This window comes from Hemicordylus capensis, chromosome 2, assembly GCF_027244095.1.
Source record: "Hemicordylus capensis ecotype Gifberg chromosome 2, rHemCap1.1.pri, whole genome shotgun sequence".
NCBI lineage: Eukaryota > Metazoa > Chordata > Lepidosauria > Squamata > Cordylidae > Hemicordylus > Hemicordylus capensis.
In genome coordinates, this window is record NC_069658.1 from 226400969 (window position 1) to 226524126 (window position 123158).

The window sequence follows — 123158 nt, forward strand, 5'->3', positions numbered from 1 at the left end:
GGAATGACTCTTTACTGCTGCTGTGAATGGACCCCATGCTGATGTGAGGCACGTTTCAGCTCTTCATAGAAGTGTCACAGATCATACCACTTACATGTCATGATCATTTGACCTCCTGATTACCTTTTTCTCCTTTGCCCCCATATTTATTATTTATTTATTATTTATTAGAAACATTTAATATACCGCCCGCTCCGAAGACTCCGGGCGGTACACAAAAACATGCAAACAAGGCAACATTAAAAATTACATTCTAAATTAAAAACTATCAGCTGTGATAACCGGTAAATCCATTTATCAATCCAATGTTTCCACAAAATTGGTTGTTTGCCTATCAATATGTGTGGGTTACCCCACAGTGTCATATCCATGTGGGCATAGGGATCGAAGTTTAGTTGCCTTCCCAGTTCCTTCCAGGCGTGTCGGGCTGCTAGTATAGTAGGGGATTGGTAGTGGGGATGTTTAAGATATCTGGAGCCAAGTGACAAGGCAACATTAAAAATTACATTCTAAATTAAAAACTAAAGTAACTAACAAAAAAACAAATAAGTAAACTACAGGGCAAAAGCCTGGTGAAAAAGAAAAGTCTTCAATAGAGATTTGAAGATCAGTAAGGAAGGGGCTAGATGGATCTGAAGAGGAAGAGAATTCCAAAGAAGTGGGGCAGCAACCAAAAAGGCCCTTTCACGAGTCCAAGAGCCCCGATCCTCTTGGAAATCAGGGACCGAAAAAAGGGACGTCTGAGATGATCTGACTGGACGGGATGTAACTGGATAGGAGAGGCAGGTCTGTAGGACGACAGGCGCCAAGCCCCGCAAGGCTTTGAAGGTCAGAACCAGGACCTTAAATTGAACTCAGAAGCAAAAAGGCAACTAGTGCAATGACTGCAGGAGAGGTGTTAACCTGTCATATTTTCTGGCACCCATGAGTAGGTGAGCTGCTGCATTCTGGACCCGTTGTAGCTACCCGATCGTCCTCAAAGGTAACCCTAGATAGAGATCATTACAATAATCTAAACGGGAGATAACAAGGGCCTGGGTCACTGTCATTAATGCCTGCCGATCAAGGTAAGGGATAATTGGTGAATCAGATGAAGCTGGGCAAACGCACTTCTGGCCACAGCTTCCACCTGCTGTTCAAGCAGGAGGCGCGAGTACAAAAGGACCTCCTAATTCCCTCCAAATCCCTCCAAATACAAAAGGACCTCCAAACAAGCTCCTTTGGGGGCAGCGCCACCCCATCTAAAACAAGGTTCACATCCAGGTGTTGGCCGGTACGAGGGCTGAGTAAAAGTAGTTCAGTCTTAGTGGGATTCTGACTGAGCTTGTTTTGATTCATCCAGACCTTAACAGCTTCCAGGCATCAAGTAAGCACAGAAACAGCATCCCTAGAATGGTCTGGGGTGGCAATATACAGCTGAGTATCATCAGCATATTGATGAAATCTCACCCCAAACTGGGAAATGACCTGACCCAGCGGCTTCAGATAGATGTTAGAGAGGACAGGGGCAAGAACTGAACCCTGGGGAACTCGATAAAGGAGTGACCATGGGTCAGAGCATCTGTCCTCAATGCACACCGACTGGACACACCCGCTAAGGTAAGAACGGAACCACTGTAAGACAGTGCCCCCGATACCCAACCCACACAGGCGGTCGAGAAGGATAGCATGATCGATAGAGCCAAAAGCAGCTGAGAGATCTAAAAGGACCAAGAGAGGGACACTACCTTCATCAAGGTCCCGAAGAAGGTCATCTACCAGAGCGACCAGTGCTGTTTCTGTGCTATGCCGAGGCCTGAAGTCCAGGGACTGAAGGAATGAATGAAATGAATGAATAACTGATAAGACTATATATAGCAGAGATCCAAGCTGCGCAGCTCACATGCCCACACAATGGGTGCTGCATGCATTCAGAAGGTCCTAGGTTCAGTTTCTAGCTGCATGGTTCTTGGAGAACAGAGCTTCAAGCAGAGCTGCACCCAGGTAATTTTGGAGCCTAGACCTAAAGGCCTTTGGAGCACCCCCCGCCCCTGCCCCCTGCTGCAAGTTAAGCAACATCCCCCTACACACACACACACACACACACACACAGTGACACACACCGTGACACACACAGTATTTTTCACTTAGGTTCTTGATGGTACAAACAGTAACTGAACTCACAAGAATGTAAGAATATAAAGCAGGTATATTTATGCAAATATGTATTATTAGCAGGAACCTTTCAATGCACAACTTAACATATTCTCATCCCACATATTTCTTTCCGCACTCCCCACTCTGACTCTAAAGCAGATGTCATGCTCAGCCACTTGGTGCAGTGCGGGTCAACTTCACGGTGTGGCAACCACACCACCAGGGACAGACTAAAGAGGATTTGGGGGCCCTCAAGGGGTGTGGATGCCCTGGACTTCTGCCCAGAAGTTCAGGGGGAGGAGCACCTCCGGCTTTGAGTCAGAGTAGACAGTAGTGGCTTAGGTGGACCAAAGTCCTGACTCAGCACACGGCAGCTTCCAATGTCCAGGGAAAACTTATGGGACAGAGCCCCTGCTTTGCATGCAGAAATTGCCAGGACCTTTCGCTCTCCATCGCTGGCGTCACCCTCAGCTGCCCCATGACTCCTGCCTCTCCTCCTTTCTCAGTACTGGTGGAGGGCCAGCCTGTCTGAAAACCCGACTTGTGAAAGATACCTTGAAAAAGTGGTGATTCTCTTTACTGAGCAGAAGGAGAGCAACTGGCCCTATCCGACCCCTGCTCAGCATCCCTCCAGTGGCTGTTGCTGGTGTCTCTCTTATGTTTCTTTTTAGACTGTGAGCCCTTTGGGGACAGGGATCTATCTTTATTTATTTCTCTCTGTACAAATATGAATACGACATATATTTATATACCATTTTCAGCAGAAGTTTCCAAAGCGATTCACATAGATATAACCAATCAAACAAATAAATAAAATGGCTTTATGTCCTCAAAGGGCTAACAATCTTTAAAACCACAACACCACCACCATAATATAGACACCAGCCTCAGCCACTGGAGGGATGCTGTGCTGGGGCTGTATAGGGCCAGTTGCTCTCCCTATGCTAAATAAAGCTAATCGCCACTTTTGAAAGGTACCTTTTTGCTCTGTTAGCAGGGCTTAACCATTTTGTAAACCAGTTTGGGAACATTTTTTGAAAAGCCGGTTATAAATATTCATAGTAGTAGTCATAGTAGTAGTAGTAGAGTACATCTTCTCAGACTCTTTCTCCCTCTCTCCATCCCCCCTGTTCTTCTGCACAGACCCCAGCCCAGAATGAGCCCCTCCCCACAAATGATGTGGCCCGCTGTAGTTGCAGGATGCTGAAAGAGGTCCCGCTTTAGGCACTATTGATTCTCCCCCTCAATGGCAAGACAAGGCCCGTGATTTAATCTGAAAGGGCTTCACTGTTAGATTCACCTATGAGGGAAGAGCTATACCTGAAGCACCCCAAGGAGCAGCCTCTCTCCTAAGAGCAGCTGCTACTACTACTACTACTGATGATGATGATGTAGTTAGAAAACAAAGCAACTCCATTTTACTTAGAAACCCCATTTCTAACCCCAGCCCAGCTCAGGGACATAATTTACATCACTGCCTTTATTGTAGCAAAATTGCATCTATGAAACTTGTTAACATAGTCAAGGTTCTCACTGTTTTTTGCTGACACAGTTAAGAAAACAGGATCTAACCAAATAAGGAGTAATCGCCAGATGAACAATGAATCATTTGCATGCGTACTAGATACTTGGACCACCATACTGTGTCTAGGGTGTCAGCACCATTTAGATTGTTTGTATAAATGTAAGGCACACCTGTAACCAAACTGTAATCAGTTTGAGAGCATGAGCCTATTGATTACCTATTGCTATCTGCAGAGCAATAAAGCCTCAATTAATAATTCCCAATCTTGTTTCTGACTGATTGGTTAAGCTTAGAAGACCCAGGAACGAGCCCCATCCATATCACTACTACTACTACTACTACCATATTTATATATTGCTTGTCAACCAAAGTTCTCAAAGCGGTTTATATGGAAAAATAAATAATACATCAAGAAGATGGTCCCCTGTCCCCAAAGGGCTCACAATCTAAAAAAAATGTCTAGGCACAAGGCAGGAGTGAAGAGGTGCCCATCTGGGGTGGCATGTCTGGAGACCCAGGAAAGAGACCCCTGAGACACAGCCCCTGACTGCTGGTCACCTTCTTTCAAAAGCAGAGAGGGCTTCCTTCCTTTTAAGTGATGCTAGGTGAAACCCAGTTATCCTGAAATATACACTTGCATCCTTATCAGCCTTGAAATGAACCTCATCAGGCAGAACAAGAAGGTTCAGGCCAAGCAGGGCCGGTGATTTATAAGGGTCGGGGAAAAGAGCACTGTCCCTGGAAAGAGGGTCAAGGGAAGCCTATGAAACCAGAAGAACAGGAGGGCGGGGGACAGCATCTTACCCTTAAGACTTAATTGCTTTCACCGGACCTTCTAAAGGGTTTTTAAGTGCTTAATATTGTTTTCATTTTTGATTGCTGGTTTTAATTGATTGTTATGTTTCTGTTTTATTTATTGTCATTTAAAAACATGTTGCAATATAAAAAATAAAATAAAATAAAATATAAAAATAAAATAAAATAAAATAATACATTGCTAATCAGCTGCTTACGGGAGAATAAAGGTGGAAGGCTCCTCGTTGAAGGGGATTCCCACAGACATCACATTGGTGGTCGCTATGATCCCCCCGATGAGGTGGTCTCCTGGCTTGTAGTAATTGAAGGGCTGTCTTGCATCCCTTTTCAAACTCAGCGGACATTTTGCTTTCAGCAGTTCCAAGGCTGCGGCTCTGGGCAGGAACAGAAGCAGCAACAGCAGCAGCAGCAACTTCATTCTCAGGTCTGCCTGCAACACTCACCTCCCTTGTGGCTGCCCTCAGCTACAGAGCAGATCGTTACATGAATTCAAGGGCTGGGGGTGGCAAGCCAGTCACCTGTGGCAGCAAGCATGAACGGTCCCCTTTGCTAAGCAGGGGCTGCCATGGTTTGCATTGGGATGGGTGACTCTGTGTGAGCACTGTCTGCTATAAGATGTTCCCTTTAGGGAATGGGGCCATAGCTCTCAGTGGTAGAGCATCTGCTTGTGTGCAGCACGTCTTGTGTTCTCAAGCCCTGGCATACAATCCTGGCAGGACGAGTCCCCTCCTGCCCTGAATTTTGGTGATATGGGAGAGAATTTATGCCATTGCCGGCTCAGTCCAAGAAGTTGTCATGTGTTGTTGCTGCTGCAGATTCCGATGTTTATGTCATTGGCTTCAAAGGCCATCTTTGGCTGAACCCCCTGAGCTCTATGGGGAAGAAGGCTCAATCACTGTGGTTTAGATAATTGATTTAGATAATTTTCCTTTAGATAATTGATTTAGATCATTTCCCCCAGCTCTGCACCTGTGCTTAGAGGCATGCGTAGCTGCAGAGTTAGGAAAACAAGATGGTGATTGTGAGAACTTTCTAGAGTGGATCCATCGCCTTAGAGGGGTCGTTTCTGGGTCAAATGAACCTGGTCCTAAGTACTGACTAAATCAAACTACTATTTTAGGCCACCTTGGCTCTCCATCTCTTCTTGAACTACAGCCCCCATCATCCCCACTCACAATGTTTTATGTAGTTCAACAACAGAGGGAAACAGGGGAGTAGCTATAACTGAGCGAAAGGGATCAAAGAACCCGGGCCTCCAGCTCCTGAGGGCCCCCCAGCTACACCCCCCTATTTTATTCATTCTCTCCCTCACTCTGAGGGGCCGCCAGAGAGAGGGTGGATGCAAAGCCAAGTTTCCCTACCCCCGCTACATACAATTCAGGAGTGAAGCGTGTGCTGAGGGGCCGTCCTTCCACGAGGTGAGTTGAGGTGAGGTGCTGGCCTCAGGTGTCGGATCACTGGGGCACTGGAGGGCGTCATGATGCCCCCTGCCCCACTCTGCCACCTTCCTCTGCTGTCCCTGCCATAGGAGCAGTTCATCTGCTCTCGATTACTTCCTCCTCTTTGCCACCCCCACCTGCCTCCGATACTGACTGGGTGCACGTTGCCTCCTCCTCCACTTCCCCATTCATGTGCTACTGGGCAGACTATGAATTCCACTTCCTCCACCTTTTCATAATCAGCCCAGCGCTGCAAGAGGAAGGAAGCAGAGGAGGGCATGTACTGCACACAAAGAAGGAGGTGGTGGCGGTGGATGAGTTAAGAGTGTGTGTGTGCGCGTGCGCGTGCGTGCGCACACATATACATATGAACAAAATCAAGCTGTTGCTGCCACCAATTGGAACAAGAGAGGAAAGTGAATGTGCATGAGGGGAGGTGTTAAGAGATTTTTATATAGAAAAAACCCTCAAGCACACAGAGATATAAGAACATAAGAATAGCCCTGCTGGATCAGGGCCAAGGCCCATCTAGTCCAGTATTCTGTTTCACACAGTGGCCCACCAGATGCCGCTGAAAGCCTCAGGCAGGAGTTGAGGGCATGCCCTCTCTCCTGCTGTGACTCCCCTGCATCCTGCCTCTGAGGCTGGAGGGGGCCTTTAAGCCCTCCAGCTAGTAGCCGATGATAGACCTTTCCTCCATGAAGTTATCCAAACCCCTCTTAAAGCCATCCAGGTTGTTCGCTCTCACCACATCTTGTGGCAGAGAAGTCCATCAGTGGATTATGCGTTGTGTGAAAAAGACCTTGGGATGTCATCGGACTAAACACACAGCATGGTTTGGTTCCTCCTTTAACCTGCTCACATGATCACCAACAGGGTGGGAGAAGCGCCCAGCCTGGGTAGGGGGGCCGGGAGTGCTTTTGATTTTCAATCATGTGCCTGCTGACATGAAGGTGGAGGCAGGGAGCGAGAAGGTGTGCGAGGCAACACTTCGTGTGCACCCTACCCAGATTCTGCCCCCAGGTTTTTACTGAAGTAGGAGGAAGAGCCATCCTACCCAGCTGCCGCCTCACATACAATCATCCTCTCCTCCTCCTCCCTTAATGTTTACAAGCACAGGACTGAAAGTGGGAGGGCAGAGAATGACCTTTCTCAAGCTTAGTGGAACATAGGAAGCTGCCATATACTGAGTCAGACCATTGGTCCATCTAGCTCTGTATTGTCTTCACAGACTGGCAGCGGCTTCTCCAAAGTTGCAGGCAGGAACGTCCCAGTTCCATCTTTATTTCTGAATAGGCCACGATTGGCCAGCTATCAAAATGCAACTTGAGGTTTCTAAGGCAAGTCAGCTCTCCTTGTTGCTAGAATCCCTGGTATGTGGTCTTGTCGAAGGCACGGCTGCTTAGGTAAGTAACCCAGGCACTCTCTGGACTGGGCATTCGGTGACACTGCCCCTAGACCCCACCTGACCTGCAGCAAGGAGCCTCTCTGGAACACAGCTGGGCTTTGGTAGGCAAAAGCCCTGAGGAGGAAAAGGATGGCAAGTTGGGCCAGGATGGAAGGGCATACTGGGATTTCTATTGCTACAGCTTGTTCGATATATGCCAGGCAGCTAATTGACACAGGGGGGATCATCCAATGATGACAGCCTCACCCTATATTGCCTGAGAAAACGCAGCCCCATCCTGAGCTCTGGCGAACTGGATGGGTCTGGAAGAAGCATTAACATCTCTCTTGCAGTGAGTACATGGCAAACCTTTGTCCCTTCTTCTGAGAGTGGTTTTCAAATTTAAAAACATTTTTCTTGGCAGAAGCTGGTTCCATCCAGGAAAAGCAACCTGTGCTCTCAGTCTAAACATCTGGGGTGCTTCTCTCTCCCAGCCATGGCCCGTGCAGACCCCTCATCAGTCCAAAAGCCTCTGGGACTCCCATTTTGCTTGATCACACACAGAAAGATGACTTTTTGTTTTACTTGTTGCCTTTAATATTAAATCTTAAGACAGTTCCTCCACTTCAGGTGAAGAGTGTAAAGGCCTTGATATTTATTTATTTAATTTATTAAAACATTTTTATACTGCCCAAAACTTACATCTCTGGGTGGTTTACAACAGAATAAAAACAAAGTAAAACATTCGTTAAGACAAAAATGTGGGGAAAAACACACATTACAACAATTTAATTTTTTTAAAAAATAATATTTTAAAACAGCATTAAAATCATTAAAACAACATTAATTAAAAGCCTGGATGAAGAGATGTGTTTTCAAAGACTTTTTAAAAACTATCAGAGATGGGGAGGCTCTTATTTCACTAGGGAGCGCATTCCAAAACCTCGGGGCAGCAGCGGAGAAGGCCCGTCCCTGAGTGGCCACCAGACAGGCCAGTGGCAGCTGCAGACGGACCTCTCCAGCAGATCTCAGTGGGCAGTGAGGTTCATGCTGAAGAAGGCGTTCTCTTAAATACCCAGGGCCCAAACTGTTTAGGGCTTTATAGGTTATAACCAGCACCTTGTATTCAGGGGCGTATCTAGGGTAGGGCAGGCAGGGCATGTGCCCCGGGCACCACTTGAAGGGGGCGCCATTTTGTAAAATTAAAAAAAAATTAAAAAATGGCTGCCAAAAACAAAATGGCCACCGTGCATGTTCAAATGGCCTCTGTGAGGCCCTAGGTCATGCCAGGCCTTCCAGAGGCCATTTGAGCATGCACGGTGGCCATTTTGTTTTCAGGGGCCTTTAAAAAAAAGATTATTTTTAAAAATGGCCACCACACATGCTCAAATGGTCCCTGCAAGGCCCTAGAGGCCAGTGGGGTGAGCGGGAACTTTTGCAACCCCCCCAGGATTTAGGAAGCCCCCCAAAGGGGCTCCAGGTTAAAAATAAATAAATAAATAATATAATATAAGACCCTGTACACATATTCAGATTGGCACTATGTACAGAGAATCAGGGCTTGTGAATACTGAGCTGATGCTTATGAGCTAGGATTGTATTCATTTGCTCTTACTTTGCTTCTTGTGATAAGTGAGTTAAATGTGATGTCTTAATAATATGGCTATTAATGGTGAGTTTGTCTTTGAATCAGTGTGAAATCCTTAATATTAAGGCCCACTGGGAGTTTCTTGCTCACTTTCTCTTATTTTAACTGTCTTTCTGAAAGACTAGAATATATTCCAAGCAGTGACACAGTTTACTCTGTATATCCTTTAATTATTTACAGAGTATCTGGGAAAAGTCAAATTCTCCATTTATTTTTAAAACTTATGTAATGATTATGCTAAAATGCATAGTAGAGAATTAGACAGGGACTTCTGTTTAGTTTTCCAAGTACACCTCCACATAGTATTTGGGTATTTCATGAGCCGCAGCATACTGAAATTTGTAGTTTTCCAGCATTTTTTTGGTCTGGCTAAGATCACTGCTAAATAGTTTTTGAAATATTAAAAGATTAACGAGCCTGACTTGTATTTTTGAGCTGATATTATGGTGAAGTTATCTGAAAGATGGGTGTCAGATGCTTGGACAGGGGGTGCAATTTCAGTGCTTGCCCTAGGCGCTATTTTCCCTAGATACGCCTCTGCTTGTATTTTGCCCAGAAACATATTGGCCACCAGTGTAGCTCCTTCAAAACAGGAGTTATATGGTCTCTCCGAGATGACCCAGAGACCAGCCTGGCTGCCGCATTCTTGACCGACTGTAGTTTCCGGACTACGTACAAGGGCAGACCCACATAGAGTGCATTACAGTAATCCAGCCTGGAGGTTACCAGCAGATGTACCACTGTTTTGAGGTTGTTCACCTCAAGAAACGGATGCAGCTGGCGTATCAGCCAAAGCTGACAGAAGGCACTTCTGGCCACCGTCTCAACCTGGGAAACCAGGGAGAGGCTTGGATCCAGAAGCACCCCTAGACTGCGTTCCTGTTCCTTCTATGGAAGTGTGACCCCATCCAGATCAAAATCATCTCTCGAGTTCTGACCCCGCACAATGAGTATCTCTGTCTTATCTGGATTCAGTCTCAGTTTGTTATTCCTCATCCAGCCCATTACCGACTCCAGGCAGGCATTTAGGGAGGTTATGCCCTCTCCTGATGATGCTGAAATGGAGAAACAGATTTGGGTGTCATCAGCATACTGATAGCACCCTGCACCAAATCTCCTGATGATCTCTCCCAGCGGTTTCATGTAGATGTTAAACATGATATGATCATGTTTTGGGGGAAATGTAGCTATACAAAATAAACCATGACCACATCTTCAGCTGTTAGTATCCAGGGAACACAGATCCCCTGAGCCAAGTGTCCTGATACTGCAGTAATACTCTCAACAGTAGTTTTAGAGTCCATCAGACCAGGAACGTAGAGTGGATACAACGTGCATGCTTCAACTACATGCCTGAAACTGCTTAGCAATGTAGTTTCAGCTTGGACTGGATATGGGCAACCAGGGTGTGCATATTACAGAAAGCTGGTCCTGGAAGTTTGGCCCAGTCTTGGGCCCCTCGAGGGGAAGGTTATGCATCTCCTCACCACTTGGCAAGGTGATCCTCCCCCACCACCACCAAGAAGGGAAAGAGGGAGACGGGAAAAGGAAGCCAGCAGTGGACAGCTTAGCAGAGCAAGATCCAGGCTGCTATGGTCATTCTCCAGCCTTCTGTTTTCACCCCCTCCGACTCCCATTCTCGAAGCGAAGGGAAAAGATTCATTAGCTTGGAAAAAACACCAGGCTTTTCCAGGAGGGAGCTGGAGCCAGCAGGGTTACCAGATGACCGCTGTGAGGATAGAAGGAGAAAAGGGAGTTAATCTATCCCCCTTTCTTTCTCTCCTGCTAGTTGTGGGCTGGGAGTTGCTAAAAGGTGAGAGAGACACAGTTACACCCCTTGAGAAAGTGTTCCTTGCTACCCCAGGAGAGTCTGCACCCCCGCGCCGCACACCACGGAAGGCCCTTGTTGGGAGGGGATGCCATGTTACCTGGACGCTTGGGTGGCCCTGTGGAGGCTGGAGAAGGGCGTGGCATCCCTCCTCTGAGGCTTTTGTGCCCTTTAGGGGGCAAGGGGGATGAGAAGGGTCCAGGCTGAGTGGATCTCAGTGGGGTTGAGAGGGCAAGGCAGGGAGAGCTGCAGGAAACAGCTCTAGGCAGGCAGCTGGGACAGGTGTGGCAGGGAACAGGAAGCCAGGTCTGGAAGGGGCGGGGCTGGAAGTAGGCTTTAAGCCCTGTCAGCTCTGCCCATCAGCAGTGAAATGCAAGTCGCATTCAAAATGTAAACAGGAGGGGGAGCTGTCTCGCAGCAACTAACACCACCACCCACCACCACCACCCCCGCCGCCAACAACAACTTTTCCACGCCAGATATACGACATCCTAGCTCTATTTCACAGCGATTAAATGTGAAACAAGGCATTGGAAACGTGAACGGCACCCTGCTGTCCGCGTAGGGACTGCGGTGTCACAACGCAGGAAGTGTGGAAGCTCACTTCAGAGAGACGACGTGACCCCGTTGTAGGGTCTAGTCTGGAAAGCGCCCAGGAGAGGGAACTGGCTGAATGCAGCAAGCCAGGAGGAGGACTCAGGTGACAAGCTAACCTCCTCCCCTGGCTGTCCCTGAGGCTGACTTTTTGGGGGGTGCTCCAGTCATTCTGGAGTTTAAGAAGGGCTAAGAACCCACTCTTTGAGGGAGTCTGATGGCTCTCCAAGCACAAACCATGGGACTTTATCTTCCCTGAAGGGGAAAAAACCTAGAAGGTGGACTTTCCTATCAACTCTCAGAGTTGGCCCAGAAGACTCTGCAGAGGGGCTGCCCCTCTGCATTGGCATCATCCCCATCAGCCAGCCCCCGGGTACCCCTTCAGCTCCTCTTGCCTCTTCCATCTGGAGAGGGGAACAGTCTAGACCAGGATTTCTTAAAATTGGTTTCCCAGATGTTCTTGGACTACAACTCCCATCATCCGCAGCCACAAAGCCCATGCTGGTAGGAGTTATACTCCAACAACATGTAGTCCAGAGCTGGTGTTGTGGTAGCAAGCATGAATTGTCACCAGGCTCCACCCTGGTTTGCATTTGAATGGAAGATCACATGTGAGCACTGTAAGATATTTCTCTTAGGGGATGGGGCTGCTATGGGAAGAGCATCAGAAGGTCTCAAGTTCCCTCCCGGGCATCTCCAAGATCAGGCTGAGAGACTCCTGTCTGTAACCTTGGAGAAGCTGCTGCGAGTCTGTGTAGACAATACTGAGCTAGTTGGACCAACGGTCTGACTCAATATGTGGCAGCTTCCTATGTTCTAATGTTCCTAACATCTGGGGACCCAAGGTTAATAAACCCTGGTCTAGACTACGGGCAAGCTCATCTCCTGCCAGGGACCAGAACAGGAGTTCCCCACCTCGAGTCTCCCAGAAAGCCTGCAACTTCCATCACCCTCAGCCACAAGAGCCTTCAGTCATTATTCAGTTATTGACCCCAGCCTTTGTTCAGATGTGCATCTGGAGACCCAAGGTCGGGAATCCCTGGAGCAGAGGTCAGTTCTATTTATTCTTATATCCATTCTCAAAAAAGCTGGCTATATTATGATCCTAATGGACGCATAACTGGAGCACCTGCGAGAGGGAGGGACCCTGCAGAAACATCAGAACATCAGTTTCATAAAAAAACTGAAAGAAAAATACCTAAGGGGGGTGAAAAACAACAAACCCAAACTACCCCAATAGGACTCAGTGAAGTGGAGTGTTTGCAGACACAGAGAGCACTGAACAGACAACCTGCTGGGCAGAACTAATGGAACCCAGTAGCAAAGCGGGAGGGAAAGAGGGCTTGAACAACAAGAACAGAAAATTTCTCAGCTTGAAGAATACTCCCTCAAGACACTCACAGCCCCTTCTGCTTCTGAGGGGAAAGGGGGACTATAACCCTCTAGCTTTCTCACCAGCCATTTCATACCTTTGTGTTTCTAAGTGGGGGAGGGCTTGGACACACTTAAGCCCTTGATGTGGGTGTCCCCCCATACACACACACACACACACAATATGTAAGTGGACTCTCCTACAGAACAGAGGGAAAGGTTGCACAATGAATCTGTTAATCTGCTGATCATTTTATGTGCACACGGACACACACAGTCACAAGCATTATGTGCACACGGACAATAAGCTCACAACCACAACAAAAAAAAATCACAAAAAAGAGATATATATGGCAACATTTTGTTGCGGGTCCATATTTATCCCTAATATATTGTACATGTTTGTAGATTTCAGTTGTAAGCTGCTTTGGGAGCCATCTCTGGCTGGGAAGTGGGATATACACATCATTAGCATGAATGAATAAATGAATGTTCAATGAATGGATACAATTACAGAATGCCTCTTATTAGGATCACTAAATGCGCCTACATACTTCCTATCTTGCGGAAGACATTCTGAACTTGAGACAGCTGCATGGGATGGCTCATAGTGCGCCAGGAATAAAGACTCCTTCAGAGGAATCCTGTTCTCCTGGAAGATGGGGAAGGAGAGAATGTAAGCATAAGGACCCTCTTGAAGTCACAGCAATTTTCCCCTCCCTGGAATATGTTCATCTTCTCTGTCCTTTTGTGAAAACTTGGGAACTCAGGGCTGTTATATTATACTCCTGCCCTCCACACCCCTTTCATTTCCTCCCTCTGAAAAAGAGGGGTCCAGGGGATGCCTCTTGCTTCTTGGATGTCAAACCAACCTCAGGATTTTAAAAACTTCCTGCTTTCCACTGGAGAAGAAGGACTCTTCAAGATGATAATATATTTCAACTTCAGTGCAAATTACAACAGGAAATAAAACAAGAAATCCACACAATGTACAAGGACATCATGCCATATTTTTAGCACCATCTGCCAGGGGGATTTCTAAGTACCTAAAAGATCTGGGCCCTGGGTCCACAGTCCCCTTTTGATCATTAAGTTCAGTCATAACCCCCCCCCCGCCCAATAATTACATTTTTAAAAAGTCTTTAATATTATAATACAGCAGCTATGAAGGTGGAAGCAGCAGAGATCCAGGTGAGGCTAGGAACTCTCCCCTGCTCTGTGCAGAGTACTTTCTAGATTACCTGCAACAACAGCAGTAAAATGCTTCAGCTTGGGCAGATCGCATGGAAAAGGTAGATAAAGGATTGCTGTGCAAAACCACCAGCAGGGGGAGCAGTCTTTTCTAGCTTACGCAAAACTCAACAATGGGAAAATACAGCTAGTTTTCTGTGCTGCACATGTGACGTTATAGGACTGTAACGCAGCAAAAGAACTTGAAAGAAGGCATCAGAAATGTGAACGGCACCTTGCTGACAGTGCAGGGACTGCGATGTCAAAACACAGGTAGTTTGGAAGCACACTTCACAGAAACGTAGTGACACTGTTGTAGTGTACAATCTGGAAAGTGCCCAGGTGCTTCCATTGTGGCACTTCCTTTCTAGAAGAGGTCATGGAGGAGGGAGGTGGCTGATGAGATTTGGGGCTCTGAGCAATTCCACTGGGTGCCCATGCCCCATGGGCCATCCCCCAATGACACCCCTGCCATCTGCTGGCAATCTGCAGCAATCCCTGAAAAAACTGTGTTTTTTAAAACTCTTTTTATTCTAACCTGGGAAAAAGGTGTTTTCATGGATTACCAGCAGATGTGGCTCTCTCCAGATGCTGCTGAACTACAGCTCCCATCACCCTCAACCCTAATTTGTTACAGCTGTGGATGATGGGAGTTGTAGTTCAGCAATACCTGGAGGGCCGCACGTTGCCTATCCCTGAATGCAACATCCTTGTACGTCATGTGTGGATTTCTCATCTTGTTTCCCATTGTAATTTGCACTGAAGATCTCACAGTCTGGAAGAGCATGAAGTCAGACCTGCCCTGTCTGCTTTCAGACAGAGAATCTAAAGCAGGGGTTCTCAATCTTGGGTCCCCAGATGTTGATGGACTTCAACTCCCATAATCCCCAGCCAAAGGCCATTGGGGCTGGGGATTATGGGAGTTGAAGTCCATCAACATCTGGGGACCCAAGGTTGAGAACCTCTGATCTAAAGGATTCTGGTTTCCCCCGCTATGAACTTATATTGAAACCTTTGTGCTTCTGCTGCTGGAACTAAGAGTGTGCCGCCCTCCACCTCCATGGCTGGGATCAATCTTCCTCTGGTGCCACCCACCTAGCCTGGATTACCTTTCTTATTCTTCAGGAAGAGGTAGAGTCCCACTGCCACAGAGAGCATGCCCAGTACAATCCCCACGACTCCTGTCCAGACTTTGATCCTGGCAGCGTCTGACATCCGTGGCTCTGTGGAAACAGAAGGAGCCTCGTGTGAAGAGAAGGATCAGGGCACATGTAGCCCCTCAGCCTCTGGATTTTAAAAGGAGGATCCAGTCCTGGGCTGCATACATACAATTGACTGTTGGAGATCCAGTTCCAGATGGTGTTGACCTTCTGCACCGATAACCCTAATGACCACTAAGGGCACTGGGAACAGAGATAGTCAGTTAAGGGTCTTCTTCCCTTTCCTGTTTATCTCTGCCTCTATGACCCCTCATTTGATTAATTAATTAATTAATTAATTCAATTTCTATACCGCCCTTCCAAAAATGGCTCAGGGCGGTTTAAACAGATAAATAATAAATACATAAAGATGGATTGCTGTCCCTTAAAGGGCTCACAATCTAAAAAGAAACATAAGATAGACACATCAACAGTTATTGTAGGTACTGTGCTAGGGGTGGATAGGGCCAGTTACTCTCCCCCTCATGCAGAATGCATTTACACAAGAGCAATCCCATTATCTTCAATGGGATTGCTCTTGTGCAAAATGTTTTGCACAGCTTTTGCAGTTGTGCAAGGGTGCACCTATGCACGCAACATCGCAACCGGCACATAGCATTGTGTAGTATGTACACAGGCACTGTACACAGGTTGTGCATGCATTGAATGGAAAGTGTGAATAGGGCAAGAACATCCCTGCGAATGGGGACCCTTGGGAGGTGTCTCGGTGCATCGAACTCTTCGGGAATGGGAACTTTCTTTTCCTTTGTGGAAATGTTTCTCCATGGGAAATGAAGGTGGGTGGGGATGAGGCCGCTGAACCCGACACTCAAGTCTCATACCCCACTGCACGGTGATTGGGGTCTCCAGGCTGACGTGTTCCACCTGGCAGGTGTAGACATCTCCTTGCTGGACCAACGTCTCCAGCATCACCTGGGTCTGGTAAGTCCAGTCTCCATTCTGGAGCTCCTCGCCGTAGGCTACCCCGTCTTTTTCCTGTTGCCCGTTCTTCAGCCACGTGATCTCAATCTCCGAGGGGTAAAAACCTGATGCGGTGCAGAGCAGCAAGGAATGGTGGGCGAGAGATTCAGGCTTCATGAGGGAGATTTTCACTGTGGGCTTAACTGGAAGGAAAGGAGGTGGATATGCATGAAACAGCAGGGAGGGGAGAAGCTAAAGCAGACGGAAATGTTAAGAACATGAAAAGGAAGTCATGATCATGCGGAATCAATCTGCTTCCTCTGCATGCACCCAGAGAGAGATGCAAATATCGCCCCCTTCTCTCCAGAAAAAACCATCTGAAGGGAGACCAGGAGATAGATAGATAGATAGATAGATAGATAGATAGATAGATAGATAGATAGATAGATAGAAAGAAAATTCTCCCTCCCTCCCTCCCTCCCTCCCTCATACACACACACACACACACACACACACACACACACACACACACACACACCCGAACTGACATCCAGACTAATGAAAGACCAGGTGCTATAGTACAGTGCTTGTTCCAGACTAAGGATAAATTATCTCCCTTCCACAGATATCCATTTAAATATCTACACTTCTGGATATGACCATCTGAGCAGATGCAGGTGGATTATACCTTGCAGCTTCTCCGCCCTCACTTCTGGTGCTCCAGTGAGAGTGAGGGGGCAGACCCCTCAGAACTCACCGGTAGCTTGGGATATTAAGGAGGCCTTGCCATTCTTACCAACAAGTAGAGGGGGCAGGGCCGGCCCACCCGCTAGGCAGACCTAGACGGTCGCCTAGGCCACCAATCCTTAGGGTGCATCAGTGTAATGTAGTTTCCCCTCACCCCATCAGATTTCAGTACTGGGTAATGTTTTATGATGGACTGTACCTTAAGTCTTCATTACTCTGTCAGACGCCATGGGTAATGTTTTATGATGTGACAGACTGAAATATTTCCGTGTCTGTTCACATTTCAACGAAGGGGTCAGCTTTCCTGATGGCAGAAGCATTGCTAGGAACTTAAAAGATCAGGGGCCCGGGCCCATAAAGTCTGGCTCGGATCCGTAAGGCTTAGCTCAGGCCCACAGCCTCCCCTCCCTGCTCTCAGTGGCATCCCAAGGGAAGAGGGGGCCTGTGTTGAGTGGATGAATAGGGGCAGCCCCCCCTCCGGGGGGTGGTGCCTTGCAGCCGCTCCTGCTGTCTGCTGCCGCACTTGCTGATCCGCCATGTCGTTTGCTGCTCCTGCTGTCCGTTGCCACTCCCACCACCTGTCGCCGCCACCACTCCTCCAGCCTGCCAGGCCCACCAGATGCCTCTGGAAGTCACAGGCAGGAGTTGAGGGCTTGCCCTCTCTCCTGCTGTTACTCCCCTGCAACTGGTACTCAGAGGCATCCTGCCTTTGTGGCTGGAGGTGGCTTATAGCCCTCCGACTAGTAGCCGTTGCTAGACCTCTTCTCCATGAAGTTATCCAAACCCCTCTTAAAGACAGCTGTCACCACATCTTGTGGGAGAGAATTCCACCAGTTGATTATGCATTGTGTGAAAAAGTATCTCTGTTTGTTGGTCCTAAATTTCCTGGCAATCAATTTCATGGGATGAACCCTGGTTCTAGTGTTCTGTGAGAGGGAGAAGAATTTCTCTCTCTCTCCACCCCAAGCATGATTTTATAGACCTCTATCATGTCTCCCTGCAGTCGTCTTTTTTCTAAACTAAAGAGCCCCATGTGTTGTAGCCTTGCCTCATAAGGAAGGTGCTCTAGGCCCCTGATCATCTTGGTTGCCCTCTTCTGCACCTTTTCCAGTTCAACAATGTCCTTCTTTAGATGTGGTGACCAGAATTGTACGCAGGACTCCAGGTGTGGCCGCACCATCGTTTTGTAGAAGGGCATTATAATATTAGCAGTTTTATTTTCAATCCCCTTCCTAATGATCCCTAGCACTCCCTGAAATCTCCATCTTCAAGCTGGGAGAGAAGAATCTCCCAGCATAGAGAAGAGAGGCCAAAGACTTGGGTGATGGGCACTACCACAGATGCTAATGTTGGAGATCCAGCTCCAGATGGCATCGACCTTGTGCAGCAGTAACCCTAATGGTCCAATAGGGGCATTAGGAGTAGAGATAGTCAGTTAGGGTCTCCTTCTCTTTCCTGTTTATCTTTGCCTCTATGACCCCTCAATTGATAGAGTGTACTCAGGAACTTCCTGGGAGTGAAGAAGTGAATCTTCTTCTTCTTCTTCTTCTTCTTCTTCTTCTTCTTCTTCTTCTTCTTCTTCTTCTTCTCTCTCTGAACACCATGTAGCCCGCAGTTAGATATAGGTCTTTCCTATCACCGTGTACTTATAAATGAAATAGATTCATTCATTTAACCTTAAGTCAATCTCCATGCTTATCATTTACAAGCTGTTGCCCACTCCCATTGCTACTTCTGCTGCAATGGGAGTGACTTAGCTCCTGAATTGCTCTGCTATATAAGTAATCACCCCCACAACAGCTAAGTAGATGAGCCATGAAGCAGGGGCTGTGGCATTAAGAAAGCAGGGGAAGTGAAAGTCAGTTTGGGGACAGGGGAGCTCGGGGTGTATGTGTGCATCATTCATTCATCTTCCTCAGATATGATCTCATCTGTAATATACCTCTGAAGATCACTTGTGAGCTTCCCAGAGACATCTAGCCAGGTAGTTCTTATGTACCCTCCTTCTCTGTGAGCAACTAGAGGGGTAAGAGGAAGGCATGCAAACATTTGCATAGGAAGCTATGCTTGATCCATGGAGCTCAATATGGTCTACAGCAGGAATTCTCAACGTTGGGTCCTCAGATGTTTTTGGACTTTAACTCCCATAATCCCATCCCAGTGGCCTTTGGTTGGGGATTATGGGAGTTGAAGTCCAAAAACATCTGAGGACCCAACGTTGAGAATCCCTGGTCTACAGTGCCAGGCCTGCTGAACTTAGGCCCCCCAGCCGTTTTTGGACTACAGCTCCCATGTTCCCCAGTCACAGTGGACAATAGCCAGGGATTATGGGAATTGTAGGCCAACATCTGCAGGAGGGCCGAAATTGAGCTGCCCTGGTACACTGATTGGCAACAGCTCTCCAAGGTTTCAGCCTTTCCCTGCCCTACCTGGAGATATTGCCAGCAATGGATCCTGGGACCTTGTGCATATAAGCAGTTGTGATGCTCCATCATGGAACTTTGGCCCCATCCCCTAACATTTTACAGCAGACAGAGTACACATGTTGCCACCCATCCAAATGCAAACTAGGGCAGACCTTGCTGAGCAAAGGGGACAATTCATGCTCACTACCACAAGTCCATCTCTCTTCTCCAAGGACCTCCAAACATAGGAAGCTGCCTTATACTGAGTCACACCCTTGGTCCATCTAGCTCAGTATTGTCTACCCAGGCTGGCAGTGGCTTCTCCAAGGTTTTAGCCAGAGGCCTTTCCCAGCCCTACCAGGAGCTTTTTCAGATGGGTTTTTTTACCTTGAATCTTTGCCGGAAGGAAGTGTGTGCGTTCGCACATGGGCCAGATCCTCACCAAAGTCTGTGCAAGACCTTTGGGAGCACTTCACACACAATCTGGGTTCTTCCTTCCGAATTGAAGCTTAGCCCGATTTACGTCCGGGGTAAAAAAAACTTAACCCAGGTCACAGAAATCCTGGATTTCAGCGACAGAGAAGAGCTGCTTCCGTAATTCTTATTCAAATCGGTTTTGCTCATTGGATTCACCAAGAGCTTAAAGCCCCATGTGAAAAAGCTCCTGGAGGTGCTGGTGATTGAACCTGGGACCTCCTGCGTGCAAGCAGATGCTCTGTCACGGAGCTCCATCCCCTATGGCCCCATCTTACAGCACACACATGTAGCCCCCCATCCAAATGCAAACTAGGGCAGACCCTACTTAGCAAAGCAGACAATTCATGCTCACTACTGAAAGGCCATCTCTCTTCCCCCAGGACCCCCAAACACAGGAAGCTGCCATATACTGAGTCAGACCCTTGGTCCATCTAGTTCAGTATTGTCTACACTGACTGGCAGCATCTCTGGCAAGGTTTCACGCAGGAGTCTCTCTCAGCCCTACCTGAAGATGCTGCCAGGGATAGAACCTGGGACCTTCTGCATACAAAGCATATGCTCCACCACTGAGCTATGGCCCCATCTCCAAGGGAGAGATGGGCAACAGAACAGGATATAGACTGGAGAGTGGCTCCCGGGGATTATAGGGGCAGGGGGGCTGCCGTAGAAGCGAGTGTACCATCACGAAGCATCCCCACCCTCGTATTTTCAGGCGCCCCCTCCCCAGACCCCCACTCACCCTTCCTGGTGGTGACCGCATTCTCAAAGACTCTGTATTTGTACCGGCAGAACCGGTCCACCTCGCCCTGCATCCACTGCAGGCGTGCCTTGTTGCTGTTCCACAGCTGGACATCGGCCGCCTCGGTCTCTGTGATGGCCACGTATTCCCCGAGGCGGCTGTCGAATCGGGCGATCTCCTGCCGGTCGTAGATGTACCGGGCCAGCAAGTACACCTGCCGTGTCCCATTGGTGAAGTGGCACTGGCGCTTGTCCTGGACGAGGAAATGGGCTGCAGGGATGAGGAGGGAGAAGAGGCATCAGAAGCCACATTCACACACGCAGCCTGAACGCTGCCTAGAAACGGAGGAGATGTAAGCTATTTATGTAAACATGAAATACATCAACTTACTACAATGTAAACAATGGGACGATCCGTGAGACACGGTTTGGGGTGGTGAGCAGGAAGAGCGGGCTAAGCCCGCTCTCTCCGCTCACGAGCGGGGAGGGAGCCCTGGGCGGCCGGATCGGCCACCCACACGATTGCTGGCTCTGAGATGGAGCCAGCGGGGGCTGGGGAGCTCGGGGGCCGTGTGGCCCCCGGAAGCCCCAGTATGCCCTGCGCGAAACCCCTGGAGCTGGGAAGCGGCTTTTTTCCTCCCCTCTGGGGGTCTACTCGTGAGTAGGTGCGGCGTGAAGCTGCACCGCGGCTACTCACAATTCCACAAACCTATTTTTTTACCAGGGGTTCTCACGTATAGCAAAAATCGGGCTAGGCTCTCCTAGCCTGATTTTTGCTAATCGTGTGAATGGCCCCAATGTGTAACCCATACAAACAATGAGTGTAACCAGATTTCGTGATAAATCTTTGCTTTGCTGCTGCTTCTTCAGAAATACATTGTTTCCAATGCCTAAACAGTTTTACAGAATCAGCGTCTTCAACCTGATTGCTGTGAAGATGCTTTATTACTTCCTCCAATCCCGATTGCTAGAATTCTTCCAGGGGAGTGTAAGTTGCTCCACAAAAACAGGACAAACTGTGCTGAGTCAGGACATACAGCTTCCCTCTTATCAGCACAGTTTGTCCTGTTTTGGCATATTCACCTGGGTAAATGCGGTTTCTGTTATCATATATGTAGAAAGCCCGAGTGTGCCAGCCATGACTGCAAGCAGCTGCAGTTCACAAGCAAATAAATGCAGTTAAGGGATCACTCACTCCCTTAACCTCATTTTAAAGGGAGGCTACTTAAGAGGGTTTGCCGCCATGTAGCCGCCGGGATCAGGCCTGATCCCGGCGGTTCACACACGTGTGCAAAACCGGGCTGGGCTCACTTAGCCCAGTTTTGCACATGTGCACTGTGAATAGCCTCTAAGACTGTGCAAAGCAGCACCTATTTGATTTGGAACATGCCTTGGTGCTTCAGAGGGGTTCCAGTTCAATTGGGTGGGGTTCATGATTTGCAGCATTCCATGGCAAAGGATTGGTTTCATTCAGGACTAAAGTTTAATCTTCTCAGTACTCCTTCAACCCCTCTACTACCTACTCAATCTGGGACAGGAGACTGGGCAAGCTACACTTCATCACTGCTCTTGATGGTGCAGTAATAGTGTCTTCGGTTTTAAAATGATTTCTGGTAAGGGTTGTGGGTTGTTGTTGTTTTTAACCCTTTTCCTGCAGTTCTAGGGAAAATGCAGGAATTCTTGGGAATTGTTGTCTTTTCCAGGGCTGTGGCCATTGTTGCAGTTCCTGAAAAAACTATGATTCCCAAATAATCCTGTGTCTCTTGCCCAGGAATGCTGGGAAATAAAAAGCTTACAAAGTCATTTTAAAACTAAAGCCACAGAAGGTGCTGCTCATTTGCCACTTGGAGCAAATATGAAGTACAGCCTGCCCAGTCTCCTGCCCTGGGTGGAGGGAGCGACTGAAATAGCTGAAGCACTTCAGCTAGATTTGGCCACCGTTGTATGTCTCTGCACTGATCAAGTGGTCTGTCTGTTTGGGTCTGAATCAAAGCTTCAGTGGACAAATTGGGATGAATTTCTTCCAACGCGAATTGAACCATCTAGGTCTGTATTGTCCATCTAGGTCTGTATTGTCTACACTGACTGGCAGCTGCTTCTCCAAAGCTTCAGGCAGGAGTCTCTCCCCACCCAAAGATGGAGATGCAAGAGAGTGAATCTGAGACCTTCTGCACAGAAGTAGATGCTCTTCCACTGAGATATGGTCCCATCTCCTAAGGGAGATATATTACAAAGCTTACATGCATATATTATCCACAGGGGAGAACAATGTTTAGCAAAAGGGTGAATTCATGCTTGCTACAGAAAACCAGCTCTCCTGCCCAGGTCATGATTCTCTAGGGAGTCTTAAATAGAGTTGCCATGCTCCCTGAAATTCCAGGTTTCACCGAGATTTTAAGCATCTCACTCAGATTGCTTAGCCCAGGGTTTCTTAACCCTGGCCCCCCAGATGTTGTTCGACTACAACTCCCATCATCCCCAGACATGGCATTTGTGGCTGAGGATGATGGGAGTTGTAGTCCAACAACATCTGGGGGCCCAAGTTTAAGAAACCCTGGCCTAGCCCACCCAGATTCACCCAGTTTTCAGCTTTCATTAAAAAAAAAAAAAGCTAAGCTCTAGCCCTTGTAGAAGTGGAGTTATGGCGCAAAATGTGCAGTCATTATTCTGCTCAAAAATTAGTTTCAAGCCAATTTACATAATATGCAAATTAGGCATCCGGATTTGGAAAGCCAGAATAAGGCAACCTGAGTCTTAAAGAGGATTTTTAAAAAACCTTTGTGTTATTGTGGGTCACCTAGAAAACAATTTGTTATGCGGTGGCTAACAAATAAAAATGATGATGAAGATGATGTGTACCCCTTGGCACATGGATGGTGAAATACTTCACAATGGGAAGCTAGAAGGAGAAATCCATTTGTTGTGCGAGCCCTAAATGAATGTCAGTAAAGACTGACAAAATGGTATGTAACTGAGATGGCATGCAAAAGTGTTCTGCTCCTGTCCTGTGGGTGTGTTATTCTAGTCCTTTGCTTTCTTGAGAGGAAGAAAAGGGAAGAGAAAGGAGAACTGAAAGAGGACACTCATAACCTCATCTGTGCAAGGAGTGTGTGAAACAGCAGCACGCCTCCCACCCTGTCTTCCCACTGGCAGCTTCTGAGATGCCCTCTTCAAACCCTCACCCACAGGACCTCTCTGTCTACACCAGGAGCCATTGAGAAAGGCAATGAAGGTTGCCACCACCTCTTTTCTAGCAGGACTCTAACAGCTACATGAAAGGCAGAAATTCAAAGGGTGCAGACTCCCCACCACAGCACCTCCATTCAAAGACTCCCCACCACAGCACCTCCATGCTGGCAATGTACATTCCTGGATTTCTACCAAGGAGGAGGTCGGAGATGGGGGGAGAGGGAAGGTGACATCCCTTTGTTAAGCTGTTCTGCTTTTCGATCTCTGATTTTGGTTTAACTGTTTAATAAATTGTTCTAATGTATTATGCTTGGTTTAATTATAAGCTGCCTTGGGGACCCTTTTGGGGCTGAAATGTGGGGTATAGATTCTTATAAAAATAAAAAGTTAACAGAGGGTCAAAGTCAAAATTTAAGGAAGCCCCAAATGCATAGGTTGATCACCAGCTGATCACTTTAATGAACCACTCTAGATTCATTAGTCCTATTCACACATTATTTCCCTACTATTTTATTTTATTTTATTTATATACTGCCCCATCCAAATGGCTCTGGGTGGTGCACAATGACAAAACCAAAACCAATATTATGTTCAATACCAGTACAATCCACGTACACTATACACAGGTACAGTGATTCATGTATTGTGTTGAATGCAGGTACAAGCATTCGCACAAACCCCGGACATTTCTGGATTTACATACCCATATACAGACATCTGAATGCAGGGACAACATAATATCTACATAAAGTAAAGTGTGCCATCAAGTGTCAACTCCTGGCGCCCACAGAGCCCTGTGGTTTTCTTTGGTAGAATACAGGAGGGGTTTACCATTGCCATCTCCCGTGCAGTATGAGATGATGCCTTTCAGCATCTTATTGATTGATTGATTGATGGATGGATGGATGGATTGGATTTTTAGAACGCCCTTACAAAATAGCTCAGGGCGGTTCACAAACATCATAAAACAGTTAAAATCAATCAATGACCAGGCATAAAAATCTTCCTTTATCGCTGCTGCCTGATATAGGAGTTTAAGAACATAAGAACAGCCCTGCTGGATCAGGCTCAAGGCCCATCTAGTCCAGCATCCTGTTTCACATAGTGGCCACCAGATGCTGCTGGAAGCCACAGACAGGAGTTGAGGGTGTGCCCTCTCTCCTGCCATTACTCCCCTGTAACTGGTACTCAGAGGCACACCCTTGAGGCTGGAGGTGGCCCACAGCCCTCTGACTAGTAGCCATTGATAGACCTCTCCTCCATGAAGTCATCCAAACCCCTCTTAAAGCCATCCAGGTTGTTGGCCGTCACCACATCCTGTGGCAGAGAGTTCCACAAGTGGATCACGCGTTGTGTGAAAAAGTACTTCCATTTGTTGGTCCTAGACCTCCTGGCAATCAATTTCATGGAGTGACCCCTGGTTCTAGTGTTGTGTGAGAGGGAAAAGAATCTCTCTTGCTCCACTTTCTCCACGCCATGTATGATTTTATAGACCTCTATCATGTCTCCCTGCAGTCGTCTTTTTTCTAAACTAAAAAGCCCCAGGTGTTGTAGTCTTGCCTCATAAGAAAGGTGCTCTAGGCCCCTGATCATCTTGGTTGCCCTTTTCTGTACCTTCTCCAGTTCAACAATGTCCTTTTTAAGATGTGGTGACCAGAACTGTATGCAGGACTCCAGGTGTGGTCGCACCATAGTTTTGTATAAGTCTGGGAAACATACCAGTGGGGATTCGAACCAACAATCTCTGGCTTGCTAGCCAAGTCATTTCTCCACTGCGCCATTAGGTGGTGCACACATTCAATACGGTCAGACACTTCCACAGGGATCCTGGTCAGGGAGAGGTTATTCTTATAGCCCACAGCCATTCCACATCCCCGTCCACGTCCCACCCCTGGTCTGCAACAGAGTACCCTGGAGGGAGAAGCTGGGACTAGACTGGGCCATCAGCCTCCTCCAACCAAGTCTTTGTAGTACATACCAGGTCTGCCCCTTCATCCAGAATCAAAGCATGGATGGTTTCAGACTTATTCTGGACAGACCTGGCATTACAGAGGAGCAAGGTGAGGGTCTGTGGGAGGTTGGCACTGCTCCCCAAAGTCAAAGAGCTGGTAGGACAGCTGGAAGGGGAAACAGCTAGTAGATTTCTGACTTCCCTTCCCCTGTAGACTTGCTGACCTGCCAACATTACTTCTTCTATTCCCCACCACCACTGGAATAGCCAACCCATAGTCAGTGGACACGCCCCCTGTCTCCCCATCCCCAGACAAACCAAGACACACCTGAAACACCCAGGACCTAAACACAATAGAAGCCAAAATAATACCACCTGGCCTTCACTTTTGTTGTCCCCCGAAATGGCTCCCCCAAAGGGGAGTTTAGACTACTGAGAGTTACCAAGTTACACCACTTCATCTCACTAACATAACTGAATAATTTGTCAATTAGTGACATGCATTAGGATGTCAGCAGAAGAGTCTTGATCGATCATTGAAATTAAGGGCAGAGGCAAAAGGGGCTGTGTGTCTAGGGTTCCCCAACTTCTAATTTTTGCTTACATTTCTCCCCACCCTGCCTTGAGCATTGGTTTTTCAGGGACCACTCTGGTTCCTTCTGCAGCCAGACCACCTACCCAGAGTCTTTAGGTTTGAGGTGGTCTCAGGTCTTCCCACTCCAGCTTCAGGGTAGACCCCTTTGCTGTCTAACTGGGACACTGAGGGGCAGAATGGGGGTCTTCCTCCAAGCTCCCTCTGCTCCCCCATCCTCCCACGTCGTCTGCTTACCAGAGGTCTTCCTTCTTGCCTCACTCCCATGGGTCAAGGATGGTCCCAGCAGCACCAGCAGCACCAGCAACAGCATCGCTGGCTGGACCAAAGAGAGCCCCTAGCTGCCACACAAGGACACACACACACAAAGAGAAAGTTGCCTGCAACCCCAGAGTGGAAACTTTCTGATCTGTTTGTGCGGGTGGGTGGGACAAATGTTTTTCTGTGTCTTGGAGATGCATACCGCCCAAGGCACACAGAAGCACCTGTTAGAATCCAACATCCAGGGGTGTCACTAGTCTCCAGGCAGAAGCTCCTGTGAGGAGAACAGTTTGGGAGAATGCTTCTCTCTGGTGGGAACAAGAGAAGGCAGAGGAGTGAGTGTGTGTGTGTGTGTGTGTGTGTGTGTGTGTGTGTGTGTGTAGCATCGCATTTCCCTGATTTCTACTCCTGAAGTCTCAGGCAGGCTGTAACCAAAGTGGGGCTTTCCAGAGAGGAAGCATTACCCCCTTGCTTCCTGAACAGAAGCACCCCGTGGGAGGAGATTCTTGGGAAGAGCAGCCATCAGATGCTGAGCTGCAGGCCCTGGAACTCTGGTTCTGGGGAGTGAGTAGAAAGGGACCACTGAGAGGGACAAGCACTCCTCCGGGGGAAGGAGAGCTGGTCTTGTGGTAGCAAGCATGACTTGTCCCCTTAGCTAAGCAGGATTTGCCATGGTTTGCATTTGAATGGGAGACTACATGTGTGAGCACTATAAGATATTCCCCTTAGGGGATGGTGCCACTCTGAGAAGAGCTTTGTATGCTTGCATGCAGGAGGTTCCATGTTCCTGCCCTGGCATCTCCAAGATAGGGCTGAGAGAGATTCCTGCCTGCAACCTTGGAGAAGCCAATCTGTGTAAACAAAACTGAGCTAGATGGACCAATGGTCCGACTGGGCAGAAGGTAGCTTCCTGTGTTCCTATCTTTGGACACTGAGCCTTGCAGCCTGGAGGTCCTCTTGTATTATGTTCTTCTGTGTCTGCAGTTTGAGGGTGTGAGGAGTGCAGATCCACCCTTGAGCATTTGAGGAGCCCACCTCATTTTACCAGGCCCCCTGCCAAACCTACCTAATATCCATATATCCTCCGAAATAAGGTGTTTGTCTCTCTGCACGCGCACCAGCCACTTCCGGTCTGACGTTGATCAAGTCAGCAAGAAGATATGCTGCCACTGAATGGTCTGAACCTCCGGACCTCCGAACTGGTCCAGTGGTCCGGAAAAGGACCGCTGAAGTGGTTTGTGCACATCCCTACTCTCCCCCACCAAACCTAATAACCCATCTCTCCCGCACAGTCTTTCCTCTCCCCCCACAAAAAAATGGAGGAGTTACTCCTCAGGCTTTCACCCCTGGAAGAGGCAGCCCCTCAGAGTACGTTGTGGCAATGATCATGCTAAAGCACCATGGTGTAGTGGTTTAGAGGAGGGGTGCACAACTCAAATGCCTGTTGGGCTAGGATCGGGGATACCTAGGTTCCTATTTGCACTCAGTCATGAAATGTCCTGGGGGAATCTGGGCTAGTCACTTCTCTCTCAGGCTAACCTACTACCCAGGGTTGTTGTGAGGATAAGCATCATCATGTCTTAACGCCTTGGGCTCCTCCCAAGGAGCCTCCCCCCTCAGAAACTTGACACTCTCCCACACTGCCCACCACAATGTGCCAGGTGCTGTATGTCAGAACACAGGTGATTATTTGAGTCTCTGCCCCAAGTGCTTACAATTTGCATCAGATAGACCGTCAAGGGAGGAAGGTGAAGAGGAAAGACTCCAAGGAGGAAGAAAGGAGAGCTAATGCCAGGTTCAGGCTGAAGGTGCAGGGAGAACTCAAAAGCTCTGCAACCTTGGAGAAGCTGCTGGCTGCTCAACTTCGGCCCTCCTCCAGATGTTGGCCTACAGTTCCCATAATCCCTGGTTATTGGCCACTGTGGCTGGGGATTATGGGAATCATAGTTCAAAAACAGCTGGAGGGCCTAAGTTGAGCAGGCCTGCGGGATAGACCAATGGCCTGACTCGGTATATGGCAGCTTCCTATGTTCCTAAAATGACTTCTTGTCCACAGGATGCCAGGCACTGTATATGGAAGAGACATTAATTAATTTAATCATCATCATCATCATCATCATCATCATCATGTAGCATTTAGAGTGCTGGACTAGGACCGGGGAGACCCGAGTTCAAATCCCCATTCAGCCATGAAACTAGCTGGGTGACTCTGGGCCAGTCTCTTCTCTCTCAGCATAAACTATGGTGCGACCACACTTGGAGTACTGCATACAGTTCTGGTCACCACATCTTAAAAAGGACATTGTTGAACTGGAGAAGTTACAGAAAAGGGCAACCAAGATGATCAGGGGACTAGAGCACCTTTCCTATGAGGCAAGACTACAACACCTGGGGCTTTTTAGTTTAGAAAAAAGACGACTGCGGGGAGACATGATAGAGGTCTAAAAAATCATGCATGGTGTGGAGGAAGTGGAGAGAGAGGGATTCTTTTCCCTCTCACACAACACTAGAACCAGGGGTCACTCCATGAAATTGATTGCCAGAAGGTCTAGGACCAACAAACGGAAGTACTTTTTCACACAACGCGTGATCCACTTGTGGAACACTCTGCCTCAGGATGTGGTGACAGCCAACAACCTGGATGGCTTTAAGAGGGGTTTGGATGACTTCATGGAGCAGAGGTCTATCAATGGCTACTAGTCGGAGGGCTGTAGGCCACCTCCTGCCTCAAGGGCAGGGTGCCTCTGAGTACCAGTTGCAGGGGAGTAATGGCAGGAGAGAGGGCATGCCCTCAACTCCTGTCTGTGGCTTCCAGGGGCATCTGGTGGGCCACTGTGCGAAACAGGATGCTGGACTAGATGGGCCTTGGGCCTGATCCAGCAGGGCTGTTCTTATGTTCTAACCTACTTCACAGGGTAGTTGTGAGGAGAAACTTAAGTATGTAGTGCACCGCTCTGGGCTCCTTGGAGGAAAAGCGGGATATAAAATGTAAAAACAAATAAATAAATAAATAAATAAATTGAGCCAGTGTGGTGTAGTGGTTAGAGTGCTGGACTAGGACCGGGGAGACCCAAGTTCAAATCCCCATTCAGCCATGAAACTAGCTGGGTGACTGTGGGCCAGTCTCTTCTCTCTCAGCATAACCTACTTCACAGGGTTGTTGTGAGGAGAAACTTAAGTATGTAGTACACCACTCTGGGCTCCTTGGAGGAAGAGCGGGATATAAAATGTAAATAAATAAATAAACAAATTATCCTCCCCATAACAAATTATTCTCTGGGCGGCTCACAACACAGCATTGAAACATGAAATGAAGACACAATACATTAAATCACAACAGACCAAACAGGGAAAAAGAAAATAGACACTACAATACAAAGGAATTAAAATGCTTAACATCAGTTTAAGAGTCACATTTAAAGTCCAAAATTTAAAAGGCCTGGGTGAATAAAAAGGCATAGAAGGAGAATGCACCCCAGAGTGCTGCTTTAAAAGGCCTCCGATGGGGCAGAGGGGAGTCGGGCAGCCGGAGGAGGCTCAACGAGGAGGGATTTTCCTCTGCCCCCGCCTTTTGCAGGCAGCCGCCTTGGACTGGCCTTTTGCCCCGTCTTCTCCTCGGGCTCCGCTCTGGGTTTCTTCCACCCGGTAACAGCCTGCTCAGCCGCTGGGCCTTTCCCCATTGGCTGCGGTCGCCCCTGCTCCGCTTTCTTGCTCAGTCTCGGCGGCCCCCATGGGGCCCGCCTGGGCTGAGCTACCTGGCTGGGCTGGGCTGCCTCCATTCCCTCCTGGCCGCCTGCTCTCTGCTGCTGCACCCTGCCCGTCCCCCGCCAGACCTCAGCAGAACCCAAATGGCAGCAGCAGGAGGAGGAGGGAAAGGAGGCTTCCGTCGTGGGTCCCCTTGGCTGCCCCTCCTCGTCGCCCTGCTGCTGGGGGCTGAGCTTGTGCAAGGTAAGGGGTGCTGGGACCACGGGGGACGCCTGCCAGGGGACCGGGACTACGGGAGCCTACCTGGAGGGAAGAGGGAAGGGCTAACGAGGAGGGAATCGGGGCCCTTGATCCTCCCCATCAAACCTTCCTGCTTCTGTTGTTGGAAAGGATGGGGGTCAAGCACCCCCTCAGAAAAGTAGTTGCCCCCCAGCTGTTTCTGTTTGAGAAATCCAACATGTGGGGGCACAGTTCGCCTGCTCAGATATGCACTTTGCCCCTTCTATGCCCCCTCAATTTTTTAAAAGCCACCACTGTGTTGGGGGCATCTATTAGACATCTGGCAAACTCCTCTCCAAAAAGATGGAGCAAACTGGCAGCAGCAACAGTCTGCCCCTCTCGTCTCTCTGCATGTGGCCAACTTTATTTGAAAAGTCAGCGTTTTTCCCTGATCTTTTGCTGGCCTCTCCCCTGTGCTGCTTTTTAGATTCTGAGCCCCTTGGGGACTTCTCATTCCTTTTGCTTTGTAAACTGCTTTGGGGACTTCTTGGGTTGAAAAGTGGAATATAAATATTTTAAATAATAGCAATTAAAAATCCAGGCGTTAAGTGCCATCCAGATGAGCTTATTGGGAAGGTTGCTTGACAATGCCCTGCACCTCTCCATTAGTGGTGTGCAAGGAACAAAAACCATTTTGAAATGTTCATTTTCATATAGCCATTCATATATAATTTGCTATTCATCTTCATTCATCTCATTTTTAATGCATTCGGTCCCCCCACAACACCCACCACCACCTTTAGGTTATTTCTACCTGTTATGCATGCAGAGGGTCCCAGGTTCACTCCAGGTAGGGCTGAGAGAGACTCTTGCCTGAGCTGGCAGGGGGTCTTTTGTCTTTAAACATTCCCGCCACTGCCGCATTTAAACATTCCCACCACTCAGCCACCCCGCTGCCGAGCGCCACACAGAGTCTGCCCCCACTGCACACTCTGCCCCCGCCACTCAGCTCACCAGTGTGCATGTGTGGCAGCCATTAGGGGGCCCTAGTGGAGCTGCTCGTTAAAGGAAAGATCCCTCTCCTCCCACCAAATAAAATAAATAAAATAAAATAAATTACGAAAGCAAATGGTGAAGAATAGAGAATCCAGAAGTGGACCCCCAGGTATTATGTCTATTCTGCAGCAAATTCATTTCAGAACAAATGGACCCCATTACAAAGGGGGCCAACTTGTATCTAGGAACGTAGGAAGCTGCCTTATACTGAGTCAGACCAGTGGTCCATCTAGTTCAGTATTGTCCACACTGGCTGGTAGCGTCTCTTCAAGGTTTGAGGTAGGAGTCTTTCCCACCTCTATATGGAGGAGGTGCCAGAGATTGAAACTGTGACCTACTACTACTACTACTACTATTACTACAGATATTTATATACCACTCTTCAACCAAAGTTCTCAAGGCTGTTTACATAGGAAAATAAATACATAAGATGGTCCCCTGCCCCCAAAGGGCTCACAATCTAAAAACCTTCTTCATGCAAAGCAGATGCTCTACCACTGAGCTACGGCCCCTTCCCAAAATAAATAGATAAAAGGAAGCTGCCCACGACTGAGTCAGACCCTTGGTCCATCTAGCTCAATATCATCTACACTGACTGGCAACAACTCACTCTCCAGAGTTCCAGGCAGGAGTCTCTTCCAGCTCTACCTGTAGATGGCAGGGATTGAACCTGGAACCTTCTGCGTGCAGATTTTCTTCCACTGAGCTACCGTCCCATCCCCTAAGATGAATATCTTACAGCAGGGGTTCCCAGCCTGTGCTATTGCTGAACTACAACTCCCATCAGCCCCAGCTACAGTATATTGTAGAATGTATTGTGTGGGAGTTGTAGATCATCTGCGCCTGGAGGACCAGAGGGCAGGAACCCCTGTCTTACAGCGTTCACGTGTAGTCTCTCATCCAAATGCAAACCAGGGCAGACCTTGCTTAGCAAAGGGGACAGTTCATGCTTGCTGCTACAAGACCAGCTCTCCTCACCATTCCCCTCATTCTGAAAACAGATGCTGATGCCCGCTCTCCATTCCTGACGGGGTCTCTCCGTGTTTCTCTTTTCTCTCTCCTCCATCTTCAGTGGAGGACATCCTGTCACAGGTGTCCTTTGTGCAGAGGACGCTCAGCTCTGAGGAGGGACCCGGGGAGTTCATGTTTGAATTTGATGGGGACGAGGTTTTCTATGTGGACCTGGACCAGAAGCAGGTGATCTGGCGGCTGCCCGAGTTCCAGGACGTCACCACCTTCCAGGCAGAGAATGCTGAGAGCAATGTAGCTGCCCTTCGCTATAACATGGGCGTCCTCATGAAGCGATCCAACTACACTCCTGCTGAGAATGGTACCAGCCCTATAGAACAAAAAACCAGCTCTGCTGGATCAGGCCCAAGGCCCATCTAGCCCAGCATCCTGTTTCCCACAGTGGCCCACCAGATGCTGCTGGAAGCCACAGGCAGGAGTTGAGGGCATGCCCTCTCCCCTGCTGTTGCTCCCCTGCAACTGGTTCTCAGAGCCATCCTGCCTTTTGAGACTGAAGGTGGCCTATGGCCCTCGGACTTGTAGCCGGTGATAAGAACATAACCCCTGGACAGGGAGGGAGTCCCTCACCCACTCCCTCTTCCAGTGGCATTAGGAACATAGGAAGCTGCCATATACTGAGTCAGACCATGGGTCCATCTAGCTCAATATTGCCTACACAGATTGGCAGCGGCTTCTCCAAGGTTGCAAGCAGGAATCTCTCTCAGCCCTATCTTGGAGATGTTGCCAGGGAGGGAACTTGGGACCTTCTCCATTCAAGTTCATGAGCCAGCTGGGGTGGTCAGTACCATCTTGGGGTGGGGACTAATGCTCATTGTGATTTTTGATAAGGTCTACACCCCTAGAAATGGGAAATACGTGATAGTACTGCAGTACTTTCAGCTCTATTATCATGCTTTTATTGTCCTGACCATCAGACCTTCAGCGGCCAAATATTTCAATGGTCTTTTAAAAGCTTTAAAAACACAAAAACTCCTAGGAAGTTTTTCTGATGTTGTCAGAGAAATGTAAATGTAAATGGTCAGGAACGTCCTCCAAAGATTACTCCATGGAGAGAGGACAGTGTGTTCATTGCTACCCTAATCTTGACGGTAACCCTCGCCTAACGCTTTCCTCTGTGCAAAACTGACTGCGGATTACCTTAATTGTAAGAACATAAGAATGGCGCTGCTGGATCAGGCCCAAGGCCCATCTAGTCCAGCATCCTGTTTCCCACAGTGGCCCACCAGATGCCTCCAAGAACCCCACAGGCAGGAGTCGAGGGAATCATTTGGGGGAATGGGTAAAAAAGGGGTGATGACACATAGAAACAAGCAAAACTAAACAAACAATGAATATTTATATACCTCTTTTTGACAAAGGTTTCCAAAGCGGTTTACAAAGAGAAAACAATAATAAATTAATAAGATGGCTCCCTGTCCCTAAAGGGCTCATAGTCTAAAAATAAACTTAAGGTAGACACCAGCAGCAGCCACTGGAGGGATGCTGTACTGGGGATGGATAGGGCCAGTTGCTCTCCCCCTGTTAAGTATAAGACAATCACTACTTCAAAAGGTGCCTCTTTGCTCGGTTAGCAGGGGGACAAGCCCACTCATAGAAAGCAGTGAGGTCATTCACACAATCAAAAACTGAAGCTCTTCTCACAATTGGGGAAAGAGCGGGTTTAGCCCGCTCTCCCTGCAGACGATCAAATGTGCAGCCCTGGGCGGCCAGATTGACCACCCACATGACTGCCGGCTCTGTCATGCCGGCTCCAGGTGCGAGGGGCATTCTGGCTGCTTGTAGCCTCCTGGTCGGGGGTCTACTCATGTGTCGCCACATGCTGCGGCGACACACAAGCAGGGAAACGAGGTTAACGGAGCGCCTACTCCGTAAACCCCGTTTAAGGGGAGGGGAGGTTGTCTTAGGTGGGCTAGCCGCCTTGGGAGCACCAGGCTCGTGGGCTCGTTGGTTCCCATGATCCACGGAAAGTGGGCTAAGCTCCCTTAGCCCGCTTTCTAGTGATCGTGGGAATAGCCTCACTGTGTTCGACCCAGGTTTGGGAGCTATGTTTTCAACCCAATTTTCCCAATTGGGGAAAAACAACCCAATTTTCAGTTGTGTGGAAGCAAGGTAGGAGAAAAACCTGGGTTGCTTTTCCTCCTATCTTGCACCTACACAGTCACGTCTACCCAGGTTTTCCTCTTACCTTACTTCCACACAACTGAGAATTGGGAGCACACACAGCTGCCAAACCTGGGTCGAACACAGTTTTTGATTGTGTGAATGACCTCTATAAGTGCAGCAATTCTGTAACATATTTTCCATCTCGGGCGGTGGGGTGGGGGGGTAGAAATTACCAAAAATCACCTTACACTATCTACTCTGCACCCTCGAACCCCTACTTGCCACAGCTAAGCAGGTGTGGCCTTTGAGTTCCTTGTGGGGCTGCCCTTCTAGACCAGGTTACCGCTGAAGCAGCAGTGAAAAGAGGATTCCTAAATTATCAGGACATGGGCAGTGAGGAGCACTCGGCACTGAGCAGAACTCATCACACGTTCACCATTCAGAACTTTCGAGAAAGGGTCGTAGCTGAAGAGTAGCTTTTCATGCAGAAGTTCCCGGGTTCAATCCCTGTAGCATCTCCAGCACTGGGATAGAGAGAGCTAAATCCTGCTAAATGAGCAAAGAGGCACCTTTTTAAAAGTGGTGATTCTCTTGATTGAGCGGTGGGGGGAGAAGTAACTGGCCCTATCCATCCCCAGCACAACATCCCTCCTGTGGCTGTTGCCAGTGCCTCTCTTGAGTTTCTTTTTTAGATTGGGAGCCTTTTGGGGACAGGGAACCATTTATTTTTATTTATTTATTTATTTATTTATTTGTTTGTTTGTTTATTTATTTATTTATTTATTTATTTTTAGACCACTTTGGGAACTTTGGTTGAAAAGCAGAATATAAATATTCGTCGTCATAGGGAGAGAGATCCCAACGTGCCAGGGCTCCTCCTGGAAATTCCAGATTCTCGGAGCATTCTCAGGGAGATTCTTGGGGTGTGACCAGGGCTCTGCACTTCTTGGCTGGGGAGGGGGGCAGGCACCTAAATACAATTTCCCCTAGGGAGCCAAAAGCCCTCAGGTTGGCCCTGCCTCCAAGGTTTAAAATTAGATGATTCTCGATCCAGCCTAGGAGCAGCTGACTTGGGCCAGGGGCCATTTGGGACCTGGTAATGAAGCTTATCCACCTTAAGTGGCACAGTGAGAAAATGCTTGACTAACAAGCGGAAGGTTGCTGGTTCGAATCCCCGCTGGTACTATATCGGGCAGCAGCGATATAGGAAGATGCTGGAAGGCATCATCTCAGACTGTACAGGAGGAGGCAATGGTAAGCCCCCCCCCCCCGTATTCTACCAAAGAAAACCACATGGCTCTGTGGGTGCCAGGAGTCAAAATCGACTTGACGGCACACTTTACCTTTAATGGAGCCTTGGTATAGACCAGGGAGGCTCAACCTCAGCCCAACTGCAGATGTTGGCCTGCAACTCCCATAATCCCTGACTATTGGCCACTGTGGTTGGGGATTATGGGAGCTGTAGTCCAAAAACAGGAGGGGCGACCGAAGTTGAGCAGCCCTGGTATAGACCCTCCCACATCTGAAGCAGAGACCCTGATTTCTCTCTGTCGCCCCCCCAGTCCCTCCCAAAGTGACGGTGTATCCAGAGAAGCCGGTGGAGCTGGGGGACCCCAACATCCTCATCTGCTTGGTGAACGCGTTCTCTCCTCCCGTGGTGAATATCACATGGCTGAAGAATGGGCAGGAGGTGATGGGAAGTGCAGCCGAGACAGATTTCTACCCCAACAAGGACAACACCTTCCACAAGTTCTCCTACTTGACTTTCATCCCAGGCGCAGACGACATTTACTTCTGCCGGGTGGAGCACTGGAGCCTGGAGCAGCCCTTGGTGAAGGAATGGAGTAAGGGGTCTTTTCTGGGGTGGGGAGGAGGGTGGGAAGCAAGCACAAGCTGGGGGCGAGTTTGCATGGGCATTTCCATCACTGGGTGACTGCAGGATCAAATGGGGGATGGCACGTCTGAAATATCTCTCCGTAACCACATGCCACTGATTCTCCTGTCACCTCAACTGCAGGATTTTGCCATGGGAGTAATTCACACACATTTAGCTCAGAGGATCATCAAGAGAAGCGAGAGGGAGAAATGCTGGCGTGAATTAGCCCCTTAGAGACTTTTCTCAAGCAGGACCTGTGACTTCTAAAACAGCTTGAAAATGATTTAATTGCCATCATTTCCCCTCCTTTGCCTGCTTTTTAAAGATAACCTTGGGCGATGCATGGCAATGGTTTTAGAAATTTTGCATAGGAGATCAGAAGATCAGTTTACATTCATCGTCTAACATACCAAGACTCTTCACACAACCCTCTGTAGGGTTGGAGGAACTCCCAGGCAGGTAGGAGAGCTGTATGTACTCTCAACAGAGCAAAGAGGCACCTTTTAAAGTGGTGATTCTCTTTATTTAATGGGGAGAGCAACTGGCCGTATCCATCCCCAGCACAGCATCCCTTCAGTGGCTGTTGCTGGTGTTTATCTTATGTTTCTTTTTTAGGTTGTGAGCCCTGTGGGGACAGGGAGCCATTTTGTTTTATCTATCTATCTATCTATCTATCTATCTATCTATCTATCTATCTATCATTATTTACATCTGTCTATCATCATTTGTCTATCAATCATTATTTATGTCTATCTGTCTAAACTGCTTTGAGAACTTGTTGAAAAGCGATATATAAATAGTCATCGTATTCATCACGTTTGCAAAGATCAAGATAGGAGGAGGGGCGACTGATTGTGCGGGAGCCCGGTGGGACGTCTTTTCATCCATCCTCAGTAGAATGCTAAGGCTAGAATGTGGGTTGGCCACGCCTCTCCACCTGCCCTATCCAGCTCCCACACAATCGCTCCTCCCTCCTCCTGCCTTGATCTTTGAACTCACACGACCCCTGGTTGGGAGTGTGCCTAGTTCTCTCCTACTCTGGTTTGGGCCCTTGTCTGACCCTATTTAAGGCCTGCTTTGAGAGCACTGAAGGAATATGGACTGTAAGGAACCACCCTAAGCAGTGAGAGTTGCAGGTGGTTGGAGAGCTACGTGGAAAGGGCAGGGCCATGGCGGCTGCTTCTGAGTGCCCCCATCAGGGGTTTGGAATGCAAGGGGTGAGTCAAGCGCAGAAGCAGAGGAGTAGTGAGTCTGGCAGGGGGAGAGTTTCTGGGTTTTGTTCCTCCTTGCAGGCCTCTCAACCCACCTGTGCTTCTGTCTCCTCTCTCTTAGATCCCAACACGCCAGAGCCCCTCCCGGAAACTGCAGAAGACCTGGTGTGTGGCCTGGGTCTGGCTGTGGGCATCGTAGGCATCATCATGGGTATCGTTCTCATCATCAAGAGCAGGCAGAAGAAGGAAACCAGTTGCCGCCGGGACCGCCTGTGAGTTCCAGCCTCCCATGGCCTCACAGCTAGAGCCACCCTGGGAAGGAGGCTGACAATTGCCTCTGGGCCCCCCAGGCCCCACATCTTCCCATGACATAAGAACATAGGAAGCTGCCATATACTGAGTCAGGTCATTGGTCTATCTAGCTCAGTATTGTCTCTACAGACTGGCAGCGGCTTCTCCAGGGTTGCAGGCAGGAATCTCTCTCAGCCCTGTCTTGGAGAAGCCAGGGAGGGAACTTGGAACCTTCTGATGTTCTTCCCAGAGCACCGGCTCCATCCCCTGAGGGGAATATCTTGCAGTGCTCACACATCAAGTCTCCCATTCAGATGCAACCAGGGCAGACCCTGCTTAGCTATGGGGACAAGTCATGCTTGCTACCACCAGACCAGCTCTCCTCTCTTGTGCCAGTGGTGCAGAGACCATCCATAGGCATGGAGACACCCTCCGCTGCTGTGTCCCATGGGGCCCTCTGGGCTGGAGCCCAGCTCCCGCAGTGGGAGCGGCACCCAGGGCTGGCGGTGGGGAGGAATCTCTGTGCCACTGCTGAGCAGAGCGTGCTATATCGGGCCCTTCAGGCTGGAGTGCAGTCCCCACAGTTGGAGCCACGACAAGGGCTGGTGGTGGCGGGGAGGAAACTCATCAGAACAGAAGCACAGCCCTGCTGGATCAGGCCCATCGAGTCCAGCATCCTGTTTCACACAGTGGCCACCCAGATGCCTCTGGGAAGCCCACAGGCAGGAGTGGAGGGCCTGCCCCCTCTCCTGCAGTTGCTCCCCTGAGATGCATCTTGCCTCTGAGGCTGGAGGTGACCTATAGCCACCTGTTTAGTAGCCAATGATAGACCTCCACACCTCCCACTCACCCCCACCTCTGTTCTGAGACCTGCTCCTGCCCAGGGACTGATCTCTTCATAGCCATGACATGACCATAAGACATGGAGGAGGGAGGGTGGGATTTGTGTTCCTTCATGGGTGGGCTGGGGCTGTGGGGGCAAAAGCTCACCCATGGAATTGGGTGTAGGGAACTTGGGGACAGACCCTGCTGGATGCCTTCAGCCACCCGTTTTGTCCTTCATGAGGTCTAGCTGCTTTCTCTTGCAAGGCCGTCGGGGTTGCACAAAATTTGGCTTATTGGCCTGTCATCCAGCCATACAGGTGGGATTTGCGGATTCATGAAGTTGAAGGAGTTTCTTTTGAAGTGGAAGGAGGCAAGGGAGGGAGGCAGCCTGGTGAAGGAGTATGTGTGTCTCTGTGTGTGGGGGCTCTCTTGTAGTTGATGGGAGCAGCCTGGGAGAAGAAAACAAAGGGGATGGGAGTGGGGCAGAGGAAATGGGAGTCCACCTCTGGAGAGGTGAGGAAGATGTGGAAAAGGGAGCATGAGAGCAGACTTCTGTGGGTTGCTTTTGGCGGGGTGTGTGTGTGTGTGTGTGTGTGTTACAAGCCAAGGAGATCCATTTCAGAGCTTAATTTTGGGGTATGGCTGTAATGGAGGATCAGAATAATTGCCCTTCATTCAGTAGGCTTGCTCACACAACCGCCATTAGGGTAAGAGGAGTGCCCGGCCACGGTAGGAGAGTACTCTCAATCGGCAGTTGTGTGAATGCCAATATCAAGGTAGGAGCCGGGAGCAGGATCGTGTGCAAGATGGGACTCGGGAGCAGAGTTGGACTGGCGAGGCTTACCCAAATTCCATCCCCAATTCCATTCCAACCCTCAGTCAACAAAAAAGAGGGTCATCCGTTCTACCTGGTTTTTGGAGCTCTGTGTGCTCCCAATTTTCGATGGTGTGGAATCAAGATCAGAGGAAAACCTGGGTAGCTTTTCCTCTTTCCTTGCTTCCACACAACCAAAAACTGGGAGCACACACAGCTCCCAAACCCAGGTAGAACACGGGTTTTTGATAGTGTGAATGACCTCAATAACTCTTCTTGCCTCCTTCCATGATATTTGGGTGCACACTGATCAGGACCTAATGGTGGTTGTGTGAACAAGCTTAGTGTCTCCTCCATCTGTAACCACATGAGTTCTAACTTGCCCTGTTTTTCTTCCTTTTCAGATAAAAAAGGGTCAGTCAATGTGCCACAACCTGCCTGTGGAATCTGCTCCTGTCCTTGTTCCAGCTTGCATCATTTACCAATTCTGCTCCATTCCTGGCAGTGCCTTTCCTCCCCAAACTGTTTAGGAAACTTGGCGCTTTCCAGAGATGCTTCAGTTCCCATCAGAGCTTGCGGATCTGGCCTCTCCCACGAATCCTAAGTTGCACAACTTGAAATTGCTTGCAGGGCAGATGGTGGTGCTTTTAGGGCATCAAATCCAGGGACAGCCAAGAAAGGGGTATGTTGTCTGTGCCAACAACCACAGCACCCCACCCCACCCCCGCCAAGACTTAAGGGCTGCTAGTTCCAAAATGGGTGCAGGGAGATGCTGTCTGTGTCTTTCTGTGGGAGAGTTTGGTTCTCCTCCTTGGCTGATTGAAGATGCACCCTGCCTACCACTCAAGGGTTTTGTAGAGAGGCTACTGTGGTTCATAGCATTGTACCAGATCAAGGAGGTATCAAGATCAAGTTGCTAGTGAGGAACGAGAGTGGATTCTAAGGGTGCCACTTTTTTTATAGGCCCTCCTTTGCCTTTAACAGCATCCTGGGAGGCAGAAATCAGCCAGGTGAAGCTTTTATTGTAACGAAGATAGTGAGGTAGAAAAAGCTTCATCTGCTCCATTTCTGTGTGCCTGTTAGAGGCCCAGGAATAGGGGCCACTGGAAAAGGCAGGGACCTGGGATCAGTCTCAGGAAGCCATTCTCCATGGTGGGGTCATTGGGATCCATCCAAGTAACTGAGCAAAGCTGGGGAACCAACCAGGAAGGGTGAAGATTTAGGTGCTCCCCATGAATCCAAATCTGCCAAAACTTCCTCAAGGGCAGGGCTGCCCAACTCCAGCCCTCCAGCTGCTGTTGGACTACAACTCCCATAATCCCCAGTCACAGTGGCCAATAGTCAAGGGTGATGGGAATTGTTGTTCAACAGTACAGCTGGCCTGCTCAAGGGGAAATTGTGTGAGTCAATCTCTGCTGTGCTGATAGAGAGATTTGGGGTTGAATCCCTCTGGGCTGGGGGAGGGTGGATTCTGCTATGGAACATGTGCCTTGCTGAGCCTGTGCATTGCAGCCCCTGCCTCTCACTTCTACTGCTGCTACTACAAAAAGAAGAGCTCTGCTGGACCAGGCCGATCAAGTCCAGCATCCTGTTTCACACTGTGGCCCACCGGATGCTGCTGAGAAGCCCACAGGCAAGAGGGGAGGGCAGGCCCTCTCTCCTGCTGGTGCTCTCCTGCAACTGGTGAAACTCCTAGACATGAAACTCCCTGACCAAACCACAAAAGATCGAAACATGATTTTTTCACAAGTAGATCCCAGACCTTGCCCAGACTACAAAAGAAAAGGACAGGACAGGAAGAGGAAAGGGAAACGCCAGCAAAATCCATTAAGTTCCTGGAAAATGCAGGCAAACTCTCCCATTGGAAAGCATGAGGAATGATACCTGTGACAGAATGAGGCCTGGACCTCCTCTTTTTAAATGTAAGATTTCTGTATTGCAATTGCTTTGTTTACTCCCAGCGTTAAAAAGCTGTGCAGGCAGGAGCCTACCAAGGTTGGAGTGGGCCCGGAGACGAGAATTTAAAATGGGCCCCTCGCTGCCTTCCTCTCCTTCCCCTGGCCCCATGACTCTGCTAACTATCCCAACTACAGTTACAAGGTGTAAATAGCAGCAGAACCAACTAATACAACAGTAATCAATGAAGACCTTTAATCATTGCACATATCTCAACTCAAGCACCAGCTGTATTATAGTTATACTATAAGGGAGGGGGGAGCAGTTATTGTTTGCATGGCAAACATGCCCCTAAAGCATTGTCTGGTAATTAAGCAATAAATGAATAAGGCCATTCTACTATTTTCACTCCCCCCACCCACCATATATACACCAGTCTGAGATTATACTTCATGTACCCAATGATGTGGACTGTACTCCATGAAAACTTGTGCTATAAGCCATGCGTTAGTCTTTAAGGTGTGTCACAAGACTCTTCATTGTTTCTGGAGAATAAAGAGATTCTGGCAAAAATCCTGATTTCCAGGGTTTTTTTTAAAGCTGTTTAATTGGTTTTATTGTGTTTTAATAGTTTGATTTTAACTATTAACTTGTTTTAATTGTTTTTATCGTGATGTAAACTGCCCTGAGCCATTTTGGAACGGAGGTATATAAATCTAATAAATAAATAATAAATAAATAAAAATAGCAAACAGATGAAACCTGGGATAAAGTGAAGATAGATAAGTTTATTCGGTCATTGACCAGCAAATGGATAAAGCGAATGTGGTCAGGAAATTCTCATCCAGCCAAGCTTCACTGAATCATGCAGGAAAATTAATTCTCAGCCTCTGCTTCCTATCTGTAAAAGGGTGCAACACTAACCATAGACTGTAGACACATTGCAGCTCTAACTACATGAAGTTTGAAGATTTATCCCTACTGTTACTAGTACTACCCTTAACAAACTCCCTAGCCCTGGTACCCTTCCTACCATCCCTGTATTCTCCAGGCTCAACCCTTGCTCTGCTGTGCCTGCTTTTTTTCTCTTCTTGTCACTTAGGGGCTATTCTCACAATCTGGAAAAATTGGGCTAGGAAAGCCTAGCCCGATTTTTCCCGATCGTAAGAACCACTGGGCTCGGCTGCAAGCCCGATGGTTCTCCAGGGGGTAACCCGCTTTGGTAGCTCTCCTCTTAGCCCGGGTTTGCGGAGCGAACGCTCCACCACTGAGGAGTAAGCCTCAGTGGGCACACCATGGAGCATATTTCTGAGAAAATATGCATAGGATTTTATTTATTTATTTATTTATTGTTAGATTTATATACCGCCTTTCATTAAAAACAATCACAAGGCGGTTTACAAAAGTTAAAACACATAATAAAAATGAATTAAAAGTATTTCGCTAAAAATATAAAAGCAATCTGATATTAAAAAATAGAGAAATACAAAAAACTATACATGGATAAAAACACGCAGAAGCAGCAATAAAACAATCATATAAAGGTCTGGATAAAAAGCCAAGATTTAACCAGCTTCCTAAGAGCTATGACGGAGGATGGTGTTATAAGGCAGTTCCCAGCTCCTGTGTTGCTGCAGGATACCTGGGGGCCAGCCAAACAGTCCCTGTGGGCCGAATCTGGTCCCCAGGCCTTATGTTGTGCAGGCCTGCCCTAGAGGCACCTGGCGAGGAGCATTCTGACCCCTCTCTCTGATGGCTGGTGGAGGAAGAAGGTGACAATCAACCCCACCCCACCCCACCCCACCCCACCCCACCCCCAGCAGTTCTGAGGCCACTTAACAGACTGAGCAGAAGCAGTGGGAGACTGTGGCAAGTGCATGACACAGCTGTCTCTCAGAGAAGCTGTAAAAGATGGCTACACTGAGCAAGGGGTAGATTACAAGACCTCCCTCCCAACCCTAATGCTCTAGTCCAGGGATTCTCAGTGTTGGGTCCCCAGACATTATTAGACTTCAACTCCCATAATCCCCAGGCCCAGTAGCCTTTGGTTGGGGGTTATGGGAGTTGAAGTCCAAGAACATCTGGGGGCCCAACGTTGAGAATCCCTGTTCTAGTCTGTTGCTGCTCAATAAGATACAAAAAGAAGAACCAGGCTGGTGTCTCTTATTTCTTCCCTTCTGGCTGCCCTCACTGCCTACGGTAACCCATCTCCCACTCTGTGCACCAGGAGCTAGTTTGTGGCCACACACAGACTGCACTTAGAGGCAGCGTAACCCAAGCAGGGCAGAAAGAGAGCACGTCATCAACAGCTGGGGTCCCTGGAGTCACAGGCAGGGACGGCCATCACCACCTGAAGGCCGCGTCTGACATCCTTCCCCAGTCCATCCTTGATAGCAATGGCACTGGAAGTGGCTCCTTAGGAAGGCAACATCCTCCTGAGAGAGCTCCCCTTTGGCCACAAGGGGTGGCTCAGAGCTGCTGCCGTGAATCTGGAAGCTGGCCGGGTTCAGATGGAGGAAGGCACCAGAACGGCTGCTTCGGCGCCGGCAGTGCCCATGGCTGCTGCACAAAGTCTGGCTGCAGAGCTGAGCGGCTGTTGTCACGCTGATGATGTAACAGCCAAGGTCCTCCTCTATGTAATTTTTAAAGCCTTGGCAGGATCTCCGACTTCTGGCGTTTTCAGCACCTCCCCAGAAAATAGCACCAGCTGCCCCCAGAGCAGCACTCTCACCAATGGTGGAGACCAAATCCATCTCACTTAGATAAGAGGCATCTGCCTGGTAAGCTCTCGGGAAATAGGTGGGTGAGGTATAGACAAAGACAGGCAAGGCATAGTTTTTGTGGTGCTTCTGGGAGACATGCAGGGCCTCTTTTACGCGAGATCTCACAAACTTGACCCCATTGGTGGTGTTTGCCAGCATCTGCTCCAAGTAGATGGAAGGGTAAAGGGCGGTACTCTCCTTCCAAAGCCAGGCCAGACGGTCATTGCGTGTCTTCTCTACATCAGGACAATGACCAGTGTAGTTGTCCTGGTTCTTTTTGTAGTCATAGTTGTAGCAATTTGGGAACTGAGAGTAGCCCCACAGCTGCTGGGGCCGGAGTTTCTTCGCATACCATAGAGTCTCCTTCATGAACTCACGGGCAGAAGCCTCAAACTCAAGCTGGGCCTCCTTCTTCACTTGCTCCACTGGCAATGCAGGCCGCCGAACCAGCACCAGCTGGCGGGAGGCACTGCGGTAGATGGCTTTGGTCAGCCAGTTCCGGCTCCAGGTGGGTCTCCACTCTTCCCATTTGATGACAGCCAAGCCTTCCTTTGACTCACTGAGGATGTATCTGAGGATGCTTACCATTGGTCTAGGTGCTGTGTCAAACAGCTGTTCTGTGGGATACCCCCGTTCACGGGCACCTTCTTCTCATCGTAGTAGGGATAGAGGCCCAGGCGCTCCTTATAGAAGGAAGTCAGGCTCTGGCCCCTAAAGCCCTCGCTAGGTGAAGCCACCACATCAAACATGCTTAAATCCAGCTGGACCCTGAAGTGAGGCCGGCATTCCTGGACTGGCACATTCCAGGCCACAATGAAAGGCCTGCGAGTGAGGATGGGGGTGAACGCAGCCTTCTCGGACAGCCCAGGAGGATCGGCAACCACAGACAGGAAGATGAGCCAGGTCACGGCAAGCGCAGACGCTCTCCCCATCTTCTCTCTCCAAGCAGTTTGGGAACAAGATCACAGCCAGAACAAACTGCTTGAACCCCGTGTGGTTCTTCTTCTTCACCCAGAAGAGCAGTCTGGATTGTCAGCCACAAAGGGTGGAGGATGCTCCTTGTAATAGAAAACAGGAACAAGCAACACCCCTGGTCTGTTTCCTCTCTCCATTTCCTCCTGAGGCTCCTGCTAGGGGGATCTTCCACATGGTAATAGGCTAGTCAGGCTTTTTCTCATTGGCTGAATTTGCAGGGGATACTCTGCCCTCTTGCTCAGCTCCACCCCCTCAAACCCACGCACAGCCACTTGGAGTTCAGGGCTGGGCTCAAGCCATTGCTTTCTCCTGAAGCCTCTCTTCTAGTTTGTGCCCTGTGGCTTGTGTAGACACGCTACACACACACACACACACACACACATTCATGGCACTGGAAGAACAGAGATGACTAGAGATGGAGCCCTTCACCTCTGCCTTTGGGCACTCCTTGGGTTGCAAGGCTCCAGAGCAGCGAAAGGTAGGGATGAGTATCAGGGGCAGTGGGTACTGGGTGGGCTTGTGTGAGTGGGGAAGGGGCTTCATTCATTTCCAGTGAAGGAGGGGCATCGAGGAGAGCTGGTCTTGTGGTAGCAAGCATGACTTGTCCCCTTAGCTAAGCAGGGTACACCCTGGTTGCATATGAAAGGGAGACCAGAAGTGTGAGCACTGCAAGATATTCCCCTCAGGGGATGGAGCCACTCTGGGAAGAGCATCTAGGTTCCAAGTCCCCTCCCTGGCAGCATCTCCAAGATAGGGCTGAGAGAAATTCCTACCTGCAACCTTGGAGAAGCCACTGCCTGCCTGTGAAGACAACACTGAATTAGATAGATGAATGGTCTGACTCAGTATATGGCAGCTTCCTATGTTCCTATGAGTGCTGTGGCCAAAGGGTTCCTTCCACAATCCACCCCGCCCCCCCCACTTGGCACAAAGTAGAGCCCGACAGGCTTTGATGAGGGGAGAGGGAGGGAGAGATGAGAAGGAGGGCTGGTCCTTCTCAAAGAAGTGGGGGCAGTGTGTGTGTGTGTGTGTGTGTGGGGTGCCATCACATATTTTATCTCCAGGGGTCCTCCTAAAGATATTTTGGATTCTATGGCCTGAGAGACTGAACTCCATATTAGAAAGTCCCCAGTTCAAATCCCACTCCAAAAGGGCATCAACTCTGCATTTCTGAATATTGCCCAGTCTTCTGCTCCTTGATCATCTCTAGGACAACTTTACAGGGTAGAGTCACCTATGGAGGAAAAGGATGGTGTCTTTGCGAAGTTCCATATATTTACAGATGTCCAAGTGAGCAAGAATCACAGGGGTGCAGAAGCAAGCACACAGCCGGCAGGGCCAATTCCAAAGCCACATCAGCACCTTGAAGCCCCCCAAAGGTGTTTCTGCCAGCTGAGAAAAGCAGTCAGGTGTTCAGGTCTCCGAGCACCCCTCCCTCTGCCCTAGTCCCACTGGGCAATCCAGTCATAAAGCAGCCCCCACACATTTGCAAAAGGTGTGAGCTGACTTCATATTGGACTGCCGTCTGTCCTACCTTTCAGCCACACACTTCAAGCCCATCTGTTTTGCCGGGCCTTTGGGACATATATTGAGATGGGTCTGGCTCTTCAGTCTGTGCTTCTTTTTAGTGGTGAGAGGCAAAATGCTCTGCACATGCTCAGAGGCATTGTCTGTTTCTACCCTACATACCTGGAGAAAAGTAATCGGAGCCGATCCATTATGCATCTATGTGGGGCAGTTCCAGTTCAGGCTTCCTCAGGAGGAGCTCAGCACCAATGCAGAATCGGAGCAGGCAGATCTGGGGAAGGTTCGAGGATGGTCTCTCCTGTAAAAACACACACTTCCTGAATTTGGGGGCTTCAATTGGCCTTTAGAGAGGGCAGAGGCATATCTAGGGAAAATAGCGCCTAGGGCAAACACTGAAATTGCGCCCCCTGTCCAAACATCTGACACCCATCTTTCAGATAACTTTACCATAATATCAGCTGAAAAATACAAATCAAGCTCGTTAATCTTTTAATATTTCAAAAACTATTCAGCAGTGGATGTAGCCAGACCAAAACATGCTGGAAAACTACAAATTTCAGTATGCTGGGGCTCATGAAATACCCAAATACTATGTGGAGGTGTACTTGGAAAACTAAACAGAAGTGCTTGTCTAATTCTCTACTATGCATTGTAGCATCACTATTACATAAGTTTTAAAATTAAATGGAGAATTTGACTTTTCCCAGATACTCTGAAAATAATTAAAGGATATGCAGAGTAAACTGTGTTACTGCTTGGAATATATTCTAGTATTTCAGAAAGACAGTTAAAATGAGAGAAAGAGAGCAAGAAACTCCCAGTGGGCCTTAATACTAAGGATTTCACACTGATTCAAAGACAAACTCACCATTAATAGCCATATTATTAAGACATCACATTTAATGAATACAGTCCTAACTCATAAGTTTCAGCTCAGTATTCACAAGCCCTGATTTTCTGTACATAGTGCCAGTCTGAATATGTGTACAGTGTCTTATATCATACTATTTTTTTTGAAAAAAACTTTTTACCTGTAGCCCCTTCAGGGGGCTTTCTAAAGGCCGTGGGGGCATGGGGGGTCTGCAAAGGTTTTCCCTCCCCCCGCTGGCTTCTAGGGACAATTTGAGCATGTGCGGTGGCCATTAAAAAAAATTTTTTTTTTTTTAAAAAATGGCCCACTTTAAGGGGGGTGCCATTTTGTAAAATTAATTTTTAAAAATGGCTGCTGAAAACAAAATGGCCACCACACATGCTCAAATGGCCTCTGTGAGGCCCTAGGCCATGCCAGGCCTTGCAGAGGCCATTTGAGCATGTGCGGTGGCCATTTTGTTTTCAGCAGCCATTTTTTTAAATTAATTTTACAAAATGGCGCCCCCCTTAAAGTGGGCCTGGGGCACGTGCCCTGCCTGCCCCACCCTAGATACGCCCCTGGCTATTCATGGTTTCACATATCCACCAGGTGTCAAATAGACACCCAACCTCCTTATCCAGGGATATGAAAGGGTTAAAACCCATGTATCTGGGATTCCTAGAAGCCTGGAAATTACTACAGAGGGCATTTCCGGCTGCCATCTGGTCTGCAGGAGCAATTTTGTGGCTCATTTCCTCAAAAGAAAAAAAGAGGGGGAGGGAAAAATCTGTTGACTTTTTGGAACCGTTTGGGAGGCATTTGGGAAGCACTGCGGGACACCAGGGAGATTGTGAATCTTTGGTCCAAGAGGAGCAAACCTCCAGAAGTACTGAATAAACCCAGGGGCAGCTCCAAAGTACCCATCTTCCCCCAGATCGAATCAGTAATGCTTTGCACAATCCTAGTAATTTCATGGTTTGAGGATATAAATGGTCCCTGCTTACAGACAGAGGTAAAGTTACAGTGGTTTAAAATCAGGTTGGTTCCTGTTTCTCACCTCACAGCCAAAGATCCAGAAAAACAAAGAAACTTCAAGATAGAATCCGGATCACAACCTCCCAATAAGACTGGGATGGAGGAGTGTCCCGTGTCCTTAACCCAAGAATCTGCAACAGCTTTTAGCATCTATCAGTAAAAGGGTTCTTACCCAAAGAGGCCACCATCCCATAATTCTCCAGCATGACCTCCCTGTACAGAACTCTCTGGCCAGGATCCAGAAGAGCCCACTCCTCCTCCGTGAAATACACAGAGATCTCCTCAAAGGACACTGGACCCTGAAAAAAAGGAAAACACTCACACCCTTTTCTTGACTCATCAATAATTTACTCTATAAACACATTTTTGTTCACAAGTTGAAAGGAGGCAGGAAGGTGGGGTAACTGTGTTGGAAGTTAAAGGACTTTGCGCTGTCTCTTGTCTCAGACAGTGGAGGACAGACTAGTGAGTCAGAGAGCTAGAAGGTCAAGACATTGGTCACCCCTTCTCCACTGCTCTGACACTATCCCTTTGGATATGTAGATTGCTAATCTCAGGGATTAACTTCCTTCCTCTATCTCTTCCCTACCTGTCCTTCTACCTTGCAACATGGCAAGCCTCTCTCCCTGCACCATGTGTGCAGAGAAGATGCAGAATCCATCTGCATCCAGCCAGATAGATAGATTAGAGATCCTAACTCCTCACTTTCCTATCTAGAATGGAGTTCCTTAATAAATGCCTTATATATTGATTGGAAACTATGAACGGGCTCCAAGTTACTTTACTCTCAGCATACACGCATGCCTAACTAAATTCTGCTGTGTTGTGCCTCTGTGCACTCTGCTATCATGAGAAAGGGATTCTCTCACCACAGAGAATTTCCAACAAACTGCCTATTTGCCTGAAGGACCCAAAGCTTCAGGGGAGGCAAGCATTTGTTTGGAAGAAAACAGACAAGCAAACAAGCACTTTCCCAGCTGAGTCTGCCCTTCCTACTCACAGCAAATCCAGTAAACTCAGTAGCAGCATGAGCACTTTTGATCTATATGCTTCCCACCATTTCTTTTTTAAAAACAAAACCTCTGTAAGACAAAAAACAGCTGCTCTGAAGAAGGGACGTGTACTGTTGAGGGAATACTTTTTCTTTAAAGACACAAAAGATCACCCTAAGCAGTGCAAAGTGTTTTGTCTTGGTAAAGGAAATCATTCCACACCTATCTTGCTGCTGTTACATCCCCTGCGAACTGAACAAAGAGGCGCCTTTTTAAAGTGCACTTTATTTAAACTCTTTATTTATCAGGTGGAGAGCAATTGGCCCTATCCATCCCCAGCACAGCATCCCTCCAGTGGCTGTTGCTGGTGTCTTAGGGGTTTTTTTAAAAAGATTGTGAGCCCTTTGGAGACAGGGAGCTATTTTATTTATTTATATCTATGTAAAATGCTTTGGGAATTTTTGTTGAAAAGTGGTATATAAATATTTGTTGTATTTGTCATATCTTGAGACTAGAAACCGGTGTTCTTTCTACAACTCACCCTCTATTTCACACTGCAGAGTTTTAGAAAGGGTCTGAACAAGAAAAACCTTGCCGGAAATGCAATCAAATGCTGATTGGCGAAAAACATGGAAAGCATTTGATTATCAAAAATGGAATAAAGAACATTGTATTATAATTGGACAAAAAGACTCACCCAAGGGGGCTCCACAGATTCTTCCCCACTCAGAACACTTTACAGAGGGCTCTCGGACAAGCTACAGTGAGCCCACCGACTTGGCTTATCCACAGCAAAAGGAAGGGGTTCAACTCCAGCACACTGAGGGTCAGAGTCTCACTCAACACGCATTCCTTCTAAGAGTTCTATCCCCAGGGCCCCCCTGTCCCTGAGCTCAAAGCCTTCCAAGTGGGCTGCTCCGTTATCTTACAGCACTAGAAACAACAGAGAACAAATGGGATCTTCCTAGACTCATAGCAAAGAACAAAGCACCCACACTTCCCCAATGAATGTCCTATTCCCTACCTGAGGCAGAAACCAAGTAGCTTCTCTGCTCCAAAGAAGAGTCCATTTAGAATCAGGCACTAAGGCCATTCTACCACCTGTGGGGGAGAGAAAGCACATGGGGAGTTTTTTGTTTTTGTTTTTATCCTTCATACACAAACATGTAGTATTTCATTCCCTTGTATAAATCACACCTATCTTGCTGTTTGCTTCTAGGCATTGGTTTTGTTCCAGAAATGCTTTTTCTGTTCTATTCGCCAGACATTCCTTAAAGAGCCGGATTATCAATGTGGCACAAGGAGCAGGTGCAGGGGGCAGCTCTTATTTCAGGGGACTCCCGCCTTGCCTCCCCAGTCCCCACTTCCTGCTTCTACCTACCTGGGACTTCCCTGTTGAGATTCTAATCTTGGAAGAGGCTGGAGGCTGGCTGGTCTAGATGTGTTCCCCTGTTGTGACCCATGCATAACAATTGGGGACCTGGCTGGTAAGCCCGGGCAACACATCAACAATGCTTCATTCTGGCTGATGTGCACGCACACATGTGTGTGCGCGCACACACACACACGCCCCACCGGTGATCAGAATTCCTGTTTTCTGCTGTAGACTCTCAGCCTTCCTTAAGTGATTCTCTGTGTCGGCCTGCCTGGCCAGTGTGAAGGTAATCAGGAGTGGATGGGGAGAAGGGTAGTGGGCAGAGAGAATTGGGGAGACAGTTGGAGACTGCTTTGGGTGTTGAGCTGGTGCTCATGAAGATGGATGGGAAGGGAAGAGGAGGAGGAGAACTAGACTGCTCACCTACTACTCATCTTGAACTCATGTGCGCAAATGGATCAGGATTATGAGAATATTACCAGTTTTATTTTCAATTCCTTTCCTAATTATTCTGAGCATGGAATTTGCCTTTTCCACAGCTGCCACACATTGAGTCAACACTTCCAATGAGCTGCTCCCCACCACCTCAAGATCGCTCTCTTGATCACTCACTGTGACAGCTCAGATCCCATCAGCGTATATGTGAAGTTGGCGAGGGTGGTGGTTGCCCCAATATGCATCACTTTACACTTAGTTACATTGAACTGCATTTGCCAATTGGTCGCCCACTCCCCCAGTTTGGAGAGGTCCTTTTGGAGCTCCTCACCGTCTCTTTTGGATTTCACTACCCTAAATAGTTTGGTGTCATCTGCTAATTTGCCCACGTTGCTGCTTCCATGATCCTCTGGCAATGGAAGGAGTGCTGTGGAGCAGCAAGTATCCTTCTGTGTCCCTGGCTTGAAGGTGGCTTTGTGCAATGAATCGGGCACAGAGGGAGAGGGAGGGTGCTGTGATCTCTCCCCTCCACCCCAAAGTTCTTTCTATTTGTATAAATCTGCTCCCTAAAAAAGGCCAGTGCTAACACAAAGCACAACTTGTGCACTTGTGCAGGAGTAGTTAGCAGTCCATGCTGCTTTTGTGCAGCATAATGTGCACAATTGTGCTGTTTGAGCAACTGGACATGACACAGCTAAGGTAACTTCTTGTGCAAATGCTTGATTTCTCTCTGCGTAGCATTGGTCAACATGGCAGACAGCATATTTACCAGGACTGGTATGCATTCATGTCCTTTTGAAGCGACAGTAAAAAAAACTGGGCAGTGAAAGTCAGTGGGGTTCCCCTATCATTTTTCCATGTTTGCACCACAGAATTGACAGAACGGCTGGCAGAACCAACATTAAAGCCCTCCATGGCTGCTTGGAATACTATTGGACCCAATAGTCTTCTTGGCTGGACCATCCTAATAGGTCAGTAGTATAGAGACATACCTGCTGTCAAAAGCCATGTGCTTTTGTTTACAAACAAATGCATGTGGCTGAAGGATGACGTCATAGTGATGTCACGGTGGCGGGGTGTGCAGCTGTCAAAATGTGCTGACGTCACCGGAAATACATCACCGGATATGTGTCACGGATATGCGTCAGTGGAAATGGTCAGAGGAGACCCCCCACGTGGCTGGAAAGGGTCAGAAGTAGGGGTACGCCCTCACCCCGGAGGTTTGGCCCCCACCCTACCACTCCTACCCTCAGAATATGTCCAGACATGTCCCAAAGGTGGGCATGTGATGCCTCTACGAACATGCCTAGCCACCCTGGACCAATGGGAACAGGTTTCAGACCCCAGAAAGGTCTGTGTGCACAGGCATGATAATGGTCAGGCGGCCATTTTGTATAACTTTATTGGCTGAAACGAGGTCAAGTGTCCCCTCTATGAACAAAATTCACCACCCAGGGCCTCTGAACAAGTCCCCACCACTTTTCCAGCATGGCTAACAAATAAAGTCAAGGAAGCTTTAGAGGGGAAGAAGACTTCCTTCAGAAATTGGAAGGCCTGCCCAAATTAAGAGAACAGAAAAGCCACACAAACTCTGGCAAAATAAAATGCAAGGGGTAGGTGAATAGCCTGTGTCTCTCTGAGCCATCTTGTTTTTGCAGACTTACTGTCTGTGTGATCATGGGGTCTCCAGAGAGATCACTGGATCCCGCTTGTACCCGTGACAGTTGTAATCCTCAGCCCAAGAAAGCATTCTATTAGCACAAGTTCTGATGATGAGAAGTTTCCACCAAAGCCCACTAACTTCCTTTCTTCTCACAAATACGCACATGCACACTTTTAAAAAACAAGACTTTTCTCTCGCTGTCTCACAATATAAACATTTCTGGGATATATATCCTTTGGTTGAAAACCTAAGCACACAACGGTTACCTGGGAGTAAGCACCCCCCCCACGGGTTCATTAAGGCTTTGACTTAGAAACTGTATAGAATGGTTGCAATCTGGGCTGCTATGATTTAAACCACTTCACAGAACTTAATTTTAATGATTTAAATCTCAATTAAACCCACGATTTTCTAGTAAAAGTAAATTCTTGGTGTCTAATATAAACGTAGTACGTATTCAAAGATCACAACGCTGTTTCATTTGGGCAACCAGACCTTGCATTTCTTTGTTGCACTGTTTGCATTTTTGCACATGTCTGACTTACCCACATATACAGAAACTTCATTAAAATATTCCCAAGTGAGGTCTCTTTTAAGCGTGCAACCCTGATAGGTGTTTCCCCTTCTAAAATGGAGGATACACTTGGAAAAGCTTTCCTCCATGTTCCTGTTGCTTGCCCAGATCTATTCCAACCTCCCCAGATCCTCTAGTCATCCCTTGGCCTTCTTTATCCCAATTCAGACACTATTCTGTGGAGGTGTACACAAGTTGGTGTGAATTACTGTACCTGGGTTCATTTTAAAATTCAAATCGGGATACAGGCCCTTCAAGTGCATGGTACAGATAGGAAGTATAATGCTGTACCTGTGTAACATTTGAATGATTGTACGTGTGCACAGATTTGTACCTGTACATACACTCATTGTACAGTTGTTGAACATAATGTGTGAATGGACCAACAAGTTCACAGAATATAATTAGGAGTTATGATTAATATTCATGTTCATGATATCTTTGACCTATGTTCTTTAAATAAATAAATAAATAAATAAATAAAGTTTAAGGAAAAAATCCAATTGATGTAAAATGTAAAAATCTGGATTTTTTTTTTTTAAAAATCATTGCTTTCTATCAACCCCAGCTGCAATTCTATGCACCATTTACTTTATCAGTTTTGAAAAATTAAGCCATATAGATCACAAACCTGAGAGAGAATTTATGCTGAAGATCTCTCCTTTCAATACTACTATCAGTCACCAAAGTTTTAAAAAAACAAAATAACCAGCCGACAGCAAACAAAAAAACTTGGTATAATTAAGGACTATAGAGAGAGGTGCAGCTACTTAAATATTTTGGACTTGCCTGGTTTCTAAGCTGTACCTGTTAGGTTGGCTCATAAATAGAAGGCAAGAATGTCAGATTTCTTAAAAATTAAAAACAAGTATTTCTGTTTTAAAGACACATTTCAGACAGGATAGGTTTGAAATTATCCAATGAGTAATTTCAGTTAAAATATCATTATTATTTTTTAAACCACCCTCCCGAGAGGAGAGCTGAGGAAGCTAGCAACAGGCTTTTCTAGATCTCTGAATGTTACTAAGATTTGCTAGTGAAATTTTAGAAGACAGGGAAAAGGAAAGGAAAAGAGAAAAGCTCCCAGCAAAAGCTGGAGCCCCACCATAGCCACACAAACTGCAGGTCCTGGAGCAGTAAAGTTGAGAGACAGAGGGGTGCATATGTTACTGAATTCAAAATGATGCCTGCAATTTATAGTTAAGTGGGTAACATGCCATCTGCAGGTGGACAGTGCCCACTTTGCCCCCTTCATCCCTGGAGCCGTTATAAATGGGTGACAGACAACTTTACATTACCCTCGCCTGTAATGCTAGCAAGAACACTGGTGTGGCCTTTACTACCCAATTAGCAAGGCCCTGGGATCTTCCTGAGGAATGGGGCCGGTTGAGATACAGTGCCCACATAGCGGGGACACTGTTAAATCAGATACCCCCCTCGAATATGGGTGGGGGTCTTCAGGGGTGCCATCTGATTCTTCTGGGGTGTTTGGTTGGGAACCCACAGCAGGGTCAACATCAGATGCCATACCTACTCGAGAGGCTCCATGATGACGGGTAGCACGCTCTTCGGTGTCGGCATTCTGAGGACCGGAAAAACAATGTGCCTCCGCTGATGGTTCAAACTCACCTGAAGAACCAGAAGCATTCCTATGCCCTCCTTGCTGGCTGCTAGATGTGTTCCCTCCGCTTTTGGGCCCCTACGAGTGTTCATGTCTCCCCTCCCATTCCCAATGTGTGGTGGTACAGGAATACATGTACTCATTTTTAACACTGGTTTGGCCTTTACTACCCAATTAGCAAGGCCCCGGGATCTTCCTGGGGAATGGGGAGTGGGACCAGTTGAGATACAGTGCCCACACAGCAGGGACACTGTTAAAGCAGATACCCCCTCTTGAATATGGGGACTACACGTGAAGCCATATTAGTGTGAGATTCTGCAGAGATATCTGACCGAGAACCCATAGCAGGATTCAAAAATGGAAAAGTGCCTCTGTAGAAGGTCCATGACGGGTACCAACTATTCATCAGCACCCCACGGATCAGCAGATGGGTTTGATTGAGACACCTCTGTAGGATCATCAGCAGATGGGGTGGATGGGGTTACTAAAGAATTAGCAGCAGAGGATGGCTTTTGGGCCCCTATGAGAGTGCATGTCCCCCCTCCCCCCCCAATGTGTGGTGGTACAGGAATACATGTACTCATTTTTAATTAAGAAACTTGAAGGCCTCAGACAGATCATTATAGAGTTTCAGGACTGTCTTCTGGTAATCAGTAACTCCCACGGCTTGTTCAAAAATCTGCACAGCAACATTTTTAAAGACATAAAGAAAACTAGCCATCACCCTCAGCCATTCATCATGGTCTTTCCCACACACCACCAGATTTGGTGGAGCGTTAGCATTGCCTGGCTCTGTTAGAAAAATTCCATACACTACAGCAAATGATTCACACATGGTCTCTCCCCTCGCCCCTCAGTTTAGCACGGATGCCATCCGTGGGGGGGGGCATTCACTGCTCTCAAAGTGCAAAATGGAGACTTTTGAAATTCAAGGAAATTTATTTGAAGGAATAAATTCAAATTCAAGGCTATTTATCTGAAGAATAAGGGTCCCTCCCTCCTTCCCTCGAAGGGAGATGAGTTCACCACCAGATAACCCCATCAAGTTGTCCCATCAAGGGACATCCCATCAAGTTGCATAGGCGTGGGCCAGGCAACTGAAAGCATGTGGCCCTCAGGCACAGAAAGATTTCCTCTCTCTCCCTCCTGAAACACCACACCAGATAATCCCATCAAATTGTTCCATCAAAGAACATCCCATCAAGTTGCATAGGTGTGGGCCAGGCTGAGGCAACTGAAAGCATGTGGACCTTAGGCACAGAAAGATTTCCTCTTTCTCTCTCCTGAAATTCCAGCAAGCAGTAAGTAGCAAATCTCCTATTATCAGTTAAAAAAAAAAAAAAGCCCCTGTATTAATTTAAAATTGTCACTTTTGCAGTCTGCATTCTTAAGGGGTTTTTGTTTTTTGGCTCTATAATCAGGCGTGTAACAACGATAGGGCAAGGGGAGACAGTTGTCTGGGGGCCCCACTGCCTGGAGGGGCCCCCCAGAGGCACCTCACGTGACTCCCCATTGCCCCCTGCCCAGCCCCAAGGCCCCTCAGCCACTTGCCCTGTTCGCCGTCTCTCCTGCTTGTTCTCCTGGCCGGCAATGGAGGTAGCAGACAAGCTGCAAAGAGCTCCTTTTCTCCCGCCTCTCAGCTGATCGGCGGGTGGGCGGGGCTTCCACGGAGGTCTGTGTAGGCCTCTGTGAAGCCTGAACTCGAGTAGGGCCCAAGCCAGCCAGGAAGGAGGAGGCAGCCAGAGAGGCCTCCACTGCTCTCTGCAGCAGAAGACCCCCTGCTGCCAGGTAGAGTGTGAACTCCTTTTTGTGGTTACCTTCCCCACCCACCCCACCCAGATATATAGGGATCTGCTTGCCATAGGGCTTTGATATGGGGGGGAGGGACTGAGAAGTCTCTGAATATTTATTTTTAAACAGCTTGGAAAATTTGCTGGCTTAAAAAAAACTATCTAAAAAGTCCTATAAGTGGCTTGTTTCATGGCAGAAAATTACAAAAACTTCTGGAAGAAACAGTATTATATTTATTTTATTCATTCATTTATAAATGCACTTATGTTCAAGTTGTTTTGCAACCCAGAAGGTCTGAGTGAGAACTGTGAAGCATGTCTTCTGCTTTTATTTTATTTTATTTTTCTTGTGTGTGAACTGCTCCCCAATAACTTGCAGGGACTTCAGGGTCAATCTGGCCAACATGGGAATGCAGCACCTCCATTCCAGAGGAGATGTGTCTTAAAGGGCTTTAAAAGCCTCCTGTGAAAAACCTCCTGCAATCAAACTTGACTGAATTTGTTCAGAATTCTGAGAAAACAAACATAGGTTCACCCTGCATGGTTGAAAGTTGCCTTGGCTAATCTGCAGCGAGGGGCCCATTTTAATCATTCATCTTTCTAGTGTGTTCTAGGCATTAAAAGTAAAACAAATGTATAGTACTCAATGTATATCACTATATATTGTGACGTGTGTGTGTGTGTATTCAGTGAAATGTATTTCCAGGCAGCATACTTATTTTGGAATATCAGACTTAAATCCTTGGGGGCCTGGGGTGTGCGGAGGCCCTGGACTTTGAGTGGGGGGGCCCCATTTTAAAATCTTGTCTCTGGGCCCACTCCAACCTTGCTACGCCCCTGTCTATAATGCAAATCATTCTATGCATGCCTACTTAGAAGTAAGTACCATCAGTTTTCTCCCTAGTAATGCTGTGTAGGATTGCAACCTTAACTGTAAAGCTCAGTGCTTTTTTTTTTTTTTTTTGGTCTTATTGCTGCTTTTAATATCTCAAACTTAGTGTAGTCTTCATCTATTTTCTATAGATATTGTTGTGTGTGTGTGTGTTTAATTTTGCTTTAATCCACCATGAATTCTTTTTGCTCCCACCTTTGCCCTTTTCCAGGCAGTTCTAATATGCTAAATCAAAAGGAGTCATTTTGGGGGGTGTTGCATTTTTTATGTACTTATCTCAGAATGTAAGTGGTGACCATGAAAGCTTGAATCCCTAGTGCCTCCAGTTTTGTAGGTTCATGCACTCCTCCTCAGCACGAGCTTTGCTCGGAGTATCTTCACCTTCACCAATAAAATAGCATATTTATTTACCAATAAATAGCATATTCAGGTATTGGGGAATTGAGTGGGGCGGTAGTCTGCAGTTGGTGAGGATTCTGTGACCGCACTACACACAGCTAATTAGACAAGGTTAAAAAACTGAACCTGTATATTTGAAAGTGTTGGGATATAAAGTCTGGGGTTCAGGTAAAGAGAGCTTCCCCAACCCTGTGTTGGATTTATTTTTTCCTCCCATAGCTTCAATTTCAGGCCTGCAGTTTTTATTTACCCAGGCTTTTATATGATTGTTTCCATTGCTGCTGCTTTGTATCTTTTATGGTTATATTGTGCTTGTTTTTCTTTTTAATCTTTTAATCAGATCAGTATTTTTATATTCTAGTTAATATTTTAATTGTGTACTTTTTGTAGTCTTGTTTTAACTTTTTGGGAGATTGTTTTAATGAAAGGTGTTAACTTCCTCTGCAGTGAAGCCTTCTCAAGTATCCTCATGCTGGAAAACAACTCCAGAATGCAAGCGAGACTCCTGAGAAGTATGGAACTGGATTTTATGTCACTTTTGGAAGGACCCCATCTAGAATTCCAGGGGCCAGGACATGATTCATCACGCTAGTCCTTTGCAGCAAATAAGCTAGCGATGCCTTCAAGATGACACAATAAATGTGGCAGAACCTTTCATGGAATTCCAGCCCCCTGCAATCAAATCATGCATGAAACCTCATCTTCTGCTGGCAGATATCTGCCTTACTGTCCACCCATCATCAGTCCTTCCCAGGCCTTTGAGGAATACAATGAATAGGGGTCCCCACGACCCCCTTCTCAGGAGGGATCTGACTGCAGTTTTGGAAATACCTTCAAGACTTTCAGGCAGTTCACATGATATTAAAACTGGGTATTAGAACGCCAGACACTACCTAGAACTTGCCAGGATTTGACCCTCACAACTCGGGCTTCAGAACTCATAGTGAGCAAAACTGCTGATCAGATCTGCACCCACTGCTGATTTTACCTAGTTGCTATGGGGACTCTAGAGGCTAATTACTCAAAAAATGCTGGTTGAATGTTTTTCTCCCAAGTAGGTAGAATGCATTAGTCCAGGCTGCACTTTGATTTTGGGGTAAAATTAGGGAGACTTTTGCAGGCTTCCTGGGGCAAGGACCTCTCTTCTCATTCTTGGGGAAGCACTTTTACCCATACTCTACCCAATCATTACAATTCTGGCACTTTTCAATCACTGCATATCAAGGAAGAACACACTTAAGGTGACAGAGGCTGGGGAAAACCCTTTATTGATACGATTCAGAAGAAATCATCTCACATCAAGGCTGTGCTGTGCAATGTCTTGCTGTATTAAAATGAGTCAGATGACGTTGTGCAATATAAGAGGATTGCAATGATCAAATAAGCCACTGAAATGTGCAATACATTTAACTGATTTCTTACCAAGCAAATAAAGCTAGCAGGTGGGGGAAGGATTCAGTCCCTGGAACTGGAATCATCAGTGTCTGTGGGGACAACTGGGAAATTGACCTCCACCTGCCCTACGAGGGAAAACAAACTAGGAAAAGAGAGTTTCACCCTCGAGCATCTGCCTAGGAGCAGATTTCCCAGTGAACCGGATTATCTTTGGATCCGGAAGAAAGGGAGAGTGCGGGACGCAAAGACGGCTGGACCCACAGAGCCAAGGCTAACCCACAAGACTCTCCTCAACACTCTCACCCCTCGTATCAGCCAACCTGGGACAAGAACAGATTTTGGGAGATTTCCAAAGAAGGTGGTTGATTAGAAAAATCTTTTCATTACATTTAGCCCATTGTTATGGGACGGGTGGCATAACTCTCATCGGGCAGACATCTTCCAAGAACATGGGCTACTCACAGTCACTTGGAGGGAACACTCTGTTGCTCCTCCTCGCCCCTCCTGCCTGCCGCTTCCCACCACCACTGCCATTGCTCCTCACCCTCCACATAGTGCTAATTCTCTCACCGACTCATCCGCCACTGCTTTGCCCTCCCCGCCTGCCATGGCTTTTGCCACCCCTGCCTTGCTGCCCACGGCTGCCCCTCTGGCCAGCCTGCTTGCAAAGCAGTAAGGGGTGGAGCGGCCTCTTTGCTCACCTGAGCGGGGAAAGAGGCCATTCAGCCCCTTCTTGTCATGCAAGCTGGCTGGCCAGTGGGGCGGTAGGAGCAAGAAGGGCAGCAAGAGAGGGTGGCCAGACGAATGAACTAGAGGGAGGAGGAGGAGGAGAATGGAAAGGGGCAAGGAGCTGTTGCTGGGTGTGTGCTCTGTGTTGGGGGTAGTGGTGGCTGTCCACAAGGAATAAAGTGTAAAATATTTTCATGGCACCAGAGGGGCAGCTAAAAAGGGTGGCCAAGGTTCATTATTGAACAAAGGACCCTCTAACCTCGTTACGGCAGTGACTGCACTTGGGGTAAGGAGAGGGTTAACTGGCAGAGTGCTGACCTAATTTACTTATGTTTTGGTTTGTTTATTGTGTGAAAAGGTGTGGTGCCCAACACAGTTCTGATGACTGTTGCGGTGGCCAGTGGCTGAAATAAATATCAAAACCATAATCTATACCTGTGAATCTGAAAGAAAGGCAGCCCTCAGCAAATCCCACCGAGCTCCAGGAACAACTCACAAGAGATGGCCTTGTGTGAATCTGTTACAGCAAAACCAACAGAGAAACTGGTGGCATCTCAAAGCCCAGGAGGAAATCTTCTAAATGTGGCAATGTGAACAAACAAAGCAACAACAGCAACTGTCCTAATCCTAATGGAGAAAGAGGGGCAGGAGCAGTCCTCAGGTTAGGAGAACAGTGAGGAGGGTGAGGGGAAATATGTGTGGTGCTAACGTGTGATGCAGTTGGGGTTTTTCCCCTGAGTCCCAGCCTGTTTTCTGCCCACCCGCCTGCATGGTCCTCTGGTCTCCTTCCCCCTCCCCCACCCACATGGTCCCTAGCCCAGTCCCCTGTTGTTTGCCTCTTTTAAGCTAACGTGCAATGCAGTTGGGGGTTTTTCCCCTCCCAGCCTGTTTTCTGCCCACCCGCCTGCATTTACCATTGCTAATTTTTTTGGACTGTTACTTTTTTGGACCATAAAATGCAGTAGTGTGTTTGTTTTGCTGACACAGCAGTGAAAAACACTGGTCTGTATGCCTTTTTATTTGTTTAATTTGAATGGGAATGGAATTTGATTGTCTTTGCTTCTTACCACCATTTACTTCACTTTGTGCAGAAAAAAATGTCAGGTAAATTGAATGTACCTGCTAGTCCAATAATAAAAAAGCATAAGCAGTATCAAACCCCCTTTGAGCAATTTAATGAATATATCAAATACCTTATTCTTCCCAGCTAAAAGAAATCCTATTCATTCATTCATTCATTCATTTACCAACCCCTCCCTCTCTCAGCCAACTAGCACATTTCAGTGCTAATATTTACAGCCACTGATTGCTGTGTGGTTTATGGAAAGCATACTGCTGGAATATCTTTGGTTTGGCTTTGGTTTGGTAGTGGTCTGCAAAGGAGAGAGTATAGGAAATGGACTGGTATGTAATATTCTGGATCAATGGAGGCAGGACTCTTTTCCACCCCCAGTCCTTGTTCTATTACATATTTCATAAATGAGATCCTTTGTGCAGTGTTCCCTGTAAGAGGAATTCCCAGATGTTGTTGACTACAACTCCCAGCAATCCCAGCCACAATGACCTTTGGCTGAGGATTCTGGGAGTTGTAGTCAACCAACTACAACTCTGTGTGCTGGACATAGCTTCCTCACAGTTGAAACTACGTTTTGAGGGCCTACATGAAGTCGTCACTACCTTCAATGCCCTTCACCCATCAACACTGGCAACAGCAACTGATGAGGACTTACTTGAAGCAGGAGAACTTATGGTCACAAAATATGACACAGAGTTGACTACCTCTTTTCCAAGACACTTAATACAGTTCAGAGATTTATTGAAAGAAGGAATTAAAAAAACAACAACTATAAAGGAAGTTGCTGAACTGCTGATGATTGACAATTGTGGCCTTTGCATCAGTTACCCTGATGTTTGCACTGCATATATGCTTTTCCTCACTCTACCAGTAACAGTGGCATCTTCTGAGAGATCATTCTCAAAACTGAAGCTCATAAAAAACTATCTGAGGAGTTCCATGTCTCAGGAAAGACTCAGTGGCCTTGCTCTGCTATCTATTGAAAATGAAAGAGCAAAGAAACTGGATATACAAAAGATCATAGACAACTTTGCTGAAGTGAAATCATGAAAGAAGCCAATGCATTAAGTACTGGATGTCTTGGTTAGGATATCTGCAATGTTATGCTCTTGATTGATACAGTTGGAATAGTTGGTTCTGTCATTCATACCCTTAAACTTTTGTTGGCATGTGTGCAATGTTTACTGTTCTTAAATTGATACTGTTTTTAGTTGGGTCTGTTACACACACTTTTGTAACTTTTAAAACTTTTGTTGGGATGTGTGCAATGATTACTGTGCTTCATTGGATACTATTTTAAGTTGGATATGTTATGCACACCTTGTAACTGGAATATGTGCAATGATTAAAGTTCTTGTTCTTTTGTTGTATTATTTGTTTCTGCTTTCGTGTTATCTATACCTTGAAACTAGTTGGGATAGTTAGCAGAAACATCGGGCCAGAGGAAGGAGAGGTAAGTGGTGACGGGGGGGGGCATTTAAGAATCTTGTCTCAGGGCACACTCCAACCTAGTTATGCCCCTGCAAATGCCACAAGATTCTATTGCGCTGAAGGGAGAGTCCAGACTCCCTGAGAAAGGGCAGTGCAGGATGCGGCCATCTGGACCAGACATGTGCAAAACAAAAGTTTCCACTGGCAAAAAGACAAGATGAAATGCAGCAAAGACGTCACGGGGCTTCTCTCCACCTCCCATACACCGAGGAATAAGAGGCAAAGAAGCGATGGTGCTTTTGAAGGGTGGGGTGTAGACGGTCCTTTTCTGTTCTTCCTGTGCTGCCTCTGAACTTTGCATTCTCCAAGCAACAAAAAGGTGTCCATTTGCAAGGAATAGCACAAATGCTTCTCTACTTGGGGAGATCCAGCTGCAGCTGTGAAGTCTAACTGATAAGTCCTACAGGTAGAGAAGAAAGAAGAGAGAAAGCCTTTATTGTGGGCTGCAAAAAGTGGGGAAAGGGCAGGATCAGCCCTGTCAAGGCTGGGTCGGGGGGGGGGGCAGCTCTAGCACACCAGAGGGTGGGTGTCCAGGGCCTTGAAAATTCCCACCTGGATGCTCTCTTTTCCCATCAAACGGCTCCTTAAAGCAGAGTAAGGGAAAGCAACATCGCCATCTCCTGGCAATTCAGAGCAAGAACTGCACCATGCATTAAGGTCTGGCTGCTCAGTCAACCAGGATCAGCCTTGAATGAAGCTTGTGGCACAGTGAGGTGATGCACAGAGGGGGCATAATCAGCTGTTGCTCTCCCCCTGCTCAGTTAAGAGAATCACCATTTTAAAAAGGTGCTTCTTTGCTCAGTGAGCAGGGGACTCTTGGGAAGATTCTTGCGATGAAATTCCATGGCAGAGCCTTCTCTTCATTGGCTCCTGCGGAGGAAGCCTCCCTGACAGCCTGAGTGGTGGTAAATTCTCCCACAGGCTACAGAAACGGTTCCAGGGGCAGGATTGGGGCAGGGGAGGGGGGAGCCAGGGCTCCCCATTCCTAAGGAAAATCCCCAGCACTGGAAGGACCTTCCTGCTCTGTAGAGTCTGTGCCTGGAAAACAGGCAGAAATACCACAGGGGCATCCCAGGGCCAGGGGCTATTTGAACCACGGGAAAGTGCAGAGAGAGGAATTACCTGAGAGAGAGAAAAGACTCCATCAGGACCAGGATAATCCCCTCCCGGCCCCACCCGGCCCCCTCTCTGGACCACCAGGGGCACATTTCCTAATTAAGGGACAAGGAGGAACCATCCTGTGTGGGGAAAGCTCATCTGCTGCGTCCCACAAAGAGATTCATCTGGAAATAAAGTGCTTCCTTTATGGGGAGCATGGAGAGGGAATAAATACTTCTCTCAACATACATCCAGAAGTTTCAACGAAGGGACCCCTTGTCATCTCTCCCCCACTCCTTTTCACACACACAGACACACACACACACACACACACACACACCTGGGCAAGTCCTCTGTCTGGAAAAAGATGCTTCCTTTGCTACAAGGGAAGCCTCCTGGGACAGATTCCAGGGTCCCTCCAGTCTCCTTGGGCCCTTCAGGCCCTCCAGTTTCTTTTTATAACACTTCCCATTTCTGCAACAGCTGGAGGGACCTCCTAGGACCAGAGCAGGCAGCAGCTCCCAGAGGCCTCTGCCATGTCCCTGGGGACAAGGGTGTCTGTATGTGGGTCTTTGGCCAGGCCCCAATTCCCTGCCCCACCAACACAAAAGGCATCCCAGTCACCTTTCTTATTCTTCAGGAAGAGGACGAGTCCAGGGAGGAAAAAGACCAGCCCCAGCATGACCCCCACGATGCCCATCCACAGCTTGTTCCTGGCAGAATCCGATTGTGGGTCTGTGGAAAGAGAAGCAGCAGCAGCAGCCGGGAGTGAGAAAGGGCAGGCCTGGAACCCGATTCCTGCTCCTGGCATAGTGTTGTGGTTCAAGTATTGGACGAGGTCGAGGGAGACCTGAGTTCAAATCCGCATTCAGTCATGAAACTCACTGGGTGACTCTAGACACCTCATTCTCAACCTAGCCTTCCTCACCAGGTTGTTGTGAGGAGAAACACAACTACATCCACTGCTCTAGGCTCCCTGGAGGAGGAACAGGAGATCAATGTAAAGACTGATTCAGTAAATCAATCCTTGGCCCATGGAGGCTTTGGCTAGCAGGACCCAGGAGGCAGCCAGGACTCTGACATAAAAGGAGAAGCTCGCCTGGCCATCCTGAAGCGTTTGGGGGAGGAGGAGGAGGAGTTCTGTTCCTGCAATTCTACTTCTCGCTTGGACTATTCCGGCCTTTTTTGCTTCTTGGGGATCTCCCTTGCTTTCCTCTACTTTTATGAATGAATAACATTATTACGATCATAGATCAGATGTAAGAACACCAAATGATGTAACATTCAGACAAGAAATCTATTATACAACTAGTATTTTTAAGCCCGTTATGATAACGGGCGCTAGCTTTCTATCCCGTCTTTTCTGTCTCTCTCTCTCTCTTTCTGTCTCTTTTTTCCCCCCTTGTCCCCTCTCTCTTTTTGTTTTTGTTGTTGTTGTTGTCTCTGTTTTTGTTCTTCCTTATTTTGCTTATACTTTTGGGGTGTGTGTGTGGATGAATAACGGCCAAAATGGCCCATGAGAAGGTGGCCGCCCCCGCCTATCGCCCTCCCGCGCACCCAGCTGCCGGAGCCCACCTTACCCGCTCCAGCCCGAAGGAGAAGAGAGGAACTCGGGAACAGAGCTACTCTCTGTGTTAAGCTGCTGCCCATACTGTCGCAATGGACGCAATAGGCGTCCTTTGCATCCATAGCGGCAGTTTGAGCAGTGACTTAGCACAGAGAGGAGCTCTGCTCGTGAGCTCCTCTCTTTTCCCTCGGGCTGGAGCGGGTAAGGTGGTCTTCGGCAGCTGGGTGGGCAGGAGGGCGATAGGCGGGGGCGGCGACCTTCTCATGGGCCATTTTGGCCCTTAATCTTTTTTGGGGGGGGAGCGGGGAAGGTGATTTTGGGCAGCTGGGTGGGCAGGAGGGCGATAGGCGGGGGCGGCGACCTTCTCATGGGCCATTTTGGCCCTTAATCTTTTTTGGGGGGGGAGCGGGGAAGGTGATTTTGGGCAGCTGGGAGGGCGGGTGAGCAGGCGGGGGCGACGGCTGTGAGCGGGCGGGGGCCTCGTTGGCGGCTTCGCCGCCACCTCGCCCAGCTTCCCTTCCCCCGTCTCGGTCTTCCCCCGCCGCCATTGCCCTCGCCTTTTTCAGGGCGGCCGCTTCTGGTTGCCTCGGCCTCCTCTCGCCGTGCCGCAGCTCATGGCCGAGGTGGCGGCTCTGCCGCCGCCTCGGCCAGTTTCCCCCGCCGCCACACACCGGCTAATGGCCGCCCGTGGCTGTGGGACACTGGTGTCTGCAGTCCTGTGTCCCTTGGGCTCTTCTGGGCCTGCGCTTCGCGCAGGCCCAGAACAGCCCAGGGAGGCAGGGACGCAGATCCCCAACGTTCCAAAGCCATGGCCACTCACTTAGCCTTTTATTATATAGGATACACCAACAAAGTAAACGTTTTAAGGTAAGATCTAGAGCGTAGAAATTAATTGTTGGCGGACCTTAACAGTGGCTGCACAAAATTTAGCAACCTTGAGTGTGACAGATTTCTTCTCTGCAAGGAGGAAGGTGAGTTAAAATTCATCAGTTCAGCAGGGATCATATAATAGCAAGGGAGTATTAAGACTACATTGACTGTCATTATAAAAAGGAGCAATATAGCAACACGTGGTGGACAGATTCAACCTCACCCGAAACACAAGGGCAGATCCTATTGGCCAAGGAGATTTTCAGAAATTTCCCATGAAAAACTGCCAATGGTAAGGCATCACATCTTGCTCTGAGGGACACTCTCTGATGGTTGGATGGAGAGAGTGACAATCAATAAGTGGCTGGTTCCCAGCTGAAATTGCCAAGGCGCCCTCTTGTGGTGGTCTGCGGGATGGCACTTAGGTCATTTGGATGCTCAATGTCCAAGATCCTCCGTTTGTTCCTCTACTTGATGTTTTCTTATCTACTTTCTTCTAAGCCTTTATTTTTAGTTTCCTTTTGGGGGATCCTGGACTAGAAATGAGGCCTTGGATCTGTCCCAGCAGGGCTCTTCTCATGTCCTTCTGTCTGCTTGGAGCTATCCAAGGTCCTGTATCTGCAGCATGGCCCCACCTCCTAGTCTTTGCCACCCCTAGCCCCCAGCTCCCAGCTCCCCACCCCACACGCCCCATGGGCTTCTGCTCGAGGTCCCGGGAGGACTTGGCAAAGAGACGGTCCTTTGGGCAAATGTCTGGCTCTGCTGCAGAAGCCCAGGAAGAAGGATCCAGGGTGGGGTGTCTATGTGGGGAAACTCCAGGGCTCTTACCCCACTGCACGGTGATGACGGTGCCATTTAAGCTGGAGTGCTCCACCTGGCAGGCGTAGAGGTCTCCGCGCTCCAAGTGCGTTTCCAGCATGACGTGGATCTGGTAGGTCCAGTCCCCGTTCCTCATCAGGTCGGTGGTGGCCACTTTGCTTTCGCCTTCCTCCTTCCCGTTCCTCAGCCACTTGATTTCGATCTCCGAGGGGTAAAAGTCAGTGACGGAGCAAACCAGCAAAGTGTTGAGGGAGGAGGGGTCGTAGTCTGTGGGGATGATCGTCACCTGGGGCTGGACTGGGGGGTGGGGAGTGAGAAGATGGGGGGTCAGAGAGAGCCTCAGGGACTCAAATGAGGGAGCAAGAGAGAACCCCCATCTCCAGCCTGGATAGCCAGGATAACAGCCTGTCTGGGTGGGGCAGAGGGGAGGAAAAGGAGCTGCAGGTGTGGCTTCTTCCCACTCTTCTTCTCACCCCATCCTGGATGCCTCCCTCTCCCTCACCTTGTCCCTTTGCTGCGTAGACCCCAGACAAGCAGGCCGGTCATTTTCATGGTCTCCCCAGCTGACGAATGACCAGCCTGCATGCCTGCGGTTACCATGGCCATGTGAACCCTCCCGGTGAGGGACCGTGAGGCAGGGGTGGGAGCAGGAAGAGTGGGAACAAGCCACGCCTGCTGCGGCTCATTTTCCTCCCCCCTCCTGCCCCCACACCTGGATGAGTCACCACCACAGATGGCTCCCTGTCGGTCCTGGTCACAAAGCTCATCCCACCACCACAAGCACCCCTCCCAAGGTGCCCCTGTTGCCCCTTTCCCAGTCTTGGTGTGTCTATTCTATCAACGGCTACTAGTTAGAAGGCCAGAGGCCACCTCCAGCCTCAGAGGCAGGATGCCTCTGAATAGCAGTGGCAGTCGAGTAACAGCAGGAGAGAGGCCATTCCCCTTTCAGCTCCTGCTTGTGGGCTCCCAGGGGCATCTGGTGGGCCGCTGTGTCAAACAGGATGCTGGCCTAGATGGGCCTCCTTGGGCCTGATCCAGCAGGGCTCTTCTCATGTTCTTAAAATGAAGCTCCAGGGGCTGAAGCAGAAGAGCCACAAGGGGGATGCAGGGGGAGGAGACTAGAGACTCTGCCCCACTGCTTTATCTCGCCTCCCCCACAGGAGACCAAAGCAGCTTAGCAGGGTGTGCACATGCGTAAAAATGTGTGTGCATGTATACACACACACACACCTGGTATCCAGCATAGCTCAGTGTAGTTTACAACCACCACAAAAAAGAGACCGTAATCAATACACTGGGAGATGGGCTGATTTGAGGAGGGGTCTGAGGATCCCAGGGCTCTAAAGGCTGAATCTCCCACCCACCCCTCAGTCAGAGACACCCAGCTCCATCCTGCACCAGGCCAAACCTCTGAATTGTCCTCAGGCCTGAATGAGACCACGTTGCTGAGGCCAAGCCTAGAAATGGCAGAAGTAGGGATATGCATGGCATGGTCCACTCTCTCCGGGGGCCCCCGGGGCCTTTACATTCAATGCAGGGGTGGTGGTGGGAGGTCTTCCTCGCAACATTCCCATATTTTTTGTCCAGACACTTTTGTCCAGACACTATTTTTTGTCCAGGCACTTGTGCTCCATCTGCCGCAAGCAGGCCGAGAAAACCTCCAGACTTGACTACTGTAATGAACGCTATGTGGGGCTGCCTTTGTACATAGTCCAGAAACTGCCAGGTGGGTCTCTGGGTCATATGGTTTCTTTCAGATTACTCCTGTACTAAAATAACTGCACTGGCTAACAATTTCCCAAGCAAAATACAAGGTGCTGGTTATAAACTATAAAGCCCTAAACAGCTTAGGCCCTGGGGTATTTGAGAGAATGCTTTCTTCACTATGAGCCCCATCACCTATTGAGATAATCTGGAGAGTGTTGAGTGTTGAGGCCAGAACAGGGGGGACTAAAACACCCTGGTTTACTGTATCCCCCAGTCCCTTGACAGAGTGCCTGAGGAGCAATTCACTGTGTGTGGGGGGGCGGGGGAGTGGAAGTGTGTGGGGGTCAGAGAGATACCTAGATATGAATCCAAGTTGAAAAATGCAGGTCTTCCCTCTGATTATCTTGGTTGGCCCAGCAAAAACCAGAGCCTCTCTTGATGGCCCCAGTGAGAGTTCCTGTCCCTGTCACAGACTGGATGAGGAAGTATTAAGGCCTGACTCCTCCCTCCTCCCCCTCCCCTCATTTCAATAGCAAAATCAAGAGCGAACACCCCCCCTCCAAGCACCAAGATCTCAGTCCTGGATGCTACATTTTTGCAGTCCATTCTGTGGGCATGAATGTGAGTGATGGTGATGGGTTGGCTCTGGAATGCTCTCCTGCAAGGATCGATCCTTGTCTCAACCCTATTTCTGCAGAGTGAGATTGCCAGGATGAGCAGGAGGACCCAGGATGCTGGCCATGGAGTCTGACCTCCCCTGGTTGGCACTGATGTGAGTCCGGATTACATCACAGTGGGTCTGGGGTGTCTCCCTGGACAAAGTCATGAGGGACTCCAGGCAAAAGTCACGAGGCGCTCTGAGGACCCAGGCCTTGGCTCTTGGCTCTGGTGCCATTGGGGGGCCTCACTGTTCATAGCACTGCTGGATGGGGCCTGTGATTGGATGAGAGAGCTGCAGACCCCTTCCTCCTGGCTCCAGGTCCTCCTGTCTGGAGGCCTCCCCAGGGCCCTGCTGCCTGCCTAGCCCCACATTTCCTCTCCTGGCTGGCTGGCTACACCTTACCCTCACAGCTGATCTGCCCCCTCCCTGCCCCCCCTACTGATCTACCCCTCATCGTAGCATCTTGTCACACCTCCTCTCCTGCTTGGCTGGATGCACTTGCCTCCCCCCTATCGCTGATCTGCCCCTTAACATTTCTCCTTAGATTCGCCGAGAGTCATCCAAGGAGTCATGGCTGAACCTGGATTTGGTGTCCCCCACCCCCAATCCTAGCTCAACACTAACCACTACACTATGCTGCCTCTCAATTGAATGCACCCCAATTCAGAGGAGGGCGGGTATGGTCTTGTCTGATGGTAGTAGCAAGCATGAATTGCCCATTTTGCTAAGCAGGGGCTGCCCTGGTTTACATTTGGAAGGGAGACTACATCTGTGCACTGTAAGATATTCCCCTCAGGGTACAGAGAGTATTTGCCCTTCACAACCGCTTTAAAGGATGGGCATTTGGAGTGTCAATTGTGTGTTTTCAGGAGGATACATTTAAGTTCAGCATCACATTATTTTCCTTATGTTTTGTAAGTGCTCGGGGGAAGAGAAGAAGATTCTTGGTCAGGAATCGTGCTGCAAATGCAAGTGATCCTGACAGGGGTGGATGCACAAGCGAGGAGATGTGTGCATTGCACACCAGCTGCCACAAGGGGGCACTGTCAATTTTCTAGCTGCAATTGGATAACTGAAGTTGGAAATTCTTTAAGAGAACACCTTCTTCGTTCTGAACCCTGCCGCCTATTGAGATCATCAGGGGAGGCTTGTCTGAGGGTGCCACCGGCTCATCTGGTGGCGACCCTTCTCTGTAGTTGCCCCAGGGCTGTGGGACACACTTCCTGCTGAGATGAGAGCTTTTAGGAAACAACTGAAGACATCTCTCTTCAGCCAAGCTTTTAAATAGAAGTCTTAGCCAGAGGCGTAACTATAGGGGGGGCAGGGGGGGCACGTGCCCCGGGTGCCATCTTTTCTGGTCACGTGGGGGGCGCCGCCATGACCAAAAAATTTTTTTTTGAAAAAAACCTTAAAATTTTTTTTGTTAATACAAATGTTTCCTGCTCAGTGCAGCAGTGCTGCAGCAGTCAAGGGAGCACGTCGGCGCTCCCTCCCCCATGAGCTGTCCCTTCCGCGCCGCCCGTGCCGCCCGCGCCCCCCCCCATTGCTCTGCTGGTGCCTGGCGGCCAGTCAGTGGCCTGGCTTGGCGGCGGCGGTGGGCGCTTGTGAGGAAAAACCTAAGTATAATGTAGTATGTTGGGGGGACGGGGGGGCGCCATTTCAGTGCTTGCCCCGGGCACCGTTTTCCCTAGTTACGCCTCTGGTCTTAGCTGAATTTTATTGATTGTTTTAACTTTACATTCTATATATGTTTTAAAGGTGTTAAAAAATCTGTTTTGTTGTTGTAAACTGCTTCGAGAGCTTGGTAGTAAGGTCAAGTGAGTCGTTGAGTCAGTGTTGACTCCTGGCGCACACGGAGCCCTGTGGTTGTCTTTGGCTGAAAACAGGAGGGGCTTACCATAGCCTCCTCCTGCACAATATGAGATGATGCCTTTCAGCATTTTCCTTTATCGCTGCTGCTGATATAGGTGTTCCCCATAGTCTGGGAAACCTACCCAGCGGGGATTTGAACCAGTAACCTCTAGCTTGCTAATCAAGTCATTTTCCCGCTGCACCATTAGGTGGCAGGCAGTATAAATGTTCTGAATATTTATTTATTTATTTATTTATTCAGTTTCTATACCGCCCTTCCAAAAATGGCTCAGGGCGGTTTACACACAGAAATAATAAATAAATGAGATGGATCCCTGTCCCCAAAGGGCTCACAATCTAAAAAGAAACACAAGACAGACACCAGCAAGAGTCACTGGAGAGATGCTGTGCTGGGGGTGGAGAGGGCCAGTTACTCCCCCCCTTCTAAATAATCACCACCTTAAAAAGGTGCCTCTTTGCCAAGTCAGCAGGGATAATAATAATTTCCCCATAAAGATCAATGAGAAGTTTTTGGAGCTCAAAAATGCTGAATGGCTGGGTTGAAAGTTCTGCGATTTCACATGGTGTCCCTACAAGATGATAACAGCAAGTAGGTGAAGGTTTGTGGAGACAAGTCCACCCACTGATTGGTAATGAATTTTTTAAAAATTGTTAAAATTGACTGGTTTACCGAATTCAGTGAAAATCCACATTCTTTATGCTACGATCCTGGGCTCCCTCCACCTCCCACTGCCCAGCCATTTTGCAATTATAACTTGGGGTGCCAAAGTGGGGGCATGGCTCCCTTTATATGAAGGCAAAGGGCAGTTCCCTCCCAAGGAGGTTTGACTGAGAGTCCTTGGGGGGGGGGGCTTCAATTCCAGCCCCTTGTTGTAACTTTCTGCCATGAACAAAAGTGTTTATGACATTTCCTAATTTATTTATTTTTTTAAAAAAATAATAATAATTAGAAATGTGTGAAGTGATCTCCTTGAAATTCTGCACACTGAGTGCTACATGTCATTTAAGAGCTTTCTAAAATTTCTAAAAGAGCTTTCCCTCTCCGGAGGGACCACAGATCCACCCGCACTCCCAGCATGGCACCCTGGACAACAGCAGCCTGACTAGGCTGTCTGCCCCCCCCCCTCGCCCTCGGATCCCCCTTCCCCCACGCGGACCCCTCCCCGCCATGCCTCGGGGCTGTAAGGGGGCAGTCCTGGGAGGGGACCCCCTCTCTCCCCCCCCCCGGCGGGGGCTTCTCCCCACCCGGCCCCTGCTGGGCTCTCACCACTCCAGGAGCGGGCAAAGGACCCCTCGACTTCATAGTTGTGCGGGCAGAAGCGATCAACCTGGTGCCGCTTGTTCTCCAGGAAGGCTTTGTCGCTGTTCATCAGTTTGGCCGCGAACTCTCCCAGCGGCGTGACGGCCCGGAACTCCCCGACGCGGCTGTCGAAGCGGACATAGTCCTGCCGGCCCCAGATGTAGGTGTGCAGGTAGCGCATCTCCCGCTGGGTCCCGTTGAGGGGGGTGAAGAAGCACAAGGACCTCACCTGGTTGACGAAGTGCTCTGCGGGGGAGGGGAGGAGGAGGAGGAGGGGACCATGAGAAGCAGGGGAGGAGGGGAGGCAAAAGGAGAAGGCGGGGTTGGAGACCCCCCTTGAGGAGGAGTCCAGCCTGGGACTCCGGGAAAAGGCGGAACGGAGCCTCAGGAATGGCTCCCGGCGGGAGTCCCAGGCAATCCTAACAGAGGGGAGCGGGGAGCAAGGGGCAGCAGGAGGAAAAGGTGGAACGGATCTACCCCTCTCCGCCGGCCCTGGGCAATCCACCTGAATCCCGAAACCAGCAGTGCCGGAGGAGCGTGTATCAGAGCCTGCCACTGAGGTGAACAACTGGCTTGACCAAGTCAGGGGGAGGATGGATATCATGTCAGGAACAAGGAGCCGCACTTGGAACTTGGAAGAAGGATTTGTGCTGTTGGAAGTAAAGGACTTTGCGCTGTCTCTTTGCCTCAGACAGTGGAGGACAGACTAGTAAGTCAGAGGGCTAGAAGGTCAAAGACATTTGGTCATCACTTCCTGCTGCTCTGATGCTATCCCTTTGAAATGTAGATTGCTAATCTTAGGGGATTCAACTTCCTTCCTCCTTCTCTCTCTCTCTCTTGCTACCTGGCTGTTGACCTTGCAACATGGCAAGTCTCTTGCCCTGCACCATATGTGCAGAGAAGATGGTGAATCCATCTGCATCCATTTAGATAGATAGATTAGAGATCCTAACTCCTCACTTTCCTATCTAGAATGGAGTTCCTTAATAAATGCCTTATATATTGATTGGAAACTATGAATTGGCTCCAAGTTACTTTACTCTCAGCATACACACATGCCTAACTAAATCCGCTGTGTTTGTGCCTCTGTGCACTCTGCTATATTGAAAAAGGGATTCTCTCACCACAGAGAATTTCCAACATGTGCAGCAACACCTCGGACCCAACAGGACAGGAGTGCCCGCTCCTGGAGGTTCAGACCTGATTCCCCTCCGGGACTTTTGACCAACCGGCCAGCAACCATACAGTAGCCAGGAGGAATTAGGAGGGGAACAAGCCTCCTTTCCAATAAGCTCTTGCTCAGGGGGAGCTCTGCTGTCTCTGGACTTCTGGAGGGGAAGAAGAAGCCCTCTCTTCTGAGGCAAAAAAGGGTCCAGCTTAATCAATCTCAGAGGAAATCACTCCTGGAAAGAACAGGCCAAGTCACAACCACAAGACCTGACACTGCTGAGTAACTTGCATTCCAAGATCAAAGCAAGCCCTCCTAACGAAGGCCACGCAGTAACAACTGTCTTAGTAACAACACAGTGCCAATGTGGGGCTAGAATAAGGCCCCCTGGCTGGACACCATCCTGGGTGATGTGGGGCCAGTGGGTGACATGCACACTCTCTCTCACCTACCTCACAGGAGTGTTGTGAAAAGAAAATGGAATAAGCCCTTGTGGCAATGGAGAAAAATGTGCATTGCACTTCATGCATGCTCAGAGGCATGCTTTACAAGGTCACCATCCCAGAGCAGACTCCAGACAGGTCCCTTCTCAGATCCAGCCTGATCTCTCCCACCCCCCCACCCCCTTCTGGTAAGAAGCAACTTTCCCTGGTACAGGAAGAGAAGATCCTGCTGCCCCCACTCCCCCCCAGCTTGGCCAGGTTTTTCAGGACCTTCATTATTCCCAGGGGGAGCCGTCGGGACTGTGGGTGAGGGAGGGGAAAGGGATGCAGGTAGCCCTTGGCCACTGGACCAGCCAAATCATGGCCACCTATTATTGTTATTATTATTACTATTTACATTTATATCCCACTCTTCCTCCAAGGGGCCCAGAGCGGTGTACTATATACTTAAGTTTCTCCTCACAACAACCCTGTAAAGTAGTTCAGGCTGAGAGAGAAGTGACTGGCCCAGAGTCACCCAGCTAGTATCATGGCTGAATGGGGATTTGAACTCACGTCTTCCCAGTCCTAGTCCAGCACTCTAACCACTACACCACACTATTGAGAGTGTTCCTTTAGCAAGGATGTTCGAAAGATGCTCACAAAGAAAATTGCACTGGAAATATATTATTTGCAGGTACCAGAACCATGCAAATGTTAAAATATGTCAATAAGATTGAAGGGGATTTTTTAGGAGCCCCAGGAACAAGCCCCACCCCATAGCTACAAGTTCAGCTGAAGGGAAGCCCAACACTCAGGTGGTGGCTGTGAAAGGGAGGAGTCAGTTTGAAAAGGAAGTGGCCTCTGCCCCTCTGCAGCTGATGCTAAAATCAATGTGATAGTCTTCAAGGTGCCACAAGACTCTGTGTCATCTTAGCACCAAAGACGGGGCTACTGCATGGAGACCTGTGTTCTTGCAAGAGGGCTGGGAGGGGAAATCTGGGGTTCCAGTTGGGGGTCCCAAATGGGGATCCTGCTTCCCTTCAGGAAAGGATCGCCCTGGGAGGAGTCTGCTCCTGAAGCCCCCCACCATTATTACTTACCGCTTGGCCCCGCACTCTGCACCTGGGGAGGGAAGCCCCCCAGGCCGGCCATCGTCACAAGCAGGACCCCCAAGTCCAACACAGATCTCATCCTGCCTCTTCTGCACAAAGAAGGACCAACAGCATCTGACCCCCACCAAACTCCAGAGTGGGACTTTCTCAGCCTGGTCCTGGGGACAAATCCTGCCAGGGTGCTGCCCTCTGCCCTGGGGATTGGACATTGCCCAGATGAGAGGCCAATCAGCTGCAGAGCTGAGGCAGCATCATCAGTCACCAGGAAGGGAAATCCAGAAAGTGTCTTCTGTGGACAGATCCTCCCCAGAGGAGAGAGAGAGGGAGAGAGACTGAGAGAGAGAGAGCGAGTGCATGAGGGAGCACAGAGGAAGGCTAGATTATGGCTGATTGGAGGGGACACCATGCTTCCATGAAGCAGTGATTGGCATGGACAAGCTGATCCCTCTGCCCTCCAGTCAAAAGCACAGCAGATCCAACTGCTTTGTCTGGACTTTGGTTCTGATCAGGGAGCAAAAGCACAGCAGTGAGTTCCACTGGGAATGAGGCTTTGCATCCAGGAAATCCCTAATCTGGACCCTCTTTTTCAGCTCCTCCTACAGCAACCATGTTCCCAAAAAACCCTATGGAAATGGGGGACCCCAACATGCTCTGTGGACCAGTTCCCCCACCCCCCACCCCGTGCTGGACATCACCTGGCTGAAGAACGGAGAGGAGGTTTCCCAGGGCGTGACGGACACAGACTTCTTCCCCAGTGCGGACAACGCCTTCCGCAAGTTCTCCTACCTGGCCTTTGTTCCGCAGCATGGAGATGTCTACGTCTGCCAGGTGGACCACTGGGGCCTCCCTCAGAGCCTGGCCAAGCTGTGGCGTAAGTAGAAGTGGGCCCAGCCATTGTGGGCTGTTTTGCATCCTGTGTTTTGCTTTTGCTTTGGAGAGGGAGTCAGAGGAGAGATGCAAAGGCCTCCCCAGCACCCTTCTGTGATCTCATGCCTAACTTTGCAGACTTTAAGGGCTAGAAACAGTTTTTTAGCCTACTTTTTCGTAGGCTTATGAGATCACTTGGCATTCTCTCTGTGTGTGTACGTCCCTATCAATTTTGCAATGCCTGGACCAGTATGAACCAAATTGGGTACAGTTGTTGGGACACCTAGAGATACCCCAGTGGCATATTTTGTGAAGATATCATCCATCCCAAGTCAAGGTGGTGGATACGTAAATGTATGAGGTGCAAGTGGGCTGACTTGTGAACCGCCTAACCAATTTGAACCATAAGAACATAAGAACATAATAAAAATTAAAAGGGCAAGAAAACGTGGTAAGTGGGATATTCCCACATGACATGGTACATGCAATGGGTCGGGAATGACCCCCTAAAGATCAAATTGGATACCAACAAATGGTTAAATTGGATCCAAACCAGTTAACCCCTGCTAACTGGGCAGAGAGGCACTTTTTTAACGTGGTGATTCTCTTTATTGAGCAGGGGGAGAGTAACTGGCCTTCTCTATCCCCAGCACACTGTCTCCGGTGACTGTTGCTGGTGTTGATCTTACATTTCTTTTTAGATTGTTGTGAGCCCTTTGGGGAATCCATTTTATTTATTTATTAGTTCTCTATGTAAACTGCTTTGGAAAACTTTTTGTTGAAAAATGGTGTATAAATTGTGCCAATATAGCGTCACACCTCTTTTATGCTCACTGCACTGGTTGCCTGTCCGCTTCTGGGTCCAATTCAGAGTGCTGGTTCTCACCTACAAAACCCTTATGGGCTTAGCACCTGTATATCTCCAGGATTGCCTCTCTCAGCCAGTTGTATCCTAACCTGTGAGGTCTTCTCAGTTGGCCCTCAGTGTCCCAGGACCTGGTGCCTGGGCCCATTGGAGGGCCTTCTCTGTGGCCACCCCACTTAGTTGGAACACTCTCCCCCAACCCCAAGTTGTCCAGCTCCCTCCCCCCACAGCTCACTCGCTCACTCCCTCCCCCCCGCAGCTCTCCCCATTGGGTGGGCCAGGGCCAGGCCATCCCGCCGCCACCTCCCACCTCCTCCTCCTCCCGGCTGGTAGGGCTTTGCCCACCATCTGTCCATCTCCTCGCCACCACCATTATTTCTCCCCACCACCGCCTCCTCTTTCTGGCCGGTGGGGCTTTGTCCGCCGTCCACCCACCTCTTCAGGCCGGAGGGGCTTCACCTGCTGGCCCTCCAGCTCTGCATCCTGATCACCGCCATTATTTATCTCTGCTTCAATGCTGGAACTCTTGCACGCTCTAGAGCATCTGTTTAGTACTTGATTGCTCCCCTCACTTCAGAGATCTTACCACCCTCACCTGCCACACTCCTGCTCTTCTTCCTCCATCCCGTTGCTTCCATCCCCCTCACCCTTCTTGGTCGTGGCTGCAGCATTGCTGCCGCCTGTTAGCCAAGCTGCAGCCCCCTATCCCCAGAGACCTCTTCACCCTCACCCAAGCCCCGCTCCTGGTCCTCTCTCCAGGAGCAGCAGCAGCGGTTGACCGGGCCATTCCCCGCTGCTGCCACCACCATGGATGCTCGTTCCCCTCAGGCTGCTGACAGACCTGGGCCTGTCCCTTGCCTGCCTGCCTCCCTCTGACAATGGCCTCGGTAGCCCCAAACAGCAGCAGTGGTTGATTGGGTCCTTCCTTGCTGCTAGTGCTGCCATGGCTGCTCATTCCCCTCAGGCTGCTGACAGGCTCAGGCCGGTTCATTGTCCTTCCTTCTGTCTCTCTTCCCCCTCCATTCTTTTCCTCTCTCCTCCACTTGCTCTTCCCCACTCTTTCTTCCCCCTCCCTTCATGTTTTTTCTCCCTCTCCTTCCCTCTCTGAGTTAATAGATTTTGTTCATCTTGTTTCCTCATTTAACTCACACAACTTTCCTCCCTCATGACCCATCTTTTTGCAGACCCCTGCCTGCTATCTATCTATCTATCTAAAATATATTGATATATATATTCCTCCTCTACAATAAAGAAAATCTTCCGACCAGTAACAGTTGCATTCCAACTGACCTTAACCATCACAGGCTCCTCCTCCTTATCTGCCTCCCACTGCCCAATCACCACAGTGCCAAGGCTCCTCCGTCCTATCTGCATATGGAATCCCCACTGCCGAATCAGGTGCAAACTCTGTCAGCCAATCGCCTCCTTTCTACCACGTCCCCACACATGGCCCATCTTGGAGAATTAATTAGATAGATAGATAGATAGATAGATAGATAGATAGATAGATAGATAGATAGGGACCCGTACAGCCCCATTATCAGGAGTGATCTGAATGCAGTTTTGGAAATAGCTTCAAGACTTTCAGGCAGTTCACATGATAGAGAACTGGGTATTAGAATGCCAGCCACTCACTACCTAGAACTTGCCAGGATTTGACACACAACTCTGGCTTCAGAACTCTTAGTGAGCAAAACTGCTGATCAGATGTGCAGCCATTGCTGATTTCACCCTGTTCCTGTGGGGACTGTAGAGGCTAATTACTCCAAAAATGAAAGTTGAATCCCCCCACCCCTGCCAAGTAAGTAGAACACACTAGTCCAGGCTGCACCTTGATTTTGGGGTAAAATTAAAGAGACTTTTGCAGGCTTCCTGGGGCAAGGACCTCTCTTCTCATTCTTGGGGAAGCACTTTTACCCATACTCTACCCAATCATTACAATTCTGGCACTTTTCAATCACTGCATATCAAGGAAGAACACACTTAAGGTGACAGAGGCTGGGGAAAAAAACTTTATTGATACGATTCAGAAGAAATAATCTCACATCAAGGCTGTGCAGTGCAATTTTTTGCTGTATTTAAATGAGTTTTTTGCTGTATTTAAACTGGGCAATGTAAGAGGATTGCAATGATCAAAGAAGTCACTGAAATGTGCAATATATTTAACTGATTTCTTACCAAGCAACTAAAGCTAGCAGGTGGGGGAAGGATTCTGTCCCTGGAACCAGAATCATCAGTGTCTATGGGGACAACTGGGGAATTGACCTCCACCCGCCCTACAGGGATAAACAAACCAGGAAAAGGGAGTTTCAGACCTCTAGCATCTGCCTAGGAGCAGACTTCCCAGTGAACTACTGAATTATCTTTGGATCCGGGAGAAAGGGAGAGTGCGGGACACAAAGACAGCGGGACCCACAGAGCCAAGGCTGACCCGTAAGACTCTCCTCAACACTCTCGCCCCTCACATCAGCCAATCTGGGACAAGAACAGATCCTGGGAGATTTCCAAAGAAGGTGGTTTATTAGAAAAATCTTTTCATTACATTTAGCCCATTGTTATGGGATCGGCGGCATAACTCTCATCGGGCAGACATCTTCCAAGAACACGGGCTTCCCACAGTCAGTCGGACGGAACACTCTGTTGCTCCTCCTTGCCCCTCCTGCCTGCCGCTTCCCACCACCACTGCCACTGCTGCTCCCCCTCCCCATAGAGCTAATTCTCAGACTCATCTACCACTGCTTTGGCCTCCCTGCCTGCCGTGGGTCTTGCTGCCCCTGCCTTGCTGCCCACTGCTGCCCCTCTGGCCAGCCTGCTTGCAAAGCTGTAAGGGCTGGAGTGGCCTCTTTGCTCACTTGAGCAAGTAAAGAGGCCACTCAGCCCCTTCTTGTTGTATAAGCTGGCTGGCCAGTGGGGCGGAAAGAGCAAGAAGGGCAGCAAGAGAGGGTGGCCAGACGAATGAACTAGAGGGAGGAGGAGAAGGGAATGGGGCAAGGAGCTGCTGTGTGTATGTATAGGGTGGCCTTTGTGTTGGGGGTAGTGGTGGCCGTCCACAAGTAATAAAGTGTAAAATATTTCCGTGGCACCAGAGGCGCAGCGAAAAAGGGCGGCCAATGTCCATTATTGAACACAGGACCCTCTAACCTTGTTATGGCCGTGACTGCACTTGAGGTAAGGAGAGGGTTAACTGGCAGAGTGCTGACCTAATTTACTTATGTTTTGGTTTGCTTCTTGTGTGAAAGGGTGTGGTGCCCAACACTGTTCTAATGACTGTTGCAGTGGACAGTGGCTAAAATAAATATCAAAACCATAATCTATACCTGTGAATCTGAAAGAAAGGCAGCCCTCAGCAAATCCCAACGAGCTCCAGGAACAACTCACAAGAGATGGCCTTTGTGTGAATCTGTTACAGCAAAACCAACAGAGAAACTGGTGGCATCTCAAAGCCCAGGAGGAAGTCTTCAAAAGGCCACAAGATCCTATTGCTCTGAAGGGAGAGTCCAGACTCCCCAAGAAAGGCTCAGTGCAGGATGTGGCCATCTGGACCAGACATGTGCAAAAGTCTCTACTGGCAAAAGGACAAGATGAAATGCAGCAAAGGCGTCATGTGGTTTCTCTCCACCTCACATACAACTACACCCCCCCACCCCCGAGAAATAAAAGGCAAATAAGTGATGGTGCTTTTGAAGGGTGGGGTGTAGATGAGAAGAAGATCTGACGGGCCTTTGCTCTTCTTCCTGTGCTGCCTCCAAATTTTGCATCTGCCAAGCAACAAAAGGTGTCCATTGGCAAGGAAGAACACAAATGCTTCTCCACTTGGGGGTATCCGGCTGGAGCTATGAAGTCTAACTGGTAAGTCCTGCAGGTAGAGAAGAAAAAGGAGAGAAAGTCTTGATCGTGGGATGCAAAAAGTGGAGAAAGGGCAGGATCAGCCCTGCCAAGGTGGTGATGGGCCGCTCTAGCATACCGGTGGGCGGGTGTCCAGGGCCTTGAAAATTCCCACCTGGATGCTCTCTTTTCCCCATCAAACTGCTCCTTAAAGCAGAGTCAGGGAAAGCAACAGCGCCATCTCCTGGCCATTCAGAGCAAGAACTGCACCAGGCATTTAAGGGCAGGCTGCTCAGTCAACCAGGATCAGCTTGAACGAAGCTCGTGGCACAATGAGGCGATGCACGGAGGGGGCACAATCGGCTGTTGCTCTCCCCCTGCTCAGTAAAGAGAATCACCATTTTCCAAAGGGGCCTCTTTGCTCCGTTAGCTGAGGAAGCCTCCCTGACAGCCTCTGAGGTGGGAAATTCTCCCACAGGCTACGGAAACAGTTCCAGGGGCAGGATTGGGGCAGGGGAGGGGGGAGCCAGGCCTCCCCATTCCTAAGGAAAATGCCCAGCACTGGGAGGACCTTCCTGTTCTGTAGAGTCTGTGCCTGGAAAACAGGCAGAAATACCACAGGGGCATCCCAGGCAGCCAGGGCCAGGGGCTATTTGAACAAGAGGAAAGAGCAGAGAGAGAAATTACCTGCAGGTTGTGGAATGCCCCGCCCTGAAAGAGAGAGAAAAGACTCTGTCAGGACCAGGATAATACCCTCCCGGCCCCACCCGGCCCCCTCTCTGGACCATCAGGGGCACATTTCCTAATTAGGGGACAAGGAGGAACCATCCTGTGTGGGGAAAGCTCATCTGCTGCATCACACAAAGAGTTACATCTGGAAATAAAGTGCTTCCTTCATGGGGAATAAATACTCCTCTCAAAACACATCCAGAAGTTTCAACGGAGGGACCCCTTGTCATCTCTCCCCGACTCCTTTTCACACACACACACACACACACACACACACACACACACACACACACAACTGGGCAAGTTCTCTGTCTGGAAAAGGATGCTTCCTTTGCTACAAGGGAAGTTTCCTGGGACTGAATCCAGGGTCCCTCCAGTCTCCTTTGGACCTCCAATTATTTTTTAAAAATACTGCCCATTTCTGCGACAGCAGGAGGGACCTCCTAGGACCAGAGCAGGCAGCAGCCCCCAGAGGCCTCTGCCTTGTCCCTGGGGAAAAGGGTGTGTGTGTGGGTCTTTGGCCAGGCTCCAATTCCCTGCCCCCCCCCAACACAAAAAGCATCCCAGTCACCTTTCTTATTCTTCAGGAAGAGGACGAGTCCCGGGAGGAAAAAGACCAGCCCCAGCACGACCCCCACGACCCCCGTCCACATCTTGTTCCTGGCAGAATCCGATTGTGGGTCTGTGGAAAGAGAAGCAACAGCAGCCGGGAGTGAGAAAGGGCAGGCCTGGAACCTGCTTCCTGCTCCTGGCATAGTGTCGTGGTTTGAGTGTTGGAGGAGGACGGGGGGAGACCAGAGTTCAAATCCGCATTCAGTCATGAAACTCACTGGGTGACTCTGGACTAGTCACTTCATTCTCAACCTAGCCTACCTCACCGGGTGGTTGTGAGGAGAAACATAACCATGTCCACTGCTCTAGAGGAAGAACAGGATATAAATGTAAAGAAGATTGATTCAGTAAATCAATCCTTGGCCCACGGAGGCCTTGGCTAGGAGGACCTAGGAGGCAGTCAGGACATAAGAGGAGAAGCCCGCCTGGCCATCCTGAAGCATTTGGGGAGGAGGAGGAGGAGGAGAAGGAGAAGTTCTGCTCCTGCAATTCTACTTCTCGCTTGGACTATTCTTGCCTCTTTTGCTGCTTGGGAATCTTCCTTGCTTTCCTCTTATCTTTCCTCTACTTGAATGAATGAATAACTTCATTACTATCATAAATCAGATGTAAACACAACAAATGATACAACATTCAGACAAGAAATCTATTACACAAAAAACTGACAAAGTAAATGTTTTAGGGTAAGATCTAAAGGGTAGAAATTAATTGTTGGAGGATCATAACAGCGGCTGCACAAAATTTAGCAACCTTGTTTTGCAATTCATACGTTTAGCAGGGATCATATAATAGCAAGGGAGTATTAAGACTACGTCGACTGTCATTACAAAAAAAACAATAAAGCAATGCATGGTGGACATATTGAACCTCACCCGAACTACAAGGGCAGATCCTATTGGCCAAGGGGGTTTCCAGAAATTCCCCATAAAAAACTGCCAATGGTAAGGCATCACATCTTGGTCTGAGGGACACTCTCTGATGGTTGGACTGAGAGAGTGACAATAAATCAGTGGCTGGTTCCCAGCTGGGATTGTCAAGGCGCCCTCTTGTGGTGGTCTCTGGGATGGCACTTAGGTCATTTTGGTGCTCAATGTCCAAGATCCTCCATCTGTTCCTCTACTTGATGTTTTCTTATCTGCTTTCTTCTAAGCCTTTATTTTTAGTTTCCTTTCACGGGATCCTGGACTAGAGAGTAGGGGTGTGCATTTTGGAATTTTCTTGTTTTGATTTGTATCCAAATCCAAACATCCCCGTTTTGTTTTGTACCCAAATTTTCCGAATCCGAATCAGCCCTGTTTTGTTTTGTAGCCAAATTTTCCGAATCCGAATCAATTTGGATTTTTAAAAAGGGCCCCAGGGCAAAAAGAGTGGGTGGTGGTGGTAGTGTCCAATGGGTGGAAGCTATCACCCACATTTCAAAGGAATTAGGCAAAGGGCTGATTTTTTTTGTGAATTTTATTTAAGTTTACACATCTTTAAGAATTTGCCTATAGGAAATAATGGGGATTCCAGCAAATGTTTCGCTTCAAATCAAGGGGAAAGGGATGACCCAGAGCAGAGTGTGGTGGGTGGTAGTGCCCAATGGGGGCAAGGAAACTTCCAGAATTATTTCAAAGGAATTGGGCAAAGGGCTGATCTCTTGTGATTTGTTGAAGTTTACATGTCTTTAAGATTTCTCCCATGGGGGATAATGGAGGTTTCAGCAGCCCCATAATTTCATTTGGGGGGCACTGGGGTTGCCCAGAGCGAGGGGTTGTGTAGTGCACATAGGGTGCCAACCACACCCACACCCACAAGCCTGTGGGGTACTGGGTTTTGTTGTTTCTGAGGTGTTCATTGTAGATTCTCTGGTAGCATATGAGATTTTCAGTGAAAAACAAGAATCCACTCTCATATGCTACCAGAGAATCTACACTCAGAGCACCACAGAAACAGCAGAACCCAGCACCCCATAGGTTAGCAACCCTTCCCCTGGCCAATGTGGGGTCAATAAAGAGTGGGAATAAGCAAAAGAGCCAATGGGGAACAAGGAGGGAATTGTCAGCAGGTCAGCCCATGATTTATGTCACTGATCAGAAGGATGGAAGGGTGGGAAATTCAAAGAGATGTCAAACACAAAATGGAGACTGACTCAGAGATCACTACAAAATGGAGGACCGAAACAATAAAACATTTTGTAGCCGAAACAGGGACGTTTTGTTTTGTATACAAAACTTTTGGATCTGGAAAATGGGTGTTTTGTTTTGTCTACAAAACACACGAAACAGGCTGTTTTGGGTACAATACGATTTGTATCCGAAATGTTTCGCACATACCTACTAGAGAGGCCTTGGATCTGTCCCAGTAGGGCTCTTCTCAGGTCCTTAATGTCTGCTTGGAGCTATCCAAGGTCCTGCATCTGCAGCATGGCCCCACCTCGGAGTCTTGGTCACCCCTAGCCCCCAGCTCCCCACCCCACACGCCCCATGGGCTTCTGCTCGAGGTCCCGGGAGGACATGGCAAAGAGATGGTCCCTTGGGCAAATGGCTGGCTCTGCTGCAGAAGCCCAGGAAGAAGGATCCAGGGTGGGGTATCTAGTTGTGGGGAAACTCCAGGGCTCTTACCCCACTGCACGGTGATGACGGTGCCATTTAAGCTGGAGTGCTCCACCTGGCAGGCGTAGAGGTCTCCGCGCTCCAAGTGCGTTTCCAGCATGACGTGGATCTGGTAGGTCCAGTCCCCGTTCCTCATCAGGTCGGTGGTGGCCACTTTGCTTTTGCCTTCCTCCTTCCCATTCCTCAGCCACTTGATTTCGATCTCCGAAGGGTAAAAGCCAGTGACGGAGCAAACCAGCAAAGTGTTGAGGGAGGAGGGGTCGTATTCTGTGGGGATGATCGTCACCTGGGGCTGGACTGGGGGGGGGGAGAGTGAGAAGATGGGGGGGTCAGAGAGAGCCTCAGGGACTCAAATGAGGGAGCAAGAGAGAACCCCCATCTCCAGCCCGGATAGCCAGTGATAACAGCCTGTCTGAGTGGGGCAGAGGGGAGGAAGAGGAGCTGCAGGTGTGGCTTCTCCCCACGTTTCTTCTCACCCCATCCGGGATGCCTCGCTCTCCCTCACCTTGTCCCTTTGCTGCGTAGACCGCAGGTAAGCAGGCCGGTCATTTTCATGGTCTCCAAGATTAATAATAATTATACTTTTTTGTATTTTTGGAAGAAATTCTGAACATACCTGCCAATACCAGATTTTGCATGGACAATCCCACCACTTCTCCCTCCCTTAACCGAGGTGTTGCTGGGGACTTAAAAGATCCAAGGCTTGGGCTCACAGCTCCCCCACATTTTGATAACTAAACCCTTTCATGGTCTCTTAAAGATATCCACTAGTTTACTTCACCCGAAAAACGAATCTTTTTCTCCTGCATCAGATTGCTCCTGCAATCAATAAGCACGCAGCTGAGGACCAGTGTGGTGCAGTGATTAGAGTGTTAAGACGAGGATTGGGGGACTTGCGTTCCCCATTCAGTCATGAAACTCACTGTGGGACTTTAGCTGAGACACTCTCTCCCCGCTCCAAACCTGCCCCACAGGATTGTTGTGAGGATAAAAGTGGTGAGGAAGAACATGTACGCTTCCCTGACCTCTTTGGAGGAAGAACAGGATGTGTGTCGTGTTTTTATATATATATGTCGTGTTTGTGTTTTATATATATATGTCGTGTTTGTGTTTTATATATATATGTCGTGTTTTTATATATATATAAATGTATATACGTTTATATAGACATATGACTTTTAGCCACATGCACTCCAATCCTAAGCAGGTAAATTCAGAAGCAAATTCAAATAGCCTTTTTTACACCAATCACAGCAGCATGCAATCCAGTTTGATCTCTTCTATTGACTGCATTTCAATTAAGCAAAAAATCATATGGAACTATAGTGTATATACTACAGTATATATACAATGTATAATGTGTGTCTATACACTATACACTATAAAGCCAGCGTGGTGTAGTGGTTAGAGTGCTGGACTAGGACCAGGGAGACCCGAGTTCAAATCCCCATTCAGCCATGATACTTGCTGGCTGACTCTGGGCCAATCACTTCTCTCTCAGCCTAACCTACCTCACATGGTTGTTGTGAAGAGAAACTTAAGTATGTAGTACACTGCTCTGGGTTCCTTGGAGGAAGAGCGGGATATAAACGTAATAATAATAACATAGAAAGAAAAACCACCATTTTGATTTATTAATTTTTATTATTATTATTTTTTATTATTATTTTACATTTATATCCCACTCTTCCTCCAAGGAGCCCAGAGCGGTGTACTACATACTTGAGTTTCTCTTTCACAACAACCCTGTGAAGTAGGTCAGGCTGAGAGAGAAGTGACTGGCCCAGAGTCACCCAGCTAGTTTTATGGCTGAATGGGGATTTGAACTCGGGTCTCCCCGGTCCTAGTCCAGCACTCTAACCAATACACCATGCTGGCTCTCCAAACTACAGCACCCGGTATTCCTAGGTGGTCTCCCATCCAAGTACTAAGCAGGCCTGACTCTGCTTAGCTTCCGAGATCAGACGAGATCGGGCACGTTCAGGTAAGTGTGGCCGTAGACCACACGTAGATTTCAAATAGGACAGCAGAATGTCATATATGGAGTTACCCCAATTTTGCAGAATTTAAAGACAACCAATCATTTCATGTCCAAAGGAGTTTTAAAAATGAGTTTCTTCTGAACTGATCTGCAAAGCTTTATTTTGAAGCAAGTGTACAAAAATACTTTTGCTTGGGGAGCATGTTACAAGCACAAAGCAAAATAAAATAGTAATGTTTAAAAGGGGAAACATGTTAAGAGAACCATTTCTGCATATTTTGCTATTTAAGCCATTTTGAGAACTCTGTTGCTAAAAAAGCAGCATATAAATACTTTTTAATAAGAAGGGGGAGAAAGAAACCCACACAGAGAGACCAGATTGGAGCTATAAGCAGTGTATCTTCAGGAACAAAAACAGATCCATTTTGTCAGAGCATTCCTCCCCCCCCCCATTCTTTTCAAACCTTTTAATACTTTTGCACTGACTCATGGGGGTGGGGTGGGGAGAGAGCAATATGGCAGCTTGACCAAGGGGAACAAATCACATACCAACAGCAAATGGTTGGTTCTTACAAAATGTTTTACTTCCCTTCTTGGAGGAAGCCCAACAGCCAGCTTCCAGGGCTCTGCAGTTCCATACAAATTCCAAGCAGGGGAGGAGCACAAGACTCCAGGAGAACCAAGAGGGCTGGGAGAAAAGTTAACCCTTTTTTAAACTTTCTTCTACTGCCGATCTCCAAGAGAGTCAACATTAATTCACAGGGGGTGCAACTGCACCCTTGCACCCCACCCCCACCCCCGGATCTGCCCCTGCCTCAGAATCCCAGTTGCAGGGGAGTCACAGCAGGAGAGAGGCCATTCCCTCAGCTCCTGCCTGTAGGCTTCCAGTGGCATCTGGTGGGCCACTGTGTGAAACAGGGTGCTGGACTAGAGAGGCCCCCTTGGGTCTGATCCAGCAGGGCTGTTCTTGTGTTCTTAAAATGCAGTTCCAGGGGCTACACTCAGAAGCTAAAGAGTCACAAGAAGGATGCAGGGGGAGGAGCAGGGGCGTATCTAGGGGTAGGGCAGGCAGGGCATGTGCCCTGGGCACCACTTGAAGGGGGGCGCCATTTTGTAAAATTAATTTTTTTAAAAAAAAATGACTGTCAAAAACAAAATGGCCACCGTGCATGCTCAAATGGCCTCTGTGAGGCCCTAGGTCTTGCCAGGCCTTGCAGAGGCCATTTGAGCATGCGCGTTGGCCATTTTATTTTCAGTGGCCATTTTTAAAAAAAATATTTTTAAAAATGGCCACTGCACATGCTCAAATGGTCCCTGTGAGGCCCTAGAGGCCAGTGGGGGGAGGAGGAACCTTTGCAAAAAAAAAAAAAACAACCCAGCCTTTAGGAAGCCCCCCAAAGGGGCTACAGGTAAAAAAATAATAATATATAATATAAGTCACTGTACACATATTCAGATTGGCACTTTGTATAGAGAATCAGGGCTTGTGAATACTGAGCTGATGCTTATGAGCTAAGATTGTATTCATTTGCTCTTACTTTGCTTCTTGTGATAAGTGAGTTAAATGTGATGTCTTGCTAATATGGCTATTAATGGTGAATTTGTCTTTGAATCAGTGTGAAATCCTTAATATTAAGGCCCACTGGGAGTTTCTTGCTCTCTTTCTCACATTTTAACTGTCTTTCTGAAAGACTAGAATATATTCCAAGCAGTGACACAGTTTACTCTGTATATCCTTTAATTATTTACAGAGTATCTGGGAAAAGTCAAATTCTCCTTTAATTTTTAAAACTTATGTAATGGTGATGCTACAATACATAGTAGAGAATTAGACAGGCACTTCTGTTTAGTTTTCCAAGTATACCTCCACATAGTATTTGGGTATTTCATGAGCCCCAGCATACTGAAATTTGTAGTTTTCCAGCATTTTTTGGTCTGGCTAAGTCCACTGCTAAAATAGTTTTTGAAATATTAAAAGATTAACGAGCCTGACTTGTATTTTTCAGATGATATTATGGTAAAGTTATCTGAAAGATGGGTGTCAGATGCTTGGACAGGGGGCGCAATTTCAGTGCTTGCCCTAGGCGCTATTTTCCCTAGATACACCTCTGGGGAGAAGAGCAGCTGCTAAAGACCCTTCCCCGCTGCTTTATCTCCCCCGCCCCACAGGAGACCAAAGCAGCTGAGCGGGGTGTCCACATGCATAAAAATGTGCATGCATGTGGACACACACACAAACACACACCTGGTATCCAGCATAGCTCAGTGTAGTTTACAACCACCACAAAAAAGAGACCATAGTCAAAACCCTGGGAGTGGGCTCATTTGAGGAGGGGTCTGAGGATCCCAGGGCTCTAAAGGCTGAATCTCCCACCCACCCCGCAATCAGAAACACCCAGCTCCATCCTGCACCAAGCCAAGCCTCTGAATTGTCCTCAAGCCCCACTAAGACCACATTGCTGTGGCCAAGCCTAGAAATGGCAGAAGTAGGGATATGTATGGCAAGATCCACTCTCTTCTATTGGTGTGCACGGAACCATGCCTCTGCGGTTCTGCGCCGGGGTGGTGGTTCTTTAAGGGCGGAGGGGTGCACCTACCTGTTCCGCTGCTTCTCTCCTGCCGGTGCTCCTTAAAAAAAAAACTTCTTGGGGTGACAGTGTACCTCCCTGCTGCCCTTGCTCCCACTGGTGGCTGGAAGTACCGTGCGTGTGTGCATACATCGTGCCTGCACATCACTTCCGGCCAAAAACGGGGGCAGAGGAGTCAGTGAGATACACTGCCGCCTCAAGAAGTTTTTTTTTTAAAAGAAGCGCCGGTAGGGGAAAAGCAGCGGGAGGGGTAAGTGCACCCCCACCCTTAAAGAACCCCCCCCCCGGTGCAGAGCCTTCGAACTGTGCCACCTTCGAACCGGTTCGGAGGCCTCTAAAATGGCCTCTGGACTGGTTCGTGCACATCCCTACTCTCTCCAGGGGGGCCTTTACATTCAATGCAGGAGGGAAAGGTCTTCCTCCTCGCAACATTCCCATCCTGCTTGTCCAGGCACAGCACTGGGTCCAGAAGCACTTGTGCTCCATCTTCCGCAGGCAGGCCGAGAAGCCCTCCAGACTTGACTACTGTAATGCACTCTATGTGGGGCTGCCTTTGCACGTAGTCCAGAAACTGCAGTGGGTACAGAATGCAGCAGCCAGGTGGGTCTCTGGGTTCTATGAGATTACTCCTGTACTAAAAGAACTACACTGGCTAACAATTTCCCAGGCAAAATACAAGGTGAACATAGGAAGCTGCCATAGACTGTGTCAGATCCTTGGTCCATCTAGCTCAGTATTGTCTACTTAGACTGGCAACGACTTCTCCAAGGTTGCCGGCAGGAATCTCTCTGCTGGGTCATCTGGTGGCTACTCAGGGATGGGCCTTCTCCGTTTCTGCCCCAAGACTCTGGAATGTGCTCCCTGCTGAAATAAGAGCTTCCCCATCTCTGATAACTCCTTTAAAAAGTCTCTAAAGACACACTTATGCAACCAAACTTTTAACTAGACTTGTGGTTTTAAATGTTTTAAGGCTTTAATTCCCATTTTAATGTGTTTTATGTTGATGAAATTATGCAACTATTTGCCACACAGGAGTTGCAGCTGTTCCTCATGGCCACTAGGTGGCAGTTTCAGATAATCTGATTTCATCCCTTTCACCCCATCTCAAGCCTCACATTCGAAATCATCGTGGAGGGAATCCTGTTGTGGATGCTCTACCTCAGTATTCCCTGCACTGAGTAGAGAGTTGGACTAAATGCCCTCCATGGAACCCACCAGCTCTAGAACTTTAAATCTCACCCTTTTTAATTCACCAGAATTGGTAATTTACACAGATGGCTTTAAATTGGATATTTCAACTGAAAATCATAGTTAAATATACTAACACTGCATACTAACTAGGAACGGGTCGCCACGGAAACTGTTGTCCCAAAAATGGGGTTCGTGCCTGGTGTGCAATAGTCCAATGAACACACCAAGGGTGGTGATCTGTCAAAGCTTTAGTCTGTGCAGAAGACAAGTGCTGGGGATCATTCCCAAAGCAAGCACGCACAGCAAATTGAGCATCAGACTTATATAGGAAAACTTACAAGGTTTCCATCACACCAGCCCTTCATGGCTCCCTCTCCCCAATGCTAGACTCCCGCAGTCACAGAATAAAAGGCCATTCTCCCTTCTTTCTTATGGGAACCAGACTGGGTGATTGCGACTTAGTTGCAAGCAAGCAGCTAAGCGGACAGCTGACTGCTAGGTCTGCATTTTAACTTAGTGGCCTTACATACAAGGGAGGGGTAATGGCTGCTCCCTGGCCCACCACGTTTAGCCATTTTCCTGCCCCATCTGGGCGTATACATGATGATCATTCACTATGAGACTGGGGGCAAGAGATCCAGGGCTGCTTTAATTCTCTTTCTATGAATCTCCTGGTGATTGATTAGGCCTTTTTGTTCCTTATCAGGTTATAACGGATGGTCCCCAGCTAAAGTCTCTATCCTTCTTTAGGTCTGGCTTGCTTAGGCAGACAAACGTGCATGTGGAGGCCAGGACAGGGAGGGGACTAAAACACCCTGGTTTACTGCATCTCCCAGTCCCTTGACAGTGTGCCTGAGGAGCAATTCACTGTGTGTATGTGTGTGTGTGGGGGAGAGTGGAAGTGTGGGGGGTCAGAGAGATGCCTGGATATGAATCCAAGTTGATTCATGCAGGTCTTCCCTCTGATTATTTTGGTTGGACCAGCAAAAACCAGAGCCTCTCTTGATGGCCCCAATGAGAGTCCCTGTCCCTGTCACAGACTGGATGAGGAAGTGTTCAGGCCTGACTCCTCCCTCCTCCCTCTCCCCTCATTTCAATAGCAAAATCAAGAGCGAACACCCCCCTCCAAGCACCAACATCGCAGTCTTGGATGCCACATTTTTGCAGTCCATTCTGTGGGCATGAATGTGAGTGATGGAGATGTGTAGGATCTGGAATGCTCTCCTGCAGGAATTGATCCTTGTCTCAACCCTATTTTTGCAGAGCGAGATTGCCAGGATGGGTAGGAGGACCCAGGATGCTGGCCATGTAGTCTGACCTCCCCAGGCTGGCACTGATGTGAGTCCTTATTACATCACAGTCTGTCTGGGGTGCCTCCCTGGACAAAGTCATGAGGGACTCCAGGCAAAAGTCACGAGGCGCTCTGAGGACCCATCCCTTGGCTCTTGGCTCTGGTGCCATTGGGGGGCCTCACTGTTTATAGCGCTGCTGGATGGGGCCTGTGATTGGATTAGAGAGCTGCAGATCCCTTCCTCCTGGCTCCAGGTCCTCCTGTCTGGAGGCTTCTCCAGGGCCCTGCTGCCTGCCTAGCCCCACATTTCCTCTCCTGGCTGGCTGGCTACACCTTACCCTCACAGCTGATCTGCCCCCCCGCCCCCCCCCACTGATCTACCCCCTCCCTGCCCCCCCCCCACTGATCTACCCCTCATCGTAGCATCTTGTCACACCTCCTCTCCTGCTTGGCTGGATGCACTTGCCTCCCCCCTATCGCTGATCTGCCCCTGAATATTTCTCCTTAGATTAGCCTAGAATCATCCAAGGAGTCATGGCTGAACCTGGATTTGGTGTCCCCCACCCCCAATCCTAGCTCAACACTAACCACTACACTACACTGCCTCTCAATTGAATGCACCTGAATTCAGAGGAGGGCAGGTATGGTCTTGTCTGATGGTAGTAGCAAGCATGAATTGCCCATTTAGCTAAGCAGGCACTGCCCTGGTTTACATTTGGAAGGGAGACTACATCTGTGCGCTGTAAGATATTCCCCTCAGGGGAAGGGTCCGTAGTTCAGTGGAAGAGCATCTGCATCCTTAGAAGGTTCCAGATCCAGTCCTGGCATCTCCGGGCAGAGCTGGGAAAGACTCCTGCCTGAAACCTTGGAGAGCTGCTGCTGTTCATACAAATTTATGAGCTCTCTTTGGAGCAGCAGCAACTAGAGAAAGAGGGCTGATCTACAGCGGCAAAGAACTCAGTGTGCTGCTGAGGACACCAGGGCCAGAGAGGCTGCCAGCCAGAAGGTGGGAATCAATCCAATTTGGGAGGCCACAGAATGAAACCACTAGAAGTGGTCATGATGGGCTTCTTCCCAATTCTTCAGCGCTTCATTTTCATCACCATCTCAGAAGAGAACTGATTGGTAGGGCTGCTTTTGTCCAGTAGACTCTGGAAAGGTTTCCTTTCAAAGAGTTTTAAACACAACAGCAGCCTGCATGTTTGCACACTACACAACAGCACTACATTTAAAAATATGAACATGGAGAGTTCTTTTTCTTGGTCTTTGAATTGGGAGTGTGGCTATGGATCATGGCTGTGGCTATGGGAGCTGTCATGCTGAGCGCCCACACTTGTGAATTTGTGACTATACCACTGGAGAAGGAGCCAGACGTCTGTGGATAAGCCCAGATGCTAAGTGGACAAGAAGCACCTTTAAAGGGGCAGCTCTTATATTCAGCTCGAGGGGAACAGCCCTCCCATTTCAGCTCCGCACAGTTTCTCTCCCAATGGCCGGTTATGTGTGTGTGTCAGAGAGAGAGAGAGAGAGAGTGAGAGTGAGAGTGAGCATGAGCATACACATGATCGTATGCTTTAAACGGCAAGCTCTTTTGTGTCAGGGAGCCTTCTTCTCATGCCTTTGGCTGGGAAAATCGCACTTTTTTTTTTTTTGCTGTTGAAAAGTAGTATATAACTTTTTCAATCAAGACAGGTACAGGGTGTCCTGAGGAATCTCGGTGAGAAACAAGAGCTTCTAAAGATGGAGGAATTCTTGTTGGTATGGAGGATTTGGAGTCCTGCCTCTCAGTCACCACAGAGCTGAGTTTTCCAAGTTGTGTGGAATTAATCCCCTGCTAACTGGGCAAAGAGGCACCTTTTTTACGTGGTGATTCTCTTTATTTAGCAGGGGGAGAGTAATTGGCCCTGTCCACCCCCAGCACAGTACTTCCAGTGACTGTTGCTGTTGTGTGTCTTATGTTTCTTTTTAGAATGTGAGCCCTTTGGGGACAGGGAGCCATCTTATTTATTTGTTATTTCTCTTTGTAAACCGCCCTGAGCCATTTTTGGAAGGGCGGTATAGAAATCGAATTAATAATAATAATAATAATAATAATAATAATAATAATAATCTTCTCCTGTGTGTCAACCTAAATCATCCTTAGGATTGCTAGACATTGTTTAATACTAACCTATAATCTGTTCTGTTTCTTGCTTTGTTGCTTATCAGGAAATTGTTCTAAAATGTTTTAATAAAATATTGGGGTGGTACTGCCTGGCTGCTGCTTGCATGCTGTTAAGAACTGCTTTGCATGCAAATGCTTTAAAGGGCAGTCTGACATTTACTGTCTAGAGATGTGTTTTATCCATTTCTAGAACTTTTACACAGAGATACAGGCGGGCATAGAAATCATCCTTTGCTTTGACAAGTCTTTGCCCTTCACAACCGCTTTAAAGGATGGGCAATTGGAGCATAAATTGTGTGTTTGCAGAAGGATACTTTTAGGTTCAGCATCACATTACTTTCCTTCTGTTTTGTAAGTGCTGAGAGGAAGAGAAGCAGATTCTTGGCCAGGAATCGTGCTGCAAATGCAAGTGATCATGACAGGGGTGGATGCACAAGTGAGGAGATGCATGCATTGCACATCGGCTGCCACAAGGGGGCATTGTCAGATTTCCAACTGTAATTGGATAACTGAAGTTGGCAAAGATTTAAGAGAACTTATGAACCCTGCCGCCTATTGAGGGTGAGGGTGCCACCGGCTGATCTGGTGGCGACCCTTCTCTGTAGTTGCCCCAGGGCTGTGGGACACACTTCCTGCTGAGATTAGAGCTTCTCCATCCCTGATGGTTTTTAGGAAACAACTGAAGACATCTCTCTTCAGCCAAGCTTTTAATAGGTGTCTTAGCTGAATTTTATTGATTGTTTTAACTTTAAATTCTATATATGTTTTAAATGTGTTAAAAAATTTGTTTTGTTGTTGTAAACTGCTTCGAGAGCTTGGTAGTAAGGTCAAGTGAGTCGTTGAGTCAGTGTTGACTCCTGGTGCCCACAGAGCCCTGTGGTTGTCTTTGGCAGAAAACAGGAAGGGTTTACCATAGCCTCCTCCTGTGCAATATGAGATGATGCCTTTCAGCATTTTCCTTTATCGCTGCCGCTGATATAGGTGTTTCCCATAGTCTGGGAAACATACCAGCGGGGATTTGAACCGGCAACCTCTAGCTTACTAATCAAGTCATTTCCCCGCTGCACCATTAGGAGGCAGGCAGTATAAATGTGCTGAATAAATAATAATTTCCCCAGAAAGATCAAGGGGATGTTTTGGGAGCTCAAAAATGCTGAATGGCTGGGTTGAAAGCTCTCAGATTTCACATGGTGTCCCTACATGATGATAACAGCAAGTATGTGAAGGTGTGCGAGGACAAGTCCACCCACTGATTGGTAATGAATTTTTAAAATTAAAAATGACAGGTTTACCGATCTAACTGAAAATCCACATTCTTTATGCTAGGATCCTGGGCTCCCGCCAGCTCCCACTGCCCAGCCATTATGCAATTATAACTCGGGGTGCAAAAGTGAGGGCATGGCTCCCTTTATATCAGGCCTGCTCAGCTGCAGGAGGGCCGAAGTTGAGCAGCCCTGCTTTATATGAAGGCAAAGGGCCGTTTCCTCCTAGTGAGGTTTGAGTGATAGTCCTTGTGGGGGTTTCAGTTCCAGCCCCTTGTGGTAACTTTCTGCCATGAAGCAAAAGCATTTAAGACACTCCCTACATTAAAAAAATAATAATTTAAAATATGTGAAGCGATCCACCTTGAAATTCTACACACTGTGTGCTACGTGACATTTAAGAGCTTTCTAGAAGGAAATTATTTATATTTATCTAAAATATTTATACTCCACCCCTCCAGTGCACTACTGCTTGGCGTGGCTTACAACAATAAAACAGATACAAAAGTAATAAAGTTAACCAAACTGAACAAACAAGTTAAAAGTCAGGTTAAAAACCACAATCATTATTAGGTTCAAATTAATTAGAAGTTATTTTAAAAGCTAAAAACTGAAAATTATAAAAAGCTAAAGAATCTACCAGATAGAACCAAAAACCGAGCACTAAAAAGCCTCATTAAAAAGGTGTGTTTTAAGCTGTTTTAAAAAAACAATGAGGGAGGCAGCATGGCGAAGCTCTTCTTCAGGGTGGGTGCTCCAAGGCTGGGGGGCCACAACAGAGAAGGCCCCGTCTCCCCCTGGCCCCCCTCAGAGCCCTCCTGCACTGGACAGCAGGGATGGGGGGGCGCTTCCTCATCAGGCAGGTGAAGCTCACCTGCCTGGCAGCCCCGCCCTCCTGAAGTGGGGGGCACGGAGGAGAGAGGGTCCCAGCGAGAGGGGGTCTCCCCCCACTGCAGTCCGGGGTGGGGGGTGGGCGGCTGAGAGGGGCCACAGATCCACCGGCACTGCCCCTCCCCAGTTCCCCTCGCCTCGCCCCCCCCCCGCTCCCCCTCCTCCTGCCCCCACGCGGACCCATCTCCGCCATGCCTGGGGGGGCTGTAAGGGGACAGTCCTGGGAGGAACCCCCCCTCACCCCCCCTCCCGGGGCTTCTCCCCACCCCGCCTCCCCTGCCCGGCCCCTGCTGGACTCACCACTCCTGCCGTGGACGAAGGGGATGTCGTTATAGTAGTTGTGCCGGCAGAAGCGGTCAACATTGTGCCGCTTGATCTCCAGGAAGTCCTTCTGGCTGTTCCAGAGTCGGGCGTCAGGCTCTCCCAGTGGCATGACGGCCTGGAACTCCCCGACGCGGTTGTCGAAGCGGACATAGTCCTGCCGGCCCCAGATGTAGGTGACCAGGTAGCGGATCTCCCGCTGGGTCCCGTTGAGGGGGGTGAAGAAACACCCGGACCTCCCCTGGTAGACGAAGTGCTCTGCGGGGAGGGAGGGGAGGGAGGGGCCATGAGAGGCAGCGGGGGAGGGGATGAGGGGAGGCAAAAGGAGGGGGGCTCCTTCCCTCGAGGAGGATTCCAGCCCGGGACTCCGGGAAAAGGCGGAACGGAGCCTCAGGAACGGCTCCCGGGCAATCCTAACAGAGGAAGCAAGGGGACGGTGGAGAAGGTGGAATGGATCTGCTCGGAACGCTCCCCACCCCACCCCGCCCCGAGGGCAATCCACCTGAATCCCGAAACCAGCAGTGCCGAAGGAGGAGCGTGTATCAGAGCCTGCCACTGACTGAGTTTAAGAACTGGCTTGATCAACTCAGGGTAGGGGGGTGATGGATATAATGTCAGGAACAAGGAGGGGAACTTGGAAGGGTTTGTGCAGTAGCGCTTCGCACCCAACAGGACAGGAGTGCCCACTCCAGCAGGTTCCGACCGAACCCCCTCCGGGACTTTTGACCAACCGGCCAGCAACCAGCCTGTAGCCTGAGGCGGTCTTGAAATAATCTAGGAGGAATTAGGAAGGGGGCGGGGGAGCCTCCTTTGCAAAGCGCCTTGCTCAGGTGGAACTCTTGCTCTGCTGCCACTGAACTTCCGGAGAGGAAGAAGAAGCCCTCTCTTCTGAGGCAAAAAAGGACCGGTTTGATTAATCACAGAGGAAATCACGGCTGGAAAGAGGACGGCAGGCCAAGTCACAACCACAAGGCCTGACAATGGTGGTTAACAAGCTGATTCCAAGATCAAAGCAAGCCCTTCTAACAAGGCCACTCAGTAACAATACACACTGTCTTAGTGACAACACAGTGCCAATGTGGGGCTAGAATACCACCCCCTGGCTGGACACCATCCTGGGTGATGTGGGGCCAGTGGGTGACATGCACACTCTGTCTCACCTACCTCACAGGAGTGTTGTGAAAGGAAAATGGAATAATCCCTTGTGGCAATGGAGAAAAATGTGCATTGCACTTCATGCATGCTCAGAGGCATGCTTTACAACGTTACCATCTCAGGGCTGACTCCAGACAGGTCCCTTCTCAGATCCAGCCAGATCTCTCCCACCCAACCCCTTCTGGTAAGAAGCAACTTTCCCTGCTACAGGAAGAGAAGATCCTCCCACAAACCTGGCCAGGTTTTTCAGGACCTTCATTATTCCTACGGGGAGCCGTGGGGACTGTGGGTGGGGGAGGGGAAAGGGGTGCAGGTAGCCCTTGGCCAGTGGCCCAGCCAAATCATGGCCACCTATTATTTCTTGTTTACACAGTCAGACAGGTTTTATTGACTGGTTTGTTTTATCCAGACATCGAGTCCTTCCCAAGGACCTGGGATGGCTGAATTTTATTGTCAATGGTTATAGATATCGTCGCAGAATATAGGCTGTTCCCAGTTAAGCTGCTTTTTGTAATTGGCTGATGGTGATTTCTGTGGCCCCTATGGTGTTGAGGTGCTGTTCAAGGTCTTTTGGAACTGCACCCAGGGCGCCAATTACCACTGGGATTATTTTGGTCTTTTTCTGCCACAGATCTTTGTATTTGGTGATTTTTTCTATTTCTTTTTCTTCTATTCTGCTATCCCCTGGTATTGCTATGTCGATTATCTTAACTTGTTTTTCTTATTTCTTCTTCTTATTATTATTTTATTTATTTATTTATTTATTATTTTATTTTCGGTTATTTTAACTTGTTTTTCTTATTTCTTATTCTTATTCTTATTATTTTACATTTTATATACCCCTCTCCCTCCAAGGAGCCCAGAGAGGTGTACTACAAACTTAAGTTTCTCCTCACAACAACCCTGTAAAGTAGGTAAGGCTGAGAGAGAAATGACAGGCCCCAGAGTCACCCAGCTAGTATCATGGCTGAATGGGGATTTGAACTCAGGTCTCCCCGGTCCTAGTCCAGCACTATAACCACCACACCATGCTATTGAGAAGTCTGCTCCTGAAGCCCCCCCCCCATTATTACTTACCTCTTGGCCCTGCGCTCTGCACCTGGGGAGGGAAGCCCCCCAGGCCTGCCATTGTCACAAGCAGGACCCCCAAGTCCAACGCAGATCTCATCTTGCCTCTTCTGCACAAAGAAGGACCAACAGTGTCTGCCTCCCACCAAACTCCAGAGTGGGACTTTCTCAGCCTGGTCCTGGGGACAAATCCTGCCAGGGTGCTGCCCCTCTGCCCTGGGGATTGGACGTTGCCCAGATGAGAGGCCAATCAGCTGCAGAGCTGAGGCAGCATCATCAGTCACCAGGCAGGGAAATCCAGAAAGTGTCTTCTATGGACAAAAAGTCCCCAGACAGAGGAGAGGGAGAGAGAATGAGGGAGCGTAGAGGAAGGCTAGATTTGGGCTGATCGGAGGGGACTCCATGCTTCCATGAAGCAGTGATCTGCATGGGGGGAGGGTGCTCCTGCTGCCCCACAGAAAGATCACCCTGTGGATGAGGTTTCTCCTGGCTTCTCTTTCTCTGAGAAGGGAGGAATTGTCTGCATTCCTCACCCCACAGAACAGAAGATTCCCCCACACTGTAGCCTTCAACCTGGAAAGACTCAGGACCATTTCCTACTAACTTCCTGTAACAGGTCATCCATTTCCCACATTGGAGACTGTGCCTGTCAGTCTCCCCCACCTCCATCTTTAGCCTCCCTCTTCCTCTTCCAGTTCTTGATGTGTAACTTTTCTTTTCTTTTATATGGTCCACATTAATGCGGCTCACCTTAGTGCTGGCTTTGGGGCCTGTCTGTCTCACCAGTAGCCAGGGGCATATCGGAGCCCCCTCTGTATGTTGCTGGCCACCACTGAGTCCGTCCCCACACCCACCTTCCACCTTCCCTTGCAGGGGGAGAATTGCCATTGGTGGGAGTGCCCCCCTGCACTCCACAGCCGGGGCCAGCTGCACCCCAAAACCCACACCTGGGTCCGTCCTGGAAGCGCACAAATAAGGACTTCTCCATATGTCACCACCATCACACACACACCTCAGTTACTACTTCTTCTCTTTATGCTCCGAAATTAGAGTTGGTGTCCCTCAGCCAAGGAGAAGGAAAAGCCTCACTCACCACTCCCTGAATGAGCCACTCTTGTGAATCAGAAGACAAAACCAGCCCACCCTCCAAATCCACCCCCTGCTGTCCCCCAACTCTCAGCCCAGGACGGAGCTCCTGATCCGCTTTCACTCCACCTCCTCTTGAGGTTCCTGCTGATTGAAGTTTCACCTGGTAACAGACTGGTCCTCCCCAGGCCTTTTTCTCATTGGCTGAATTTGCGTGGGTGCTGCCTCTGCCCACTTCCCCAATTTGGCTCCCTTCACACTCCCTCCACAGCCACTTTGAGGGCAGGACCCTGCTTGGCCCATTGCTTCTCCTTCTGTCTCTCTCTGCTTGGTTTGCACCCTCTCTGTGCATTGCCCACACCCCCACCTGGAAGAGCTGAGATGGCCAGAGAAGGAGCCTTTCACCTTTGCCTCTGGGCACTCCTTGCCTTGCCAGGCGTCAGAGCTGTGAAAGGTGAGGTGGGGGCATCAGGGGGCAGAGGGGCCTGGGGGGTGGGTTTGTGTGTGAGGGGGAAAGGCTTTGCAAGAAGGAGGTGCCTGTTGGATGCTGTGGCTGAAGAGTTGGGGGTCCCCTTTAGAAGCCCCCCCCTTTGCACAGGCAGAATACACCAAACAGGTAGATGAGGGAACCAGGAAGGGGAGGGAGTAACAGCCTCACCACAGGGAAAGAATTCAGAGCAGGGGCAGGTGGATCTCAGGGGTGAGGAGAGCCACGGAGGATGCTTAATCCCTCGGCTGTGTTCAAGATGGCCCTTTTGGTGGGGGGGCAGGATGGGCTGCATAGCTAGCATCCAAAGCTAAAAGGGCAGAAACTACATCTCTACCATGTCTGGGGATGCTGGCACCTTCTGGGAAAGAAGACGAAAGAAAAAAAGGAAGAAGTCCTTTCCTTGAGAATGTATTAGATACCAGAAACAAACCAAGCTGTGTGATACAGAAACCCCCAAGAGCTCCCCAGAGAGGCAGCCCCCACCCTCCAGATCCAATGTGCCCCCCTCCAAGACAGAGAGGTTTCTCCCCTCCCCAGCAATGCAGACTCAGGGTGCAAATGCTGATCTCGCTTCAGGGATCAACCCCCCTTCCATTGCCGGCTGCATTTTGATATGTTCTCAACAGCGTCGGGCTTGCATTTAATTGTCAGCTGAAGTTTGGGTTGCTTATAAGGGAGGGCAATTTCTTCGTAGCCCCTTCAACCTCCAAGGCACTCAGGGCACAGTTGACTCACAGCAACCCTGATGAAATAATTTGGTGGGCGGGGGGGGGGGGGCTGCTAATATTATCATGGCCTTTTATAAGCCTATGTTGTGGCCACACTTCAAATGCTAAAAAAACCCAAAAACATATTGTGTAAGTGGACAAGGTATAATAGAGAGACAAATCCAATGGATCAGGGGGCCTGGTCTGGAGCACCTTCCTTACAAGGAAAGCTCCCATGTGCAACTTGTGTGCATTCACACTCCCTTCAGGCAGCCTGATACCTTGAACTGTGGCCTGTCCATCTTGTGCACATCTGTTCTGAAGGGAGGACCATAGGAAGCTGCCTTATGTTGAATGAGACCATTGGTCCTTCTAGCTCAATATTGTCTTCACAGACTGGCAGCGGCTTCTCCAAGGCTGCAGGCAGGAGTTTCTCTGGGAGATGCCAGGGAGGGAATGTGGCACCTTCTGCTCTTCCCAGAGCGGCCCCATCATTGACAGCCATTGCAAACCCATTAAAGTTTTCATCCATCCTGAACTTTCAGGGGCTTGCAGGATTCACCTGGAAACAAATAGGCCCTTCCTTCATTCTTCTCTGCTGCCTACAATCCTACACAATGGGCCATTGCTCCCATTTCACAGATGGTGAGCTGAGGGAACAGAGACACCAAACTGAATTGGTGAATAGGAGAAGAGAGCTGGTCTTGTGGTAGCAAGCATGACTTGTCCCCATAGCTAAGCAGGATCTGCTCTGGTTGCATATGAATGGGAGACTAGAGGTGTGAGCACTGCTAGGGATGTGCATAAAACCGGTTCTCCCGGTTCGGTTCGGATCCGAACCGGGTCCGAACCGGACCAGGGTGGTTCGGTTTTGGTTTTGCCGAACCACCCCCCAGTTCGGTTCGGATCCGAACCGGTTCGGATCCGAACCGAACCGGTTCGGATCTCAAAAAATAGCTGGTTTGAAAGGGGACCTTGTGTTCTACCTGCAACCCAAATTTCAAGTCGATTGGACCTTCCTCTGATTTTTGGCGATTTTTTAAAGTTTTAGTGACTTTGGGGCAGTTCGGGGGCATAGCATGGGATCTGGGCAAAAGGAGTGGGGTGGGGTGGTAGTGCCTAATGGGTGCAGGCTACCACCCCAATTTCAGGGGGGTTGGGCAAAGGGCTGATTTTTGGTAAATTTCTGAAAATTTCATGTCTTTGGGGCAGATTGGGGCATATTGGGGCAGAAAGTGGGGGCTGGGGCAGAATAGTGGGGTGTGGTGGTAGTGCCTAATGGGTGGAGGCTACCACCCCAATTTCAGGGGGTTTGGACAAAGGGGTGATTTTTTGAGAATTTTTGAAGTTTTAGTGACTTTGGGGCAGTTTGGGGGCAGAAAGTGGATCTGCCCCAAAATAGTGGGGTGGGGTGGTAGTGCCTAATGTGTGGAGGCTACCACCCCAATTTCAGGGGGATTGGGCAGAGGGCTGATTTTTTGAGAATTTTTGAAGTTTGGGTGTCTTTGGGGCAGATTGGGGGCAGAAAGTGGATCTGCCCCAAAGGAGTGGGGTGGGCTGGTAGATAGTGCCTAATGGGTGGAGGCTACCACCCATCCCCAATTTAAGAGTGATTGGGCAGAGGGGTGAATTATGGTGAATAGAAAAGGTGTGAATTCTCATTCTATCATAGCAAATGAGATATTTTTCAATTAAACAACTCTCATGACCCCACTTTCACTTTTTCACACTTTCCTTTACTATGAATAATATGAGGAAGTAATCAATTTAGCACACTTCACCTTATGAAGACAAACCTCATACAAATAAATTCACCATAATTCACCCCTCTGCCCAATCACTCTTAAATTGGGGATTTACCCAATCACCCCACTATTTTGGGGCAGATCCACTTTCTGCCCCCAAACTGCCCCAAAGTCACTAAAACTTCAAAAATTCTCAAAAAATCACCCCTTTGTCCAAACCCCCTGAAATTGGGGTGGTAGCCTCCACCCATTAGGCACTACCATCACACCCCACTATTCTGCCCCAGGCCCCACTTTCTGCCCCAATATGCCCCAATATGCCCCAAAGATATGAAATTTTCAGAAATTTACCAAAAATCAGCCCTTTGCCCAATCCCCCTGAAATTGGGGTGGTAGCCTGCACCCATTAGGCACTACCACCCCACCCCACTCCTTTTGCCCAGATCCCATGCTTTGCCCCCGAACTGCCCCAAAGTCACTAAAACTTTAAAAATTCACCAAAAATCAGCCCTTTGCCCAATCCCCCTGAAATTGGGGTTGTAGACTCTACCCATTGGGCACTACCACCCCACCCCAAAATTTTGCCCCTGGGCCCCTTTTTACCCCCCCCCGAATCGATTCAGATTCAGATTCGGATTAAATCCAAATCCGAACCAAATCAAGGGTGATTCGGGTGACCCAGATTTGGGCACAAAACAGAACAGGGGTGATTCGGTTCGGGTCCGAGCCAAATCACCCGAAATCCCAAATTGCACACCCCTACTAAGCACACACACAGAGAAGAAGCAGGAGGCGGAGTGTGGATTCTATGATAGCATATTAGAGTGGATTGATGGTGTCTCATTGAAAATCTCATTTGCTATCATAGAATCCACACTCAATACCTCAGAAACAAGAGAACCCTGTACCCATGGGGGTGCCCCTACCAGAGATCCCTGTACCCCATGGGTTAGAAACCCATGGGGGTGGTTGGCACCCTATGTGCACTACACCACCACTTGCTCTGGGCCACCCCAGCACCCCCATGTGCACTTATAGGGCTGCTGAAAGCTCCATTATAACTTATTATGAGGAAAAACCTTAAAGACGCGTAAACTTCAAAAATCACTTAAAAATCACCTCTTTGCCCAATTCCTTTCAAATAATTCTGATAGCTTCCTTGCCCACCCTAGGAACTACCACCCACCACACTGCACTCTATGACACCCCTTTCCCCCCGATGTGAAGCTATACATTTGCTGCAATCCTAATTATTCTCTATGAGGAATTCAAAAACACTTAACAATTCACCAATAATCAGAGGAGTGTCCAATTGCCTTGAGATTTTTTGGGTGGTAGGCACCCATGCCTGTCTACCACCCACCCTGCTTTTGTGCTCCTAGGTCCTCCACAACAGGGGATATGGACTGGTTCGGGTCCCATTATACTCAATGAGAAAAATAATTAAAAATATTTCAAATATTCATAAAAAATCATAGGGGTGTCTGATTGCTTCAGGGTTTGCATGGTTGTTGGCACGCATGAGTGCTCCACAATAAGAAATAATGGCCTGGTTCGGGTCCCATTATATCCTATGAGAGAAAAATAAAAATATTTTTCAAAAATTCATAAAAAATCGTACGAGTGTCCGATTGCTTTGGGGTTTGGGTGACAGGTACCCCTGGGTGCCAGCTACCATCTGACCAATTTTCAGCTTTCCGAACCGATCCGAACCGGTCCGAACCGGTTCGAAACGAACCACCCCCAGTTCGGTTCGGATTCGAACCGAACCAGGGGTGGTTCGGTTCGATCCGAACCTCCGAACCGGAACCGGTTCGGACCCGAACCGGTTCGGATCCGAACCGGTTCGCACATCCCTAAGCACTGCAAGATATTCCCCTCAGGGGATGAAGCCACTCTGGGAAGAGCAGAAGGTTTCAAGTTCCAGACTGATTCTCAATCTTTCTTCTCCGGGAATGATGGATCTCCAAATGAGGAAGGGGAAGAGGCTGAGATGTTTGCCACTGAGGGGGAGGGCAATTCTCTGCCTGATGGGATTGTCAGGGGAGGGAGTCCCTTGACATGGGGAAGAGTCTGGGAGCCACACTGTAAATAAATAATCCTTTCTGGAGCCCTGGGGTAAACTGGATTTCCTCTTACTGGAACCACCAGGAGCCTTTCCCACATTGGGCCCTGCAGAGAGAGGTGATGTCACTGTTGCCACAGCCATGGTGGGAAATTTCTTCTTGAATTGGTGGAGGGGCTGGCCATCATGGGCAGGAGGTGGAGATTCTTCATCTCCCCTGACATGCACAGGAGGAGGCAGGAGGGGATTCCCTACCTTGGGGGCCTTCATGCTTCCAGAATCACTTCCAGATTGCTCTCAGCTGATACATCCCAGGGGATAATGTTGGAGCTTCTCATCTGGAGGAGGCCCATGGCTGAAGTGGGGGCCTGGGGTTGGCCAGAGGGAGGGTCTTTGGGAGCAGATTCCCTCCCACCCTTTTCCTCTCCTGCTGACTCCCCTTTGCCTCTGTGGAGGGTGTCCGCCATGCACTGGGATCTGTCCCTGCCCAACTCATCTCTCTCTCTTCTTGCCCCAGTGGAGATGTTTGTGGAGCTGGACTTCTTCCAGGAGAGTTCTTCCACGTGGACTGGGACAAGAGGCAGAACGTCTGGAGGCTGCCCAACATCCCCAACTACTTTGGCTTTGACGCGCAGGGCGCTGTGGGCAACATGGACATCATGAAGAACAACATGGAGGTCTTGATCAAGCACAGCAACCGCAGCCAGACCCCCAACGGTACCAGGAGGGGGCCCAGGAGAGCTCCTCGGCTGGGTGGGTGGGTGAGTGTGTGACGCGGCCCCCTGAGCTGCGCTGATGTTATGAGCACCCCAAAATATTAATACATATATAGGCCTGTGTCTGATTTCATTTTGTTAAGAGTTCAATTCAATGTCTGAACTGGAGGTTAATCTCATGACTGCCTGGTCAATGATTTGTAGAGGCAGAGGTAGTCTAGCATTGGTTATCAGCATCTGTGGAAACTGACTGAGACAATGGGCCAGGCTTAATTACCAATCTCACACTGCTGAAATTAACCTGTGTCCAGTAAAAGGATGCTTCTGCCTTAAGTCAAATGTGTTGATTAACTTGCCTCACTCACACTTACCCTTTTGATGTGACTTTGAATATTCTTTTGTTGCAAATACACACTAGATAGAGGTATACAAGAAATAATGTCTCACACAAATAGAATTAACTCCCTCTCACTAATTGCTAACTTTTAACACCTTCTGGGACCAGGCTAGCACATCTGGGATGCAGATTTGCTTTTGGACTTTGTCCCCTCCTCAAGATAACAGCTAACAGGAGATGAGAGTGAGATCTCTCTGGACTGATCAAATATCCTGAGCTAATTTTGGTAATTAAAAGACAATATTCCAAGGATAGCAGGAATAAATGCCTTTTGTGATCCAGAAGACTAAAAAGGGATATCAAAGGATGGAACCACTATAAGAAGGAGTCTCTGGACATGGCAGTTTAGCAGTTCTGTGCCTACGGGCATTCTGTTCACACGCTAGCAACCTTGTGCCTACAACAAGATCTGCTCACACGCTTTCCCAGAGTTTGCTGCCCAGCCGCAGGGCTAAGCAGGAACTCTGCCCGTGCTCAGAGGCTATGACTCTCACTGCGCAGTGAGAAGTCAAGGCTCCCCAGCCATGGAGCTCTCAGCTATGATCTGAAACAACTGCACAACTCCTGTCTCCGCCAGCGCCTCACCCCTTCAGCTGAAGTGATCCATCTCTCTCCAGCCTCTGATCCTGGTAATTATGCTGCTCCGTTACAAACCTTGGGAATTCCCTCCATCCTTTCCCGGCTCCCTTCTCCTCCCCCCCCCTTCTTCCCTTCTACTAACCTCCCCAAAACCATGCCAGCCCGCAGCCTTCACACACCCCGTTTTCCCTTTTCTGCCTGTATCTGAAATGTATTAGGATCTAGGAAGATTTAAATACCCACGCATATGTAGTTAGGCACACGGGTGAATATTGGTGCTGGTTAGGAAATACTGTTGCTGATATTAATAGAGTATTCTGCTTTCTGCTTTGCTAGATTATGTTGTTAGTCTTTATACTCAATAAAGGCCATTTAACCCTTTCAGGAGTGGTTTGATCTCCTTTCCTCTTGCGCCCCAGATCACACATTGGTCACCATATAAAGAACTTGATGACATTATGGGCCAGACCTAATTTTGTATACTAGCTAATGAGCATATTTGGTGTATAAATCAGGCCTGGTCTGTAACACTGACCACTCTGCCCTCCAGGCAAAAGCACAGCAGATCCAACTGCTTTGCTTGGACTTTGGTTCTGATCAGGGAGCAAAAGCATGGCAGTGAGGGAGGTCCACTGGGAAGGAGGCTTTGGATCCAGAAAATCCCTAATCTGGACCCTCTTTTTCAGCTCCTCCTACAGCAACCATGTTCCTCAAAAACCCTGTGGAAATGGGGGACCCCAACGTGCTCATCTGCTTCGTGGACCAGTTCTTCCCCCCAGTGCTGAACATCACCTGGCTGAAGAACGGAGAGGAGGTTTCCCAGGGCATGACGGACACAGACTTCTTCCCCAGTGCGGACAATGCCTTCCGCAAGTTCTCCTACCTGGCCTTTGTCCCGCAGCATGGAGATTTCTACGTCTGCCAGGTGGACCACTGGGGCCTCCCTCAGAGCCTGGCCAAGCTGTGGCGTAAGTAGAAGTGGGCCCAGCCATTGTGGGCTGTTTTGCACCCTGTGTTTTGCTTTTGCTTTGGAGAGGGAGTCAGAGGAGAGATGCAAAGGCCTCCCCAGCACCCTTCTGTGATCTCATGCCTAACTTTGCAGACGTTAAGGGCTAGAAACAGTTTTTTAGCCAACTTTCTAGTAGGCTTATGAGATCACTTGGCATTCTGTTTGTGTTTGTGTCCCTATCAATTTTGCAATGCCTGGACCAGTATGAACCAAATTGGGTACAGTTGTTGGGACACATAGAGATACCCCAATGGCATTTTTTGTGAAGATATCATCCATCCCAAGTCAAGGTGTGGATGTGTAAACGTATGAGGTGCAAGTGGGCTGACTTGTGAACCGCCTAACCAATTTGAACCATAAGAACATAAGAAAAGCCCTGCTGGATCAGGCCCAAGGCCCATCTAGTCCAGCATCCTGTTTTACACAGTGGCCTACCAGATGCCTCTGGGGAGCCCACAGGCAAGAGGTATGTGCATGTCCTTTCTCCTGCTGTTGCTCCCTTGCAACTGGTGTTGAGAGGCATTTTGCATCTGAGGCTGGAGATGGCCCACAGCCACCAGACTAGTAGCCATTGATAGACCTGTCCTCCATGAACCTGTCTAAGCCCCCTTTAAAGCCATCCAAGCTGGTGGCTATCACCACATCCCATGGGAAAGAACTCCATAGATTAATTTTGCTACAGCTGTAGGGACACATATGGACACCTCAATGGTACAGTTTGTGATGATGTCATCCACCCCAGTTCAAGATGGTGGACACATGAACATGTGAGGTACAAGTGGGAGATGATTTGGACCAAATTTGGTACTCTTGTAGGGATACATACAGGTAGGGACTCCTCAAACACATAGTTTGTGATGATATCATCCACCCCAATTCAAGATGGTGGATGCATGAGCATTTGAGGAGCAAACGGGCTAACTTGTGACCTGCATAACCATTTTGGACCAGATTTAGTCCAGTTGTAGGGATAGGGAAAGAATAGTAGGCAGATTAGTTCTTAAAAGAACAACGTGTTAAAAGTAAAGCTGGAATTCTGAGGATGTTGCGTCTGTGCCCATGACTGCCCATTGTGCCCAGTGTGACTGCAGCATCTGCACTCTGGGTATAAGCAACACAACACTTATGGCGATTTGGGAGGATTGCTAGCAGACTACTGAGGACGTTTCTTGGCTAGGAATGGAGGAAATGAAGGGACTTTGGGCTTGATGGCTCCAGGAGGCAAAAATATAAATGTGAATGGGGTGAGGGCAGGACTCCTCCTCCTCTTCCTCCTCCTCTTCCTCCTATTTATACACCAGTTTTCAACAGACATTTCCAAAGTGGTTTATACAGAAATATATATAATAAATAAGATGGATCTCTGTCCCTAAAGGGCTCACAGTCCAAAAAGAAACATATGGTAGACACCAGCAACAGCCACGGGAGGGATGCTCTGCTGGGGTTGTGATTGGGGATGCTGTCCTGGGTTCTGTCCTCGGCTCTTGAGGCATTCGGACACCCCCACCCCCTGCTGACCACTCCCCTCTCTTCCTTCCCCTTCCTGTCCTCAGACTCCAAGGAGCCGACGCTCATCCCAGAGACGAAGGAGAACGTGGTGTGTGGCCTGGGCTTGGCCATGGGCCTCCTGGGCATCATGGCTGGCTCCGTCCTTTTCATCAAGGCCAGGAGGATGAATGGCATCAACCAGCGCAGGGGCCCCCTGTGAGTCCATTGCTCAGAAGAAGGAAGGCCTCTCCTTTGCCATGTGGTGGAGGGATTAGAGGGGCAGAAGGTCTCAGATCCCACATCTCAGAACTGGCACTTAAATTCTTTGGGTCACATTTCGGCCCCTTATTGAAGGCCACTGAGGGCCACTCACATATCCAAAAAAATTCATCGAACAAGGAGCTGAGCCCAATCCTGCTTCTTTGTCTCATATACCGAAAGGACACAGTCATAGTTCAATGTTTTTGCATGTCATGCATTGCATATGTTTTCATCTGCACACATTAAATACCCACCCATTGCTCTAATCCAGTGTTTCTCAAACTTTTTGGAGTCAAGGACCGCTAAATTTTTCGTGCAGAGTTTCAAGGACCGCTACATTCTTCATGCGCAGTTTCCCGGACCAGCAGTTAGTAAAGGGGTTTCAAGTCTGTCTGTCTATCTATCTATCAGACTTCTATACTGCCCAAAACTTGCATCTCTGGGCAGTTTAGAATGAAAATAATATAAGCATTGAAATAATTAAATTTGGAATCTTTTGCAAACATGGAATATTAGGGGTTCTTAACCTTGGGTCCCTCAGTTAAACTCCCATAACCCCCAACAACAATGGCATTTGGCCATTATGGCTGGGGATTATGGGAGTAGAAGTCCACCAACGTCTGGGTACCCAAGGTTGAGAACCCCTGAATTTAAAAGCCTGGGTGAACAAATTTGTCTCCAGTATGTCTGGAGTGGAGGTGCTTGTGATTACTCAATGGAGAGGGGATGTTGGGCCATTAGAAAAATTCAAAAGCTACATGGGGCCAATGAAAACAACATACAAGCAAGCCCCACTGATGCAAGAGGGAAACAGCGTTCCCTCTCAAGACGCCTCAACCACAACAGGCAGCTGGGTTTCAATCAACCAACCTTTGGCTGCAAACAATGAGCATGCAAGAACCAGTAGCCCTTGAAGTGGCGCCCACTGCCATACTTTTTCCTCCATGCCCCCACACCGCATACAGTTTGAAGCTGTAAAGATAGGGAATAAGATAGCTGTAGGAAGATCTCAGCAGCACGTGGAGGCAAGGCACAAGAAGGGTCCCATGCCTCCGTGATACTCTTCCTCTTCCATGCCATGTGCAAAATTGAGGAAGTGAGTGCCTTGATTTCAGTTGGGGGGGGGTTGACTCCCAGTCAGGGACCGGCACTCAACCCTTCGGGGACCGGCAGCGGTCCAGGGACCGGTGGTTGAGAAACACTGCTCTAATCTGTCTATAGGGACCCTTGGAAGTGGGATTGTATGTGCTTGGATGGGGAGGGGCTAAATCCAGGTCCTTGACTCCCCTCCCAAAGAGCTGACTAGTATTATCACCCAAACCCTGGGCAAGGCACGGATCATGCCCACCACAGCAGCTGCTGGATGCAGACAGGAATCACCCACCCACTCTAAATTCTGCTCCAAGACAGCCAAACAGAGTGCCAAGGAGACCCAGATCTTCCTTCCAGAATAAACACAGCAAAAGAGGAAATTTTTTGTATCTTGCACGTTTTATATTTCTTCAAGGAGACTGGATTTTTCACAAGTGACATGAAATGAAGATGGGATTTTTTGTTTAATAGGAAAGGAGGTGGGGCCCAGGAATGAAGGAGGGTACGGACTCCTTTTTGATTACAATATCCAGAAGCTAGATTTTAGAAAGGATTATGTTTTATTCCCAGGACACCTGATTTCTCCCTAGCAAAACTGCAGATGTGCAGACAAGACAGCTCCCAGCTCACCATCCCTCATGTTCCCTTTCAGATAATGGAGGAGCAGCCAAACCAGCTCCTTCCCCCGACAGCCCCTCTGCAAGTCCCAGAACTGCGTCTCTCGCTCCATCCCTGGTCAAGGCTTTGCTTAACCAACCTGGTCCTCGATGTAGGTCCTGGTCTGCTCCTTTCCATACCAGGGGCCTTTGCACTGCTGATTCGTGGCTCTTCTGCTCTTAGATGGAAGGGGAATTAAGACGCCGGTTCACTAGGCACATCCTTTAGTGTTATTGACATGGATTTTAAGAATAAAACCATCCTTCTTGGCTTATTCCATTAGATTCAAATCTGGCCTAGGAAATGGTGACCTTCTGTCTATCACCTTTTCAGCTGAAACTTGTATTTTACAGGATATTTTTAAGATGTAGTTAGCTAACTCATGTTCTCTGCTCCTCAAACAGAGATTAGAGAAGGGATTTTATATCTACATGAAAGGGGTTAATTATGTCTCTGAGTTAGAGTAACAACAGATCAAAGAAGCAGCAGCAAAAAGCTGAATGGGAGAAGAGGTTTTCTATTGAGAGAGAAGCGCGACGCTGACATGTTTCTAAGTTATGGTTTCTATATAGTCATGAGGAATCTTATGATATCAGAGTTTGACTCCCAGATCCAGAACCAGGTTGCTTATTAGCACATCACCTGATTCTCTTTTGCAGTTTGGAAGTTTGTAAATGCTGCTTGAAATTATCTTTCATTTAAAGCCCTTTGTAATCAGTGCTATGTTTGTGTTTTTGTCTATGATTAAGTCTGTATATTAAGTCTGTACTAAAAGCTTTATCAATAAACCAGCATTTAAAGTTAAGATTTCCCTCTTGAGTGCTTATTTTAAACTTAATTATTCAATAGTTGTCAATACAATGCCCAACTCATACTTAGGGGTGTATTCCCAAATAGGACCTTTGTACACCCTACAGGTTCCTCCTACAGGCATGACTATATCAGACCAATCTGAATACAGAGCTGTGAAAAGTAATGCAATTAGAGGCAATCTGGGACCAGGAGTGGATTTGGGAGGGACATGGGTGGGTAAGCACCCCTCAAATAGGCATTTTGTCCTCTGAGCTGCTCACCCCTTTATGAACTCAACAGGATGTTCAAGATGAGAGTGTAAATGTGCTCTGTGCGTTGTGGGGATCCCCATGGCACTGGCCAGAAGCCCCACAGTGTATCAGCAGCGGCTGAAAGCAGCCAGTGCCCACACAGGGGCAATGAAATGGGGTTCAGGGAGTGTTTGCTCCCTTAATCTTATTTAACTGCTGGGCTCCGTTGGCGGGTTCGCGGCTCCTGGCGGGGTTTGGCTGCTCTAGCCTGGTCTTGGCTGCACATGAGAACAGCCTCAAGGTCTGGATACAGGATTTTAAAATGTTTAATGTGATATCTGTGTAAACCGCTTTGGGAACTTTTGTTGCAATGCGGTATATCAGTATCCGTCATATTCGTAATGATTGATTCCCTGGATGCCTCACCAGACACATCAATCACTCTAGCAAAACTTCAGATGTGCAGGATATGCCCATCTTCTATTCACAGAGGAGAGTAGGGCCCCCTGCTAAACCCGCACCCTTGTTCCCTTTCAGATAACTGGAAGCGGCAGAGAGACCAGCTCCTTCCTCTGGCAGGCAGCCACCCTGCAAGCCCCAGAAGCTCGTCTCCCTCTTATAAGACTTTGCCAAGACTTTGCTGCCTCAGCAAGCCTGGTTCTTGCTCACCTGATCTGCTCCTTTCCATCCCAGGGCCTTTCAGCGCAACAGAAGCATGGCTACTGTGCAATTAAGTAAAAGCAGAAGAATTAGGACTCTGGCTCACCAGGCACTTCCTATAGCTCTACATTTCTCCTAAAAATGCTTCAACTAGTTGTCGATCCGAAATATGTTTACTCAGAAGTAAGTGCTATCTAGAAAATTCACCTAGAATTGCAGTCTTCAGTTAATAGAGGCTCCTGCCACCCCATTACTAGGGGTGTGCTCGAATTGATTTTTTCCCCCATTTCAATTTGTACCCAAATCGAAACACCCCCAATTTGTTTTGGGTCCAAATCTGACTCCCCCCCCGAATCACCCCTGATTTTATTTGTATCCGAATTTTCCAAATCTGAATCTGAAGTGATTGGAATTTTTAAAAGTTCCCGGGGCAAAAAGAGAGGGGTAGTTGTGGTAGTGCCCAATGGGTGAAAGCTACCACCCAAATTTCAACAAAATTGGGCAAAGGGCTGATTTTTAAATAACTTTTTGAAGTATATGCATCTTTAAGCTTTCCCCCCATAGGGAATAATGGGGGTTTCAGTAGCCCCATAACTCCACTGGGGGGGCACCGGGGTGACCCAGAGTGAGTGGTGGCATAGTTCACATAGGGTGCCAACCACCCCCATAGCCATAAGCCCATGGAGTACTGGGTATTGTTGTTTCTGAGGTGTTCTGAGTGCAGATCCTCTGGTAGCAGATGAGAGTGGATTCATTGTCATTGAATATGCCCCTGAATCTGCCCCAAAGAAGTGCAAACTTCAAAAATTCTTTTTAAAAATCAGCCCTTTGCCCAATTCCTTTGAAATCTGGGTGGTAGCAGGCACCCATTGGGGTACTACCCAATTAGGTCCCCAAAATACACAGGCAGAACAACAAACCAAACCAAGGCATTTGAATTGCGCTTCTATCTCTATCTCTATCTCTATCTCTATCTATGACTATTGTAACTGGGGAACAGATAGATACAAAGTACAAAGTTCTTTATTTGAGACCCAAGGTCAGCATAACATAACATAAACAAAACGTCTGATAACATAGAAATATACAATTGGGAAAAGGAAATATGTAAATATATAGATAAATATCCACGAATAAATAATCAGTAAAATTTTAAAATTAATTAGAGAAAAGCTCACTGCCATAGCAATACTGCAATAGAACAGAATTCGGCCACCTTAAAGGTGACATCTAAAGTTCTATCCGCAAGAAGATAGGAAACATAAAAATCTCCTGAGCAAACTGGGAAGGGTGTCAGAAGAGGAGTCAATAAGGAACATCTTAAATCTCTCTATAATGGACAGCGCAACAAAACACGTTGGATGGATCCGACTTCCCCTATACCACATGGGCATAATCTATCCTCCTCAGGAATCCCCAGAAACCTCCCCGAGAGCACCGCTGGAGGTAACATATCATGTCTTGCTCTGAAAAAGGCCCTCCGCTAGCACATCAAGCTCAAGGCATTCAGATAAGCAGCAGGGCCCCAACTAGAACTGCTCAAACCCAGCCTCCTTTTAGTACAATCACGGATTTGGGAGCGTTCTTGTTGGATTTCAAAGTCCAAGAGTCTTTGTTTCAGGATCTGCCTAGCCTGGTCGTGACTTAACAAGACCAGGTAGTCCATAGACAGACCCAAGGATACAATTTTGTCCTGAATAGCCTGGGCCCAAGTGGACTGGAATACATCAGCCACGATAAGAGAAATCCATCCTCGGGGAGGAAATCTGACTTTAAGCCAATAGGTCAAAATAGACAACCAGGCCCAGACCTCGAACTGCAAAACACCCAACTCAAACTTTAATAATACATTGGGTACACATCTAGGTACTCTAAGTGAAGCCCCAAGGAAGTCATTTTGAACCACATCCATAGAGCTGTATGAAGGAAAAGGACCAAGTTGCACCCCATATAATAGCTGGCTCCTAACTTTGGCCGCAAATAATTTCAAGGAGGCCAAAATGATCTCACCTCCTTTAGAATAGAAGAATCTCTGGATAGCCAGAGAACTTCTCCATGCCGTAAGAATAACTTGATCGATATGGGCCTTCCATGAACCTCTTGCTTGCAGGGTCACACCTAAATATCTATATGTATAGACCTGCTCTAACTGTTGATCCTCAGTCAACCATCTTAACTGCCTAGGTCTCCTTGCAAAAATCATCTCTTTGGATTTCAAGTAATTGATCAAAAGATAATTGGCTCTACAGTAGAGGACCAATCTTTTCAATGCTCGCCTCAGGCCCACCGGAGTCCTAGCTAAAATAGAAGCATCATCTGCATAAAGAAGTAGAGGAATACACACACCTGCTGCAGAAGGCGAATGTAGGTTGGGATCAGTTAAACAAGGGGCCAAGTCATTGAGATATAAATTAAAAAGCGAGGGGGCAAGGATACATCCCTGCCTCACTCCTTTAAAGGTAGGTATAGGTTGTGAAAGCTCCCCTTTAGGATGACATCTAACCCTGATGTTTGAGCCTGCGTGAAGCTGTTGCATTAAAAAAAGAAGCCGCTTGTCGATGTTCATTTGAGCTAGCTTCTCCCAAAGCAGTCCTCTAGAGACAGAGTCGAACCCCGATTTAAAATCAATGAAAGCCACATACAAAGCCGACCTAGGCTTATCTCTGTATTTTCCGGTCAGATGACGGAGGATAAAGACCTGACCAATGGTAGATCGTCCAGTTCTAAACCCGGCCTGCTCATCCCCCAAAACACTCTCATCCCCCATCCAGGCATGAAGTTTAGCTAAGAGGTGCCTGGCATACAGCTTGCTGACTACACTTAACAGTGAAATAGGCCTATAGTTTGAGGTGAGATTTCTTTCCCCGTCTTATAAATTGGCACTATAACAGCCAGACTCCACTCTTTCGGAATTTGTCCAGTGGAGTCTATCTAGGTGAAAAGCCTGGCCAACACAGGGGCCCACCATTCAATATCCAATTGGATAGCCTCAGGGTTAATACCTTCAAATCCTGGGGCCTTACCAGTTTTCATTTCACCTATTAATTTTTCAACCTCTAGTACAATAACTGGTGGCAGATAGATACAATAGGGAATGTAGCAGACACAATAACAGATATAATCATAACGAGGGAACAGAATGATACACTAATAACTAGATAGAATGATACAATAATAACTAGGGAATAGATATGATTCAATAGGCTGCTGGGCAGAGAATATTTACTGATAGGTTATGGGCACAGAGGGCTGCAAGACAGGCTTCTTTTTTTTAAATCCACCCACCCCAACCCAACTTTGGATTGGGGGAAAAGACAGAATTGTTTTTTAAAACCACGAGGCTACGATACCCTTCCAACCACCTACTAGTAACCGGGATCTGTCCCACACAGAACCCCTGTTTAAACCTTTTCTAAACTAAACTAAACTTTAAACACACAACTTTTTAAATTCAACTGCAACCCAAAATCTCCCTCCAAACAGGAACCCCCCCCCCAGAATACAGAATTACAGAGGGGTGTGTGTGTGTGTGTGAGAGAGAGAGAGAGAGAGGGAGAGAGAAGGGGGCACACTCAGTCTAGGGCTTGACCCACATTGTGTGTTCAGTTGTCCACTTCTGTGGTCTGGTCTCTGCGTCTACTCTTTCTTCTTCAATCTTCTTCTTGACTTCTTCTTCTCCTTCTTCACTCTTCAGGTTTGGGGGGGGCTGCGGCAAAAGCCTTGAAAATTGGGGGGGGGATGTCTGGCCAGGTGACCAGTGGCCACAGGGGCTGGGGCTGCTGGGGGCTGCTGGCACAGACAGGCAGTGATTCTCTCAGTCTCAAGGGGGTGAAAAAAGAATTCTTTTCAGGATTCAACAGGAACCAAAAAGCAATGCAGCAGAGAGATAAATTTTAGTCCATTCCCAGGCTGGTGGCCACACTAGCCACTAGCCACCAGGGGCAGGCAGGATGGGAAGGCTGGGCTCAGGCTGGCAAGGTAGAAGGCAATAGACATAGCAATAGCAATAGCAATAGCAATAGCACTTACATTTATATACTGCTCTATAGCTGGAAGCTCTCTAAGCGGTTTACAATGATTTAGCATATTGCCCCCCAACATTCTGGGTTGGCAGTGTCATGGCATGGCATGGTGGCAAGCAAGGCAAAGCAAAGCTCCCTCTCTTCTCCTATGAGGCAGAACAAAGCAGAATGGTGGCTGCTGCCTCTTTTATTGAATGAAAAATCCCGTAAAATACACTAAAAGGTAGCAGGGATGTAGCTAGGGGAGAGGGGGCCCGTGTTCATCCCTCTCACTGGTGGCCCCCCAGAGTGAGGGAGATAATGAAGAAAATAGGGAGGTAGGGAGCTGGGGGCCGTGTTCTTTGAACTCTTTTGCTCAATTATAGCTACGCCCCTGAAAGGTACCTCTAAAAAGTGTTGGAGCTAGGACCCTGCAGCATCCGCTCTCAGCTGCAATGTCTCATAGTGACCACTGGGGGGCAGTTTGAAGTCATGGATCAAAAGTGCTGGACTCCTCCCCTCTCTCTTCTCTCCAGAGATGGCTCTTTCTTTTAGTCTCTCTCCCCTTTCAGCCTTAAGCTCAGCTTTCCTATCCTTTTGTAACTTCTAAATAAATCCTTGTTCTTCAAACTGTCTCCAGACCTCCTGCTTGGCTGAGTTCTCACTCTGCTGGTTTCACTCTGCTGTTTGGGGACTGAACTGCCATTCTTCCCCTACAAAAAGATGGGTCTCCCAGTGCCTCTTGAAGATCCTGAGAGAGGAAGAAGCATGGAGAAGATCCTCTGGGAGGACATTCTAAAGATGAGGGGCCACAGCTGAACAGGCCCTTTTCAATCCTTCCCAACCTAATCGCAGTCAGTGATGGGGCAGTGAGCAGGGCCTGAGTTGCTGAATGAAGAGCTCTGGAATTAATGCTGTATAAGGCTACAATAGATGGAGCAGATGTGGTCCACTAGGTACCCCAGCTCCAAGCCATGTAGGGCTTTAAGGGTCAAAATCAGCACCCCATCAGTACCCCAGAAGCAAATTAGTAAGCAGTGGAGCTGCCATAGCCTGCCTGCCTGCTTATCTATCTATCTATCTATCTATCTATCTATCTATCTATCTATCTATCTATCTATCTATCTATTATACCGCCTGCCTCCAAAGGCTCTAGGTGATTTACTGAAGTTGTACTACAGGGATGTAATGGCCACCTAACAGGCTAGGAAAGCCCAGCCTGGGTTTGGCTGCACAGGGGAACCTCTGGGATCGGGCCCAATCCTGGCGGGGCAGCACTGCCGAGCCCCGCTTTTTACTCAAGGTTTTGGCCGGGGTTAAGAGTGTGAGCACGCCCTTAACCTCGGCTCCAGGGTCGGTGTTCGCTCAGGCTGTGTTTGCCCAAGCGGTCACAGTGATTGTTGTGGTCCAGGCCTGATTTATATACTAAATATGCTCATTAGCTAGCATACAAAATTAGGCCTGTCTCATAGTGTCACCAAGTGACCAAGTTCTTTTATATAGTGACCATGTAGGATCTGGGAACAAGGAAGAAAGGAGATCAAACCAATCCTAAATGATTCAATGGGCTTTATTGAGTATAAAAGAATAACAACATCAATCTAGCTGAGCAGAAAGCAGAACCTCCTATCAATATTACTAACAGTATTTCAACCCTAGCCAGCACCAATATTCACCCAGTGTTCCTAACTAACATATGTGTGTGTATTAAATCTTCCTAAAGCCTAATATAATTCAGATATAGACGGAAAAGGGCGGGGGGAGCTAAGGAAGGATGAGGGCTGGCATGGTTTGGGGAGATCAGGAATTAGTAGAGGGACGAGGGGAAAGGATGAAGGGATCCAAGGCTTGTAGGGGCAACCCTAACCCAAAAGGTGTTAAAAGTCAGGAGTTAGTGAGAGAGTTAGTTCTATTTGTGTGAGACAGCAATTAAATTACTTCTTGTGTACCTCTATCTAGTGTGTAATTATAACAAAAGAGTATTTAAAGTAACATCAAAAGGGGTACATGTGTGAGGCAAGTTAATCAACACATTTGACTAAGGCAGAAGCATCCTGTCAGTGAGGTAAGGGGATTACTGGACAGCAGGTTAATTTCAGCAGTGTGAGACTGGTAATTAAGCATGACCCATTGAGTCTCTTGTGAGTTCCACAAACACTGATAAACAATGCTAGATTACCCCTGCCTCTATAATTCATTTACCAGGCGTTACCCAGGCAGATCTGGGTGTCCATTCACCCTGAGTCCAGGCATTAATTCCTGTAATAAAATGGAACTGGACACAGGCCTGAATTCCATATAGTTCTGGGTTGGTAGCTCTGGGTTGAATGTTGGGGTCCCCAACAAGATAGACACCTAGAGTGCCCTCCGGGACACCACATGGCCCCTGGGAGAGCCACTCATGTGTGCAGCCAGGCCGCCTGGCTAGGAGGAGGCAGGGAGGATGTGATGCTCATCTGTGGGGAAGATAAGAAGCTTCTGGTCTTCCTCCCCGCCTGCAGCAGTGGTTGTGTGAATAGATTTAATGGGTTTCTGTGAAAATAAATTGATTTGTTGCTGTAGAATGAGACATTATCCCCTGCTAACTGAAGAAAGAGGTCTCTCTACTCTAGTGGTTGTTGTAAGAACAGCTTGTTTGTTCTACAAACAGCACACTTCTGCGTGATTTGGAACGGCAGGCTTGCAGTCTCCATCTTGGTGACGAGCTCATGGGTCCGTGGACTCTGCACATGCCCATATTGGGCAAACTCTCAAGTGGGTCAATTAGCACAAGCAACAGGGGGCAGCTCTTACCCCAGGTCAAGTATGACATGCAACTGCAAGGTAGCCCCCATGGCTCCTCTTTGTTCCCAGGACAGAGAAGAATACTGGCTGAGCAGGTGCAAGATACGGAGAAGCTATTTCTCAAGGGAAATAATAAAAACTGCCTATTTGGGCACCAAGAATTAGTCTGACTAATTCTCTCCACAGGAACTCAGATAAGGCTGAACACTCCACTATCACTACACTAATGGCCTGGCACCGACCAGAGAGAAGAGTATCAAAAGAATCCTTATCTCCCCACCTGGAAGGTCTTGCGCTCACACACATTCAACCTAGCCCATGCAAGTTGTTCAAACCATTTCACTTTATTGTTCATCAAGATCATACCTGCCACTGATTGAATCAAGCAATAGGGATTCTTTTGTCAATCACGGATGTCAGCCCCTGCAGTCAGCCCCTCCCTCACCTGGCTGGGCTCACCTCTCCGTTGGCTGACGAAGGGCACGTAGTTGTCGAAGTTGTGCAGGCAGATGGAGTCCGCCTCATGCCGCTCGCTCTCTAGGAAGCCCTTTTGGCTGTTCCAGGGTTGGGTGTCGGGCTCTCCCAGCTCCGTGACCACCCTGAACTCCCCGAAGTGGCTGTCAAAGCAGACATACTCCTGCCGGCCCCAGAAGTACCTCTCCAGGGAGTGCACCTCCCGCTGCATCCCATTGGTGGTGATGTGGCACTCGAACCTCGCCTGGTGCAGGACATGCTCTGCAGGGAGGAAGGAGAACATTGAGGGGGCGGGAGGAAGAGCCCCCAGGAAGAGGAGTTGGCTCTCCCAGCTCCATGACAATCATTCCATTTTGTCTATCCATGTGGTTTTCTTGGTAAAAGACAGGAGTGGTTTACCATTGCCTTCTCCCCGCAGTGTGAGGTGATGCCTTTGTCCTTGTCACTGAAGTGATCGTCTGCCTCCAGCACCTTCCTATATCACTGCTGCCCAATATAGGTGCCTGCTTGCTTTAGCTGGGCAGCTGGGGTGACCTTTGCACTTTGGGTGACCCTACTGGGAGAATACGTCCCGGTGTAGTTCACTCATCCCTCCCAGGAACACCCCCCCGGCCATGATGAGGCAGCATAGTAGGACTTGGGGGAGGGGTTATATCTCTACCCCTGGCCAAACAGGTGATGCCATCTTTGTGCTGGCTCAGTGCTTGGAGGCTGTCAGGACCTGGATGGGCCCAAACAAGCTCAGGCTCAATCCCTCCAAGACCGAGTTGCTCTTGTTTAGTCTGCAATCTGGCCACTTGCTGTGTGTGAGTTTATCCCTTGACGGGGTTAAGCTTCCCTTGAGGGAGACAGTTCATGATCTGGGGGTCCTTCTGGACTTGCGGCTCTTGCTTGAACAGAAGGTGGAGGCCGTGGCCAGGGGTGCCTTTGCCCCACTGGCGGGGCGGGACTACCGGCGGCCTGTGTGCGGCCGTGGTGGCGGCCTCACTGACTCCGCCTCCGCGTCTAACATCAGATGTGGGGGCGTGGTCTGGTTGAACGGAGCCCTGAAGCTCCGTTCGGCACCGGGAGAGTATCAGTTTAACTCCCGAAGGGGCCGTGCAGCCCCTTCGGCAGTTAAACGAAGGCTGGTGCTACTTTTGCCGCGCAGGAGTAGGTCTTCCCTGGAAGAGTTGCTCCTGGGCTGCACTGTGAACACAGTGCCAGCCTTTTAACTCCTGAAGGGGCCGCGCAGCAGGGAAGAGCCGCTCCTGGCTGGTGCTGCGAATGCAGCACCAGCCTTTGTTTGGCTCCCGAAGGGGCTGCGCGGTCTCCGCTTGGGAGCTAAACTAGCACCCCATGTCTGACATCAGACTCGGGGGGCGTGTCAGGCCGCGAGACGTGGCCCCTGATTGGGCGACGGCCTGGGTTCTTTGAACCTATTGGCCCAATGGTGGCTCCGCCCCTACTTTGCCCAGCTTTGGCTAGTTCACCAGTTATGGCCTTTCCTCAACCAGCAGGCCCTGCAACAGTAACTCATGCCTTTGTTACCTCTTGTTTGGATTACTGTAATGGGCTCTACCAGTGACCCGTCTCCTCATGGGTGGCCATAGATTTGATAGTGTTACACCTCTTTTACAGTCACTGCACTGGTTGCCTGTTCGCTTCCGGGTCCAATTCAGAGTGCTGGTTCTCACCTACAAAACCCTTATGGGCTTAGCACCTGTATATCTCCAGGATTGCCTCTCTCAGCCAGTTGTATCCTGACCTGTGAGGTCTTCTCAGCTGGCCCTCCTTGGTGTCCCAGGCCCTGGTTTAGTGCGTGGTACCTGGGCCCATAGGAGGGCCTTCTCGGTGGCCACCCCACTTCTTTGAAACACTCTCCCCCACCCCCAATTCGTTCAGCCCCCTCCCTGGCTGCTTTTAAGGAGCTTCTTAAGACCCACCTGTTTCACCAGGTGTTTGCCTTTAAATTATTATTATTCTTTTAATTGTTATTGGTTTTGTTGTTCACCACCGAGAGTCTTTGTAGGTGGCAGTATATAAGAAGAAACAAACAAACAAACAAATGGCAGCTTCCTATAGCGCCCCACCCACCCCAGCTTTGGGAATGGGGCTGCAGTTCAGTGGAAGAGGATCTGCTCTGCATGCAGGAGACTGCAGGTTCCATCTCTGGCATCCCCAGGCAGAGGGGAAAGAGACCTGTCTCTCTCGCAAACCCTGGAGAGCTGCTGCCAGTCAGTGTAGGCATTCCCTCCAGAGCTCAATGGACCAGGGGACTGACTCAGTACAAGGAAGCTTCGCCCGGGATCTGCACTTGCTTCTTCTTCTGCAGTGAAGCCTTCTCAAGTATCCTCATGCTGGCAAACAACTCCAGAATGCAAGCGAGACTCGTGAGGAGTAGGAAACTCTTGTGTCACTTTTGGAAGGACCCCATCTAGAATTCTGGGGGCCAGGACATGATTCATCACGCTAGTCTTTGGCAGCAAATAAGCTAGCGATGCCTTCAAAATAATGTGATAAATGTGGCAGAAGCTTTCATGGAATTCCAGCCCCCTGCAATCAAATCATGCATGAAACCTCATCTTCAGCTGGCAGATATCTGCCTTACTGTCCATCCATCACCAGTCCTTCCCAGGCATTTGAGGATTACAATGAATAGGGCCTCCCACGGCCCCCTTTGCAGGAGTGATCTGAGCACAGTTTTGGAAAGAGCTTCAAGACATTAAGGCAGTTCACATGATAGAAAACTGGTTATTAGAACACCAGCCATTACCTAGAACTTGCCAGGATTTGACCCTCACAACTCTGGCTTCAAAACTCTTAGTGAGCAAAACTGATGATCACATCTGCACCCACTGCT

The 123158-nt window shown here is 48.6% G+C and overlaps 5 protein-coding genes, 2 long non-coding RNA genes and 2 pseudogenes across 9 annotated transcripts; 4 read left to right on the top strand and 5 right to left on the bottom strand.

Annotated features, from left to right (window-relative positions):
* Nucleotides 1-8639: 8639 nt before the first annotated feature.
* LOC128342959 (HLA class II histocompatibility antigen, DR beta 4 chain-like) lies at nt 8640-26581 on the bottom strand. Of its 3 annotated transcripts, XR_008315274.1 has the most exons (6): nt 26431-26581; nt 20463-20732; nt 16016-16297; nt 15084-15197; nt 13299-13396; nt 8640-10680 (listed from the first exon to the last, which is right to left on the bottom strand). XR_008315274.1 is itself a non-coding variant. In XM_053291206.1 (5 exons), the coding sequence occupies exons 1-5, from the start codon at nt 26504-26506 to the stop codon at nt 10667-10669; spliced, it is 756 nt and encodes a 251-aa protein (XP_053147181.1). In that variant the 5' UTR covers nt 26507-26581; the 3' UTR covers nt 8640-10666. The 3 variants fall into 3 exon arrangements, 2 of the variants coding, with proteins under 2 accessions (XP_053147181.1, XP_053147180.1); XM_053291206.1 differs by lacking the exon at nt 13299-13396; XM_053291205.1 differs by lacking the exon at nt 8640-10680 and having other exon boundaries at nt 12424-13396.
* On the top strand, nt 18277-23838 carry LOC128342962 (uncharacterized). Its single transcript, XR_008315275.1, has 3 exons — nt 18277-18825; nt 20513-20814; nt 23504-23838. It is a non-coding gene; the product is annotated as an uncharacterized LOC128342962 (long non-coding RNA).
* Nucleotides 26582-30109: 3528 nt separating the features above from the next.
* LOC128342958 (H-2 class II histocompatibility antigen, A-U alpha chain-like) lies at nt 30110-42082 on the top strand. The gene is made up of 5 exons (XM_053291204.1): nt 30110-30402; nt 32507-32764; nt 36129-36410; nt 37775-37925; nt 39988-42082. The coding sequence occupies exons 1-5, from the start codon at nt 30303-30305 to the stop codon at nt 39989-39991; spliced, it is 795 nt and encodes a 264-aa protein (XP_053147179.1). The 5' UTR covers nt 30110-30302; the 3' UTR covers nt 39992-42082.
* Nucleotides 42083-43303: 1221 nt separating this feature from the next.
* LOC128342956 (hyaluronidase-2-like) lies at nt 43304-46937 on the bottom strand (annotated as a pseudogene).
* A 10045-nt stretch (nt 46938-56982) lies between these two features.
* On the top strand, nt 56983-62938 carry LOC128342963 (uncharacterized). The gene is made up of 2 exons (XR_008315276.1): nt 56983-57076; nt 58817-62938. It is a non-coding gene; the product is annotated as an uncharacterized LOC128342963 (long non-coding RNA).
* Nucleotides 62908-75775, bottom strand: LOC128342961 (H-2 class II histocompatibility antigen, E-S beta chain-like). The gene is made up of 5 exons (XM_053291207.1): nt 75647-75775; nt 72921-73199; nt 67423-67710; nt 64782-64892; nt 62908-63459 (listed from the first exon to the last, which is right to left on the bottom strand). The coding sequence occupies exons 1-5, from the start codon at nt 75735-75737 to the stop codon at nt 63446-63448; spliced, it is 783 nt and encodes a 260-aa protein (XP_053147182.1). The 5' UTR covers nt 75738-75775; the 3' UTR covers nt 62908-63445.
* Nucleotides 75776-79389: 3614 nt separating this feature from the next.
* LOC128342957 (H-2 class II histocompatibility antigen, E-S beta chain-like) lies at nt 79390-99222 on the bottom strand. Its single transcript, XM_053291203.1, has 6 exons — nt 99072-99222; nt 96819-97097; nt 85160-85447; nt 82516-82626; nt 81903-81926; nt 79390-81246 (listed from the first exon to the last, which is right to left on the bottom strand). The coding sequence occupies exons 1-6, from the start codon at nt 99160-99162 to the stop codon at nt 81233-81235; spliced, it is 807 nt and encodes a 268-aa protein (XP_053147178.1). The 5' UTR covers nt 99163-99222; the 3' UTR covers nt 79390-81232.
* On the bottom strand, nt 87034-87152 carry LOC128348326 (uncharacterized; annotated as a pseudogene).
* A 5929-nt stretch (nt 99223-105151) lies between the features above and the next one.
* Nucleotides 105152-112159, top strand: LOC128343796 (H-2 class II histocompatibility antigen, E-U alpha chain-like). The gene is made up of 4 exons (XM_053293232.1): nt 105152-105177; nt 105673-105872; nt 107534-107815; nt 109410-112159. The coding sequence occupies exons 1-4, from the start codon at nt 105152-105154 to the stop codon at nt 109562-109564; spliced, it is 663 nt and encodes a 220-aa protein (XP_053149207.1). The 3' UTR covers nt 109565-112159.
* The last annotated feature ends 10999 nt before the right edge of the window (nt 112160-123158 follow it).

What these genes read in the sequence shown, in the direction of transcription:
- LOC128342959 (XM_053291205.1), bottom strand. Translation starts at nt 26,506, where the DNA reads ATGCTGTTGCTGGTGCTGCTGGTGCTGCTGGGACCATCCTTGACCCAT. An exon ending in CCCAATCACCGTGCAGTGGG is followed by an intron (nt 15,198 to 16,015) that starts GTATGAGACTTG and finishes CTGTTTCCACAG; the next exon opens with AGCCACGGATGTCAGACGCT. An exon ending in CTTCCTGAAGAATAAGAAAG is followed by an intron (nt 13,397 to 15,083) that starts GTAATCCAGGCT and finishes CCCATCTTCCAG; the next exon opens with GAGAACAGGATTCCTCTGAA.
- LOC128342958 (XM_053291204.1), top strand. Translation starts at nt 30,303, where the DNA reads ATGGCAGCAGCAGGAGGAGGAGGGAAAGGAGGCTTCCGTCGTGGGTCC. An exon ending in GGGGGCTGAGCTTGTGCAAG is followed by an intron (nt 30,403 to 32,506) that starts GTAAGGGGTGCT and finishes CTCCATCTTCAG; the next exon opens with TGGAGGACATCCTGTCACAG. An exon ending in CTACACTCCTGCTGAGAATG is followed by an intron (nt 32,765 to 36,128) that starts GTACCAGCCCTA and finishes TCGCCCCCCCAG; the next exon opens with TCCCTCCCAAAGTGACGGTG.
- LOC128342961 (XM_053291207.1), bottom strand. Translation starts at nt 75,737, where the DNA reads ATGAGATCTGTGTTGGACTTGGGGGTCCTGCTTGTGACGATGGCCGGC. An exon ending in GCAGAGTGCGGGGCCAAGCG is followed by an intron (nt 73,200 to 75,646) that starts GTAAGTAATAAT and finishes CCTCCCCCGCAG; the next exon opens with AGCACTTCGTCAACCAGGTG. An exon ending in CGTCATCACCGTGCAGTGGG is followed by an intron (nt 64,893 to 67,422) that starts GTAAGAGCCCTG and finishes CTCTTTCCACAG; the next exon opens with ACCCACAATCGGATTCTGCC.
- LOC128342957 (XM_053291203.1), bottom strand. Translation starts at nt 99,162, where the DNA reads ATGAGATCTGCGTTGGACTTGGGGGTCCTGCTTGTGACAATGGCAGGC. An exon ending in CTTCGTCCACGGCAGGAGTG is followed by an intron (nt 85,448 to 96,818) that starts GTGAGTCCAGCA and finishes CCCCCCCCCCAG; the next exon opens with TCCAGCCCCAGGTGACGATC. An exon ending in CTTCCTGAAGAATAAGAAAG is followed by an intron (nt 81,927 to 82,515) that starts GTGACTGGGATG and finishes TCTCTCTTTCAG; the next exon opens with GGCGGGGCATTCCACAACCT.
- LOC128343796 (XM_053293232.1), top strand. Translation starts at nt 105,152, where the DNA reads ATGGGGAAGAGTCTGGGAGCCACACT. An exon ending in AAGAGTCTGGGAGCCACACT is followed by an intron (nt 105,178 to 105,672) that starts GTAAATAAATAA and finishes TTCTTGCCCCAG; the next exon opens with TGGAGATGTTTGTGGAGCTG. An exon ending in CCGCAGCCAGACCCCCAACG is followed by an intron (nt 105,873 to 107,533) that starts GTACCAGGAGGG and finishes CCTCTTTTTCAG; the next exon opens with CTCCTCCTACAGCAACCATG.